Below are 128,405 nucleotides of genomic sequence, written 5' to 3'. Positions count from 1 at the left end.
ACTACACTACTACTAATCAGAGTGCTAAGATGTGCTGCTGAACCCCTTCAACTCACTCAGGGGAGACTTATGATTATAGTATGACTTTTAACCAATGGAAAAATGCAAAATCAAAATGGATTAAAATTGCATCTGATGGAAAGGTGTTGTTGGACGGGTGTCTTCCTCTGCTGTTTCCATGGGAGAGGGTGTTTTTTAGTTTGATTAGACTTGGATGTTAATAAATATTTAATTTCCTTTCTAGTTTGGGGCTGTTTTCCGTGAAATCTCTCAAGATCAGCAGTGGGTTTTTCTGTCTCCCTGATGGTTCTGAAGTTCCTTGTAAGTCAAAACACTGCAAGCAATTCACAGCTTCCTCTGGTTTCAGCTGAATCTCACCGCCTGCGCCTCAGATAACCAAGGAGCAAATTTCCCTGGGTGTCACACCAGTATTGAAATTTATCCATTTCAGTGTTATACAAGTTTATGATATTCTCTGTGACTTTCTCTCTTTGCATTTCAATAGTCAAAGACAAGGTTTCATGGCCTTCAAGTTGCAGCTTTCAGAGACATGAGAGATTAACTAAACTCTTTAAGTAGCTCTCTAATTTCAGGGTGGTTTGCATGACATTGATGGTGTAATTTAAAACTACAATTCTGAGCTTTTTCATCTTTTTTTTTTTTTTATAGCACACTTTTCCATAACCTACTTGTATCATACAAAATAAAAGAAAAAAATTATTTCCTATGGCTTTTTTTTTTTTTACTGAAGATTTAATTTACCAACCTCACTTCTACACCACACAATATTGTAAACAGGCAGATTCATCAACACATGTAATGTGGGTTTTTCTTGTACCCTCCTGTGATGTGTCTGGTGGTTGTAGTCAGAGATAGCATTTTCGTCTGGATGAAATGAGTCTAATGCAATACAGGCAGACCCAGGTTTCCTCATCTATAAGATGAAGATCACATACTGGCCTCCTTTTAAAGTGATACCAGATTTATAGAGGTGAAGTGCTGCTAAAGAACATTTTATTATCGAGTCTTGCATCCCTGGAGCTTGGATTAAGATGAAGGCGTTTGCGTTGTGCTCATTTTTTTTTCTTTTTGAAGTATCTATCTGCTTTTTAGTTATTTTTAGAATATGGCATGGATTTTGAGGTTCAAGGAACGACTTGCTTCCTGCACTTGAGAGCAGCTGTCTCACTTTGTTGACCCTTTACACCATCAAGCTGTCTCAGATACAGGAGAGTTTCTGGCATGACTCATCCTGGAATCACAGCTCCCAAGAATATGCATCAGGGGAGCAGAATTGGAAGGTAAGCAGGTTTCCCACTTCTGATCCCATTTCTGGTTGAGACTAAAACACCCCATGTGTCTTAGAAGCCGTAATCTATTAACTTGAAGACTAGTACTCTTGATGTACCTAATCCACAAACCACTTTGTGAGCATTAGAAAAAAGCCTGATGCGTATTTCCAGATTACTTTGTGAGAAATACTACAAGAGCCATCAGTATGATAAATAGCAGATGACAGAAAAATGCTACTACTGCCTGATGATGTGTGAAGTTTGGCCATCTGAGGCAGGCAGCCTCTATGGCAAGAGGCTTCGTGAGTCCTCAACACTCCGAGGTGAATATCTGGGAGGAGTCTGCAGGACCCTGAGTTACAGCTGAAGCCAGTTTGCAGCCAGCAATATTTCATGAAGTTTGAGAAGTCCTTGTCCCTCAGCAAACTGAGGTGAAGACCACAGCACCTGCAGAGCTGGTCTCCAGCTGAGAGGTTGGTGAGTACCAGTTGAGCTTGAAAATGTATGCACTGGGTGCTCTACATGCCTTGCTTTAGTTGTGGGGCTTACATATGTGGAGGTACAGCCTTCTGTTTTAGTCCTAAAACTACCATCTTTCATCTGTGGTCAGAATCAAAAGTCCTTTTTTTTTTTTTTTCTGCCATGGAAAAGCCCCTTTTTAGTAAACTAAAAACAAAGAAAAAATTATTTAAAAGTATTTTTTACTTTTATTAATACAAATGTGGATGAAGGAAAGCATTAAAAAATACAAAATGATTGCTGTGAGGAGTCCTACTCTTTTCCTTTAAATTTGCTAAGATAAAAAACTTCTATAGATGCAATTTGTTTAAATTGTACTTTCAGCATAAATACTGTGAAAAAATATTGGCTGTTATCAGAAAAGTGAAGAACTTCATAGTAAATTGAAATTAAGAAGAAATGGGATTTCTCCTCCTTTAACTAACCTGATTTTAATGTTAATGAAATCCTGACAAAAAAAAGAAATCTCCAGGAAGGGTAAAAACTGAGAAAAAATATTGACTGTTACAGGAAAGAACCACTTTAAAGTTGTTAAAAGTGCCTAAGGAGTTGCACAAGCACCGATGAGATTGCCCCTTCCAAGAAGAAGTTTTATTCCGGTCACACGCAGACATTCTTGTTCTGAGAAAGACACTGACAAAGTATCCACACGCTGTAGACAGTCTGAACGTGGCACACGTGGTTTAGTGTGTTAAAATCAGGGGTTTAGCTGATGCTTCCAAGAGGTCACTTGCCTGAGGACAGCGTGCGTTTGTTTTCACCTCAGTCTAACTGACAGATGCAGCTTACCAGTCCAGTTCTCTCTCCTCCTGTGTGGCCTCTAGTGGAGCCCTGTTACGTGGCTTTTTCTGACCTGTGCCCCTGTGCTCTGTGAAGTAGCCCGCAGATGTTGACTGCTAGGGTGTCTGAGAAACAGAGTCTTTCCTTCACAAACAGGTTGGCCTTCACCTGGCTGAACAGCGTTCTCTCAGATTTTTATTCAGATGTCTCTCTCCAGTTGTGCAAACTGTTGATGTTATGTGTCATCCTGGCCAGGATACTTGTGTTCATCATTGATTCTCTTCATGTACGTCAGCTTGAAGTGTCTTGTACATGCGGTTAAAATAATCCTTTCTTCTTACTGTAAGGAGTTAGATCAATAGTTTCTCCAAAATTCTGGTGATACCTATTTCTTCTCTGAGAGACTAACAGTGGGTCCAGCAGCCTGGAGAGCAGACTGGGACCTCAGCACGTAGTCTTTGCGCTGATGCTTCCTCGGGCTGCACACAGTATCCACATTTCTTTGCCTTTAAAAATATCTCAGATTGGCATCCATGAGTATTACTAACTGTACATGTCTTTAGAGAAGCAAAGTATGCAATACATCACATTTCAGTTGATTCTTAAGAAGCATGTAAGGGGTATGCGTCCAACAAGTATATTTCCAAAGAAAATTTTAATTACTCTTGCCCCAATTCCTTACTCCATGCAGTAACTGGCACTCCCCACCATCAGCCAACTATAATGAATTCACTCACACACACAATCTTCATTGTTCTTGCAGTCTTCCTTGTTTTTCTTGTTCTTAAATACACTTCAACCACAACTGACGTGGTTTAGTTCATATGACAGAGCCCTCTGAGCACTGCTGACCATAAACTGAGAGAACATTGATATTAGGCTTGATGTATTTTCCAAATTCTTCCCATTGTTTACTGATGATGCAAAGGAAGCATTTTGTGGCAGTTCTGTGGGAGTTGCAGACCAGCAATAGAGCCTACAAGTAGAAGAGCAAACACCACGAAGTACAGAAGCTGCACAAGCCTCAGCTGGGTAAGAAGAGTAGGAACTATGCGCTGCATTTTGCCAGGAATTTTTTTTTTTTTTTTTAATGTCAGGGATACAGCACACTGTGCATAGGTGGGGAGAAATCAAGAATGGCATAGTCCCCCAACCTCTTGTTTTGGCACATGCATTTAGAGGGCGGGATACAGATTCTGGAAATTAGATGCTGTTCATATTAGAATTTCAGGTGGAAATAAAAGTTATAAAAATAACATAGGTGAATAGGATTGAATCCCCTATGACCAGGCAAAAGTATTCACCTATGAGTGTAAATTTTGAAAACAAAACAAGCAAAAGACTGATATGCTCAGAAGGATTTATCAACTGAGAAATATAACTGCATCTGACAGCATTTCAAATTTTTTTCTCCCATTACTCTAAAAGCATAATAACACTGTTGTTACAATGAGAAATAGCCAACGCACCTTCTTGTGGCTTTGGTTGAATATTTGCAATGAGGAAAAAAAAATATTTACATTGGATTCAGTATCACATACATTAAAGTCAGCAGAAATGTTACAGTTGATGAGGTCTTTAGTATCTTAAATTTATTCTCTATATTACTTTCTTTAATTATGTTTATCTTTTTCCACTTAGGAAACGTTAGAAGTCCTCTTGACTAATCAGAGCATTAAAATATCAACTGTAAGAAACAATGTCAAAGGCAAAGCTGATGAAATTCTCCTTAAATTGCTTCCAAAGCTCATTATACATTTGTATAGTTAGTTCTGTCTATATTAGTTCTGTCTCTTGCCCATTTATTTTGCGTACAAGACATACAAGAGAAACATGAGACCCGATAGCGAACTGTACTGAAAAACTTGATAGGCTTAAAAGCTAAACTGTAAGACCATGGTAAGAGATAATAGGAAACTGAAACAGAAAATTGTCCCACTGTTGTTCCGTGCTTGTTTTGAGGGGACTTCTACCAAAGCACTGGGTGATACCTCTGTCAGATGAAGGATACTGGCCTAGCTGGGTTTTGGGTATAGTTCCTGCAGATACTATCAGTTCTTTTACAGTTTGATGTGTCCCATCAGGATTCCTCTTTCCTGACTGTAAAAAAATGTGCATTTGCTAAACACCTTCTCAGTAGTGCAGATGAGACATTCGTATTTGCTTTTTATGCCAGTCTTGATCTGCCTGTAACTTTTTCAGTTTTCAAAATGATATATTTATGAACTAATGGAACTCCAGAAGAAACACTATTAGCTGTAGTTTTACTACATAACATATTTGACTATAATTGTTATCTATCAAGTTTTGATGCATTGTGAAATGGTTTCACGCAGTGCCAACCTCCCACACGGGGAGAAAATCTGCAAACATTTCTGTATTAGGTGTATATATATGTGTGTGTGAATAAGGATATGCAAAAATATGTAGATATTAATGTTCTAGAAACAGTTAAAATTTTCAGTTTCAGCTCTGCATGGGAGACTGTTACTGAAATAATTTCCTTCCATGGAGAGGAACAACACAGACATTTTGTCTTTCCAAAGAAGACCAGAGACAGGAAATGCCAGGAATCCAGACTGTGCGGTGGCTGAGAGCACTCAGGTAGATCAGAGGACAGCCTGGGCTTAGCAGCCTACAAAGCCTCTCCGCCCCCAGAGGGGACAACGTTGGGATGCTGCTACGCAAGACTGTAAGTTATCCTGCATCTGCATGGGATGGCGGGAAAGCACAGTGACTCATGCATTCTGCAGCTGCTTGGGTTTGCCCAGCATGTAGCCAAGGAATGGGGGAAGAGAGCTGAAAGTACTAGGGGAGAGGCAATAGGAAAGGATGATGAATTTGGGCTTGGATGCAGCATAGAGGATGTATGAGAGGGGGCCGTGACATTTAGTGATGTGCTAGGTCGTACCGTACATTTCTTACCGTTCACAAGAAACTAAGCCGACTGCCTTCCCACAGAACTTGCTCTTGGTGTGTGCCACCCGTGGTGCACCGTAGTGCATTCTACTGCTCGTGTACGAAGTACAAATAACCCCTGTGTGCCAATCAATGTCAGCAAATTACCAAGGCATCAGCAGCCAGTCTCCAGTATGCTGAACCCTTCCCAGAATCCATGGTAAATCCAGGCCTCTTGTCCCTGTGTCTAGCAAAGCAGTGTATTTCATGCTAAAACTGTCTCGGATCAGGCACTTCCTTGGAGACAGCCTAAACTACACAGGTTTAGGAAAAGTTTGTTGTGTGTCCCAGAACAGTACGATATCCAGTCCACTTCTGAAGTTTTATGAATGTGTGTCTGGCTGTTGAAGTACAGCAGATGGAAGGGGTTCTGTGGACTACAAAGTGAAATTTGGGCTGCTATTCCCAAATCTGGTTGCATGAGAATTTCCTAGAGACCAGGCAGCCCAAAATGTTAAAGGGGTTTCCTGTCAAATTTCCCCATCCCCACTGATCATCTCATGCCATACCATACCATTTCTTTCCCAGCAATCAGCACATGGTGATGCAAGCTCCATGCATTAATTTTCTCCCAAAGGCTGGGACCAATTGTTCTTTCCTCTGCTCAGGGATAACAAACCAATGCCATGTTTTCCAGTGCCACAGTGGCCTAAAATAATGCCAGAGCTATCATTAATGCTGCTCTGCCATCAGTCCCCCGTTTCAACACAATCTGAAAAGACATAACCCTTTTCTGTTTCCATACACTAAAAGAAAAAACACACGCACTGCTGGGACAGGAAAAATCCTGGGATCATGTCTAAGCAGGGATGGAAGAGCACAAAAAAGAAATAAGAATTGAAACTTTTATTATGGTGTAAAATAAATGAGTAAGTTTTCCATTTTCTTCCCGTGACTGTAATGCTCTGGACATCTCCTTCTCTCCCCTTATTTTCAATAATATGGGGAAATATAACACTTACTTCTGCTTCCCTTGCATCCCTGTACTGTTGTGCTTTCTGGCTTCCTGCAAAGCACCACAATCGCTGGACAAATCCTGCTTAAGAGTATTCCATTTTTTCTCCTTGTGCAGGGTTTGCGGAGCACAGCAGGCCTCTGTCATAGGGCTGGTATTATCCATACTTTGCTACAAATGGGTTTAACAGAAGGACCATCTGGTCATCAGCTGCCCAAATGTTCATTTGCCTGCCCTCCTGCACCTGTTCTGTGTGTAATTCAGCCTCTCCCTGCCAGGTGCTCTCCCATCAGAGGTCTTCCTGAGTAAGGGGATGAGAGGACACCACACATCTCCTGAAACAGCAGGAGGTACAGATGCCTCTCTGAGATCTCTGTTCTTAAGGAGGAATAAATCCCAGCTTATCTTCAAAATGGAGGTGACGTATAGGTAACTGCCTGGCTCAGAGATCAACATCACACTACTCCAAGCAACTGCATCGGTGCTCAAATGGAAAGGTCAGGTCCAGCATCTGAACTGACACCATGCACAGCAGACGTGCATCACTGATGATGTCACTATGTTCTGGGAAGCCCATTGACCCAAAGAGCCAACAATGTACCTGCCAGTCAGATCTGTACTACCTTAGCACCGGGTTTCTCTGTGCAAACTAAGCCATCAACATACAAAAATCACCTCAGTTACTTGTTTCGGGACTGCCCCAACATACCTGCGTGTACATACTGGACAGACTGAACCACAGCCACATGCTCTGAAAAATGTTTAATAACATAACTGTAACAGCTAAGCCACCTTCAGCAATGCCCAATTAAAGCTGGCCTTGAAATGAGTTTGGGTTTATGTGTAATACTTTCGGGGAGGCCGGTGGTACTTGTTGGAGGCATCTCTTTCTCCCTTTTTGCATCCCTGACTTTCTACAAGAGCTACATTTTAATAGAGTAATGAACCTGAATGTGAGAGTCAGATGTAACTCGGGGCTGGAGGAGTTCCAGTCCATGGGGATTATCTTTTTTTATTTGACTGTCAACAAGATCTTCACATACAAAATATAAATTATCAAAAAATATCCTTCAGAGAAAGGAGGGAGTAGGTGAGAAACATCTGCAATTTGTAATGAATTTTGTGAAGTATCCTGTTACTACTCTAAAGGAACTAAGGGTATCTATCAAAAAAATGGCTTCAAGGATGGCAAAAATTGAAAGCAGGATTAAATAACATGCAATTCAGTAATAAAAGAGCTATAGCTGTGATTGCCAGGCAGAAAAAAAATGACATTACCATTTATGGGGAGGATGAAGGAATATGCCTGCCAAACCAGTTACCTGTCATTATACCAGTCCTATTTAAAGAAAAACATCTGGAAAAAAAAAATCTGTCTAAAGATCACACATACATACTGTAGAATTTGCAAGTGAAAGCCCTGGGGAAAAAAAAAATAGTCTAAAAGCTGGATGTTCCCTGACCTCAGCAACATTTGTTCACCTATCTTCTAGGAGACAGTGAAATTTCCCCCAGCTTTCAAATGGAAACTGGAAACACACCATCCTTTGTTCTTTAACCTCTCATGAGAAAGTCACACAGACTAAGGGTTTGCTGAGCAAATAATTAATTTTTTTCCTAGTCAGACAGTTTTATCTTGATATTGGCTCCCTCTCTTTCAGCAGCACATTGGATGAAGATAGCTTAGTTTTTAGTTTGATGCACTTCACCCATTCCTTATTAGGGAAAAAAACCCCACAAATTCCTAGGCTGGAGACACTTGCTGTCACCCGGGTATAAATATATCCAGTGTTACCCTCCTGGCTTTGTGATGTTTTAGGCATTTGTTTGGGCGATGGGTAGGCAGAAGGAATTTAAAGTCTTAGCTTCAGCCTTCTTCCTCTCATTTTACGGGAAGCAAACTCCCTTTTACAAGGGGCCCAAGAGCTGGCCCTGAACGTCCCTTCCCCGCCAGCAGCGTTTGGGAAGGGCACAGGCAGGAAAAGCTCTGCAGGTCCTGTTGCCTGATTGAATTCTCTCTCTAAGAAGGAAATGAGCAGTTCACACCTCATATACACTGACACCCTGGCTTCTCTGCTGTCACCACCACAACGCTGACACATTCAACTTCATCTATCTAATGGTATCTCACTTCGGACAGCTATTTATGCAGCCTTTAAAGTTAATGGAGAGGACAGACTTAAAACTTCCTCCCAATCACCATATATAATGAAGAATTAATCTCCACGTAGTGAGACAGACTACTTTTTAAAAGCATCTCCCTCCACTGCACCTAATGATGAAGCAAGCACAGATGGCTAGATAAGTCACTTAATTTTAAAGCAGCTGATTAGGATAAGAGTCCCAGTGTAAATAATAGTTCAATATCTGTCTTCTAGAACTAACCTGATCACCAGCTCACTTCATAGAGCACCTGATTTTGTCAGAGACTAACATTTGAAAATTACAACTGTGTTTTGATGGCCAGGTATGTCAGCTTTGTTATAAATTAGTTTGTTAAGTAAGGACCTTAAAGAGCTTCTTTGAACACTCTAATTCTAAAAATGGCAAAACTAAAAGATGTGATTCTTCACAAGCCCAAGACTATAGCGGACTGGGAGACTTAATGCCTGGAAAATGCATGTCAAAGTCCTACTGCTGTAAGCTTTAATTGGCGCTTTTGATGTTCTTTGAGGGCAAAAAAATAAATCTCTGCTCACAGAAGAAAAACGCAGAGAGATGCTGAATATTTCCAAAGAAAATATATATGGGCAAAGTTATTAATCAGCTTGGCTTCCAAAGGATGGGAGGCCGCTATCTGTGCTGCCCCATGGCTGTAGAAGCCAGTGAGTGACTTCAAACTATTCTGAAAAGGTGTCAAGGAGAGAAGAGTTTCCAAGGTAATTAAGTTCTTCCAAGTTCTGTGAAAGTCAGTGACTGGGAAAGAGCTCCAAATAATGCTGCCAGAAGGGAAAAGATGGGCAGAAAGATGTCCTGTCTCTTGCCTGGTGGAGATAATGTCAATCAACAAGGGAAAATGGGTAAAAAAAATTTGATTGATGGGAAGTGTAAGACATTGACAGGAAACAGGACTTCATTAGTGCCAGTCTTCACAACACTTGTTTTAAATAGAGCTCTTTTCTCAGGATTTGCCAAAACCTAATTTGATAATTATGATTAAATTTTTGCTCCTCCACCACCCTTTCTGCAACAAAAGTCCTTGGGAAGATTACACATGACTACCCCCTACCACCAGTTACCAAGATGTAAGAGGGAGAACCGGCATACCAACATGAGAATGCAGACTGCACATCTCACCTAGTCTAATGTGAAACACCAGCCACCAGCTAAGCAAAGGTATTTTCATATTTCATGTTATAAAAACATGAAAGCAACACAAATTTTTATGGTTTTTGTTCACCATCAGCACACAGAAATACATCTCAAATCACTTCCTTATGCTTTGATATGCTTGATGCTATGTTAGTGACTGATGAACAATTACAAAAACCACAGAACTTCCAAATCCTCTTCTCTTACAAATGAATACAGAGTTTTGCTATTTTCCTGACACTTCAGAACAAGGTGTTGTGGTCCTTTTTAAGTAACAATACCAAAATAAGTCACATAATCAGATGTGTAACATGTCTGTTGCTACAGACCACTAGAATTTGTGATCATTTATTGCAGTCAACTAAAAAAGTAGTAAAGTTTTATTAAAATATTCTGTGGTCCTTTACAAACATCTGCTACCGTAAAGGGTAATTTTACTCTGATTCAACTATATAATAAACCTTGCATTTTAACTTGGTAAAATCAGCACTGAAACATAAGCTTTCCAAACAAGGCAATATATAGCAAACATTTTATTTACTTGTAGACTGCAACTTTGTCTATTTTGTAATAAAGTGTAACAATAACAGAGCAATTCATTCAAACAATAAAGGCTTCATAATTTTAATAGTGTACCAAGTGTATCTGTATAAATTAACAGAAACAAATTTAAAAAAGAAAACCTGCTGCAGAAACACAACATAGAGCCTTTTAGTAAAGAAAACAAAATGGAAGAGCAAGCATCCTCCAGTGCAAGTCTGCTTACACAGCCAGATAAATTCTCCTTTGTGTCTCAGAAATGTAACAGTAAATGGATACAACCCCTGCTGCTTTACAGTTACTCTAACAAAAAGAGCTACAAAAATAGATACCATCAGTATTTATGATAAAAACATACCTGTGGCTAATCTAATGGCTAATGCCACAAGCCATCCCTTTACCCTAATGCTATATCCCCATGAATTGCTAGTATTAATCACCTGGGAAGAGCTGGAAGACAGCACTCAAAAAGTGCTGAAGTGCTTCTTTCCTAACTGCAGACACTGCAAGAAAACAAACCAGAAATGATCATTTATGCCCTACGATATCATTGTATCGGTTGTTGCAGCACCACAGGATGCTACTTGGGACTTGAAGCCCAGGACTCCTCTTTGGTAAATGACAGATTGCCAGACCAGAAAGAAGGGCCCCTTCGCCTTCCCTCTTTGTCTGTGACATGTTATTTTGCCCAAATGTTCAGTTTCTTCTCTCTTACTAACACATTTCCTAACCAAATTAAGCAGATACTTGGTGGTTACTGGCACTGGCCTGGGAGGTTCTAAAAGGGCCTGAAGCTCCTCAAGACTGAAGTGCTATCCTCTGCTTCCTGAGCGCCAACTCCTTGACAGCTATTTACAACACTGGCTAGCAAGAGCCTTACTTTTTGAAAGCAAGCAAAATCCCTGCCTTTGTGAGGCACTCTGTCTCACTGATACGAACAGCGCTCTTCGAAGCAGCTTCCAAATCCAGGTGCTCCATGGATGCACGCAGGGAGCACCTAGGACTCGCCTGAGGTCCGGCAGGAATGACTAGCAGTCATCACAGGCATGGAAGCAGACACTCAGGTCAACCCTTAATCACAAAGCAGGGGGAGACTGAAGATAACCAGCTGAAACAAAGAAAATTACAGAAAAGCGAGACCAATTATTTGTCTGCTGACCAAAATGGTGCAATTCTGCAGCCAGGGAGGACTGCAGCTGCAGTCTTACGCTGCAGGTGGCAATTAGAATTGACAATCAGGAATGTCAAGAAGTGGAACTAGGTAAACACTCATGGAGCATGGGCTGGGAAGGGTAAAACCTGGTAAGAGAAGAAGAAGAAGATCTCATGCAACAATCCATGGATAAGGAGAGTAAGATTCAGAATTCAAAAATAAAATAACTGTGGTAGTGTTACTGTCTCTTCGCTAAGATGTTAAGCCTATTAATGACGCAGAAAAGGCAGAAGTTTGCCATTAACATTTCTGCTTCCTGTTTGAAAAGGTGGTGTATTGTGTGATGAAGTATTTTCCAACCCACTAGCAAGTGAAGAGGCAAAGCATTACTAAAAATAAGTATTTTAATAAACAGCATATATTAAAGATAGCTGACCCAGCATATCTTCAGATAAATGAAAACGTCAATAGATTTGGGGAAAACATAGCTGTCGCACTATAGAAGGGAAACTAGAATGAATCAGGTATACATACAGACCAATTTTCCAATATCCAAACCATGCTGCAGAATTTAAAGTTATACAAGATTAAAGGTTCAAAAGATAATTATCATTAGTTAACATCTTTTATGAAAACCAGGCTTTTGTAAACCTCATTTTGCTCTTCAGCAAGGTATTTGGTTGATAAATCTAACTGAACAGCCTTAATATACTTGCAGGGCATCATGTCAGTGAGTCAAACATCTTAACTCACATCTAGCATGACACTGTCAATAACACACACACTGGGCATACAAACTGGGAGATTTCAATGCGGAGCTCCCCCACTGGCTGCAAGTCAGGTGAGTTTTAGGGAGGTTGTACAGATTTGTGGTAGCACTAACACACTGCAATGCTCTAATAAAACAGTGCAAAAGGCAAAGCTGGGCAAAGTCATGCATTCTTACACACTCAGAGTAATGCAAATCAACAGAAATAATAAAGTACAGCTGACCTTCATTCAGGTACAACTTGCTTGGACATAGCAAAAGGCAAAAATATCAATACAGGAAAAAGAAACATAGACCATAAAATGGGAGACTGTCCTGAGCTCCGCAAGAAACTTTTACCCAGTTTTAACACCCATTGTGGTGCTGTGACAAAAACAGCTAATAGGAATTGTGAATAGGTAACCTGGAGTGTGTGGTGTAAAAGAGAAGAGGCTGAAAAATCAGCAAAACACTAGGAAGGAAACTCAAAGGGATGAACAAAACATTTATAGAATCATACATTTACAGCTGAGGACTAGAGAAGATCCATTTGTTTAGGCCACCAAAAAAAAACTTGCACAGAAATAAATAGAGCATATGTTCACACATTTTAATAATGACAGCTTATTATTAAGTACCCACACAAGTGGCAGATTTGCACTCTACTACAGTATTTACAACTAGGCAAACTGTTGAAGAACTGAGCTCAGTCTTAGTGAAACATATTTAGTGCAACGCCAGATAACTTGAAGACCTGCAATATTAGATCATCTAATGTAATTAGTCCCCTTTGACCATAAGGTATCAGAAAGTAACGTTATTTTTCCCCAAGCAGCGGTCAGTCAGTTTTCAATCTCCATTTATCAAGAAATGCATAGCATGTAATGAACAAGGTTATAAAGAACAGTATCCTAAAACTGTGCACAGAGCACCCCTACACTGCTTGCAATCATGAGCTGACCCTCAGAACGAAGCCTCCATTTTCATTATTCCATTTACAGCCCGTCAGTCTGAGATGAGCCTCCTCTGCACAAAGAGGAAAGAAACCCCAACCCATTCTAGCCGGGACAGAGGGGACGGCTCTTGATGAAGGGGGCTTTTACAAACGACTCATTGTGCTAAATGCGAACATCAGCTAAGTACCGATCTCCTCGGAGGTGGCCGTATGTTCAGTGAACTGCATCTAGGTTCATGAACTGCAAAGCTCTTTCAGCACTTTTAAGACACTACATAAATGCTTAAATACATCAAGAAATCCAAGACCTTATACATCTCAGTAAGATTCTGACTACCAATTTCTCATCACTGTACCTGCATTTAGACTTGCACAGTAAATAGCATTTAAAATCAGGTGTACCTTGAGCAAATAACAGCTCCAAAAATTGAGTTGCAGTATCATGTTTATTTACATAATATCTCTCAGAAAATTCATCACAAGCATGACAGAAACAAGAGGCTTCATAACAGCTGAGATTTTTCTGTACATCATTATATTTTTCAACAAACAGAAATATTTTACTAGCAATGCAGATATATTTATACATTAAAAATCTATACAACGTCCTTTTCTCTCCCAATCTCCAAAACGCGTAGGTTCGGGGCCTTTAGGTCCACCCCTCTCTTTTGTAGCAGGATTGATTCCATCAGGGAATTCTAAAATGACAGGGAAAGCTGATTAAAATGGCCATAATGTTGACAAATATAAAGATGTCACCATCTATGATGTCTGCCTCGTAGTTTCATTTTCAAATACAAAATCAATTGTCTTTTGTTTTTAAAAGCAACCTCGAGTTAAACATTTCCCAGAGTCATACAACAGTTTCAGAGAGTTTTGTGACTACAGTCAGGAATATAGTGTCATATTCAGTTATGTAAATGAAAAAACAACTCAATATCCAAAGGCACTAAAACACCAGTTTCTTGTGAACTCATAGCGAGAACCTGCGTCACTCGGCTATGCTGTACATATGTTCACTATATGTACAACAGGTCACTTTCTGTGTTTGTTTAGGTCTCTAAGCACTCAGGGTTTAATTTTAGCTTTCATTTTAGAATTTTAGCCATGATTTTATAATTATTCTTGTATTTAAAACAGTATGTTTTCATGGATGCTGGTATGTTTTTCAAGAAACAGCATGTTGCTGTTTATCAACACCTGACTAGACACTAGTCACAGGAGGTACTACAAAATCCTAAATAGCTAAATTAGACTTTTTACCTTCTAAAACTTACCCTAAGCTTGCCAAGTCACTGGGATGCCTTTTCAGCAGAGGGAGTCTCTTTGAAATGGAGTATGAATGGGACTCAAATCTCCCTGGTAAGTGATGTGCTATGCTTACACATTAGCAGTGCTGCTTCTATCCCAGCACCCTACTAGCTTATGCCACCTGCTCAAACACCACAGAGCTATCTGCACCTCACAGTCAACACCCTTATGTCATTCAGTGCTCCCTGACTCAGGGCCCTCTCTTAGACGTAGTAACTCAGGCCACCCACGCTGCACAACAGCCGTGCCACTAGGCACCGCCAAGCCATGAAGTACTTTTCGGCACAGCACCATCCTAGGCTAGGTGTTTTCTCATCCTGCACAAGATTGCAGGGCTCCCTGAAGCTCACTGTACCCCCTGCATCCCCTTGCCACGCTGATTCTCCGGAGCCTCCCATACATATGCATAACTTGGGGCTCCCTCAGTCATATCCCTAACTCAGCCCTAGTGAGCAACACATGTAACGAGGAGTAGGGTTGAAAATGAGAAAAGACAACAACAGAAATCCTGGAGAGCAGAGAAAAAGGAGGATAGTGATGGAGACTCATGTAGCTACAGGCTATACAGAATGACATACTGAGATGCCTTGTTTAAAAATTCCTACAGATCAGGATAGGAAATGTCAGTATTTGAGCACCTCTGGCAGTATAAGGAGCGCGAATGCGTCCAGTGTTATTTGGTAGATACTATCCCAATATCCAAGCAGAACTGATGTGCTGACAGTGGATGCAGATACTCAAAAGATTTCTCTGTGATAGCTACACAGCAGTGGGAATTCAAACAGCTAGCTTAAACTCTTATGTTTTTTCCTAATAACCATTGAGGACAAAATGGGCAGTCAGCATTCTAACAACTATTGCTGGTATTATACGGAAAAAAATAGACAGGTACAACTAAATTTAAAGCCAAAAGAAACCTTGAGTCTTGCCCTAAACATAGAACACCTGAGCAAAAAGCAAAAGACAGTAATTATGCATTTGTTTTAAATGAAACATTGATGGCATTTATTTTCTTGGGGATAAAAGGACAAGAATTAAATAGCTCCTTACACAGTAACTCCAACTCTGAGTCAGTTCTTAAGTGAGTCACAATCTGAAATTACTTGCAGCCATTTCGGTGATGATGCTATAATTTTTCAGTCATTTTGTCATCTGGATATTCATAGTAGTCTACTGATACGTTAAAAAAGCTTGTCCTAGAGACCTCAAAATAGATAAACATGGGTTATCACTACTGGTAAACAGTAGCTAAACATCGCACTATGGTGAATAAGATAATGCATGACTATCACTTTTAGTTAAGGAAGACAGCTAATTAAAAAGAAGGAAAAAAAGATTCTGACTTTCTCCTGTCTCATAAAAAATAGTGTATGTTTCCAGTGACTTCACTACCAATGTAACCGTGCCTCAGTCTTTTCAGGTTCTCTAAATGCGGCCTCACTAAGGTCACTGGAACACAACACAAACAGCAGCTCCAGAGGTCTCCCTGGACCCCACTGAGCGGCTCAGTAAACTCAGTATCTGTTGTTGCTTTTCAAAACCCTACGTGCAAGACTAAGAGAAAGACTGACCTTGAAATACAGCATGAATCAGAAATCTTTTGTGGACTAAGAAATAAACCAGGCTTTTTGGATAGTAAAAAGTAGCTGGTGCCCTCATGAGTTTACTACCACCATTTGTAGCTGTACTATCACAGACCAATACCAGCTACGTTTCCCAGAATCATGGAAAGGTTTATGGCAGAAGGCACCTTTGGCAGACACGTGGCCCCAACCCTGCTCAAAGCAAGGCTGATGTTAGGTCAGGACATCAGGGCAAATCTGAGTATCTCCAACAGAAGAGGGTTCACAGATTCTTTGGGTGACCTGTTACATTTGACCACTTGTGTTTTGAAGACTTTTTTTCCTCATACATAATTTGCTGCAACTTGTGCCTACTGCCCTGCCTCTCTATTTTTCAGAGCCATTCAACTTAGAAAGCGATTGCGAAGAGTGCTGAATGCTGACTCCTCTTAAACTGACATCAGCACAACATCTCAGGGTCTTACCTTTAAAACACAGCTTTCAAATTTGTAAAACATGACTTACTTTCCAAGGGTTCCCTCTCTGTACTGGACTCCTCTGGTTCATCAAATCGACCTACTGGTAACTTTGGTTTCTTAAGTGACTGCTTAGCAGGTTCAGATCTTCCTCCTGTCTTTGAGGTGGTGGTCCTCAGAGAGCTGCAAAGCAGTGATGACTCTATCAAACAAATGGATACATGTAGCATAAATGTGAGAGTTTAATACAGAGTAGCTGTATGACTGCTCAGAACACCTCTGAAAAACCCTCATTTCCTAGGGAACAGAGAACAGGAAAACAAACTCCAAATATTAGCTTAGCAGTCAACTCACGAACACCTAAGAAATCAGCACAGATAATTATTTTTGGCCACAGAAACATATGCAGGCAAAACTGTGTTAGTTGTGTAACTCAGTTCACATAAACAGTGTATTTTAAACTGCTTGAACTTATCTTCACTGTTATCTTGTATTTTAGACTCTAAACGGTAATTATGCTAGCAAAGAGCAGTACATTCTGTTTTCCCAGAGAAGTCCTTACCTCCCCCAAGAAGCCTGCTGATTTCCAGGTCTTGGCTCATTTCCAGCAGCTTTTGAGTCAGAAAAAGCTTCTGCTTTCCCAAAGGAAAGTTTTAAAAAATAAAATGTTGTTCCCTTAGTAACAGGTTTTCCAGAATGTTAGTAGAGAATAGCTGGGCTTTCCTTATGATGGTAAAATAATTCAGCTGTTAGTCAAAAGCAGGACAAACTTGGAGCACTTGGAGTTCAATTATATAACCGTATGTAAATGCTTTAATTAAAAGCACAACCTTTTTTCCTTTAAAGTCCTACTGATATAAATGTAGGAGAAAGCCTATTAATACCCATACCTAAAGTGTTTTTCCAGTAGTATAAAAACAGAGGTGCACAGATATCTAAGTCAAAAATAATTCAAGAGTCATAAAAAAGCCAAAAATTACTTAGGAAGATCTCTCAAAATGACTAATATTTCTGGATTTGGTTAAAAGCAAAGTGTCCTCAGTAAACATAAACTACCCTCTAAAAATATTTTAGCTATGGGCACGTGTCTAAAGTAGCTCTGACTTTTCTTAAGGAATATTCAAACAGAAATCCTCCCCATACCAGTCTTGGTGCAAAGCACTCGAAAGAACTATTATTCTACCTTGCTGAAGGGATCAACTAGCAATCCACTTGTATTCCCAGAATCAGCATATTCATTCATCTTAAAATACCACAACCTTAACATTAAACCCTACAGTCACATGAACTATATTATGCCTGTCAACTGCTGCCAGTGCCCCAAAGGTATAATTTTTTTTTTTCTGCTTTAAGCATGACATAACAGACTATCAAGAGTGAAGAATCTAATCCTTCTTGCATACATTGGATCCTTCTACTCCTGACAAGCATCTTGTCATGCGTCAGCAAGCCTTAAGTGAAGCTAGCTAGAAAATTAAGTTAAAGCTGATATTCTAGTCCAAGTTCAAATAAATGTCAGATCAAGGTACTGATATGAAATTGATTATGCCAGTCAGCAGAGGAGAGACAAAATGCATTTTCCTATTGATACTGTTGACCAAAATACATTTTTCTTGACATAGAGGTGACAGAAGTTCAACACTATAGAATCACAGAATAGTTTTGGTTGGAAGGGACCTTTAAAGGTCATTTAGTCCAACCCCCCGCCCAAGAAGCGGGAACATGTCCAACTAGATCAGGCTGCTCAGGGCCCTGTCCAACCTGGCCAACATTAAGTACCTCTGAAAAAGATGAGATCAATGATCAACTTTATCAGTAAACTACATTCTACAAACTGATCTTTGACTCCCTTATCCTTCATGGGGAGTCACAAAGCCATCCAATTTATTAATTATATAGTTGAATTTAAAAATAAGTTGAAAATCCCAAGTCTTTAAAGTTGCTGCACAGCCAGCATCTGCAATATGCAGTATTTTGGAGTGGCCCACAGATCGTGACTTATTGTAACAAAGTCATTCACGCAGTGGGAGCTGGGCACTCCTTAGGATGCTCAGGGGATGGGAGCAACAACCAAGTCTTGCCGTGAACCTAATGGCCAAATAGAGCTTAGGAGGGCCCACAAACATCTAACAACGTTTCTTTTCCAGCTCTTCTATTAACACATACTGTATTGGTCTGTTTCAGAAATACTGTATAAACAGCATCACAGAAATCTCACGTTTTGATAGAGAAAGAAGTGGCCTGACCTGCAGCCCTTCAGAACAACCTAAGCTGAGCGCTCATGCGGCACAGACGCTGTTCTGCAGGCTACTTTATTTGTTCTCCCATCTAGGTTTCTCCATGAACAAAACATCTGAATTTCCTCACATACAGGGCATAGACCAGTAACGTCCAAGGCCACACTAAGTTCCATCCAGGTCTTCTACAAATATTAAACCACAGCTTAATACCTTACTACCGTTTAAAAGTTCACTACAATGACAAGTAAAGAAAACCTCCAGAATTGATAGTGAAGCCTGATAGCACTACGTTTGCAATACAGGGGAGAATATTAAAGTCAAGAGGGAAAAAAAAGCCAGGAAACCTGTAGAGAAAGGCGGGGAAGGGCGGGGGGAAGCCGGGGGGGCTTCCAACCGATGCCGTGGGTGAAGAGGCGGGGGTCACACCGCGGGTCGCGCAGGGTCCCCCTCACCGCCGCCATCTTAGCCACCCTTCCGCAACCCCGGCGCAAACAGTCCCGACCGACAACCACCCTTCTCTGCCTCCCCCGTAACTCCTCTACGTGAGGAAGGGGAGGAGAGACTCAAAAGCCCCTCAGCTGCAAAGCCAAGCCCCTCCCTCCCTCCCTTTGCCCGCCTCTTACTCGCAGCCGCCGGAGCGCCGCGCAGCAGCCGCAGCGCCATTCCCGCATCCGGCCAGGAGACCTAAGGCGACTGCGGCGCAGGCGCCCCGCGCATGCGCAAACAGCGGCTCCTCCCAGCGACCCGGGCAGCGGGAAACTTACCGGGTATGTGCTCCATACAGTAAAAACTAAAATGAAATCCTTACCTTAAAAATGCTCATACCAAGCTGTCTGCAGATAACTAAGTAATTACAAGCTCTCCGTTCCTAAACGGCTTAACAAAAATCCATGAAAAATCATGCTTATGTGCAATCTGAGATGGTAAGGATGGGGAACAATATAAGATTAAGTAGGAACTATTCTTCCACCTAAAAGCAGGCTGAGGTCTTCAAAACTTTTTTTTCCCCTAGTCTTCATTTATTGTATTGTATTGCAAAATTCACTTTTAACTCCTGAATTATGTATTTCTAGATCTTGTGCCTGAGGAGGTAATAAATCTGAACATTGGTAAATACAAATATAGCACGTGACTAAATGCAATGCTTTTTTTGCTTCCCTACCTCTGTTTACTGATCATTTATCTCTTACAATGCAGCTTGCCTTGTGTTGAGGACTCAAACAATACTGTATTTTGCTTTGCTGTTTGAAAAAGTAGGGAGTAAAATACCTGCAGCTAGCACAAATGCTGCAGCAGGTCCATTTGGATGAGCTGAATGTAAGCTGGCTATGGAGGCAAGGAGGCATCGGGCAGCAAACGTACTGATTCTGCCTAAACATCAAGCAGCTTGTTTATCCGAACAACACCCCTGGTCAGGGCTGTCCAAGATTAGCTTGGAATGATGGGTGTTTTGCAGCTGTAAGGTAAGTTTTCCATCAATGAGGAATCCCTTGCCTCTGCTGCAAAGCCTGGTGACTTCCATAGTAGAACATGAGCTCTTTTTCCAAATTACTAGCAGTTTCTGTACCTACAGGATCAGAAAGTTTAATTTTGATGGAAGATTCAAACACAAACCAAGGAATTAATTTATATACACTACGTGCAAACCCAAGTTCAGACACTCACTCATTTTATGCAGTGACCTCCTAGTAATATCGCTGAGAGCTCTGTAAAATAGCAGTAGCAGCCTATTGCCTTCAGGGAATAAGAGACTGGCAGCTTTCTAAAGGAATGTAAAGACCTTAATTTTTACCTCTCATTCTGCAAGCAACATAATCCTCTTTAGAGCAGCTGTAGGATACCTGCATGAAGGAGAGGTTACTATCACTACAGGAAGATGAAGCCCTGATTCAAATGGAAGGAAGGTGAGACAGAGCACTTCATACCTGCTACCGCATCAGATGACGTTCAATTATAGAGTGTATATTTCTATCTGGTAAACGGAAGTCAGAAATATGTGAGACTAGGGGGAGTATGCCATGCAACACATGCACAGTTGTCCTAAACATCCAGGGTTGCATGTTTTCAGGTAGCAGCTGCAAGTGTACCATACAGTCTGGAAGCGCACCTGCATATCCTTCAAGGACACACTGGGGTCATCACGCCACCCACTACTGTTTTACGACACAAAAGCTACAGTACCGAGAAGGCCACATACGTACTGCACTGAGCAATACAAATTAGATGAGAGAAAAATAAATTAATGTTCTCTTAATTTGCCCTGTTCCTTGATAAACTTGTAAATATCACATGATTTCCTGCACCATCCATTTTCCTCAAAGAACAAACCAAATTAAAGCCTCCTTACATGGATGAGATCTACTATTAAAAAAAAAAGTGGCTATTTCTGCCAGGATATTCCTGCTTTGAAAATCACAAAAGCATGCTTCACACTTCTGGATTTCCAGAGATGCAGCAAGACAGACATTATTCAGTAGTGACAGAAACATCTAAATATTTATGTACTAAGAGTAGTTTAACTTGATCATTGTGAATCAAGGAAAATTGTTTAGATCTAGCTCCCTAAACTGATATTTAAAATTTAGCCACTAGCCAACTACTAGAGCACTGTTAAACAAAAGACAGTTGAGATGTCAGAACTTAATTTAAATATTTAAAACATACTAGCACCATCATAATGTAAAAAAATTACTAATAAAAGTAGGCATTGTTAGAGTGGGAACATATTTAAGATGTATTTGTGTTGTAAGGACTTGGCTAACACAACTCTAATAAAACACACTTTCAAGCCTGTACATTGCCAAACTGTAGGTGGTCATCTGAAATTTGTAAACTAAAGAGAAAAAAAAATTATAAAGAATGTATTAACAAACCAAATGCAAAATCACTTCATTATAAACTATTATTGCTATATTCATTTCAAATAATACAAAATTATTTATTATATACAAAAAAAGCCCCCCCAAATTTTGGTAATTAGCAGAACATTTCAGTTTCTTTAATTGCTTCCATTAGAGTCATTTGTTCATTTTATTAACACCAGATGCAATAACACAATTCTAAAAATAAACATGCATTATACAATAAATTTATATTCTTCAAAAAATGTTCATTACAATTAGTGAATGCACATGTAACTCTTCCCCCCTCACCTTTAGTGAATTATTGTTTGAAACAGAGAAAAGGGAAGGAAGGAGAAACCAAACTTAATGCTATTCAGCACCAGTAGAAAGTCAATAGACCTTTAACATTCCTGTATATCAAAAACATTTTATCTGTATCACTAAACAGGTAAAGTTTACAATATTATCCCATTTGAAGATGTACTGATTAATATTTACAATACTTTGTAGTCAATAAAACATTTTAACAATATTTAAAAATTGCTTAAATTCATAAAAGTATTGCAGAAATTTATAACATTTACTTATTTTACGTACATACAAGGAAGTCCATGTAAAACTGTCCATGTTCATCTCAAGAACTGACAGAGTAAGGAGCAATTTTAACAGTTTGGAAAATCCCAATTATTTGAAGGCAGCTATCATTAAACATTCAAAAATCCTTAGTTGCCATTTGCTTCTGAAAACTAAAGTTCCAGTAATAAAATTGAGTATGTAAACTAACATGTTTTTGAGATCAGTAGAAAATGTATTCCCACAGGCATAACATATTTAACGATGATAATGATTTTGTAGAAAACTGTTAAGCTGTAGTGATATCTGAACGGACAACTTGGTAATGGCCTTTGTGAGACCTATAGATATAGTAATTTTCAAATATCCAGTATTTTAGCAGCTCATTGTGTTTCCAGTTAAACCTCTGACAGTGCTAAAATACAACTGAATGTGTAAGACCTTATTAAAATTTTAAAATCCAATTTATTTTGGCATATAGAGCCTCTTGTAAAATGCAGCCAAGTAACATTGACTTGTGTAGTCTAAGAACCAATAATAAACCAACCAAAAGTACACACTGTGCTTTAATCTCTAAATAATTAGGTACCCAAAATTAAGAAAAAGTAATAGAAAAGTAAAAAGAACAAAATAAAAAAATATTGCACAGCCACATTACCTAGAAAGTAAAGTTGATGTTAAAAAGCCCTAAGTGTGGATGATATAAATTATCTTCCATATAAAAAGTATAAATATCTCTTAAAATACAGCTGCAGCTATACTTCAATACCACACATTATTTGATTCATCTGTTAATGAGGTAATAACCAAGTCTCTTACAATGCTTTTCTCTACTGGAAATATTTTAGGGCAGCAACAAGAAAGAATTTTTCTAAAAATATTTCTGAGTCAAGAACAGCAATGTGTGCAGCTCTCCCTATTAGAGAATCTGCTGTATTGGGTAATGCATTAATTACATTATAACGAACCAAATTACATTCCTTATTTTGAAGAACTGGCAGAAGCAGGTTCTGGATCATTTCAGCATAAATTGGTCCTGTAGAGAAAAAGAAAAGTTGTACTGTGTGAATCACCAGAAACAAATACAGTTCTTTGACCTTGAACTCAAAATGAATACATTTCAGAATAAGGGAGGTAATGAGATGTGTTAGCTGTTGTTCTGTTAAGGTAGAATATACAGGAAGTTTAATTTCCTCTGAAATCTTGGGAAAACAATTTTAAGCTATGCATTTTAGTATTTGTACATTAAGCACCAGTTAAGCACCTAAAATTAAATGGGATGAATCTGAGATCTATGAGGTTTAACCTGAGTGGTCTGTTTATTTTGCAGGATATTTATTACCTGATTGCTTATCCTTTAAAGCTGTTTTACACATCTCAATGCGAGCGGAGTGATAAGGAACATAACGATCCTGCAGAGAGCCTACTAATACAATGTTTTTGAAGTAATGAAGACCTACAGGAAAAGAGAAAAAAATTATATATAATATAATATAACAATTACTACAGAATAATTAAACATTTTACAACTGAAATTTGGCACCAATTTATTACAAGATTTTGCACAAAAAGGCAGAAAAATCCACTACAACAGGTGTACGTTGTAATACGTAACAAAGAATAACAAAATGTTGGGTAGTGGCCTTTTCTCTGTAGATACTTGAATACATAAGGGCATGACCCAATTGTGATGTTTCCTACTTAAACAATGGTTCAAACCTTCATCTTGCTTCTCAGGAATAAAGTGGTTCACTTCTGGCTGACAGAAGGGAGTAAAGCCTCCACATTGCTTAAAGAAACCTAAAGATGGATGGTGCCTTGTATTCACTGGTTTCAGTCCAGAGTGTAGCTGCATCAGGATTAATGCCTAGCATCAAAACATACATGATACAGCCCAGCTTCTGCAGGTGCCTCTATTAGGTACTGCCTCATGTAAAGTCTGACTAACTTAAGCACAGGTGCTCGGTCCACCCAACACAACTCCCCAAATGTAATTAAACCTTTATAATTAAACCCAGACTTTCTACTTCTTGGACAAGAACTCTAATAGTAAGATGATGCAAAGGTAGGAACCCTCAGTAATGATGGAGTTACAGTCCTTAAGACATCCGTTATGTTTTCTCAAAAAGCTTCAGCAGATTTCCGGTGCTGCCAATTTGCTTAAGGCCAAATACAACTGAGGCTTTTAGGAAAACAGGCTGCCTTTGCCTTAGAACAGCCCCTTCTGAATGTTACAGCCATCTACAGTTAAATACAAAGGCAACTGTTAAGGAAACCCAGAAAACACTAAAACAGTTTAGGTGTCTGTGAAGGTAAGCTGTACTGAAAAGCAGCCAGCCTGAATGGCTCTCTGGGAATCTCTTAGGTATTTGGTGCTTACATCTCACCACTGGTAGATTTGATCCAACTCTATTTGTACTGGTGCTAGTGAGTTTTGCACTGGTGCTTGGTCCTGCTTTTAATTTCCAGAGAATAATGGTCAGATCCTGTAACTGTTAGTTTTTAATTTACAAAACGGACTTAGTCCATCCTGAGAATTATAGACACACTGCAAATAAAGTTACTCTTCAAAGGGGCTTCTTGGAATTGCAGCAAACACCTTCTGTGTTAACCTCCACCAATCAAACATTTCTTTCATTAAAAAAAAAAAAAAAAAAAAAAGGTATCTGATTGTGTAGGAAAACAAATTATTTGCTATCTGCTTTTCAGAAGCTGTACTGCTGGGAAAAAGTTCTCTAGTTTCCCTGTTTTGTTCAGACTCCATAGATAATACAGTATTAATACATATCTGTTCCTAAAGCCATCAATGAAGCTCAAAGTGAAAAATCTTTCCTTTTTTGAGAGATTGTTTCCTAATTTTCAATATCTTGTACACTCCAAGTGATGAAGACTACATCTCCGAAACAAGTTTGTTACAGAAACAATGGTGAACAACTTGAGCACTGAGTAAATGTATCCTCCTAGATTTCACATACAATTGAAAAAAACCCAAACCTGTAAACCTATATAGACATACAGAAAACGCATCCAAACTAGATCCTGGTTCCTGTCCTCTTCAAACAGAAAATCTGTTTGCCTTCTTTTCCCTTCGCCTGTGCCCACTGAAAAACAACACTGTCTCAAAGATCACCTAAATCACTGTAGTCTTTTATTTGACATCTGATGAAAAATGACTGCAGCAAATCTTACATGAAGATGCAGATACCAGTTCCAAACCTTTGTACTGAGTTGAAAAGAATGCATTTGGAATAAATCAAGGAAAGGAATTATCTGCAGGCTAATCTGTAATAGTTTTGTGAATTCCCTGGGAGTCTATCTTGTATTCCGTTTTTTTGGTATGCGCTTTCCCTAGAGACATATCCATTAGCATTCATGTAAAAGATACAAAGAAGTGCAGTGCCTAGATCTTTTAATAAACCTGAAGAAGGAAGAGAGATCCTGAGAAATCTTTAGAGGAACATCAGTCTACATCAATGAACGTTTAAATAAGACTCTCTTCATCCTCACATGCAAGATAATACAAACAATTCCCCTCCCTCCCCACCAAAAACAAGGCTTAGGACATCACAGTCTAATAAATTAGGCACTCTCTTTTGGTCACAGTGACTCATTTTTGGGCACTCTTTTGGCCACAGTGACTCATTTTTATGCTTCATATTCTGGTTCATTTACAAAATGTCTTGGGGGTCCCTTCATTTTAGGCACGACAAATATCAGGAATCTTTGATTACAAAAAAAGCCTATCAGAGAACTCCTCAATATGAGCAAAGAAGGCATGTAGGATAATTCATAAGCATGAGTTTTATTGTTTAACTATTCTTGGGTGTTTTTTCTTTGGATGGCTTTTTGTGCCTATTTTGAAGAAAAACATCCAAGTCTTATGTCTTGAAGTTGTTTATTCTGACATGGTTCATATGATATACATAGACCACATATGACTATTGTTGTTGACAACTATACAGATGGGAAAGAGAGGAGTCAAAATGATACAAATAAATGTACAAAGCCTAGCAACCCCTTGGATTTTTAACACATAACTCAAACCATTTGTCAATGAGAAGGAATTGCATGGTTTTCAACAGCACTCTTTCTGCTCTCCTGACAGGCTATGTGACTACTTAGGACATAGGCACAGAATGATCTCTAATAGGAAGTGCCTAAATTAAGTATACTTGTGGGCAAAAAAGCAACTTACCACAATCTTTCACTTATGAAGCAGTAAAAACTGTCCCACCAGTCATCTTTACAGGTTGTTCTTTTGCTTACTTCCTAGACTTTAAATATATTCTGCCTTTAATTATATTAAAAATTCATTGATAAATTGTGAAAACGAATGCAATTCAGTTAATTCCTATGGTCCACATCTTTATTTTCCCACATCATACATAATACAAGATCTGCCACACATATTTTAAGTATTAAAAAAAAAATCCCAAACTTAAAATTATTCCAAATAATCAGTGAATCTTTTTTTTTTTACTTGTGTAGCAAAATTTTCAGCTGCTGAATTAAGAAACCAACCCCAAAAATCTAATTAGGCCAACATTTCCAGATTGTTGTAGTTAGGCAGAAATGTTGGAAGATTAAAACCTAATTCTGTCAGAACAAAATACGTTTGAACTCATCACAGCACATCATCTACTGAGTAGATCACACATTTCTGCAGAGTACTACAAAAAACACTGAGGTTGTCATTAACTAGAAAGTACTGACTAAATTCTTCTACAAGATTTGAGATAGCTTGGAAGAGAACAATCCAAGTGAAAGATCATTGCTGAAATAACAAACTTTGTCCCATATAACAGAATGTTGTTTCCTGTAGTAATGAACCTTTAATGGGATTTCCAAATTTTCATGATGATCTTTATCACCTAATGGAACTTCAATCTCAGTTAAAGTGAATTTAAGCACACACAGCACAATTTCTGTTATTTAACCATTGTGCCATTCATGTCCAACAGTGAATTCTGAATAATAGCATTAGTAGTTATTGAATTAATGATATCTTTACATTCATGAACCATTTTTCCAAATAATAGGTCAGGTGGAAAAATCTGTCTGGAACAGCAAGTATAGAGATCTGGTAACTCATAACTAACTGCAATCACACAGGAATACATTTTTATATACATTCAGGCACCAGAATCAGATGTTAAGTCTGCCCTCTAGTTATAGACAACATCCAAGTAGGGAATGGGTAATGAAGCCACTGGTACAACGGGCTGCTGATATTCTCCGGGACTTGTATGACAAAACAGGTGACAAAATTACATACCACTGCCCTTCAACTAATTCAAAACAAGTCTTCAATTATTTGCAGTGATGTTGTGGTTTTGTTTAGTGGGGGGGGGCCTAAGGTGGCAGCTTCTGTAGGAAACTGCTAGAAGTTGCTCCCCTTTGTTCAGTGGACTCGGCCGGGCCTAGGGCAGACCTGCTGCTGGCCAAGGTCGAGCTGATTGGTAGCAGAATGTTCCGTGATAATGCCTCTGCGATGATGTACTTAAGAAGGGGAAAACAGAAAAAAAAAAAAAAAAAAGAGAAGAGGAGATGTGAAGCAGCTGAGCAGGGGCAGAGGCACAGAGGGGGAGGCACAGGCCTTGTGGGCCTTGCAGGCCACACCCTCAGGCCTCTCGCCAGGCGGCTGACTGGGCCCGACTCAGCCTGGTCTGGCTGCAAGAAGTGGAGAGGAGATGAGCTGGATGATGTGAAGAGATTCTGAGAGGTGTCTGCCAGCCTGTTGTGAAGAACTTTTCTTGTGAGAGGAATGGCTGCAGATGCCAAGGTCAGTGAAGAAGGAGGGGGAGGAGTAATGCAGCTCCTGGCCAAGATTCCCCTGCAGCCTGTGATGACGACCATGGTGAAGCAGGTTGTCCCCCTGCAGCCCACGGAGGTCCACAGAGGAGCAGAGATCCACTTGGAGCCTGTGAAGGACCCCACAGCGGGGGAGGTGGATGCCTGAAGGCGGCTGTGGCCCATGGAGGGCCTGCTGGGACAGCTGTTCTGGAGAGACTGTACTCCGTGGAAGAGATGACCCACACCAGAGCAGTTTCAGAAAGGACTGTGGTGTATGGGTGGGACCCCACAACAGAGCAGAGGAATGTGAGGAGTTCTTCCCCTGACGATGAAGCAGCAGCGTGAAACAACGTGTGATGAACTGACCGCAACTCCCATTCCCTCTTCCCCGCTGTGCTGCTCGGGGTGGGGGGACGGTAGTAGAGATAATGTTAAGCTCGGGAAGAGGGAGGGGTGGAGGGAGATTATCTTGTTCTCTGTCTCATTATCCTGCTGTTTTTAGAAATAAATGAATAGTTTTCCCCAAGTCGAGTCTGTTTTGCCCGTAACGGTAACTTTAAGGATTTTCTCCCTGTCCTTATCTCAAACCTCGAGCCGTTTTTCTTATATTATTTCTCCCTGTTCTCTCGGAGGGTGGGGGGAGTGAGAGAGAGACTGCGTAGTCTGGTCCCGATCGGGGCTGAACTACAACAAGTGGACAATATTCACTGTGGATACCAGAGAGTTCCTGAGCATAATCAAATCAAAAATCACTTTCAATGAGCTTAAAAAAAAAAGATAATACAATAATCTGATTCCATTAGTAAGCTGCTATTTTCCTTAGGAATATACCAATAACAGAATCTTACAATAGAATAATTTATGTTGGAACGGACCTTTGGAGATTATCTGATCCTACCCACTTGCTGAAAGCAGGGCCAACTTTGATGTTTTCATCAGGTAGCTCATGGTCATACCTGGTTGCTTTGACTTGAAGGAAATGGCTCAGTTTTGTCAAGGTAGAATAGCCACAATGTTTTCTACAGTTCTGTCTATCTACATACTTGTTTGGAAATAGGGATCTGGAAGCTTTGCCAAAAATGCAGTCTGGAAATAGGGGCTTCAAAAATTACGCCCTGGAAGGCAGCCATCTCCTGTAGTTGGTCTTCTGCACTGCTTTGTGAAGTTAACACATCACACAGAGCTAGAATTGTGGCACAAAAATTCAAGCACTGAGATCCCAAGTCAACTGAGGTCTCAGATTAAGATGCCATAGTACAAATGAAAGGAAGCTTAGACTTTCAGCTGCAGCCCCACAAGAAGACTATTAGGGAGCTAGATGTACATCAGCTCAAGAGTTTAATGTCAGCTTAAACTCTGCTTTGAAGATTTTACTTTGAAGAACTTGGCTCCACATGCTATAAAACCTACCACATTCTTCCAGCACTCTTGGAACAGAGCTACTGAGGGCTGGGAAGTCCTTCCTCTTAGCAGAACTGATTAGGTTAGTCTCCATGCCATGCTACCAAAAGGGATGCTCTTTCAACTCTAGCCTCATCCTCATCATGAGTTATAAACAGGCATTCCCCCAAGTCAAGAGCTGAAATGCTTTTTCCCCTCCATAAAGCCAAATAGCACCAAGTAAGCTAAACTGACATTCTGTACATAATAGACATCTCAAAGAAGAAAACGTGTCAATCATGCTTATTCACTGCTTATCTGTTCTTAACATGGATGTAAACAAAAACAAAACAAACGTATTTTCCTCCTTTCAGAGGTTAGGAAAACACACATTTTTAAAGGGCGAGATAAGGCAATAAACAAGCACATCAGAATTCTGCTAATCAAGACCTGTGGAAATACTAAGACATATGAATCTAAACCTACCTACGCAAGTATAAAAACATCATGGAAGAGACTATGGCTGTACAGTCACATTTGTGAACTCTGGCATAAGAGGAACAGAACTGCAGAGCAAACTCGTTGATATTAAGAATCCCTCATCCATCATAATGCCTATTTGCAGGAGAGTTAACTTTGGACTAGCTCTAGTCTGTCCTGTGGATGCAACGTCCATTGGCTGCTAAAGCTCATTCATTGTGTTCTGAAGTAAACAGGGATCATGAAGAGATTTGCTTCAGAACGCATTCCTGAGCACTAATGCGGGCATATTCTACAGCTGATAAATGGGACTTTAAAAAAGTTCAGAACTAAAGCTGAGGTAGAAAAACTTGCAGGTTCAAAGTCTGTTGCAGGAAGCACTCCCACCAGTGAACAAACAATTCATAACTGGGACAGAAAACAGCACTTTGAGATTTGCTTTCTGGAAGCTAGTCCAGATGATGTGTGTCAGATGCCACGCTTGACACACATCATTATTCACTATTGCAGAATGAGTTCTGTCCAAAGTTTTGCAGTCAGTCTACTCGCCAAGTCCTTAATTGCAAATGATCAGCCACAATTTATATCAAATTGGGATCTGCCTCCAGGGTCTGTTACTGTTGTTTCAGGTGACCGACAACCTCAAGTTTCTGCAGGCAAAGACAACTGATGGAACTGGATTCTTTGTTTTTAATACTTGTACTGAGCAGTCTATAGGCATTCTAAACAAGGTATTTGCACACAAAAGTCTTGTCTAAAACCAAACTAAAGCCAAATGTTACATGTCACTGACATTTTTCTTAGACAATCAGAATATCAAACCCAGCCTACATATAAATCAAACTGTTCTCTCACTGCTAATTTCTTAACATATAAGGCAGGAACTCTGAACCCATCACAAATGACCATCTGAAGTACTATGAACAAGAAAGTGCAGATTTATTGGGTAGCAATGGCTACAAATCAAGAATGTACAGTTTATTTTCCTGGACTCCTATGTTAATTTTTATAAAAAAATGTAACTAGCCGAGCATAAAAGGTAAACAAAGTAAGAAACAAAATATTCTAATTGAATTATCAATTCGATTTGTTTTCATAATTCTTAAACTTGAAGATAGTACGTAAGTGGGTTTTTAAGGTTGCTTTAGCAAGTTAACATTTTAAAGTCACTCTGCTTTAACAAACTTGATAGCTGGGTAACGAATGAGTTGTCCTTGACTTCTAAAAAATATTCTATAACTGTAGCACTCCATTAAGTGCATATAAGCAAAACTACTTGACAGACAAACGACATACAATGCTACAGAAAAAGAGACTTAGAGAAGCAGACAGTTAATCATCATAATCACTTGTCATTTGCTGTAATTCATTGAATCAATCATTTCAAAAGGCATCCGAAATTTAAAAAAATCAATTCTTATTTATACACCAGAAACAGATAAAGAGAATTGTTAGAATAAGTTATGTCATTCTGCCTTGACAAATTACTTGAAAATGAAACTGAAATGTTGCCAGAGTTCACTTGATAAAATGAGAGTTAACTGTATCTCCAATACCAGATCTGAGGAAATTCTGCCAACAAAATTATCCAGATATACTTCCAAAAGAACAATCAAATGAACGCATTCTAAGCCATTGATACCTCTGTTTATTCATTTAAGAATACTAACATCAGTTACTGACAATAACAACTTTTAAAATGGAATTTCGTCACTTAGATGAATCACTATTCCAGCATGTAGTTATATCTACCAGGCACAACATAGCACATTAACCAATTTACAACAAGTTTTCTGGAAAATAATCAACTTGATTTGGCCCCAGCTACTTTTAAAACAAACAAAAAAAAATTAGACCACAATTAATAATAAGAAGCATCTACTGCTTGAGTACAAACCATGTATATGTCACATTTTCAGCTTGTATCTCCAAACTGGGTAATTATCATTCACTCCTATCAAAGGATGAAATACAATACACATAGAGCAGCACTGTAACAACTGTAACTGTTAGGAAAACCTATTTGTTCCTTACTGGATGCTTTGGAGAAAAAAAAAAAAAAAAAAAAAAAAAAAAAAAAAGCCTATTAGAAGACTTTTACAGTAAAGGAAAACTGAGGTAGAGAACCTAAAGGAAGTGAAAAGAGCAAGTTCTGCATAACTATTCCTTCAGCAAGTAATGACATAATGACAGGCTTACATTGTACTAAGGAAGAACTGCATCATATAGATGGGAGGGACTTATTGATGATATACTTAAATTTCAGTTTCATTTTTCAGCTGCAAAGGTTCTTTAAAAGCCTTGAACCTACGGTTAGGTGAGAATTTTGCCTATGGTCAAAAGACTCACAATTCTTTTTGGGATGGCACATACAAAGCCTGCTTCTGATAGAATATTCTGTAAGCTCTCTGAATTAAAGCATTAAAACGCCTTCCAGAACAGATTCTTTTGAGAGGGATCTCTGCTAAAAGAAAAGAGCCCAGAAATTTTGGCAGCAGCAGAGAAACTGACTAGTGCTGCTTCTGACTATGAGATCCAAGAAACTGAGCCCTAAGACTTTTAGGCTCCTTCTACAGTTTATGGGGAACAAAGTCTGAAACGCATGCCATGACTCTTAAGACAACTGTATCCAGGTCTTTCAAAAAGCTTAATATAGAGTTCTGTCGTAAGAAAATATCTTGTCTTTCTAGAATTGACAACAGTACTCAAATAACAGTGTCTCTAGTCATGTTAAGATATATACACATAAAACCAAGGAATACCAAATTCTTTCAAGTGAACTGATTAATTAATCTGATTATCTCTGTAACACAGGTCCCACAGTTTTACTGAGCATCCACTGTGTAACTTCTCAGAGGTCATAACTTCTGTTTAGAATCAAACACTTACTTTCAAAAGAGTGCAAAGTTAGATTGAGAGTAATTCAATTGATAGTGGTTCAGTTGTTCCAATAATTTTTAACTTCGCAGTTCACCTTTACATACCAGCTCATCCTTTAATATCACTTTATCAGCAAAAAAAAAATTCACTTTGTGATAGCAGATTTTGAACAGAAAAAAAACTGAAAAAAATTCCAGGGTTTTCTAAAATCAGTTTTTGATCAACACTATCTTATCCATTATTTTTATCCTTGTTCGTTATTATGTTCTGCTTCTTCCAAGCCCTGTAAGTTTTATACTAAAACATCTCAAGAGCTAGATGTTAGTCTTTTCCTGCCCATATCTTTGTACTGCTTTGCTCTCCACAAAATTTCAGCTATGACACACTACAAATATTTTGATGGAGAAACGTGCCCACATTTTTCACAAAACACTATATGCATCTCTGGATCCACAACTGCTTGACTGACACACATTTAGAAATACCTGTTAGATGAATCCTCAATAAGCTTATAATGCTTAATAGAAACTACCCTCCAACTGGCACATTCTTCACTGCCAAAACTATCTCTTAGCCAACAGTTCAAATAAGAACATTCAAATTATATAGTATGAATAATTTATTTTTCAGCTATTATGCTAAGTACAACTTCTCCTTTCTTTATCAAAATGAGTTTTTACTTCCCCCAACCATTGTAAGGAGGAAATAAAAGACAGGTCAAGAAAAACTTAAAAGCAGAATTTTACCATTTATAGAACATATAAGAAAAATCAATACAGAAGCAGGTAATCCTAAATGAGTGTACAAGTACTTGACTTATCACATTGAAATCACTACCATCAGTGGCTCAAGATGAAGCTAAGAGATTTTAGAGAGAGAGAGAGAGAGAGACACCAGCAGAATGGCTGCACTCAGAACTTCTGCTCATTAGTTAGTGTTCTGGTTTTGTTAGTGAGGGGGGGCCTAACGTGGTAGCTTCTGTAGGAAACTGCTAGAAGTCGCTCCCCTTTGTTCAGTGGACTCAGCCAGGCCTAGGGCGGACCTGCTGCTGGTCAAGGCTGAGCCGATTGGTAGCAGAATGTCCCATGATAACACCTCTGCGATAATGTATTTAAGAAGGAGAAAACAGGAAAAGAGGAGGAGAAGATGTGAAGCAGCTGAGCGGGGGGCAGAGAGGGGGAGGCGCGAGCCTTGTGGGCCTTGCAGGCCTCACCCTCTGGCCTCCCGCCAGGCAGCCAACTGGGCCCAACTCGGCCCAGCCTGGCTGCAAGAAGTGGAGAGGAGATGAGAAGTTGAAGTGAATAAGATGTAAAAAGTATCCTGAGAGGCATTTGCCAGCCTGTTGTGAGGAATGGCTGCAGAGGCCAAGGTCAGTGAAGAAGGAGGGGGAGGAGTAATGCGGCTCCTGGCCAAGATTCCCCTGCAGCCTGTGGTGACAACCATGGTGGAGCGGGTTGTCCCCCTGCAGCCCACGGAGGTCCACAGAGGGGCAGAGATCCACCTGCAGCCCATGGAGGACCCTACGCCGGAGCAGGTGGAGGCCTGAAGGAGGCTGTGGCCTGTGGAGGGCCCGCTGGGACAGCTGTTCTAGAGGGACTGCACCCCGTGGAAGAGATGACCCACGCTGGAGCAGTTTCACAAAGGACTGTGGCCTGTGGGAGGGACCCCACGCTGGAGCAGAGGAGGAATGCGAGGAGTTCTTCCCCCGACCATGACACAGCGGCGTAAAACAACGCGTGATGAACTGACCGCAACCCCCATTCCCTTCCCTCCCCCGCCCCCCATGCTGCTCAGGAGGGGATCTAGTAGAGATAATGTTAAGCCCGGGAAGAAGGAGGGGTGCGGGGAGGTTATCTTATTCCCTGTCTCATTCTCCTGATAGTTTTAGAAATAAATGAGTATTTTTCCCCAAGTCGAGTCTGTTTTGCCTGTGACGGTAACTTTAAGGATTTCTCCCCGTCCTTATCTCAAACCTTGAGCCGTTTTCCTTATATCATCTCCTCCTATTCTCTTGGAGGGTGGGGGGAGCAAGAGAGAGACTGCGTAGTCTGGTCCCGATCGGGGCTGAACTACGACAGTTAGGAAGGAAAGTATCAAACCAATGGTCTGCCTCTGCAACAAAAATGGTTTATTGCTTATTTTCCTTGAGAATCTGGGACTAAAGCCCAAGTAACTCTTATATAAACTGAAACAAGAGCTTGTTGGAATTTTTTTCTAAGTTTCCTATTCACATTTATGTACAGCAGCTTTTGAAAGACAGTAAGTATTAACAAAGCTTACCTGCTTTTTTACTAAGTTTGTATAAGAATGTTTGTCGTGGATCTGAGTGGTCTCGACACGTCAATTGCAATAAAGAACCAGACTTCTTCCACTTCTGCATAAACCACAGTCCTGCATTGTTAGGTACAGCATGAGTACAGATGTACAGTAAAATATGAAAACTCATTAAACACATGTAGAAGTACGTAAAGTCCATATATTTAGCTCCTCAGATGTTAGTTTTATTTTTCATATCAGCACTGTCAAGCCCAGAAACATTTAAAATTTTTGTTCATTATTCTTTCCCTTCTACATATAACAAAGTGTGAAGACCATTATTTCCACTAATGTACATGCCTTTCTAGAAAAAAAATAACTATACTTGCAGAAAGGGAAAATACATTAATGTTAGCCATAAGGCAATATACAAATTTCAATAATATACAGAATATTAGAACATTTTGATGTTGAGATATGTAGCACTGAACAAGAAGCATTACTTCTCAGATTTCTAACCATAACTTTACAGAACCACTGAATTAATTAAATACAACATAAACAAAGGAAGTAGAATTTTCTGGGAGGAAAATTATAGTATTGTATTTTCTATGATGACGTACCCTCTTTGCTAGTCAATCAGCAAAGCCCGCTGGCTAACTGGCCTTTCAGAAAATCTTTTCTTCCCTGGCAAGCAAAAGAAAAGCAAGCAACCAAGCCCTTACAGCCTCACGAATGTGTTGATTCTACCCTCAAGGTAATAGTTACCTTGTACTGAAGGAATATCTTGAAGGCCATTTATATATACATACAATATAGTAATTTAGACTTCAGTACCCATGACTTATTATTACCTTGGTATTTTCAAAAATCTTAAGGAGTTTGAAATGTGGAGGAAGATTATGATATGAAAAGGACATTTTTTGTACATTCTTCAACTATAGAAGAGATTAAATACATCAGTAATGCTTATTATTTCAGTGCATGTATTCTGGATTATAGTTTGATAGCTTTAACCTTAGTTAAGTGAAAGGCATTTGCTGGTGATTATATAAACAAACAAACAGCCTTACCTCATTGTATCCTGGAAAACTCTAATTTCTAAAAGCAAAGCTAAGCTAACACTTCTGGGAAATTTGTGTGAGATTCAGTTACAGATAAAAATACTTCAAAGAAACTGTCCACAGATGCACTAGGTTAAACGCCCAGTAGGTGCCCATAGTGAATTATATTGTAGATATCTTAATCCTGAAGCGAACCTCACTGTTGGTGTATTTAGGGCTACAAACAGCTGCATTTCAACCAAATTCAAAGAACTCTCAAACTGCTTCTATGAATTCCAACACTAAATCCAGTTAGCCGCAATTCCTGTCCACTTCTCTTGAGCTCAACATATGTGAGAAAGTTTTTTCTCCTCATTTTTGTATGAAACAAAATAATAAAACAATCAATAGATACACTGGCACTAAACAAAGTAATTTATGATTTTTAGACTGTTTTTTAAAGAGTTTAATGAGCACATTTATATTTAGTGAAAATAAGTGTTACTCATTTTGGCTTTGGGCTCTCCAGTGTGGGTGGTAATCTCAGAAACAAGTTTTCATTTAAAAATTTTATGCTAACTGAAAATATTTTACAATATTTATTTTAAAAGTCAGCAGTTTCTATAGGTTTTCCCAGAGCTACATTTAATCTTTAGAAAAACAGACTTTTACAAGGTACAAAGACATCTGCAGAAACACACTGCAGGTTATAAGGCTGTTAGGCATTTTTGAGAGAGAAAAGACACTACTAGTTCAGAATCATTTTATACATCTTACCTACTTCTTTTGCAGACTAAGTATATTAAAATTCAGTTTATAATAAATTGAGCTCAACACATGATGACTGGAGTTTCTTTATGATGTAATATAAAACCTCAATCAAACATACTGGAAAATGCTCATGTCCACCATCTCTTGCACATTCTTCTATCAATACTTTATTTTTATAACCCTTCCGTCTTCTTATGACAGTGAAACATGGACTTTCTCCTAATCAAAGTAATGCAGAAATGTGCACCCCACATGAAACTGCTAAATGCATTTCAAAGACAAAAATCTCCCCTAAACTTATACTACTGAAAATAATACTTTACCTGTATTAACAAGAGCACTGCTGTTGTAGAGGGTACCAAGATGTGGTCCAGACAGAGACAGGAAGGTATGAAGTTTGTTGAGGTAATATTTAAATCGAGGTCTTGTGAGCACTGAACGGATTATTAAATTACCCAGTGAGTGGCCAATAAAGCTGTTTAAAAAGGGAAAACAATATAACATAGAATTTGATGTAATTTTTTTTTCTTTTAAACAGAGAAAAATAAAACTGCTGTCATAAAATGCTGGAAAAGCATAGGAAAAAATAATGAGAAGTTTCCATTCAGAAGCCTGTATTTTATGTCACACAGAAAACACACCTTGTCCATATCTCCCAATCTGCACAAACTCGTTAGAAACATGTTCAAACTCCTCCAGAACTATTTTATACATTGTTTTTGAAAAGCTAGTGAAAACAAACTATCCCTCCATCAGCATCTCCCACCCAAAGCCAAGATTATTTCTGGGTGTATTTCCCTTAGCATCAAATACTCATGAGTTGTGCATGACTAAATAAATCACTACTTTGGCATGTGATGACACTCAGTATGATAAATGTGTGAGAGTTACTGAAACAACCTAGTAGAGAAGGATTCCAAGGGGGAAAATCATTACTTAACTGAATCTGATTATTTTAAAATAGAAGCGACATCTCAAATCTGCTTAGCAGTTGGACCAACGTAAGTTATTATCAGCTTGAGCAAGGCAATCGAAGAATATCTATCTGCCAGGTGAATATTACATATAGTCGTTTCCCTGGTTAAGCAAGTTATGGGAAAGATGGATAGGACTCTCTAGCTTCATGTATCTAAGAATAATTATTACTTAATCTGAGTTGCCTACTGTTGTACCCACAAGTCTGTATAAAGCATTTCTTTAGAAGGGACACTACAAAATAAAGCAATTCTAGTTATGATCTTTATTCTTACAGATCCCCGCTGTGGTAAGGACCACACTATCCTACGCACTGACTTGAAAGGATATGGTAGAGACAAGACTCACAAAATTAGAAGGAAAAAGTGCCTTCCTATTTTACAAATGTAATCTCACGACATGAGGAGAACAGACAATCATCCAAAAATACACAGTAGAACAATTGTGGCTGGATCATATATGTGCCACTACATTATACCCATAAGGTCATCCTCCCTGTCTGCTCTATATCACTATATTCATCAACAAAAATAGCCAAAACAAAGCTACCAGTAATATCTGTGTAAAACATAGTGCCAAAAAATTACTCGAGTGTTTAATTGCTTCCCAAGCAAGAATTATTGACTCTGAAAATTCCAATTTACAAGTAAATGGAAAAATACAAACATTAGGTTATAGAATGGCACAGCCACCCCTAAACTCTGACATAATTATATATTTCTATGACAGAATAGGCTATTTGTTCCCTACCAACACACAGTTTAAGCATATATGTATATTCTTCCCACTCGCTTTTTCTACTAGATTTTAAAAATTGCTGCAATATTAGAAATTCTTTGCTTGCTATGTTTACCTAATTTAGAAATGAAATATATGTATCCTCTGTGCTGTGAGCACAACAGCAGTGCATTTGCAAAACAAAATAAATATCGAGCTGCTGAGTCTCTTGAATACTATAATTTAAAACCATTCTCTCAGAGTACATCATGAAGTCCATACAGGAAAAACAAACCCACAGTTTTCTTTAGGAACAAGAAAAGGTCCACAGAAATTGAGTGAGTTTATCCTGAAGATTATCTGCATCACACAATTGCTCTTAAGGAAAAGATAATATTTTCTAAAGAAGATCTGAACATGCAGAGATGTTCTCTTGACAGTTCTCTGACAGTTCATTCACTATTTATTAAACATCAGAAAAGGATGAGAAACTCTTACATTGTACCATAACAAAGGACAGTTTAGCCACTGGAAAAAACCCAGCAATCCATCAATCAATCCTATCATCGTCAAGAATATGGGCATACCTGAAACCAAAACTTCAGAAACACGAAAAATCCATTTGAGGAAAAAAAGGTGCTCACAATTAGCTATATGAATGTACCTCAAAGATTAACACTTGCTCTTGATTTGTAAAGGCTTAGAAAAATAACACAGGCTACAGTAATATATTGTGTTCAAATTCAGATGTACAGGTGAAGACATAGTAAGTCTTTAATATTACTGTCTAATAGAGAAAGGTTTACAGATTTGCTCAAATCAAAAAGGAAAAGGGAGGAAAAGGAAAACCGTTCAAAAAGGATTCTGAAAGTGTAAGACAAAACCATACTATTCATTGTTTTAGAGAAGTGCAACTCTGGGATGCTCTGCAAAACCAATGCATTTCTGAACAGTAGGTGGCAATATTACTACCTTTTGAAGACAAGATATCATTAACTCGACACACTGAAGTAACAGAATTGTAGTGTAGTATTTATATGCGCTTTATGGCACAAGTCTACCAATTCAGATCATACTGGAAAATTAGACATAGTAAAACCTCATTGTTCTGTGCTAACAAATGAAAACTCCTGTCCAACTATAAATATTCATGGAAGGAAAAAAGACCAAAACCAAAACCATCAAAAGCCATAATAAAAAAGGTGCTGAAACAATGAACAGATGTTTTAATATATGCATAGCATTAAAAATTGCTTTCTTTTTTGTGAGCCAATGTTACTTAGGGAAGAGGATGACAAGCTGTATAATCCAGCTGAGGTGAAAGTCCAGTAGAGTCATCCAAAATTTATGTAAGACCTGACATGAGGAAGACAGTTTCTGAAACTACACTGCAAGAGCATCTGGTTTATTTCCTAGCTATGTGATGACGTGGAAAGGCTCCCATTCTCACAGATACTCAAAACTTGAACAGGTACGACTGAGCAATTTGACTGGCTTCGAAGTTGCATTAACTTTGAAGGTGGCACTGGTATGAGTGGGTAACTGGTCCAGACAACCTCCACAGGTTCTCTGAACCTAAAGTATTCTGTGATTCTTTACCAAACAGTTGTTTTATAAGATAAATTGCTGTTAGTTTGAATCAGGCTTCCAGTTCATGCTTGGTACACACTTGTAGTGAGCACAAATATTTTGTTCAGAGGAGATCGACGCACATGTTGGGTAGTGTACTGGTGCAGTAACTGCTATTAGTTTTGGCAGTAACAAAAATGTTGGTTCACTGGAGTTGACACTACAGTATGGCTCTGGGTTCTGATGGTACAGGGAGTGACTCTTTTTATCTCAACATAAGAATGTAGTATGAAATAGGATTTTACCATTACTTGAAGGCACACGGCTTTGCATTGACCAGACAGTGCAGAATCTCAGAACTCCTCTTTACTTGTCTTGGCCTGAGCTGATTTTAGTTTGCTTTAGTTGTGACAAACAATTGTCTGTTACTGAAGTAACAAGTGAGGCCTAAAGTCACTTTAGTTTCACTATAGTCTCTATTAATTCTAAGTAGTTATTCTGTGTGGCTTGAACTGTGTATCACTGGAATAAAGTGAGGTATGGAAGAGTGCAGACACAAGTGAGGTCCCCAATGGTCTATTAATGGTCACTGCAGAAGCACAATCTTACAATTCAGGACAGAAGGCCAGGGATAACAGGAGAGGAAGAAAAAAAAAAAAAAAAAAAAAAGAAAAGAAAAGAGTAAATGGGGAATAAAAGAGCGAGCCTGTGGGCAGACTGAAAATATGAAAGCCTGAGAATAAATCCAGGCAGACTCAAGGCCAAGGAGGCAGAAACCCCCAATGTGAACATAATCCTTCTTACACTGAAGTCCCAGGATGCTGATGTGCCACTGCTTAATGAAGACAGAAACCACCAATCTTAGGACCCAGACAGCTGCTGAAAGGGGAGCCTACCACCTCAGAAAAGATACTAGGAAGTTTCTGTATAACAACTTCAGCCATATCAATAATGGGATTTTTCTCCATTAATTTGGACTATGAATTTTAGTAGTACTATTACTAGACTAAAGGTATTTTTTTTCTGCATCTTTGTGAGATTATTAAAAGACTAATTGGATTAACAATACATTCTTAGCTCTGCATCCTTTTTGCTTGTAACAAGACTTTTGAATGTAAAAGAGGGATTGAAGAGGTATTTCTGACACACAATGCTGTTGGCTTTTTTGCCATACAAAATCATTTTAGGTATGGAGACTGATTTATAATTTGACTCAGCTATTGAGCAGCACTTGTACAGAAAACACTTCCTTTAGTAGACAGGGACATTTTATGAGGAGGAACGAACATTGTTCAGGAAAGCACGGCTAACTAGCACAAAGTCCACTTTCTTTACAGTGGGACAGCCAAAATGAGGTAAGGAAGGCATCGGCTACTTGAACACAGGATTTCTGAATTCTACGTTGCTGGCCTTTCTGGGTCTTCATCCAGCCTGTTCAGATCAATGAACTGATCTGGACAGACTGAACCGATGGGCCGAGGTGAACTGTATGAGGTTCAACAAGGCCAAGTGCCAGATCCTGCACTTGAGTCACAACAATCCCATGTAACACTACAGGCTTGGAGAACAGTGGCTGGAAAGCTGCCTGGCAGAAAGGGATCTGGGGTTGCTGGTAGACAGCCAGCTGAACATGAGCCAGCAGTGTGCCCAGGTGGCCAAGAAGGCCAACGGCATCCTGGCTTGTATCAGGAACAATGTGGCCAGCAGCAGTAGGGAAGTGATTGTGCCCCTGTATGCGGCACTGGTGAGGCTGCACCTCGAATACTGTGTGGAGTTTTGGGCCCCTCAGTACAGGAAGGACATTGAGTTGCTGGAGTGCATCCAGAGAAGGGCAACAAAGCTGGGGAGGGGTCTGGAGAACAAGTCTTATCAGGAGCGGCCGAGGGAACTGGGGTTGTTTAGCCTGGAGAAGGGGAGGCTGAGGGGGAGACCTCATTGCTCTCTACAACAGCCTGAAAGGAGGTTGTGGGGAGATGGGTGTTGGTCTCTCCTCCCAAGTAACTAGTGATAAGATGAGAAGAAATGGCCTCAAGTTGCAGCAGGGGAGGTTTAGGTTGGATATTAGGAAACACTTCTTTACTGAAAGAGTGGTCAGGCACTAGAACAGGCTGCCCAAGGAAGTGGTGGAGTCACCATCCCTGGAGGTGTTCAAAGAACATGTAGACGTGGCACTTCAGGACATGGTTTAGTAGGCATGGTGGTGTTAGGCTGACAGTTGGACTTTATGATCTTGGAGGTCTGGTCCAACCTTAAGATTCTATGAACCTTTCAAAGACTTGCATATAACTTGCATATAAGCACATCTCCTTCTGAAAGTTCTCTCATGTAGCTACCAGGAAAAAGTGGAATGATTTGCTGCGAGGTTTAACTTTCTCACAAGAAAAGCTAAAGTTGAGAGGTAGAGATTTCTGCTTTGGCAGGACCAACAAAAACATACACCTTGAAAAGGAAATGAAAATAAACATTGGTAATTTCTTTTTTTCTTTCAAGTGACAAGTGATAAATAATCCTGAAAAAATATTTAAAAATTGAAAGCCTTATGAAAGCAGCACATCAAAGGCAAACGAGAATTCAATTTTCAGGTGTGAATGACAAGAAGATACCTGGGTGGGTTTGCTTGTTACACCCTTCAGACCACTGCATGAGAAAGAAGATGTCAGCGTGTGCTAGTGGGTTACAGAACTCTCCTCTCCCATACTGAGGGTACTAACATGCAGTCTGCGTAACACAAATACACTCACATAGTGTTCTTTTCTTTTTAAAAAAAAAAAAATCATTGATTTAGACAAAACTAACCATGTCAAATCTTGCCTATCTCAAAACAGAAACATTTGTTTAAAAAGTGAGATTATGTTTAAACACGTTAGATGTTTTCTCTATCTGAATAAGACCTATCAAACAGATGAGTACGCAGAAACTTGTAGAAAATACATGTGACTAGCAAGTCAAAAAAACCTTCCAGATGTGTAATTTGAGGATGCCTAAACTAATAGATGAGGTCAGGCTTGAATTTGCTCCTTTCATCTACTGATGAGCTAATTCAGCAACACAGCTGAGTTAGTAAGGTAGTCTGCCAAAACGGTGTACCCTACTTCCAGGGAATGCCTATTCCATGTGTTTTCTAGAAGTAACTGAAAAAGGAAATAGGAATGCATAGACTGGGATGAGCCTTCTATTAAGATGTAAAACATGCTTTTTAGCAGATGGAATAATCAGAAAACATCAAAATGACGAAATACTTTCTTCATGCAGCTGCCCTTCAATCTCACAGGTAAGACGGAATTTCCCTGTAGACATGTCATACTTGGTGAAGGGATTATAAAAATCAGAAGAAAGCTAACTTTGTCTTGACATAGTGCTATTACAGTTTGCTTTGACTTTCTCAAAATATTATCTGTTTTTCTGCAGAACTCTACCACACAGGATCTAAGGAAGCACAGGAGAGCAGTTTCTTAAACGTAATGCTCAACTCTGCCCTAAAAACACCAACAGCAACAGGTGAGCTTACAGAACTGTCCCAGTCTCTCAGATGGGAATTCCCTGCCTCTTTCCTTTGTCCTCTTTCCCCCTACTCCTCCCCCTCCCTGAATTTCTCTTTCCCATCTCTCTTTTCGCCTGCTCCTGAGCATCACAGTTCAGAACAAACACAGGGCTCTAGTTTTAAGTTTATATCTATAAATAGAATAGAACAGATGTTACCTGATTTTTGAAAGAGTTAGATTATAAATTTGTATATACTGTATAATTTCATCTAAAAGGCGATCTGTCATGGAATCAAAATCAGCAAAGGTATCATTCTGTAAAATAAAAGAAATAAAAAATAATAACTGTACCTTCTAATGCAGCAATATACATTCTGCATTCAGTCTGAATTCTTATTCCCCAGTGTTTTGATCAACAGCACACAAATAAAAGCATCTATATTAACTTTGAATACAAACACTACAGCTAGTTATTACAATTTTTTTCAAGGTTTTTTTTTTCATGTAGCATGTAATAAAGTGATATATATTTTACTGTAAAACTACTTTCTTCTAATACATCGAAACAAATCTTAACATGACATAGCCAGCCTTACTTCAAAGCCTTCTCCTACACATAATCTTATCTGTAGTGAAACAGAAGACCAAACTGCATATTCAGAACTAAATCACACTGCCCATGAAACAAAAATGAGACATCATCCTGTTCCTTCAAAACAAAACAAAAACCTTAAAGCCTTATTCCCTGTTCATAGCTGATTCTCTACAATGATTAGCAGTAAGCAATTAAAAAAGAGGTAGGCAAAGGCTGCCTAAAACTTTTCAACACGAGGATCTGTGCTAAAATCTGTAGTGTTCAACATACTGATAAAATCTGGGAAGGCAAAGACGGAGGTAAGATGTCAGAGTTTGGAGGCAAAACCAAATATCCATGATAGTCAAATCTAGAACCAATTAGAATTTCAGAAGAATCTTACAGCACTGCATGCATGGGTCACAAAATGGCAAGGAATGCAAAACAACGTTACATAGGGAAAAACAGCTGTAAACATATATGCAAACAAGAATCTATACATCTGCAGTCTATATAATCAGCTACCTTAGGAAAGCAAGGGAAGAACAGAAAATATCAATATAACATTTTGTAAGTTCACAGTGCACAAGCATCTTAAGTGCCCTGTCTAGTTCGGATCATCCTATTTTAAGTGACAAGAAATTTGAAAGTGGGCAGGGAAGGAGATAACAGATGACCAGAAACTGTTTCACATGTGACTGCGAGAAATACTGAATGGACTACGTCTCTTCAGCCGCCTCCTGAAGGAGAAATTTTACTTGTTTATAAAATACTTACTTAACTGGAGTGGAAAATGTGAAGTGATTATTGACTTCCCCGCCCCCCCCCCCAAAACAAGCTGTAGGAGAATTTGTTTAAATTTCCTTGTTTGCAACTGAATTAGTAATGTATATTAACCACAGAATTAATCTCAACTCTATGCTGTGGAAACTGGAAGTAAAAACACACAAAAGGAATCAGCCAACATTAAGGAGAAAAGTCCAGCAGCAACTATTAGACTCAGTGGAATTCCCAAATCAGAAAGTTTCAGAACTGCTGACTGCCTAAAAACAAAGAGCTAAAGAAGAGAAAGCATTGGTCGGTGCCTGTCCAGCCTCTTTGCAAAACATTCCAGCAGCTAATCGCCAGAAATACGCTACTGCACTAAACGAACCTTTCGTTTGAGCCACTGAAGAGACTCTGTGTTCCAATTCATCTCTGAAGTATGTCTAATATAATATGTAACACACACACAAAAAAGTAAAAATGGGTCTTCTGTGCTTTGTCAAGTTTACTTCATCTGAAAATAACTAAATTCACAAAAGTTTAACACAAGAGGTCATTTGATACTGGTTCAGTGTCTTTATGTGGATCTTACGGTACACTGACAAAAAGAAGAGAGAGGTATTTCCTTTTTCTCAGATCCTGTGAAATAACACATTTCCCTTCTTGCCACACCCATTTTCACTATCACCATTTTTACCATTAATATTGAGGGGTTTTTATTTACACTCCTAACTGATTATGCTGAGAACTCAGGAGATATCAGTATACACACAACAAAATGGCAGCGACAAATGTCACTCCTTACATATTTACCTTCAATGTCATACTAGTTTTTGTAATTACTTTAACACAAGCCACAGATCAAATGATAGATTCTGTGAGAATACAATAAAAATATACAGAATGTGGTAAACTGCAACACAATAGTGCCATTAAATAAACATGTATGAAGATTTATACTGTTAATTGTTTTACAAAAATTCTTTTTTTTTTGTTGGCAAATACCTGATTCCTTTCGGACATAAGAAAATCTATTCTCCCTCCAGGCAGCCCTAGCTCAATGTAAGTCTTCACTAATCTTAGATCAGCGCTGTTACCTTAAAAGAAAAAACAATCAAGAGTTAGAGACTGTGAAGGTAACTTGCAATAAAAGCACTTAGAATACTGAAATGAACCCACGGCACAACTTTGTATTTAAACACAGCTAATGATATTCTCAGCCCCAATTAAAATTCAGTAAGACTCAGGAAGATCAACTGCAATGCCAAATGCAGCAAAAACCAGTCTATAAAAATGACATTGAATGCAGAAATCATTCTAAAAAAGCAAGGATTTAGGAAGTCATGTTTGAGTTTGTATTAGCATCCAACAGATACATTAGCACTGTGAACATTATGTTTTTGAAAACTTAATTAACTATGATAAAAGCCAATTAAAGAACTCGGAGCTAGCCTAAAGAATTCAGCGAAGGAGCAAGGAATAAGGGCAAGTCATAAACATTTTCATACAATAAAAAGGCAGAGTGGACTGTCAGCAGATAAAATACATTTAGACTGGTACCCAAAATAAATACTAGTTTAACCAGCATCCTGAAGATTTCTCTACATCAATGATCATGTATGCTTTTGAAGAAAGAGTACCCTTTCTGCCATCATTAGAGAACAAGATTTTTATTTAAATCTGTTACTAATAGGAAAGAATTTGTACGATCTTGCAATTTCATAAGCGAATTCTAACTATATGGATTTTTATAAGGCTTCAAAGACATGGTTTTTTAACAACAATTTTTTTTAGCCAAGTTAACTTCTTTATCAATTCTAGGCAGGCAATAGGACTTCAATATCTACGCTAGCAAGAAGGAATACTTCTGAGTTCTGTTTTCAAAGTACTTAAACAAAAGATGTTTTCTGTCCAGAGGAAGAAAGAAAAGCTATTCTGTTATTTTATTTTATTTTTAACTCAGGAATTTGAAAAAATCAACAAGAAGGCGGTCAGTCCAGTCCATTATTCTAGCCTACTGCCCTCTTGTGTTTCCTTACATTGTTAATTTAAGAAGTTTCTCAAAAAAAAAAAAAAAGACAAAAATAATGACAGCAGAAAGCTATGAATATCTTAACTAGAAGGGATATTATTTCTTAACATGCACATATGCTTTGAACTAAAAGAAGGTGAACATATTCACCAATTTAAACTTTTCAATCAGGAAAAGATCTTCTCATTTTTACTACAGTAGAGTTTCAGACCTTGGAAATACTAAAAAACCCAACTGGGTTGGGTCCAGGGCAACCTGCTGTAGGTGACCCTGCTTTGAGCAGTGGAGTTGGACTAGACAATCTCCAGAGATCCTTTCCAACCTCAACCATTCTGTGATTCAGTAATCTAACCTTTTAAAAACTTTATAAACACTTGACTGCATTTTACACATACTGTATTTTTTTCCTAACAAGATATACGTATTTTATTTTCCTTGACAATGTAACATTACAAATCCTAAACAAAACTGTTTTGTTAGTAACTCCATTCTATTACCATGATACAGACAATACCTATATGACATAAAAAACTGGAAGATGTATCTAATGTGAACTACAGCATAAAACGGGTTCATGCACCTTAAAGTTTTACTCAAGACAAATGTTACATAAAATTCTTAATTTAAACAATTCTATGGAACACATTGTCAAATGTAGCAGTACAATGTCAGATTCCCGTTTCCCTCCAGTGAACTTATTTCAGAAGCCTTCAGTTCAGCGTTCAAATGACAAAACCTAAACCTGACCAGTAATCTGAACTGCCGTCTCATTCAGTATCACATTTCCCAGCGTACCATCTAGGCCATGGACACAGACTATAAGATGTATTCCTTCTTCTGAACAGTCATCCTCTTCCATACTGAAATAAGGTATTGAAGAAGCCAGTTTGAAAACATCACTATACATAAATCCAGGAAGTTTAAGTTGCTTCAATTCTTCTTTAGCCTGTAGGAAACTGGAACGAAACCATATTTATGATAAAACAACATTTACTATTGCCAGACAAATGTAGGGTCTCCTAGGATACAGTTTTCTACTGTCTTTTCACTTTGTCTTCTATGCAATTGACAGGAAGGAAAATATATTTATCCAATTACTATCTTCACAAAAGAAGCCAGTGCCTCAAAATATATTCTGTTGCAGCTTCCTGCAGCTCCTTTTCCTCTGTAACAAAATCCATACCCCAAGCTCTACTCTCTTCTCTCCTTTGAACATTTCTGCAAACTCTGAAGTATTTTTGAAACCACTGAAGATTCTGGGTTAGTTCTGGTCTTGAGTAAGCAATAACTTTGTTTAAATACAGTAACAAATCACAGGAATTATAACCAGTCAGAAGTCAAAGTAAAAATTTTGATAATTTTTGCCAAACTTAAAACCTATTTCTTAGGTCTGCAGAGAGCTGGAGCCAGTGCTGTAATTGGTCACCAGAAAGTCCCTCTGGCAGCCTGTGTAACTGATACTTGCTTCAGAAGCAGCCAGATCTTTCAGATATTCTATAAAGATATAACCTCTGATCTTTCAGATCTATGAAGGAATACACTATATGGTTTCTAATAGCTGAGCTCCCCACATGCTAAACTTCATTGCATTCCTCCCTTTCTTCCCCTTTCCTTAGTTTTTTGTGTATGACCTTCGTACCTAAGTAATTGCATATAACATTCCCTGCAGCACTTCAGGGAAGTGCTTCTCTCCCTCTTCAATCCTCTTGTTCTGCATGATCCCTCACAGCGTCATGCTGTATCCCATCCTCTTCTGCCTGCTCACTGTTTTCCTCGCATTCTACTTTTTGTTCTTTGTTTTCCCAGCTTTATCTTTAGCTCATTCCTCACCAACTGGCAAGAGCAAGCCTCAATGAAGTCAGCCTAAACAAAAACCACTGCAGGCAGTTGGTCTTATCACTCTGCAGCAGAGGTTACTGAGTTTGTACTCAAGGCATGTTTTCTGAACTGACTGTACCAAGGCTGGTTCTCTATGGAGCAGATTGTGCCCTCTAGAAGCCCAGTTATCTCACGCTCCGTGAGGCTCTGCTTTCCCCAAGGCCAAGTCCTTGATTTCACTCTGAGTTCCCTATTTCTTTTATTGTTACAGAACACCTTAAACAGTCTTTGCTTTTCACCCCTCCCATTCCACAGCAGAACTGACTCTCCAGTATTGCAGAAGCTACTTTTCTGTCCACTTCTAACCCTTTTTCCTCCCCCACTGCTCAATCCTTCCTCCTGTTCTCAGCTGCTTCCCACAAACTATCTGGTCTTTTATCTCTTCTGCCTGCTTAGCATCCTCCTTATTTCTACCTCTCTTCTAAGCTTTCTTCCTTTTGATATCAACGTTCTACTTCCAATACAACACATGAAGCTGCTGCTTCCCATGTTCAGTTAGCAGCAGGAGGTTATCAGGCAAACTCCTATGCTCCTATGCAGCAAGAGGAGGTGCAGTCTGAGATCCCTGATGTTCCTCCAAATTTGGCTTTCCTGGTATACAAATTGCAGTGTCATTTAGAACACTATGGTCTCTGAGGTGTTATATTTTGGATATCTGAAGTTAAGATTGAAATACAAGGCCATCACCTTGGCTAGCATCGCACATCTGCTTCACTTCACTAATTAGATGGACGACCAGTTACAGAATGTTTTTGGCTTTATGTTTTTAAATTCAAAGCCTATTTTCCTATGCTTGCTAGTGTAACAGCTTCCATTTCATAAACCACCATTTTTATGCTCAGTAGCCATTACAACATCCCTTTTCAGCCAAATGATGATTTTTTTTTTAAAAGGAACATATCAGAAAACCAAAAGAACCCCATGTTTTGCTTGAAATCTGTTAAACCACATGAAATTACAAGATAACTGATAGAAGAAATTCAATGCAACACACTTTCTATCTGAATATCTAAAATGTGATGTTACTTGAGTGTGCAGAATCCACAAGCCACGCTCCTGGGCGCACTCTGGAGCCTAAGCACACTTCTTTTCCCCTTCTATACTATGTTAACATTTCTAGAAGTAAAGAACTTTGTTTTAAAACAATTACTTACGCTAACATTCGAGGTTTTGGGGAGCTTTCATACCAGGAAACAGATGAAGCTGAGCTGTACGATGTGCTGCTTGGCTGCTGTGTAATTGCATCAGATTTATTTCTTGAAGAACACATAACATTGCAAGGGGAGTCTCTCAGAGAAGAAGGAAGAGACAGACAACCAGGAGTACAGACAGGAGGCACAGTCATGCCATCTCGTAGATGCCCACTATCAATCCTTTCAGATCTCAGGGCTCTCTCTTCTGCTAGGCTATGATCCTGGTCAGCACTGGAAGCTCCATCTAATATACTATAGTCTGTTTCTTCATAATACCCGTTTTCAATCATTTCTTGATCTTCCTCTTCTTCCTCATCTTGTTGGGAAGAGCAAATAATTTGTTTTTCATATATTTCCTTTTGAGGGCTTACAGGATTGCTGTCCATAGGCCAAATATCTGAAATATCTGTGCTGCTTCGAGAGCCAAAATAGTTTTCGACAAGCCCTTGCTTTACCATGTCAGTACTACTGGTTGGAGAAGGATTATCTGTACCAGTTTCACTTTTAGCTACTAACAGTTCTTCAGCTGTCTCCCTTAGTTCTAAGGGCTCGTTATGTTTTCCTTCATTTGTTTTTTCAACTTCATACACTGCGTTTACAGATGAAGAACCTGAAACAACAGGTGGCTCACCTATACAAGTAATTTCCAAACTCAATTTAACTGCTTCTTCTGTAGTGTTAAGATGCCCTTCAAGGTCCTGAGAGTCCTTGCAGGTTGTGCCAAGGTCTGCCTGTGGGCTGTAACTTTTCACAGCAGTAGACATACCCTCATCTGAAACAACTAAGCGTAAAGGATCTTTTGTTCCTGAGAGTGAGGAATGTATAGACAGAGTTTCGTTATCTGAGTGCCCTGAAAATACAACACACTGTTGCTGCAAATTGGTATTTGATTTTTTACTGTCATCACATTTTGGCAAATCAATTGCTCCAAGATCCAATACTGTTTTACTATCGCTTAGCTGGTATTCGGGTACAATAGATATCTTTGAATTCTCATCAGGTGACAGCTCATCATCATCTGAAGGCAGAGAATTTATGGATGTCAGGGATGACTGTATTTCACTTACAGCGCTGGTACTCTCAGTGCGATGGCTTTCTACTGCATTTTTTATAGCACAGTCTGGTTTTAGTAAAAGCTGAGAAAATACTCTCTCACCACTGTATGCAATTTGCCCTTGAACATTTTCAAAAACCTGATCGGGGTTGGGGTGAGTTGCAAAAGAACTTGGTTCACTTTCTATACCTGAATCTGAAAATCTAGAAGAAGCATACGTCACGCTCACATCTGGTAATTTAGTCAAGTCTCCACTTACAGAAAGTTGACCTTCTTTTGTGGAAAGAGCAGGCTGATTACTTTTCATTTTTGTCAAGATGTCACTGGTATGTCGGAAGTTTCTTTGATGGACATCTTCCTTTTCAAGCACTGGTTCCTGTTCTCTTGAATTCCATTTATTTCCAGATTCTGAAGACTGAATATTGGGTGTCTGCAAATTCTCTCCTTGCACTCCATCTTGCGGAAACTCAGCCCATGATCCAATGTGAACAGTTACCTTCTCCCCTTCATAGGCATTCTTATTACTTGGTTTGACCTCAATTGTCCTGACTCCTGAGGAAGCTGGTTGACCTCCATGACAACCTTCAAGTGTACCTCTGGGCTGCAGAGCACTATCTGCTTGTATAGCTCCAGAACCTGTCTGGGAGATAGTAAGCCTACTAAAAATAGCCACATTTTCACAGTGCACAGGGCTATCTGGACCTGCTTGCACACCTTCAGTCTTGGCAGTCTTTTCCTCAGTTTCAGATGGTAAAAACTGAAGTTCTCTTTGACTTATTTGCCTGGTGCAGGTCTTTGTATCACAAGGAAATCCACTTAATGTAGGGTCCAGCCCTTCGTTAGCGTTGTATGAAGGCCTGCCTTCTGAGCTTCTAGAGGCATCTTCCAGTGCTGCACTTTTCAAACACTTGTAGCCTACTAAGACGACAGAGTCCTTAGAGTTCTGTTTCACGACTTTTTTTGTGTTTTCAGGTTTCATTGTTTTCATGAGCTTAGTAACCTTAACTTTGGATTTATTTGCATCTTCATTTTTCCCTTTCAAAGTTTTTGTTAGCATCTTTTCACTTTCTGAATGCCAAATGTTGGAGGCACCTGCAGGTCTTATTTTCAGTTCCGGGCTAGTAAAACCAGCTACAAAACCTTCTTCAGCTTCAAATTTATCCAGTTTATTGGACTCTGACCTTGGAAGACTCTGAACTACCAACCAGGGTACATCCAGATCTTTCAGCAAAAATTTGAGGGGAGGAAAAAAAAAAAGGAAAAAGGTTTGTTTACAACAAGATTATGCAGGTAACTGAAGCTATAAAACACTAGTAATTATAGAACTTTACACATCCTCAAAATTCAAACTAAAGAAACATTTCCTAGCAAATAAACGTACTCCTTTAAAGCCAGCAAGAAATCTAAAGAAAAATAGTCAAGTTTTACATAATTTTTTCTCATTTATTCAAAAACTAAAACCGCACTGTGAGGTGCGTTTACCTTCAGTAATTGAATCTAAATAGCGATCTTCAAAGATTATAGGCAAGGAGTTCATGTCTCCATCTAGTTCACTGCATTCAATAGGGAGGGGTGGAAGACAACTGCAGAAGGAAGTGTTTTTGATAGCTGCACACATCTGCAGATGACTTTGAGCACTGAAAAAAAGGAAATAGTCCTACATTAAAAAATACAACTATTTATTTTTACATTAGCAGAAATTAGCAGTAGTACTTTAGTAGAAGCTTTTGTACTAATTAGGTATTTAATAGCTTGAACAGTTATTTAATAACTTATTATATAACTTTCATTAAAAAACTTCAAATCTATATTTAGAACATAAGTCTCACTTGAACTTGTTATTTACGTATTTTTGCAAGACACTACTTCTATGCAACATAAGCTACAGAATAACAGTACTACATGCTACATACTGTGCATTTCAAAAGCCTACTCACTGTAGTTCTTGATAGGCAAGCGCAGCTTGCCTAGGATGCTCAAGACAAAAGAATGCTTCTGCAAATCTGCGCACCTGCAAGATCCAAGTAAATTTAGAGCTTATTTTACATTACATACAACTGTTGAAAATCCACCAGCATTCCTACACAGCGATGTTATTAATTTGTATGTAATACAGACAGTTATTTTTTTTTAAAGTTCAATCTGAGTGGGAGGTAAGAGGATGCCACGGACAAGACTAGCAACCAAAATGAGAATTTTCATTTGTGCACTGGATGACTGAGGGGAATTATATTAGATTCAACTGCCTGCTTAAAACTTGATTACCAAGAAATCAATAATCCAAACCAGGCTCATCTGAAACAATAACACACAAAAATATTAAGAGAAATTTCAATGAGATTAAAATAAATTAATGTTTGGTAGATACTTTTGAATGTGCTTGAGGATCACCTTCAGAAGCAGAAACCCATTAGACATTCTGCAGCCTCAAAATAAAGCGAAGCATGTGTTTCAAACTTCCCATGAATACTGTCTAGCCCTCAGTAAACCATTGTGCAAAAAATTCTTTTGTTTGTAAAGACTTCAGCTGCAAATGACAAAGACAATAACAAAATGTATGCTGATTACAAGCACTGTATTCAAGACTTAATTGTATGCCTGAAGTCAATAAACCATACTATACTAAAATGGTATTTTATAATATAGTGGAGCACATTTTTTATCATCAAATACATAGTGTGGAACTAGAGCATGAATTACACAGCAATTTACTACAAATAAAAACATAAATCAATTAATTGAAAATGCAGTATCTAGAAACCCCAAAGTTAAGGTTTTGGAAGATGAGATTTCTCACATTTCCAATATTATATAAAAATACAAATTCAATCTAGATGCATTTTAGAACTTCTATTTTTGCAACTGCCCAATTACCTGCCTCAAAACAATGCAATTCAATGCAGTATGACAGTATCTTGTTTGTTGTAACAAGACACGCAAGAAAGAGAACGCGCTGTACAGTGGCTGTTGGCAACCGCTTGTGCATTAACTTGGGCATAAATATCAATTTGTTTATATCAATTAAAACAAAATTTTTATCTCACTTAGAGAACCATGTAGGTAGCTAATCTACCTAATCAATCATTTATTTACCAACCATTTGCTGGCCCCATGCTCCTTTATTTCCTCAATATTCTCTGGGTCTTCCTTTTAACTTATCTGATTTCCCAAACTGACTGTGACGCTTTGCAGTGTACCCGGTGGAGCAGGCACCAGACTTAGTTCAGTTCCCTCAGCTCTTTCGCTTCACTCAGCTGCATCCAGCATCTGCGTCCACCCTGAGCACAGACATGGGCACTAGGAAAACCCTGTGCATTAAGTGGCAAACACCAGACTTTCAGGATCACATTAACTTCTGTTCAGAGATAAGCACTTGCAGGGGAGATAGTTTTCCCTCCTCATACACTGCCCAGTGTAATTCTAGAGAGTACCATTTGAATGAAGTTTTATGTTCTGTAACATCTGTTTTTTCATTTTTGCTTTTAATAAAACTGGAAAAAAATTCTCCAAGGTGCTTAAGAAAAAAAACCCCAACCCTAAACCATAAATATTAAACCCTCAGTCTCTAACCTGCACTAGAAGCTGAAAGTCCTGTCTCAAACTCCCAGATTTATATTTACTGTACTATATGACATGAATCTCAGTGATAACATCATCTGTGAATAGTAATGGAAAATGTTTTGAAATAAAAAGAAAACACTGAATTTGATACTTCCTTGTATATGCAACTTCCACTCTCAGAAGTGATCAGACACCCACACAAAAAGACTTGTCTGCTTTCCTTCAGAAATTACTTTAGGAGTTTATGCACATGGATGTGGGATTAGAATCGGTGTTCCTAAGTACTCCTTTGTGTTTTACCAGATGGCTTTTCTAAACAGACATCTACCTTCCAGCTAATCCCCCAGCTTCCCCCCAGAAAGGGAGAAGATATAGATATATATCTATATATATAGATACATATAGATATAGAGACAACTTTACAGGTTAAAAACTAGATTTTAGAACAACTGATCGTGAAGAGTGGACTGGTTACCCTTCTAAACTAACCAATATAAAATGAATTAAAGATCCTAATCAATCAGATAATAGGAAATAAAACACAAACAGATTGCCCAGAGAAACTGTGGATGCCCCATCCCAGAAATGCTCAAGGCCAGGTTGGATGGGGCTTTGAGCAACCTGGTCTAGTGGAAGGTGTCCCTGGCCATGGCAGGGGGGTTGGAACTAGATGATCTTTAAGGTCCCTTCCAACTCAAACCATTCTATGATTCTAAGAATACTGCCTAATTAGTAGAAGTCTGTGGTTCAAGCCAAGCAAAGAGCATAAAGTTGTTTCCCAGGAGGCAAGCAAGGTGGTTTTGACTTCAGATGCGAGCAATCACTTTACCAGATAAAGTAACTGGAGTTATATGGAGACTAGATCTTTAGAATTCTGCCACCCTCTCGAACAGAAAAGGAAGGCTTTTTTTTTTTTTTTTTTGTTTGCAATAAATCTCACTTTTAATTGTTTAAATTACTCCAATGCTTTTGAAGAAAATCCAATTACTAGCTCCAGACAGCTCTTCGAGTAACAGCAATGGTATAAAACTAGTTGAAAGTGAGCTCTGAAAGCCCACATAAAAAAAAACTCAAATCAAGAGTAGTTTATTATGCTTAATCAGTGCTTAATTTATGGAAGGACTTAGGCATTTGCTAGGATGCTGTTAAACAGGCTCTGCAGAACCAGAATGACTACCAGCTGGTGCTAGTGACTTAGGTGCTACCAACGTGGGCCATCTCCACAATGACTTGTCCTTTGCTGAAGGACACTGCTGCTCCTAGTCCCTGCAGACTTCCCAAAGTTATGTTTTTTATGGTGCTTCCACTGTAAACAGAAGTAAAAATTGGACAGAAAAACTGTTGTGGAATATATATTGAACTTCTGCATATTTATGAGTAGCAGTTTGAAATCTTAGCTCTCTGTTCTCATATTTTAAGACTAATCAAACTGAAAGAAATAATTTTGGAAGAGCATGTTACAACCTACCAGAAGATGTCAGTATGGAACAAAAAGGTGAACTAGTTTAGTGTGCCAACTTTTTGTAATATAAAATAACATACTCTAAGCAGTTTTTTCAATAAAACGCAGTTGTAAACCTTATCAGGGTGATAATGTCGTAGACTGATATTTTAGCATACCTAAAGTGTTCCTGATTTTTTTTATGTTGTACCTAAAATTCTAAGTAATTGAAAATAGTCAAATATTTAAATATTTTAGTACTAAGTAAAAATAAGTAAAATTATTAAAGTAATTATTTTAAAGATTTAAAATATATTATTTCACTGTAATCTTATTTTCTAAGAACACATCAGCAGAAATACGTTTTATGCAAAGACAGTGAAAGTCATGTGACCAAATGCAGATGACAGACATTTATTTCTAGGGGGTATTTTAACACAAATATCTAAACCAGTCAGGTTAATGACTCTCTAAAATGGCTGCTTTATCTTAGATTAATACTAAATTTTCCCAGGGAGACATTTCCTGTGGAAATTATCGTCTGTAAATGCTGCAAGATGAAAAGGTAAAAATAAGAGATTTGGCATCCAGTAGCAAACACATCAGAGTATCAATTTCCAAAATATAAGGATTAAATAATCCTTTTTATCCAAGTACGATTTTGTATAGTACAAAAATCTTATTCCAGAAAGGGCAGATACTCTCTCAAGAGAATTGGTAGGTCATCTCTCAAATCGCAACTAAATTCAGTAACCAGAAAGCCTGCATCATTTGATACGTGTAGATAATGCCTCTTGTGAAACATGATCATTGTAGCTTTCCCAAAACAAGTTTATACAAACCCTCAGAATATAAATTCAAGTGATTATTAATATAAATTACAAATTCTTATGCTAAGCACTGCAAAACAGGATCCAAAATCAACAACCAAACATGGTCTTAGAAATGTCAAGGCTCAAATCTACCATCTCTTTTTAATTTCAAGGTTTACTGGATTTATGAATTGCTGGCTCCTGCTCTGCTGCCATCTGGGAAGCCCAGTGAAGCTATGGTTTCTTACATATATTTTAATTACACACATTTGCAAAGTATTTGCACAAGCTCTTCACATCTTGGAGTACAGAAAACAAGTGTCACATTTGCAAATTAGTGTTTATAAAATGAAGTAACATCACATTGCTGGTTCTCTGTAAGTTGGCTCAGGTAAAACGTCCTTCTCAATGCCATGTTATTTGACTCCTGAAGAGTCAGCCTGCTTGCTCTTCGCTATCAGGCCCTAAATAAAAAGGTAAGTTTAAGATTACCCATGTCCTGCATCGCTTTTTCAGTCTTTGAAGTTTGGAGAGATAATGAGGTATCCAGTAAGTACAGAACTCAGTAAGAAACAGCAATTAGCCACTTCTTTCAAAAATACACTCAACTTTTTCCATTACAAGAAGGGTCACCTCAGAGCTCAACTTAGAAAAGTTTATTTATGCACAGTGATAAATAACAAAAGAAGTGGGGATAACAGCAACTTGAAAGAGAGAAAATGCAAGCGTGAAATGAAATACTTTTTTTTTTTTTCCCTTAAAGGAAGGAACAGAACTCCTATTCCAATTTTATGACAACTGGAAGCATCACAGAAATACTTTTAATATGTGCAATATTGCAGTTCACAGAGTATAATTAACTGCTTTGATTTATACTAAAATAACTGCCATAAAATTCAATAATCAAGGTATTCAAATTTACCACATTTAAGAAGCTAAATACATGACAATTAGTGGTATCTTTTCTTTTTAAAAAAAACTGGAGCACTAAAAATAAAAATGGTAATACTTTTTGTTTTATTAAATATATACTTGTACAAACACTAACATCCCAGCAGTTGAAAGCAAGTGCAGGTTAAGTGAAACAGTATTCTGGCTTCATACCTTCCACCAGTTAACTTGAAGGATTCCAGAATTTATACAGAAGGCACAGAAAGGTAAGAAAGATTCCTAGCCAGTAAAATGATCACACTTTCCTATGGCTCATACGTCCAACAAATAAGCCTTGCACTCTTTCTGAAAGTTTCCATTTATTTTCCAGAATAGCCCACTTCTACAATCATGACTCCCTCATTAAACAACATGTTTTATCAAGTCTGTACTTGATAAATAGACTTTGTTTTGGATTGTGACTATTACAAACTAAATGCACTGATAACATGCATCTTCATTAAGCAGACCTAACAAGCTCTCTGTAAATGACTGTACATAAAGCGCCTCCAGATAATCTCTTAAAATGACCTGTCCTACAATGTGTGTGAGACAGGCACAGATTGTGATGTCACACAGTAAAGATGCCAGGCCAGGTGAAGATCAAGCTGTGTGTTTGGCGAGTAGGGGTAGTGGGTTTCATTGTTTGTTTGGTTGGTTTTTTTTGTTTTTTTTTTTTAATGAATCTTACTCTCTGAAAACTTTAACACTTTAGTTCATACTTGAAAATAATTCAATATGGGAACCAGCATTGCAGTGGTTTTGCATGTAGAAAGCCCACAGCAACTATATCCACGCATATACAGATCAACTGTGTGTGCAGGTACTCGCTGTATGTGGTTTTTATACAAATAAACACATACTCATGTCAGATCACTTCCAATACATCTTTTCTTTTTTAAAATCCGACTTAAGATGCTTTTCTGAGCTTATGCACATTATAAATTCTTAATTCAGAAGGAAAGCACACTTTGTTTTATGGTATAAGCAGGCAGCCTAAACGCAGTAGGGAAGTCAAATGCAGGGTGGGCCCTAGGCATGGCTAGTACACAAATACATCTTATCCCACAGACTGTAATTTGCCTTCTGAACTGCATTTCTTATTAAAAAGATCAATGAATTAGTTTGTAAACATAAATAATGTATTTTATGTATTATACTCAAAGTATAAGCTCTAACAAGATGATACACAAACTAACAAATGCAATACAACAGCTCCCTTTATGATTCCAACTAACCTTCCCAAATAAAACTAGAAAAATTAGAATCTGGAGTCTCATTTTGATACACATTTCCACAACAATGTGTCACAGAAAGAGTATGAATGTGCCAGAGTTCCTAAAGCCAGAGTCAATACTTACTCTTAATGTGTGATGCTCTTGTGCTAGCAATGCTGTGACCTCCTCTTGTAAGGTAATGACCTCCAGAAATTGCCCCCAGAGAGCCATTAGAAGTGAGCAAAGCTGAGCAAGGTTCATATTTATAAGTTCTGCCAGTTCATCAGGATTTTCCATTTTCTGAAGTCAGGGAAAAATATTTCCATGATTAACAGATGAGACCATGAACAGACAAGAATAAAAAAAAAATCTACTTTATCTTAGCGGGAATTTTAATTTAAAAAGTAACTTCCAAATGAGAACTGTTTTGTCTAAGTATCAGAATTGAATTAATCTATGTTACAACACTAATAGATTATTTTATGTTGCTTTAAATATTATCCAGTTGTCTTTTTAAATTAGACTCCTGACCTTAAATTAAAGCAACAATTCCATTTATGGCAACAATAACCGAGTTGTGACTGTTGTATTTTCTAACATGCAGAAATACGGTGTGCCTGAAAGGAATAGGAATCAGAAAACAGAAAATCAATACTCACTATGTTATGCCAACTCTGATACAATCATAAAAATGTAAAGACATCTCCATTTCAGAATAGTCACAACTCACAATAACATTTATATGGTGCTATATATCTACATACACTTTAAGCATAGTCAGGAAGTGGTGTTATAGTACAGGCTTCCTAGAACCAGATAACACCAAGACAAATTCAGTACAAAACAAGTTTTTCTTTTTTAAAAACGTACTGTAATCCTGTGATACAGTCCCACACCAGACAACTGTAGACTGCTAGGCTTTTGTTCCCGGCCATTTTAGAAAAAAATGTGGTTTTTCAGGAACTCATTGCAGGCACATAAGGCACTGAGGCAATGGGTTTAAAAAGTAAAGATAGTAAAGACTCAACCGTAGCAATATTAAAGAGCAAGGAGAAAAAAGGATTGCAAATATTGAAACACCAACTTAGCGGGCATTAATGGAAATAACAGGAACTTTTGGCAAGAACTTCACAAAAGAATAGAAAGGAGAAAATTAAAAAAATATAAACACTTTTCAGCAAGGGAGAAACTAAAGAATTCACAGAAGCTATGTAAATGTAAAAAAAAATTTTATATATAAAGTAAGATTATTTGTTGCTCAAAGAGAGCTAACTGTGCTGGCTTTGTCTCCAGTTACACAAATGAGACCCTTTTAAAGCCAGTATTACATTTCCTTGCAGTTATACTACTACTAGAGTAATGAAAGGTAAGCCTATTGTAAGCTGGGCAGATGGTCCACTCAGCAGCAAAGCATGGACAATCTTTCAAAAAAGTTTTAAAGCCTGTGCTTTAAACTTTGCTGTGCCAAGGAAATTAGCTATTCAGCTGGGGCTAGTTCTGACTAAGGAGAAAGTTGAGGAGACAAATCTAAGTCATCTGAAGTAGACAGTGTTTCCTTGAGAATGTAGGGAAAATAAGAGAAGGAGAGAGCATGAGGACAAATCCTTCCAGACGAGGGGCTGACTTGGAGAATCTGCTTTTGTACAACCTACTACTGCTACTTGATCTTACAACATTGTTATTCATTACCACCAAAACCAAAGAATTCAAATTATAGTTGCAGAAAATTCAAACTGTGATTTTAATACAAGTAATCCACCTTTCTATAATCTTCAGGTTCATGATATACAAAAGTTACCATGGCTACTACTGACATGCCAAGCCACCAGGTAAATAGCTAAGTTTTGGAGTCAGCTGAGCAACTTCTCTTCGAATGAGGAAGAGCTGAAGTAATTGTTGACAAAAAAAGATACAGGATGTTATCACTGAAACAAACAGTTTATTCCTAAGTAGCATCTTAAACCAGCATACTCTACTTTTATAGTTATGTTATAATAATATATAATATATATTATATAATTATTTAATAAATTAAAAAAAATTGTACCTTTACTTCTTCACACAATTCTGTAAGACGAACTTCTACATCTATATTTTCTGGAAAGATGAGAGGACATATCCATGAAAAATGTACATTCCAAGTTGCAGAATAAAACCAATTATCTCACAAAATAATTCTAAAATGTGGAAAAAAACTCATCAAATAAAACTTGAAGCCATATTAAGTGTCACAGTCAACTTTAAATCAAGTAAATTAAAAACCCCCATTAAAATAATTTCTTAGTAATTTCTGAGATTGAGGACAGAACACGATTAATTAAAAAAAGGTTTGCAATTGAGTATCATGATCACTTATCATGATACCTTGTCAAGGATACCAATTTTCCATTCAAAATTATACTTGAAAATGCTGTAATTTAGGTGATAGTTTGCAGATTATCCACTGAGAGCTGCTCAGCAGCAATGTCATCGTTCACAAGTAAAGTAATACAATTCCTAATGTACCTCAGATTTCCCAGAGATATCTTACTCCAGTATCATTTTTCTACAGGTATATTATTTACCTGATTTGCAAGCTACGTGAATATAAATACAATTCTTTAATTGTCAGATGAATTATATTTTAGTCAAATAAAACTGCTGTTTAATCGACCTTTTGCTCAATAGCTCAATGTTAAGGGCAAATCAATCTTCAATGGTATGGGCAGCTTAAACTGGATCTGAACCATGAATCACTTACTTATGAAGAAAACAGATTTACTCCTTCATGTAAGATGTTTTTCCTTGTTTATCATTCCTAGTCCTATCCCCTTAAGGGAATCTGACCAATTATATAATAATTTAGTACTATATTTTTATTTCCTTCTACATCTGAGGTACCAGTAACAAAGGAACAATTTATAAGCTCTAAAATTGTCTGTCTCAGGTATTTATATTTAAATTTATTTTTGAAACACAACATTAAGAAAAAAACCTACAATGGTTCTTAAAAACATAAACCAACAAAACATGCCTTGAAACCCACAGTAATAAATTTAGGATACAGATAATGAACATAGGTGTACAGAATGGCAACAGCGTGTTTAGTAAATTTGTCTTCGAAGGATACCACCTAGATTTGGTAAGCACATAATGACTTCCAACTAATTGCATCGATTATACTTAGGTTTAAACTCAATGTCAAACAAATTAACTCATGTAACTCAAAGTTCTGAGAAAATATAAAACTGCAGAAATGCATGAAGTTCCCAGAAACAAGTTCAGAAATGTTTTTGAAAGAAACTATATACACCAGTATTATCACACTTTTGGTGAGTTTGTGACCACACAAATGTTGTCATTACTGAAAAAAATAATTTATTTACGTATGAGACACAATACTGATTATTTGTTTGTCACACTGCAATTGTGAGAATAGGCTTTGAACATCTAAAACTCTGAAGCCTAAAATCATTACGTAAAATCCCAAAGTACAATGATAAAATAAAACTTCAAAGAAAGACGGAATAGAGACAATACCTGACAAAAGGAAATTAAATACTAACATTCTACAGCAGTAGTGTTCACCCAGCAAACACCTGATACAAGTTTGCTGGCTGTGCTAAAAAAAATAGTTTTGTTTACTTTTTGAAAGAAAACCAAAATGCAGTTACAGATGATCAAGCCGGTGACCTACTATGAGAATGAACTGTCATTTTATTATTTTCCCCATCACAAACTTCCTTGTGCTTAAACAGCACTGTCATCTTTTGTCCAGCATCAGGTCAACACAGACACTCTCCAAAGGGAGAATTGGCCATTTAGATATGGACAAATGCACTTTAAGGTTTGAGAATGTCTTGTGTAGTGTGTAAGAATCAAGTCTTGAGATACCGGAAGCAACGTGAAAGATTCTCAGGAAAAAAAGGTATTAGTCTTTAATTATCTAAGAAATTGAGTTTGTGATGAATGCAATGAAACTATGATTTTATTTTATTTAAATAGTGACAACTGACTGAACTCTTCAAACATTTTTTTTTAGTAAAGTAGAACAACACTAAAACAAAAAACAGTAATCCTTTTTCATTTTATTATCTATATTCAGCCTAACAATAAGTAGCTCAATTCTGCAGACTTCATCAGAGTTCAACATACATTCACTATGAATAGTGAAACAGTGTCCCTGTTTACAAAATAATGTAGTATTTTGTATTATTAATAAGAATAAAATATTTTATATTATTAATAGAAATCTGAGGGGTTATATCACCTGCTTCGAAAACATACCTAGGTAGGCGTCTCTCTGGGTTCGTGGATATTTTCTTCTGAGAAGGCGTTCATAAAGGACCTGCATGCTGGCCTTGGCTAGTTATAGGGATTGCACACACATGACTAGTTACTACACTCCTCTTTTCATCTGTGATTTATTATTTGCCTCAAAGTTAGTAAAAAAGCTTACTGCTCGCCTAGCAATTAGTGCAGTTAGATCAGTACATGAAAGCATATAATTTTAGTGTAGTTTCTAGATTAGATATCACTCCTGATATACATTAAGCTGGCATTTTTTATTTCCTGAAACCAGTAATACTGAAGTGCTCAATTACAATTATTGAGTCCAACAGCTGTCTGCACATGCTTCTGCAAAATCACTGTCTTGTGTTAAAATTCTATGACAGAGCAACAGCAAAGCAAATAGGAGAAACAAAATTAAAGAGATAATAATTTAAAACAAAAATGTGATGATTCTAGGATTTAAACAGGTCTTGCGATTATCTTCTGCAACACCAATTTAAACTTCACATGTAAAATCTCCACTATAAAACAGTTCATTTACTTTAAAAATTAAAAATAAATGCAAATTACAATTGTGTACTTTGTGAAGTTAAGAGCTTCAATTTCTTTGTAGACATCACAGAAACACAGCTTTTTTTCTTTTTACTGTTGATGGATTTTAGAAAAATTAGCGTTAATGGTAGGCATTAGTTATTTCTTACAAGCAAAAGGTGAGTAATAGCAGCATAATTAATATTTACATTATTAGTCTTTTTTGTTATATCAATTGCAAAATAACTGAAATAAATGAAAAAAATATTTACAGATAAGAAAACAAAGTAATTCTAGCAGAGACTTAAAAAATAACAAAAAAAAAAATCTCCATAGGAAACAAATCATCAGCAGAATATGTACAATGAATCTTAAATGTAAGTAGTAATTTTCTCTTCATATATTTATTTTGAGCATTTCTGTTGAAGCTTGCATTCCTAAAGGTAAGCTAAATTACCCAGACATATAACTAAAGGTCTGACTCAAGTTCCACTGAAGCTTATGAAAATGTTTTTGGTGACTTCAATGAGGTTTGACAGATACAACCCAACCACGCAACTCAATGGATGGCTTTTTTTTCTATTAAATATATATTTTGTAGGAATGTTTTAGGGGAATTGAAGATCCTATCATTTAAGTATCAAGATTTAGTCTAAGCCTATCCTTAGAACAGTACTGCCCTCAGATTCTCTTTGGGAAAAAGGACATTTTGTCCTTGAAAGGAAGACTAAGAGTTGAGTCATTCCTTTCACAGGGTGTTCCCCTCCATATCAAGATTAAGATAACTGACACTTTGCACCATAACTGTAGCAGTATTTTTGCTTCTATAAAGAAAAGGCCTCTGTTTCCGGTATTTTTCTATGCACAGATTTGTAATGCACTCCCTCCTTCAAAAAAAAAAAAAGCTTTGTATTTTGTAATACACAAGTGAAACATTCTGTTTGAATCACTAATTGACCATGTTACATTTTTACAATAGTTTTCCTATCTCAATTTCCAACCTTATTGTTTCATAATGCTTAGTTTTAACATTGGTAAAATTAAACAATACAAAAATCAATAAATGCTGTCTACAGTAAATGTAAATTCCAAAATATCTATTTTTCAAATTTAAATAGAACTTTACATGACTAAAAAGGTATGTGCTTCATGAGGAAAAAGTCTAAATCATCCTCTGTAATGCCAATGTATTTTCCTTTTCTAATTTCACTGCTCTCCTAGTTCACAAGTAGTTGAGGCCAGGCTCTCTAATATAACTGCATTCTACAGAAATGTAACATATATTTCCATACATTACATTTCATGTACTATTTTTTCAGTTACTTTTATCAAATGTAGTTACTAGAAGTCTTCACTGCCATAGAACTTACAATTTCTTTCTATGAGACTGTCCTGTAAGAGTTTAATTTTAATTTTATTAAAGAAATAGCTTCTCTGAAAGCCCATTTTAACTATTCAGTTTTATAGAAATAGTTCTTGTTTATTCAGATCTTTTCCTACTTCTTAGGTAACTAAGTCTGTTGAAGAAGTTATACTGCAGACTGAGTCAGCAGCATTTTTTCTTGTAGGTCTTTTTTCAGCTAAGTTTCCATTGTAATATTCTTCCCAAATCAAAGCTAATAGAGTTGCAATTTTTATACAAATATACAATGTTTCCTCATAACAAACAAACAAGTCCAGCATGCTACTTGGATTAGGAGTTTCTCTGACTTTCTCACCACTAATCATAGAGATTTGAAATAGGGCAAATCAAGACCAACAAAAAAACCCCCACATTTCCGTACATTGAGGCTGTTATCTCCTCATTTTATTAGTAACATGACAGTACTTGTTTCTTTATTTTTTATTGAGTTATTAAATTCCAGCTCAGTTCGAGCAAAAAGATTTTTGTATACAAGATGTAGGAAATCAATGCCAGTTTAGTCTAGAAGAGGGGTATTCTTAATAAACATCAACATGGAAGTGATGCATTTTATTAAATTCAACATACCCAGTTCAATTCGGTGAGTAGAGGGTAGCTCCTTTGTTATCATAATGAAATAGCTATGTAACCCTTTGAAAGCAAGCAGCAAACTGGCACAAAGCGTATAGTGGAAGTTATAGGCATGGCTGAGGAAAGACTCGGAAACAACAAAACTGCAACCCTAAAAGAAAAAAAGAAGAAAGATGAGGCACATGAATTTTGTACAATAAATGAAGTGTTAACAGAATAACTAAAAGGACAGATAAGCAAATGTGCCTTTTTTCACAAAGTTCATCCATATTTTTGCAATATATTAAAAAAGAAGGTTAAACACTTTATATTGTAAGCTTTCCATGTGAGTGTTCCTGAAGCATGTAACATAGCCTATTGGAACAATTTTTTTCTCATTTCCCTTATCATGGCACACACCAAAGTAACTCTAATATAGTTCATCCTCTATCAAGTAATATTTCTGCAGAAAAGCTGAAAAATTCACACCACCCAACAAAATACAAATAAAATCTTAAATTGATATAGTCTTACATCTGCTGATAACTGTTTTGTGTAGTTATTGCCAAAGACCACACTTTCAAGAGAAGGAATCACAGAGTCCCTGTTTTGTGCTGGTGCATTCCTGTTCAACCATGTATTCTTCACTGGGCGAGGAAAACTGCAAAAAGCACAAATCAACTGATAATTTAAACACACAATGTGTCACAAAACTATCATAGTTAAAACAAATTCTTCATTTTTCTTGAAAAGCCGGAGAAACAAGGACCCTCAGTAAGATCCTAGAAGTTCCTAGAATGGTGGGCTGCCCTTTTAAAACCAGGATTGCCCAGATACCTCAGCAAAGTCTCTGGTGCTGCACTAGGGGAGCAGTGCCTCTAAAGCAGTTCTCTTCAAAGCATGTCTCCATGGAGAAATTTAAGAAATTATTACCCTCAACTGTTCTGCTGCCATCTCTCAACAGGAAGGTCAGTAGACTGTGCCAGGATATTGTGCAAGCTCTTTCTCACTATTCCCAATGCAAACTTCAACTAATTTAAATAATATTCCTGAAAGTTTAAGCCATACAGATAATTTTTGAACTGTAACAAGTAAGAAGTGTTCATTTTCTGCCAACTTTGCTGTGGGGACTTTACCTCCTAAAACTGAAGCGGTAGCAAGCAGTTGGAAAGTTGTTGCACAAACTGCCATTGCTGTTTTCCTAAGGGATGCCTTACCTCTGTCTACTGAAGAGGAAAGCCCATCCTGAACCACTGGGAGAACAGAGGACTAGGAAAAATGAATGAAAGATGAACAAATGCACAAAGTGCAAACTTCTAGATAAAGTGCAGAAATAAGCAATCCCAGGTTAATAAAAAGAATAGATTGCACAGGACTCCAGGGCTGTAACCACGTAGAATTATCTCGTCTCTTTCAAGTAAAGTGTTAATACTGGTTGTTCCCAAGAGCAGGAGAACCTAGATACTACTCCAAAATGGAAACACTCAGAAAGTGACCCCCTAGGAAAGGAAAGGGTGCCAATAACATGAGCATGACCCAAACAGAGAAGTAAACTGTCACACAGGAAAGCCCAAATGATGATGGGGAGTGAAGTCTGCAATGCTCAGGTTCTTCAAAAAGAGGTTCTCCAGAAAACCAAGCAACTAATATGGATACATCAACTATAAAGTATTTGCTAAATATTACAATACAGGATAGCCCAGCTGAAATAGAACACTGAAATCTGAAGGTTTCCTAAAACACTGAAATTTGACGGTTCCTTCCTCTCCTCACCTCAAGGATTTAAAGGACAACTTGGATCCTTAAAATAATTTTGTGGACATCAGTAACATTCTGCTCTAAAGATAACTGAAGCAGCATGAAAGTTGCTGTTTGTTTCAGTATCTCCTTACACAAGCTACACCAAGCTGAGGTTTAAAATTAAATAGCATTATTGTGTCACCACGTGAAAAGCCAGAAACAGAGGAAAAATTGTAATAAAACAGCCAAATTTTCTTTAACCCTTTTAAAAGTCAGCAGGGACAAACACATTTCTGATAAAAAATTAGTAACAAAACCTGTTTTCCATTTTCTCACAATGACATGAAATTCAACCCTACAGCTGTGGGATGAATACAGGGGAAACACTTGAATTCCACTTGTGGTACGGTGTGACAACTTACACTTTACATACATGCTGCTACTTTAAGTGCGTTATTTTATCAGGTGAAGTCTTCAACAACAATACTAGCTCAAGATAATTCCCACCTCCTCACTACTTGTTCCTCTCCCAAATAATGCTGTGCTATCCTTTCAGACGTGCCAGTTCAGTTACTATATAACCACATCTAAAACCTCACCAAAACGATTCAACTTCGGGGCAGGGGGGAGAAGGGAAAAAAAACCCCAGTTGAATTCTCAAAACCAGCACAGTCCTACTGAGCAAAACAGCTGTCTAACACACATAGAAACATAGCTTTGCACAATGTGGAGACAGGGACAAGCAGAGGGAATACTTCAAGCTAAAGGTTTGGACATTTATGGGACAGCCTGAATATGAGGAAACTTGGAGGAAGTAGGATGAAGCATTTGAAGACCATGAAAGAAGGCAAAGGTAGATACGCTGAAGAAAAACCTGTGTAAAGAACACTTCATATGTATGACTGTCTGTATGACTGTATGGCCCTTTTTCACACTTACTTTTGAGACAGAGAAGCGAGGTAAACAGAGATTGCAAAGGCTGACACAAATCAACGAAATAAAAAGGCTTCAGTAAAAACTAGGCAAAAGCTTTTTAAAAGAAAAAATTAAATCCTACAGTTCCATTTACTGTAGAAAATGGTAAATGCATCATTTGCAGACATCATTGCCATTACAGTAGTAACTGAAAACTGTGAAGATAGCTAACAGAAGATGCCCTATTTGTATTAATGGCACCTATTTCAGTCTCCACTTAGAGCGAGCAGCAGATCTTCCCAATTAAAAAATTGTATAAATATTTAAACATATAAATAAATGTTGTGGTTTTGAGTTCCAGAATCATCATAAAGAAAACTATACGGGCCACAGATTTTACTCGTTCCTAAGTACTCTATTTTTAAAACATTTCCATTTGGACACTCAGTAATTTATTTACATTTTATTAACAAGAGATTACCTTATCAATGGCTGATGCAGAGCAACCAAAGAAGCATGGACTATAACCGATATGACAGAAAGGTGGAAGTAATCAAACATAACGTTGACATAATGATGAAGGCCCCGGTGTAAGTTAAAGTGCAACTTTAAAGTTCGGCTACTAATTGGCTGTAGTGTGCTCAGGTCATCTGGTCTAAAAATAAATTAAAACAAAGCAACATACAATTAGAACAATCATATTTAAAGTGCAAGTTATTAATAACTGCCACAGACAGCAACTTAGCATAGGTCTATACTTTGGAATGCAATGACATCTCACCCAGGAAAAAAAACACATATTAAAAAAAAAAAACAGAATGAGACAAACCAGTTACTAAATCATAACAGACTTCATAATTGGATTTCTCTTTTACCCTCATATTTGTCTAATATGAACACAGTATGTCTATATACACTACTTAATCAGTTTTAAAACTTAACATATATTGTTGCTTTAATAAAATGTTTTATATTTAAACTTACGAATAGTCTGTATCCGTGAAGTGTAGATCTAGTGTTAGCAGAAAATTCATTTCATTAAGAGACTCCTCAATCTAAAAATAAGTTGTAGAAGCATTAAATCTTTTCAGGTTTCTTATTTATACTAATCCAAGTTGTATATAACGGAGACTTAATTATCTGAATATAGTAAAGTTGAGCGGCAGATTACCTTCCTCTCATCTAACAGCATTTTTATTTTGAAAATCATCACATCATTCACAGAAACTTCCTCATTTTTGTAAAGAATCTGAAATGTTTTACTGCAAACTATATTGTCATGGATTGAAGCAGGAAAGGCAAGATCTGCACCTGAAAAGAGAAACAAGTATTAATATAATTGGCCTAGAATCTGGAAACCCCAGAGCAGCTAACAAGTGGAACTATCATGCCTATGGGTTTCATGACCACTATTAAAACTGCAATCCCAGCAATATCAGCACTTTCCATTTCAGCCAGCAACTGCTGAAGTTTGAAGGAGTGGATTTTTTTCCAAAGAAATACTGTGTTTCTAATATAATTTGCTTTTAATATACTGTTCTGGTTTTATTTAGTGAGGGGGGGCTACAGTGGTAGCTTCTGTAAGAAGCCATCAAAAATGCTAATAAAAATCCTGAAATCTGTCTTGTTTCATTCAGCATTCATGTTGATTTTAACCACACTGAAAACTCTTAATTACCAATAGATCAGGCAAAGAGGGTAAATGACATATAACACTCCACTGAATTAACCAAGAACAGAGGTGGTTCATTCTTTCCTTCCAGATCTTTGCATACTGCTCTGGCCAGACCAGTTCCAAGTGTATCACCCGAAACTTATATTTCTCATTCAATATGACAGTTCTGCTTTCAGTCCAGAGGCTGCTCATCAAAAAGAGTTCAGAGAAGTGTGATAAACGGTTGGGGAATCCTTTGCCAAAAAAAAAGGTTAAAAGACTTGTAGAAGAAATGAGAAAGAGAACGGTTTAAAACAGTTATTGAGGAAGTATTTAGCGTAATAGCAAGGGGTTATCGTATAGGAAATAACATGACAGGCACTATCCTGTGAAATAACACAAAAAAGGACATGGAACTTGGAAGAACAAAAGTAACAGAAACACTGACACTTTCTTATTTCTCCTCTACAAGCAGGCTCAATAACATTAACCTCTTCCAGAACACAAAGTCTTAGAAATTGTGTAAATAGAGGTACAAATAATTTTTAAAAATTCTTTTGATTCTTCTGAATAAATTACTTAAAAAGGAACCCACAAAAGAAATGTGCAAAGTTTGTGCTTTACAGATTTGGGATCTACAGGCCCCTGATAGAAAATCACTGCACCTGGCAAATATTCCCACTCTACAATGTTCCTAATATCCTAGTTCAACTTCCCTTCAGAAACTAGAAGCAAGTAAAAGTATTGGGGTTTGCTGAAGTGCTTTCATACCTATCATCAATTTGGGCATCCTCGGCAAAATGCTTACAAAGGCTGAATCATTAAAGAGTAATTTCCCTATATATATAGTGCCACTTTCAGCTTATCTCCATCCATGTCATCTGCTATAGGTGAAGGGCAGAGCGGGTACGGTTTCACATGACACCTAATCTGATATAACCTCACAGCATCAGCAAAAGGGATCTTCCACTCCAGTGGGATACAAAAGTAACAGAGACATGTGGCCAAGGACCCACTTCCTATGCAGCATCCAATTCTGAATTACAGCCCTCAGTTCTGCTGACTTCAGCGTAATGTTAAACTGCACCCTTAGAACTGCAAAAGAGGAGCCGAGAGGAAAAGCAGACGTGAAGTCAATAAGGCAGAACTACTATTTTTTTTAAGTCAACTATGTACTGACCGGCCAAGACTATTTCTAGGCTTCTATCCACACAAAAAAACCATCTCAGCAATGAAGGGGAAAAACACCAGGGAATTAATTCATTCTTGCATTATAAAAAGGGACATCTCATTCCTAATTTGCTTTTTTTTGTCCTCCTTTTTTTTTTTCTGAAAACTAGAAAAGAGTTTCTGATAGAAGGAGGAATTCAGAACAGCTTCAAATCTGAAACAACCTCATACAGGGTAGAACTGCATATGTTTTTCTTTTAACTTTACAGAGCATAACTACATCTCTCTTCAAACAGCAAGAATGCCAGGAGACCTTCACAAGACTGGAGCTAAACCAAGTGGCTTGCTGTGTCACATCTGTAATGATGCTCATCTGGGGTCCCAAGGAATTCCCGTGAACTATTAAAGGATGTGGGAAACAGAAATGGAAGAAAACGGGATTTAAACTGTCACGGGAACACATGAAGAGCTGGGAAAGACTGGGCAAGGGGTGGAAGGAGATGTAGAGGAATGGGAAGAAGGGAAAAACTGAGACTGTATATTTGACTTGGGGAAACAAAGGGAAGAGATGTAGCAAACAGTTTGTGGGAGAGAGTAAAACACACAGCTAAGGCAGAGAAACTGCAGATGACTTGTGCAGAGGCTAGGGAGAGTTAGAAGTAGGCAAAATGACTTGGACTGGAGTGGGAAAACTATGATGCTGTCAAAGAGAATAGGATTTAGAACACATAGATATGAGGAAGATGGAACAAGAGATAGAAAAGCACAAGAAGTACCTGACCAACACAGGACATCATTCTTAAGAGTGAGAGTTATGAGCTCCTGTCCAGCCTCCTCTATGGTCAACAAGCAACAGACACTGTCAGACAGTGGGTCAACCCTCTTACTGCTATTTCACAGGTAGCATAAAAGCAGCTATTTTCTACAAATAACGGCAGTCTCAGTAACTGGCATCAGCTATCCCACCACCTTAAGCAGGAGCACTCTGAGTTAGAGCTACAGTGTTCAGCTCTGCTAAATTAAGCAAGCAGCCGAAACAGATGGAAAGTAGAGAGCCTCAACAAGACCAAGCATGATCATATCCACAAGAAGGATGAACCAACTTCCTTTCATTAACCAGCTTGTACCCTTCTCTCTGCTTTGTTGTGGCACAAACGTTACTAGTAACTACCTGATAAACCAAACTGAGACATCTTAAAAGTTTGGGGGTTTCGGCTTTTTTTTTTTTGTGGAACAGCTGCTTATCAGCTGAATGAATTCCACCGTTGAGTTCCCAGGCCAAATCAGACACTTCTGTCAACAGAGCACAGAACAACAGGAAGGTAAGAAGGGAGTGATGAGGGGGAAATCACAGGCTGATTTTTTTTTTTTTTTTTTACAGTATTGCTGATCCAAACTCATGTCAAATTGCAGCCTTAATGTTTGCATCTTCTGTGCTCAGTAACGAGGGACAAAGGAGCTAACACTTACGTCACAATTTACTAACAAGACTGCAGCTTTCTGAAAAAATAAATGAAGACCATTCTACAATATACCATTAAATGCAAAAACTTTTTTTTTCAGCTCTATTGAACATATCATTAAGTGACACTATTAAAAAAAGTATTGTTTACTAAAGATTCAGTTTAGCTGAGCTGAATTCCCTAAACCACACTAAACTTCACCTTTGAAGTGGAATAATCTTGATTCATAACAATATTGACTTATTTCACACAAATCAAATATTCAGGAAGCATGACTAAAATTCAACATCTACATTGTTCTACTCAGAGCTACTTTTAAAACAGCATCAAAAATTCAGGTTTCAGTAATCTCAAGTCACGTTTTCTCAGACTGTGGTAGATTTTTTCTCCTTGCAATTCCAAGAATTCTACCTGACATTTGAAAACTTAATTTATTTTTGCTTTTCACATTTTTAAAGCATGCTGAGGGTGAACTTCACAAAATTAGGAGACCACTAACAGGTTTCCTTGGGTTCAGTTTGCCTGGACAAAGAAATCAACAGTGAGTGTCAGGTGGAAAAAGAAAGAAAAAAAGATGAGGGAGCAAATTATGCTGTTCAGGAGGTTAAATCAATTTTCAGTTTTGCCATCAGACAACAAGAGAGCAAGTCTGAAAACAGCAAGACTGGATCCTTTCAGAGTCATCTTTCCAGAAAAAAAAATGAGCTTAGCAATCTGTATAAGAGTCTGCATCTGAAGTTCTTCACTACTTCGAGGATATCTACTTAAATAAGATGTGCCCTTGGTTATCTTAGTCTGAAACATGGAGAAGACTGAGCAGATCAGTGGAAAAAAAAACAGAAGACACCAATATGAAGAGACACTAATTTAAAGGAATCATCATATTTTGCTAGTAGTAAAGGGAATTAATAGAGAGAAAAATGGTAACACAAATTCTGTAATCAACTTTTAAGTTGCACTACTAAAAACAAGCTAGTTTTTCATCAGGTTGTCATGAAAAAACTTCTATTTTTACTGTGTTAATAACAAAATTAAAAACACTTTTGTATTGGTTATAACAATAGAGGACAAAAAGCATGCTTGCTTAATTAGCAAGGCAAGATAATAACCTCATTTACTCTAAGTTTTTGCACTTACCAGTTGCATGTAACAAGCTAGCTTCTAATTTGTGTGGAATTCTTGGAGGAATTTTCATAGATGCACGAATCTGGTAAAAGCTAAAGCAAAAGACTGATTTACAACACATGTGGTACAATACCTCTTATTTCCCATATAGAGATACATAAAAACAAAAAGGCAGGAATCGAAAGTGAGAAGGAGGAACAGTGCAAGGAAGTCTACAAAGCTTAAAACTGTCTCATTTTGACTTTTCATCCTGTTGGGTTTTTTTCTTAATCATTAACCAGAGAAGTAGCCAAACACGTGAATAAAAGAAGCCTCAACATCAAGTTAGTGTTTCCACACCCCACCCACAGTGCTGGGGCAAATATTTATGGAGATACATAGTAAACTACATTGGAAAACAGATATGAATGAAAAATCAGGATTGTGAGCTACACTACAATCACCTCAGAAGGATCTACCATGTAGCACATCTAAAAGACTGCTATAGCCAGTTCTGCCACAGAAAGAGCTATTTATGAAACTGCAACATGCACCTTCACCCCTCACCAGGATCCCCAGAAAACACACCGCTTACCAGACACTCTCTACATTGTTTGTGGCCACCAGATATTAGAAAGTGCACATAAAGGGTTACATTAAGCAAAATATGATAGTACTTTCAGTGTTGACATAGTACTATTGCCCATATACTATCAAAGGCAGGAACTGCAGGTTTAAAGCCTAAAATTAAAAAAAAAAAAAAAGACAACCACAAAAGTCTTTGTTTTCCGCATCTTGGCCCCCATCTTGAAACAAGTTTTTAATCCTATTCAGCTCCATACTGTTTCCAACTTTGATTTTCATCTATTAAATCCCTGTCACCCATATTGATTTTATGGAACTCTTCACAGGACACAAGCACCTAAAACTACTTTTAGACAACACTGTCACTCCACCTCATTCAGATAATTTATTTCAGATAAATTTATTTTTCTTTGAAGGGGTTAGCTTCAGCTCCTCCCTCAGTGAGTTGACGTGACCTACCACACAGCCCCACAAACACTAATATCAATGAAAGGGAGGGAGCAAGAACATTCACAAGTAGAGAGCAGGAAGACAAAAAAGCCTTTTTAGGCAGAAGTCTTAAATGCTCTTATGAGTATGCAATTTACCCTTTGTATTCCACTCACAGTCTCATGGCTCATCTTCATCATCCCCACCATCCAAATCCAAACTACTCCAATCTATTGTGTTGTTCTGATTTTGGCTTCTAACACTTCAACTAAAGCTGACCATCCAGGACTTTGCTAGCAACTGATGACAACAACTGTGTACTAGACTAACAATAAATCAATAAAAAAAATTCTTAATTTAATCCTTCCACAGAATTAAAAATTCAACTTTAGTCTGGTCAAAACTATAGCTTAAGGAATGCTTTATAACAGAAGATACTTAATGAACAAGTGATATTGCTAGAGACAAGAGATGACTGCAAAATGATTCCTACCTTTTAAAAATCAAATAAAACTTAACCTATTGAGAACTAATAATGCATATTTTGTTTTTAGAAACCCACAGCTCAAACATGACTCCATATGCACTTCTTAACTGATTCATAAACAGTAAATGAATTCATTTTGTATCAGACTAAAATTAATGTAACATCAAGCTTTCACTGTCATCTTCTCCAAGACTGTAAGGAATTGAGGAGATTAAGAGAGACCTCTCAACGTTAATCAAGGCGGATGCAATCCAGGACACTGATGTACTCCTTTTCTTTGGGTCAGATGTGACTTCCACCATTCAATCAGTTACTCAGTTCATCTATACTGAGGACACATGATATATTATAATGTATAATAGCCTCAGCAGGGAGATTCCTTCCACCAGCTCCAGTCTCACACTGTCATCTTACAGATCCACAGCAAACATTTATCAAGAGCCTGACACCCTACCACTAAAAGCTGCATGTTCCCATGATCCAAATGATCAGCCTGTGATGGCAGAGCATAGTGCTTTTTACTTCGGGTACTAAGAAAAGAATGCAAAATTGTTAGCATGGTTTATATTAAATATTATGCCTCAGTAGTTCAGAGATGTCAGATATTTTACTTCATCTCACTCTAACCTTCTAACAAACTGGGTCCATTTTTTAGAATTTACAAGGTCCAAAATCAGCATCATTCTCAGTTTGCGTTTAGAGCCATGCTGACAGCTCTATAGAGCATAAATTTAACTGAGGCTTAAGAATGTTACTAAACGTGGACAGATTAATGAATTAGGACCATAACAAGGTAAAATGAAAGGCAAAGGCAAAATAAAAACTGAGCACCGAATAGAAAAAAAAATGCAATGTAATATTCCTCTAACTTAATGCAATAAGACTCGTTTGCCCTAAAGATGTTATTAAGTGACTGTTTACAATCTGGGCCTCAATAAAAGCAAATCAATAGAATTGTTCATGCATAGGATGCAATTTGTGAAACAAAAAGGCTGTTAGGACACCCTTCCTTTTCCTATTATTGCTTGCTAACAATTAATCAAAAGCAGAACATTCTACCCTTTATCTCATAAACCTTTACCTGTCTGATGTATTTTAATTTGGGCTAATGGGAAGATGAAGGTGTATTGTTTGAGATAGGTAGCTTTGATTTTCAGCAGAATTATACTTTAAGTAATTTATAACATAAAACGTTCACGTGTTAATCTGAATAATAAAATCCTGTAGGAGTTCAGCTCAGGGCAAACATGTAAACATTAATTAAATATCTTGTGCCTAGGTCTTTGAAACAATTATTTAGCTGCATCAAGATATTTAAATTAAGAAACCCAACCTCCTACACAGTATTTACGCAAATTATTCACTGCACTCATTTTTAAATGCCATATATATTAAGGATCTATCTGCAAATGAAGAGCTATGGTACTGAAACAGGGTACCTTATTCACAAAGGAATTACATTTACAATACATAACAAGGAAATGTTTTCTAAAGTTAAGATACACATTCATTATTTCACAGCAAATTTTAAAAGAAGTTTCAAATGCACACATCAAGCCTCATCACTCTCTTCCTGCCAAACCCTGCCTTCCTCATCTTCTTTCCATCTCTGGTTCAACTCATTAATCACTTTGTGTTGCACTGCTTCTTTTTTTATTCAAAAAGAAACCCTGAACTAAAACCAAGTCACTTTCAACTATTTACCAGTTGTACCATAAACATTGTTCAGTTCTCATATATACAACAACTGACCCATAAACCTGATCTACTCTATTGTATCTGCTTGGGCTTTCACATAACAATTCAGTATCAAGGACCTGTTACCCATCTATCACATTCAATTATCCCAAATATCCTTAAAATACTCTGTAAATAAGATCTGAATGCAATCAATTCTTCATTATCTTATGTAACAAGAGAATGAAGGTATCCTGGGTAGTGGAAAATCCCAGACACTAACAATGCTACAGAACATGCTATTAACGGCACGGCAAATGTGCTCAAACACACGAAGTAGCTCGAGTCTATCAAAGCTTGAAAGCCTCTTCCAAGAGGTGGCATGTGCAGACCTAATCAGGCAGTTGCAGGCTTAGTACTACAACCTTTCAGAGGGTAGGACATTTTGAGTCCACCAGTGTGTCTATACCAAAATGCCTTCCTGAAGCCCAGAGTAATGGAGAGCATGGTACAAACATTTCAGTGGTATGGCCTGTGCTATAGCAAAGCCAGGAAGATTCACACGCCCAGCCTCGGTACAGCTCGTTTTCTCTGACATGCACCCGTAGTCCCAGAAACGTGACAGAGGGAATACTCGGACTGACCCTGCACCAGTTTGGCTTCTTCTCAAGTCCTGACTCTGATGGTGTCGCAGTTTAGCCCCAATCGGGACCAGACTACACAGTCTCTCTCTCACTTCCCCCCCACCCTCCGAGAGAACAGGGGGAGAACTGGTAAACAAAAGAAAACCAGGAAAAAAAACCCCAAAAAACACGTGGGTTGAGATTAAACAAAAAGTAAATTTAACAGTAATGACAAAAGAAAACAAAACAGTGATGGAATACAAATACAGTATAATGCCTTACAACAAATCTCCACACTTAGTTTCTTCCAAGTAGCAAGAGACTCCCTTCAGCACCCTCCTCACTTATATACTGAGCATGATGTCAGATGGGATGGAATAGCCCCTTCAGCTAATTTGGGTAAATTAACCCCAGCTGTTAGCTAATTAGTTAACTATCCCAGCCATAGGGGCTACCAGCTTCAGTTCTCCACCCAGCTCAGGAGAATATTAACTCTATCCTAGCTAGAACCAGGACAGATGAGATGGCAACCTGGAAAAACGCCTTACTGATGACAGGGGCTCTATGTTCATCTCAAGATTTATGCAAAACTGTTTTCAAGAGCAGAAATACTAAATATACATACATACATACATATATATATATATATAAAGCTTTGCAATTAGCATTAAGATTCCAGAAAAGTGCTGGGGTTCTTAAAGTTTAGACTAGTAGTGAGTTTTTGGTGAAGATTTTTGAAGAATAATTTGAAAAAGTCCATGTTATAACCTATCCCTTAATCTCTCTTTTGACTGCATTAAATGAGGAAAACACCATTTTCAGATTACTAAGGGTTGCAATTTTCAGATAACAAAGAAGTCAGAAATATTTTGACAAAGATGCTTTAAAGCCACTCTGTTTTGAATAAAAGAATCAATGGTATTCAGAAAGGTGGTATTCTGTAAGAACACTCATTAATCACCTGTAAAAACAGCTGCATCCATCAGTGTAAGAACCTTTTGATACCTTTTGCTCCATTAGCTGAAGAGGATAGCTGAGTATTTCACTACACAGAGAATAAAACAATAGAAATATCACCAAGAACTGTAATTTAAAATGATGAAAAAATGCACTAAAAATGGATCAGAAGCAAGAACCTGATATGCAGTCGTTGCTAAATCACCCTGACAGATTATGCGGTGATGTTCACAACCACCACCTGATAATTCAGCAAGATGTACGTGGATCACCTTTGATGACACAACTACTGTTTGGCATTTTAAAAGCCTAGGGTACAAAGGCAGCTAATGAAGTAGTCTTAACGTGAGTCACCGGAGTACGAGAAATGCAGGGAACAGATTTGGGATGAACAGCAAACTGACAGTTGGATGAAGGTCTGACACCACACAAAGAAAAGATTTGGAGTGCGTCTTTGTCAAGACAATGAGCAGGTTACAACTGTTTGAGGTTCATGTTGCTGATGTAAGGCCGATTTGAAGGAGTCTCCAAAGGGAGACCGAGCAAACCGAGACTAAAGAATACTTAAGCATTGGAACAGGTTGTCCAGCTAAGTTGTGGAATCTCCAGCCATGGAGGCTTTCAAGACCTGATGGGACAGAGCTCCAAGCAATGTGGTTTGGATTGAGAGCTGACCCTGCCTTCAGCATGAGGATGGACTAAATGACATGCTACTATCCCTTCCAACCTGAATCAGTCTATGATCCCAGAGATCAAAGGAAATCTGTAAAACAGGGTTCGGCAATTTACAACATGGTGACTGAAAGGCAACACAGCAAGAAGTGCATACAGTTGGGAGGCGGTACACAAAACAAGCTGGAGAGACATCTGTGAATAGGGTATATTCCAGCTGCCAGCTTTCCTGAGTTTAAACTCAGGAAGATACTCCTGTGTGTACACAGGCAAGATACTTCTCAGCAGCTGATTTGCTTACTTCCCTGAAAGGCAGCATCTTCCAGTTCCTATTAAATTTCCAATGTCACAGACTTGAGCAAAAGAAAGTCAATCTACAACACTACCTCTGAAAATTTGCTCCCTCCTCTAAATGCTTCCAGCATTTAGCTTTACTTACATTGGCCACAGACATGAAGTTGAGGATGAACACCACCAATCTCCTGCTCCGGGTGCACTGCTTAAAAGCTTTGTCCTCAAACAGTTCCACGTCCACCCCTAAAGAGGTATCTTTGCATTTGCTTCACAGTATGTGAGTTAGCCTAAATACCTGAGATGCTTACCGAGTCAGCATACACCAGCAAAGCCAAAGTTACCAATGGAGAGCTTATAAATATCCAGGAGATTTCTGCCAACTGCAGTCTACGCAGTCTTTCTTCAGTAAATAAATGTGTGCGCTTGCTGATGTCTATTTATCTCACTTAGTCCTCAATATAATCATGTGCAAATCCATAACCACGCTATTAAAAGGTTCAAGGACATATAGACCTTAGTGTCCTTACTATAGACCTTGGAGGAAAAGGTCTTCTGAAAAAGCTAGTTAGAATTACTGCTCTCCTGTAGGCAGAGACGACCCCTACTGTCCACCCTGTATGAAAGATTAAATCTTTCCCATCGAGTGGCATTAAAATCTTAACAGGTTTCTTTTTTTTTTTTTTTCACTGGCATCATCATTTACATGGCTATAAGTAAGGTTTTTTTCATCACATTTGTTGAAAAACATCATTTATAATCTGAGCCAGAAGCAGGTTTAGCAACAACTGTAATGTATCTTGCTACCAACAGAAATGGAAATGTAGGAAGTAATGGTTACCTGACTTTTCAATGCTCTCACATGGAACCACAGGCAGTAACATATGCAAATACAATCATAAAGGACAACCACTATTAAAAAAAAAAAGCTCTCCTGCATAAAAAAAAAAAGCATATGTGCTTTTACAGAGTTAGTTGCCTGAGCATTTACTTGAAAAAACACTTACTTTGCTAGCTAAAGGACATTCCAAGGGAAATGTATGTCCTGGAAAAGCTTCATAATACAATTCATCACTGAAGTGAAACTTTTTTGCAGTTCCTCTCACCAGGCAGAGGAAAGGCAGAAGTGCACATGGCAGAGTCCGACCTTTCCTCTTCCGTCAATCCCAGTGCACTCACTGCGCACTTAAACGTGCTCAGTCACATTAACAAGAACAAGCACTGAACATCATGGACTGCAAAATTCACATGCATGTTGGGTCACCTGCAGGGCAGCTTCTAAATTTATCAGTTCACCAAATGAAGGAACAGCTGTGACCCTGCACATGCAAACCTCAGGAGAGCTCTTGGGATCTACTGAATGCCCTGTTGAAAATACACACTCCACTGCAGACCACCACTGAGAAGGAAACAGAGCTGGGGATGCAGCACTACTTTGTAAATACGGAATGTGGCACTGCAGTGAGGAACTGTGAGAAAAATGGACAGAGAAGCCACTCTTTGGAGGAACAGGCAGCTCTGCAAGCAGCAATGCCTGCATCATACTGACCCTGGCAGAGCTGTGTCTTCTACAGTATCACATAGAATCATTTAGATTGGAAAAGACCTTTAAGATCATGAAGTCCAAGTGTTAACCTAGCACTGCCAGATGCCAGCTCCTCTACAGATCCCATCTCTTCCCACAGAAGCAAATCTGCACCAACAGAAACTCCTGCTGCAGTGAGAGGTTGAGTCAGCAAATATTGAAAGAACCCAACAATGAGAGAGAATGTTCTTTTACTTCTTTTCAACATCCCTGTGTCCTACAAGTTAAGCCCCTTGCTACTGCAGAGAACCTACATTACTCATTCTTCTATGGATTTACAGAAATCCATCTTAAAAGTAGTAAAGGTACTTATCATTTTACACAAATGCCAGCACACACAGATTTTTCAAGGCAATCTGAGTGTGCTTCTGATGCTTAAAGCATTTCAAATTATTTTGGAACACAAATACTCTATTTTAAACATTACCACAAATTCTTCAGAATTATTTGGTTACCTCACAGGTATTCTGCAAAAAGGCAACCCAGGCAAAGGCACACAAATGAGAAGCAAAGAGGAAAATCAGAAAGGGAGTAAAATAAGGTATAAGGGAACAAAAATAAAAGAATATTAAAAGACACAGAACAAAGCACAGGCAATGAAATGCTGATTCTCAAAGTGACAAATGTAAAAACAGAAGAGAATTGGTTAGACTTGTTCCTTAATTTTCCTCACCAGGAGAAATGAACAGTCACCTATAAAAATTTAATTCTACCAAACCCTCCTGGGGCCCACAGACTACCATATGGCCACTAACCTAGTTATAGGGCTTATCTAGACAGGTAATTATTTAATGCAGGTATAGAACACACAAAAAGTAATTTGCAATCACTTTGTAATAAGTACTTCTAATATGGACCAATATGAGATTACAGTCTGCTATAATCATGGGGTTTATCTCATTTAACAAATCCTAATTTAGATACTTGAGCACCAGGAAAATTATCATGCCCAAAAGACTTTGTGTAAAATCTTTTCTCAGCCCCTTCTATGAAAAATCCAGGTATTTCCCAGATGGCTAACATATTTTTATTAAGATAAATAAAACAAAAGGCAAACTTACAGGAAATAGATAAAAGTTTCCTGTTTATTTGAAAGCAAGTTTCCTTGGAAGTGAATGATTTTTGAAAAGTACCTTACAATGTCTACGGCACACCTTACTTCTGACAATTAAATATATATATAAAGATACATACAAACAAAATAGTTATTAGACCAGAAGTTTGATGAGAATTATTTGGGAGACTAATACCTTAAATAAGTCACAGCAGCTTGTTATGAAACAGGATTAAATACATAAGACAGGAGAGAGGGAAAAGTAAATGCAGCTGGAGATTTTGCCTTATTATTCTAAAAGCCTTTTCTCCATGTTCTTACCACAGGCACACTCAGGCAGAATTCCTGCAGTGGTTATGAACATTTATTTTAAAACTTAAAAGGGGAACACTCTCAAATAAGTATCACTTTTTTAAAGAGCCATATAAACATACAATACTAGATTAGTTCTTATTTAATCAAATAAATCTTAACTTATATTAGTCTATGTTTACAATTTTAGCTCCTCTTTTGTTTCATGTTATTACTGAAGGGGACAAGAAAGAAATCATACTAAATTACCTTCCATCTTTAAATTATAAAAGCTCTGTGAAACTCATCTTCAGGGTTAACGATTTCCCATATTCCCTTATACGACAACTTTCTAACTCTATTTATTTAGCTTGAAAGCATTTTTCATTTGACTTTTTGATTGAGCATAGTAGCCTCATGAATGACATATCACAAGTGTTTAACCGCTGAGTGGCTTGAACATTTCAGTTTTCTGGGGATAAAGGTACGGGACGTAGAGTTTTCCTGATACCAGGATCACAATTACTCAAAGTTCCACCCCTTGCAAGCAGGCAGCAGTTTTTACTCAGACACATCATAACACATTAATTTTGAAATCAAGGTTTACCAAACACAACAGATGGGAGACCAGAAGACAAGTCTGACAACTCATTTTCTGGCATTTGCTGGTCTTTCAAATTCTTTAAGTTTTGCAGCTGTGCAATTCTATTCCTCTCTATCAGTAATCAAGTATACAAGCCTTTCAATTCACTTTGCAGCTTATTTTAATGAATCTTTGTTTCAATAGCAAACACATCATGTGTGTAACTAGAGATGAAAATTCAGGTACCACAAAGAAAACTGTTGCAAAGAATGATGACAAAAAAGCCCATGTGAACTGTTGTATCTTATGTAAGATATATCAAATAAAGGTCATCACTCTCATCCCTCACCAACAGCATCATCTTTTCCCCTGTAGAAAGCTACGTCATTCAAGGAAGTCACATTTGCTCCTCTAGTGCAATTTTAAAAATTGAATCACTATAGTTTCAAATGATAACATACTGCTCTGAGATGTTATTAGGACGCTAAGAAAGAAAAACAGTCTTTCAGAATCAGAAGCATCTATCTTTTCTCCTTCAAGCATGGCAGAGTTTCATTATTCATTTAAGTCAGCTTAAGACAGTGCTGCCACCAGCAGGAGCAATTTGCAGTTCAAAAATCCTTTTATATATTTTTGCCCCTTCTCAAACTGGTAAATCAGATCAACACACTCATGCACCTAGAAATGGAAAAAAATAATCCAGTAGGGGCTATTACAGAAGGCAGGACTGCACAGCCAGGGGAGAAAGGGGGGCCACGTCCTTCAGTGACATGACATGGGCTAAGTCAGGTTGAGCTACTGGTGGGACTCCGCGCTCAGAAATAATGTGAAATTGTACTGACACTTCCTGTAAATAATTTTTTTTCCACAGGAGTTTCAACTCTAAAAAGATTGAAAGATGCATATCTGCTCACTGTGTACTGTATTTATGCATTATTAACATAATTCTCAAGCAATAATCTCAGAGAACATTACCAGAACAACACTACAAGCAAGCTATGAAAAGTTAGCAGCAGAAGTCAAGACCTGTTTCTCTGAATTCCAAAATTCACATTCTTCTTAAGATGATCCTAAAAGTTCATGAATGTCAAAGAGTAAGGTAAGCATTCAAAATTTGAAAGCAACAGACTCCTAAATAATCCACTTCCTATCCCTTCATGAAAAAGGTTGCTGTTCTTTAATACACTTTTTTTTTTTGCCATGGTAGACCCACCTCCTACAGCAAAAATATCTTCAGTCCCCTAACATCTACCCCAGCAGCAAATACACCCTTAGAAGAACAAAGTTAAAAATCCAAACTCACAGGAGTTAACCTTCTGATACCAGTTTAAATAAACTAAACAAATTACAGGGACACAAACTAAGTAGCCAAACCCCTTTTTCTCCTGTCAAGTTCCACAAGCCGGATACCCCGAAGCGACAGAGTGCCCACTGAACCTGTTCAGCAAGTCCAAAAAACTAAACAAGCAAACAAAACAAAAAAAAATATTTTTCTAAAGTCTACATTTTGTCAAAGGCTTTTATCTTGAGAAAACTGTAATGAGCATTGCAGAAAACTACAGATAGTATCTAAAATAATTTTAAATAAATTGCATGTAGGAATGTATTCAGGACAGATAGAAAACAAACTGCTGAAGGAAAGGCATACAAAAATACCATGAGATAAAAATTGAGAAGGGCAGAATAGTATGACAGGGAAAACGGAAGAAGTTCATAGAAGAAGCACTAACATAGTACTAGGATTGAAGCACAGGGATGACCGGCAAGGTGACAGCATGATTTACAGGTATACTGAGGAGCCTCAATCTTTCCATGGGTATGGGTATCTGAATCCTTGTGTTCCCCTTATGACGCTGACCTCCCACCAGTGCTCCCTGTAAGCTGGGATCTGCAAAATCCACTGAAGAAGAATCCAGGTTCTCCTCAGGGAGTTGGAAGCTGAGGGTCTCTCCCACTCTGGATGTCAGCAAACTCACCTTTCTATCATGTCTCCCTTCTTCCTTTCAGAGCTAACCTGAAATGGCCTTGGCATCCTGGTGGGGTAGGGCCCTTTTCCCAGTGAGTATCAGGAGTGAGTCCCTCTGTCCTCTGCAGTTGTCCGAGTCCTTCCCTTTGTTGCTCATGCAAGTTGGCACCTGGGAAATCCTGCCTCTTCTCATAATAAGGAAATACCAAGAATAATGTCTTGAAAATGAGACTATGCTTTCACAATATACATTTTTTTTTTCCAATAAATCAAGTTTAAGGCATTCTGTTTTCCCCTTTTCCTCTGCCCTGTCCTCCCAGGCACTCACTTTTGCCCCTCCGCTGCAGTACACCGCCCCATTCAAGTACACCAACACACTACTTGCAGAGCAATGCTGCAAATCGGATCGATTCAGCAGCTCAACTTACAGCAGGCTGCTACAGCAGCTCAGCCAGCACAACCAATAGGGCAGTACACTGCGGTGGCACGAAGCAGGCAACAGCAAGGAGGGCGGAAACTCTGCAAACCGGCATTGCCAGGCAAGCTCTGTAGCTCTACATGAGAGCTTGGTGAAATTAGAATTGACATACCTGACATCTGTTGTAACTCTGTATCCTACGGGCAGGGATGCCAACTGAGATGAATGCAGAAGTTCAAAGGGACGTTTTGTTTCAAAACATACTAATCTCTGGGCTGTTCTCGCTCAGCAGATCAAACTGACATAGTGGCCTCTCCCAGGCAAGAGATGTCTTCCTAACATGGAGGCTGAAACTATTACAGACATTTCTCTCAGGATGCGGTCCAGCATTACCATTAAACCAGCCCAAAAGCTAGTTGGTGACAAAAGTAGGGACCCCATTCCTCCTGTGTATCTTCTACTCCTGCAGTGGCCGCGACAGTTACTTGAGCGTGCAGAAGGTGATCCAGAGAGACGAAACTGGCAAAACCAGAATCACATTCTGTGGGATTTTTACTTTTCTGCTGGCTTACCACTTTGAACTGACTCATAAGGTAGAACAGCATTACTGCAGACACACAAGAAGCACCAGAAGCACAGCCACCTGCTGTCCCAAAAGATCTCCCTACCTGTAACATCTACACCCTCAGCGCAGTGCTCCCGCCAGCTTAACCCACTCTCTGACTACATTGCTGCCGAAAGCAAGCCTGTCTTACAGACCACAGAACTGCATGACTGCAAGACCAAACAAAACAGGAGACGACTGTGCACATCATACCTTTTGGCAGACACATGTAGTTGTACTGGCTCCAGTCAACTACAAATCCATAGATGAGATCACTGTTTCACAACAGATTCAAGTTCGTGGTGCTACCCACAGGCCATACTGGGTGCACTTTCTCACCCTTTTCCTGCAGCAAACCAGCGGTCAGGCAGATACTATCCACATCAAAGAAACTGGGCACAGGTGAAAAAATACACCTTTCCCTGCCCCAGTCTGATCACCTCCAATAGCCTGAAAGTTACTTTTGGCATTAAAACCACATGAAAACACACAATGAGTAGCAGAGGTCTTGATCCACTCTCTTTTTGGAGAAATAAAAAAACATTTTTAAAGTAATTTTAAAACTTTGTGAAGAAACAAAGTTATTTATGGGTAAGTGTGAATATGATGCTCCAGCCTGGAGTGCCGCTAGCCCTTCGGAGGGTGTCTTGAGATTCTTTCCCAACTGCAAACATGAGTTAGGAACTGGGAAAAGGGGAACAAGTGCAGGAGTATGAAATAAGGTAAAAAAATTCAAAAAATCTGAGAAGTTACTTTATGTAGAGTAGAGTAATTGGCAGGAGGTTTAAGGAGTGAAAGAGGAAGATATTTTGGAGAGAGCACCTGACTGAAGCAGAGGCAGCACGTCTGAGTTTGGTGATGAGACTGAGCCTGGTTCCATATTCAGATAAAGCTATACGCTCTCAGAAGTATGTGACGATCCAGTAAACTGCTGGTTCTGATTACAGATGTAGGTATACATAAAGGTATGATTCGATGGATGTGTAGCAGAAGAGACATAAGAAGACATCATGCCAGAAACTTCTGTTGTATCATGAGGCTGTTAACACTTTGGAACACAGAGTGAGCACCTTTCTGTCTCCCTTCAGATAGCTGTGTATGGCAAGCTAACTGACAAGAACTAAAATAATTGCGTTTCTGCTGTAACTATTACGTATATTAACCAAGCACATGTAAGTAGGGTAGAATACTCAGCAATGACAGATTTTTCTCTGGCTTTTATTACCATCACACAGGGACAGGTCTGAACTGTAAGCTACACACTTCTGCATGAAAGAGTGCTAACCCAAGAAAGAGTCTCATAATTAGCAATATTAATGACTAAACATGTATTTAATGCAAAGTTCAAACTGCTACTGCTGTCACATGCCACTCCAGAACACTGAACTCAGTGATTAGAAAGAGAAGGTACATACTCAAGAAACTATTATTCTGATGTCTTCAACTAACACCAACAGACATTCTACCTTCATACTACACAGAGAAGCTAGCTATATTGTTCTACAGGTTAAAAAAAAAAAAAAAAAGGGTGCTTTCCAGAGAAAATCCGTTTATACTTGATACAGCAATACATTGTCATTTACTCCCTCACTAAACTAAACTCACTGATCCTGTTCCTGCTGACAGTCTTCATAGCAAGGCATGCTGATGTACAATCTTTACTTTGCAACATGAAATGGTACCTGGTCTTACATACCGAAGATACATCTTTCTTTGATCGCATAAAGAAGGAAGGAATTATATAAACCCCCCAAACACAGTCCTCAGAGGAGGGCAAATGACTTAATCCATATCACAATTAGATATAACCTTATTGTCACCCAAAATAGTGGCACCTATCACATTGCTGTCAGGCTCCAGCAAGACATTAAGATGGTGTAAGTATACATCCGAGCTCTTTATCTTTTTTGTTCTTAAAAAAAATGGAATTTTGCCAAAATCAATGCATAGAAGTTATATGATGCCATTAGACAGCTTTGATTCTGAGTTGACAAAATATTTTCAATTGCAAAGTAACAATTTCAATTGCAAAAGTTATGATGGTTTAAATTTCCAAAAGTACTACACGGGGCTAAGAGGTAAAATTTGAACCAAGTTCAGGTGATTTTAAATTTGTACCCAATATCTGAGAAGTCTAGAATACGCTCTGAGTACCCATCAACATTTGACAAAATTTAAAGTACATTTTTTGAACCAATATGGAGGAGATGCAGAAAAAAACCCAACACACCTAAGTTTTTATAAAACATACCTCCAGGACAACTACAGTAACCAACTGTTAGCTACGTCTCTATGAAGAGTGATTGAAGAAATAAGTACCTGTACTGTCAACTTTACATGTCAGAGCATGTACCTCAAACAGGTAGCTTCAGGTACCTCATTTAGTTTCTGACATTAGAGGCTAGTCTTCTAGGAATTAACAGGAGGGGGAAGGAGGATTCTCCAGGCTTCAGAGAAGCCGCCAAATTTACAGTGGCTCTAGGTGACCCCTAGATAAGCTGCCCTTTCTGGCTAGAAGCCTCCTAACACAGCCATTGTACTCAGATATCTGAAGACAAGCAGTACAACCACGCCACGTCTTCAGTTCCACTCAGCTAAGGCAGCACACTTCAAAAACCTTAATTTCTCAGCTAACTCAAAGGAAGGAGCGCTCAACTCTTCCACTTACTTTACCTATTCTCAACAAAGGCATGGCTTTTTATTTTAAAAGACAAGATTCTGAAGTACCACCATATAATATTTCAAATTGTTATTGCTCTTTGGGACCAGACCATGTCTGGTCTCTCAGACATCCTGCATCAGAAGGGCTAACGGGATATTTGATTATATTAACTTTTAACTTCAGAAGCAATAGCAGCTTAAAATATGACTTCCCCACTGCTCATTCCCATCTTACCAACTCTTGCCTCAGAGCAAGCAGTATCTATGTGAGTGCATCTACTGTCGAACTAGAATCAGAAACTGATCCACTTAAAAAAAAAAAAAAATAAACCTGAAAGAAAAGTATTTGCAATATTTTCCTAGATAGACTATTCCCTTGAGTTTACAGCCCAGCCCTCAAATATTAAACTTGTATTACTGCAAAACCATAAGCTGAAGAACAGAGCTCATTTTGTAGCTGTTTGACAAATTTGTCGGCTTTCTTCCACCTTTGTAAAGACTGTATTACATTAAGTAAAGATCACAGTACAATACTTCAAAAGATAAGCTACATGTCAGAAGACAATTCACAACACTTATTTCTAGAAGCCTATGTCATATAGAAAAGTAGTCTGAAAGCAAAAGTATGACTGGGCTGTATGAATTAAAAAGAAAATGAAACAGGTGAACCTTAATGTTCCTTGTCCCTCCTGAGTTATTTGATCATATGCTAACAACACAGAACATCAGCAGAGGCTACTTCTTTATTTAAGGACAAAACCTTTTCATTCCTGATGTAGCCAGGAGAAAGAAAAGTGGTCCTACTGAGTGTGTACTCTTCAAATTTTAATTTCCTGTTAATAAATTACAACACTAATGTAGACAACTCACCAGATGAAGAAAAAAAAAATACAACTCTTATATATTGCATTATTTCTCATTAAATTATTGTGTAACCATAGTAAGATTCATTAAAATTCATAATCTGATTCAGTGTATTTTCTTTCACGCTACATTACACAACCACACGCATGGAAGCATAAAATGTCAATGCTGCTCAGATGCATCAGTAAGTATCCACATGGAAAAAATATAAATCTACAGAACAGAAGAAAACCATAAGGCTTAATTTCCAGCAGTCTCTGCAGCTTAAATTCCTTTGACTTTCAATGGGACTTAGGCTCATAAGCAACTTAGTGCTACTGAAATCCTACCAATAACCTCATTTCAGATATGATACAGCTCTAAAAATGTGGTTTATGTTAGAATCTGTTGAAGCCTCTTCTGTGGAAGGTATTTAATATTCTTTTTGCATACGTTATCCAGTATTTATAAAGTAAAAACACTTTTATAAGTGTGGTAGACTTAGATTATTAATGCAAACTCTTGATGTGCTTTTGCAAGAATCTTTCAACCCAAACCGAAGTCAAATAACAGATAACTAGACACACTGAGCACAAAGGTAAACCTGCAGCTATAAAAAAGAGCCACTGTTAATACTTTATTTTACTCGCACCATTTATAGCCTACTTGGGTTAACAACAAATTTACACTTAGCTGAAATAACCAAGTTCTGTTTCTGAAACCCACGATGAAAGAGCAGATATTCTACTTCACAAAGAAAACCGGTATAAAAAAAGAAGACAGAGCAGAGGCATAGAGATATTACTACTGAAAATCATCTAAATCCAGCTTTGGTCAGTTGTGTGTGCATGCATATTACTGACAAAACAACAAATTATTAGTGATAAAATAAGAATTTAATATTATTATTACAAGAAGGCTGAGAGACAGCGAAAACATAGCTGTTTTCAAAGCAGACCTTGCAGCAACATGTGCACTATGCTAAACTAGAAACCATCACTTAAGTTTCTTTAGCCCGTTAGATTTGCCCGTTCACAAGTGAAAAAGCAATACACAGCTCCAGAAAAATGAGAACCTCATCTTCTCACACTTGACAGTTACTAGGACACTTCTCTCACTACCACAAGAAAAGCATAATTATTCCAAGTCAGACAATCATCATCTGGTGGTGGAACACTGGAAATTGAACTGAGCACTACAAATTACTGTGGCATCTTTACTAACCAGATGTTTGGATTCAGAAATGCCCAATAGATTTGTATTTCAGTTCAGGATGTTGTCACATACAAAACACATATGTAAATACAGAGGGTAAGCATCCACAGTCCACAGCAGAAAAATGAGTAAGGGACAGCTTGCTCTTACAGTAATAACATCTTTGAAGAACAGCATTGTAAATAACACTCACAATCATCAGGAGGCGGTGGCAGGAGGTGTAACAGAAAGCGTTAAAAGTAAACATCCTGAACTTCTGTTACAAACAGTGCTAAAATTGCCACTGATGTCCCACAACCTCCTGCCTGCACAAACTTTTAAACATCAGGAAAAAAAGACAGGTCAAAATCACATTACCAGGCCATCATATATTCAAACTGTCCATCTACAGCTGATAGTATCACCACTAGAAAAAACAAGAACGTGATGCCCTAAGTGTATATGAAATTTTTTTCAAAACAACATTGTCATCTGTTGTATGTCCAAAACTGATTTTCATTTCAGTTACCTGGAACAAGCTTGTTGACAAAGTATTAAAAGGTTATTCTTATAAATGATTATTATAGGTAGGCAGAATAGGCCTTTCAGTAATAAATCTAATAAATTAACTAGCTGTCTGCTGTGCAAACACAGAATAGTCCCTATGTTAACGGACTTAGTGAAACAAGAGACAACAAGTGAATGGAAATATAAATATGGAGACAGAGTGACACAGGCACAGTAATTGTCAATGTGGAAAAAAATTATTTCAGGAAACAGCTTTTGTCCAAAGGTATTGTCCAAACAGATAAAAATTACTTCTCCTCATCTCCAACACAGAAAGTAATGTAAAACTGATCGTACATGTCCAGAAATCCCAGACTCTGGTCAGTGGCTCTCATCACAGAGAAACCCTGTATCTCTTTTAGTTCTCACGTGTATAAGACTTTCTTCTTTTTTTTTTTTTTTTTTGAAAAAATATAAATGTATCGAGCATCTGCTTTGCAGATTTTTGTCAAAGAGGAAAATCAGTACAGAAAGATGAGCACCCCAGTTTGAAAACTAAGTGGGAAATACAGCCTGACACCACTGCTAAGCTGCTGGTAGGAATCAGACAGCACAACACAGGAAGGATGGAGACTTTGCTTTTCCAAACTACACCTGCTACTACACTCTTGCTGTTACAGCTCGGCACACAATCGTCCGCCTTCTGCCACAACACTCTGCTGGCTCATGTTTAATCCACTGTACACCAGGACCCCCAGGTACTTTTTTTTGCAAAGGTGCTTTCTAGCCAATGGGCCCCGAGCCTGCACTGACATAAATTCAACCCCAGCTACAGGATTTGCATTTGCCCTGAACTTGAGGATCCTATCAGCCGATTTCTCAAGTTTGCCTAGATCCATCCAAGGAGCATCTCTGTTCTCCAGGCTGTCTAACCATCCCCTGTAATTTGTTAATCATTCAAAAACTTGCTGAGAAGGCACTCTGTCTCATCATCCAGGTTGTTAACCAAAACACTAAACAGTACCAACCCAGTATCAATCAATTAGTCATCAGTTGCAAGCTGGGACTTTGCACCACTAGGGATAACCCTTAGAGCCCAGTCACCCAACTAGTTTTCCAACCAACTCATTCTCCATTTCTCGAGTCCACATCTCACTCAGGTTGCATTATGCTTCCCTTTGTATTTACAAAAGGTCAGCAACAGAGAGCCTAAATCTAACTCTGGAACTTTCACGAGCTAACACAACAAGATAGCCTTCAATCCCACAGGTCCCAAAAAATTACCTTTCTTTTATTCATTTTGTCACTTGATACTCACATATCAATAACTGTTTGGGCAAAAATTCCCATTATCACATCCCACTAGTTTAAAAAGGAAAATTACATGAAGCCTTATTTCAATACAGCAGTACGGTAGAATAAACCAACACAGCTACCTGGAGTTTTAAGTTTTAAAGCAAGTGGCACAGAGTTGTAAGAAAATATAACGAGATAGCTGTATTAGGTAAGGATACTACTTAACTGTTCTTGAACTATACTACATACTTCCAAGACTTACAGCTACAGTGCAACTTTCAGAAGCTAACTGCCAGAACCACCACAGATATAGGTACAAGCTTTCCGGAGCCAGATGAGGCAGTAAGCTACACATACAGACAAGCGTCCTGAATGAGTGAAGTGTTTGCTCTGTGTATTTCTCCTCCGCTTCAAATAATAACAATTATGTAAAAGCAAAGAAAATAAACAGTCTGCTGTAAGGAGTCGGTTAAGAGAATGTTGGTTATAACAGTGAGTCTGTCAGAGGATCCTTCAGGTAAATTTGCTCAAGTGAAATACTATCAGAAATTTTGGCTGAGTCTGCACTACTGATTGGTTTAGATCAGCTGAGTGGTTTTCACTTTCCCCAATGATCCCCATTTGCTGCATGCTGGTTCAGTTCACTGAGAGCTTTCCATGTACATAGCCTGGATGACTCCTGGAGAAAACTAAACCACAGGCTCTAATCTACATGTCACAAAACACACTTCAGCTCTTGGGGGGACAGAAAGGTCTGAACCAATTACTAGCACAAACAACTTCAAAATACACTGACGGAGCAAAACATCTGGTCCAGAGGATGAGACTAAATCTAGTCTGAAGTAGCCCTGGAACTGCGTAGATATAGGGATGTCAACACTGCTTCTAGTAATTAAATTCTAAAGTACCAAATTAATTGTTAGTGTAAACACAGCTAATAAGTGCTTCTGGCAATAGTGTCACTACAGATACAGATCCAGTTGGATGCAATAGCTGGCAGATTTTTTCAAATAGTTATCAAACCAGGAAGAGATAATAATGGTTATGATTGGATATTGGGATACGTGGACTCTACAGAAAAGGAGAGTAGGGGCGTGGGGTGGGGAACGTGCCACAAATTCAAATGACCAAACTGATTCAGTTCATATTTAATAGAAGAGACAAAAGACTGACATCTAAAAATACATCAGGGTGAACACAAAGACTGATGAAGTCATTCAAAGCATAGAACAAAGCTGATACGAAAAACAAACAACTAAAAATGATCATAAGGAAATTTAGGCTGGAAATCATGACATCTCCAGTGATCAGAAAAGTGAGAATCTGGACTCACTCTCCAACCAAACAGTTTGGAAAAAAATCTAGTAAATTTTAAGACGGAGCTTGATCAGCTTGATGTGATTACTTGCAATAGCCAATATTTTATTTTACACATCTAACACCATGAGGCAGGCATGCTAAGCTGGGTAGGCTTGAATGCACACAGTCCCAAACAAACCCAGAATACAATCAATTCTGTACCTGACTTTTGGTGAGAGAAACCATACTAAACACAGCAGTAGCTCAAAAACAGGAGGCTAATGATGAAACTAAAGATTTTCTTTTCTGTTTGTTCAATCCATCATCCAAGAGCTCCTCTGGCAATGTAAATACTACATCCTGTCTCAAATAAATACAAAGATAGTTCCCTAGGAAAATACTAGAAGTCAACCAAATCGGCAGAAATTATTGCAATAGTCATATTACTTAGTCTTTAGACTTATTCTGGAAGCTCCCTCTCCTTCCCAACACCACTTTCTAAGGGAACGTGCCCAGAGTTAAAGGTTCAGCTTGAAATCAGAGAGGTAGTATCTACTTCTGTCACTTTTCTCATTATGTTAGCATTCCACCTCTCTGAACTTGTCTTGTGAATTTACTGCTTTTTCAAGAGTAACCTAAAAAGAAACACGACAAGTTGAGCACCGGTAATTATACTCATGTGCTTTGCTTCTCAACTACATTTCTGAGGAAATAATTTGAATTGTAAGGTTAAGACAACCAAAAGTCTTTCTTCTCTTCAGGCTCTTCTCTACTAGATTTAACATGTTGCCGTATTCTATACTCTCCTTCTCCAGCGATTTCAGAGATTAAAAAAAGGACATAGTTCAACAGACTGTGATTTTTTGTTGAAATAATTAGAATATTCTCAGTGTTTTCCCAGACCTCTTAAGCCTTCCTCAACCCTCCTCTTCCAATGAAGACTGAAATAACAATTTTCCCTAAAAAGGGGACATAGAGAGTTTGTTGCATATACTTTGACTGCAAATGGTAGCAAGCATAATGGGTAATCACTTCTGTCAGTACCAGCCTCAGGTCAATTTAGAGAAAAGGTAGCTTTAATAAAATACAGTTGAAAAGTAACAGTAACATGGCAAAGGTAGAGGCTAGCTAGCCTAGACATGTTTTATAACAGTATTTTATGCTTCTTTCTCCTGAGCTCCTTCCCAATCCTACCTTTTTTTAATATCACTCTTCTCCAAAATATCCACCTCAAAGGGTTAATAAAAGGTAGAAGAACTACGTGCACCCCAAAGCAATGAAATTTTCCCACAACTTTACTGCCAACAACACAGTCTGTGGAAAAAAAAAAAACAACCAACCAAACAAAAAATCTCCCAACTCCAGCAAAACCAGTAATCCCCCCCATCTGCCTTGAATTATGACAAGGTTAAAAACAAGAATATATTTTCTTATTATTAAAATATTTTTAAAGAGTTATTCTAAAATGTTTTGGAAAAAGGAGCTATCATAAATCAACACTGATATATATTGTTCCCAGTCTGTAAACACTGACATAGCCTCAACCAGACTTATCTAAAACAAACACGGCAGAACTACAACACCGACATTTATTTTTACTGTACTCTGTTAGAATATTGACAAAATGGTAATGTATCACAATGCTAGATGACCAATAACCTTTAATAACTTGAAGAAAAGCTACAAAGGATTACTTCCTACTTAGCCATGGGGAAGGAGGACCTTAGACGGAAATCTGGGGACAATCAGGTAATATCAACTGAAAGAATATGAAAAAGCCTTCTACAGAGACAAGGTGGAGTAAGAGGAGGTCAGGAAAGACTAACAAGGCAGTATAGAGTCTTCTGTAACTGTGGAGGCACAGCACAGTGTGAGGTGTAAGAAGCTAGTGAAGTTCTCCACTACCAAACTGACAAATTATTAAGTTAACTGGGGCAGCAACATTTTTTAAAGATCCAAGAGAACCACGTATACTCCTTCCATCAAAAGAGATTACAGAAACTAAGATATGAAAGGATAAAGGCCTGGATAAAAGTATAACCTCTCTAAATCTACAGAGCCTCCCTCTTCTCCAAAGAGAGCAAAAAAAAATATTTTATTACAACTTAAGTTTTAGGCCAAATTATTTGAGTATTTAATTTTATTTCCTAGAAAGTATATGCCTTTCCAATAAGGAATAAGAATCTTTCAATTTACTATTAAAAATAGTCAATAGTACATAAACAACAGTACATTACAGTACCCATTAAGGTCTATCCAACATTAGCCATCCACCATAGTAAAGTTTGAAAGAATGCACTACCTACCCTCTTTGAAACAAATCCACATTGAAGAATTTGTGGAGCTCCACGGAGAATTCTACCATAGCCTGAACTTCACTCATGTTTATGAGGATGAAGAAGTCAAAACTTGTCAGCACCTTAGTTACTGAAAACAAACAGAAAACAAACTTTTTAGAACACAAGCTGGGGATAATGTCTCCTTGGTCCTTAAAAAGGAACATGCTATACACAATTTTGCAGCTTCCTTAAATGCCCTAAGGTAAACAAGAATTCTGCCCACAATACCTTCTATCTTTGTTGTGAAGGAATCAGCTGTTACCAGAGAGGTATCACAATACACCATCAGCATAATACAACCCTGGCACTTACTGATAGCTCCGTACAGCAGCTCTGCTCTGGTACTTGGCTGGAGAGAGGGGAAAAATACTGCCAACAAGGAGAAAAAGAGCATGGTCTGCTTCCAGCCCTTGTTGAAGCAGAATGACTGTGCAGGTTGCAGTGCCTAAACTCTGACATGAGGACAGGCACAGCTGAATTACACTGTGGCCAAACAGTGCAGAGAAAAGTGCATGGCTAGGTCATGTAGGGCTTTAGATGTAGAGATTCTAGAAGGAAAGCAGGAGTTAAGAAGGGCAACATGCCCATTTTTACTCAATCTTCGTTCGTAGTGAAGTGTTAATTCTCACTGTCTTCTTCGCAACCACAGGCCGGCACCTTCCTGCTAATTTATTACTGTCTGCTGATACTTAAAAACCTACAGACTTTACTGAGTTCTGCTATTTTTCCTTCAACAATATCAAATGGATTCATAAAATAGACTACACTTTCTGCAAACACTTGTCTTCAAACTTCACAGTTCCTGCAAGCACTGTCTGGTTTGAGGAACAAACAAATTAAAAAAACGTACACCAGACTGTCCTTCATACACATTAGTCCATCTTCTCAGTCTAATGTACAATCAGTAAACATTAAAAAGCTAGCCTGGCTGGACCTTGAATGGCTTATGGGTTTGCTTTTGTTTCTAAAATTTTGAACATGCATTTGGGTGTTTGTGAAGCAGCAAGCAGTACTACTGAGACTGAAATAGAGTAGCTGGCAAAAAAAAAAAAAAAAGAAGTCATTGCCACAGCAGATATCAGTCACCTGAAAGCAAAGTTACCTTTAGGGGCTACCTCTAGCCTACCAACTAAATTATCTTGGCATATGACTCAAGATAAGATTTACCTTTCCGTACTCACTCTAGAGGAGCTGGAGGCTTCAAGCACCACAGCACAGGTGTAGATTTTTAACTGTAAACAAGAAGTTAATTCTGACCTTGGTTTAACAGCCAATACAAGGACTCTGTATGCACTTTACAAAAACACAAAAACAGTATGTTACTGAAGTAACAGGGGACGGGGAAAGAGGAATTTTTCTTCTGAAGCTGAGTTATAACAGTATGAGGAACTCAGACCAAGGGCCCTTACTGCAAGACCAAAACTACAGCATCTAGATGATGCAATTAAACCAGCTTGTCTAAAAATTCTGTGTTCATTCAAATTTCAATCAAGCAACTTCAATAGTTTAATTGAATAATGCCTCAAGTTTTGCTACAGTATGCAGCACTAGGACTGTCACTAATAACCTCTTCCACTGCTTGGTCTATAGGATTGTGTGGAGATGTCCTCAGTGGTCTTTAAAGCCAGAATCAAGGAGCTCTGCACTCTAATTCTCTGCATTATCGTGCATCACCTACCAAAATGCAGGTGTATCTCCTGCAAATGGAACCTGATCTGCCACTGAGCAGAGATCCAGAGATCCTAAACCTGCTGTGACCCTTGGCCACTGGGCAACAAACCTCGTGGGCTGTGCGTAAAATCTGTGATGAAACCGTCCAATACCTCAGAAAGGAGTCCACTTCAAAATACTCAGGGAAAAAGTGAAAATACTTAAACAGACAAAGGATGCCACGGTACAGTCTCATCCAGGTTGCATTCTGATGAAACCACATTTTCAAAGGAGGAAGACATCACATGTCTCTGACTCCCCAGCACAACGAGTGGCACTGTTTATGTTCCTGAACAGTTTGTCTCCACTAAGATATAGGAAAACTGTTCCTGCAGGAGTTGCTGGGCCAAGCAGTCACTCCCCAATGCTTCCGGATCCCTCAAGTCCCCAGTAGGAAAACTGAGAACAATCCAGAACTAGTTCAATTAGACAAATTTGAATATCCATTTTATAAACAAGTTAAAAAAAAAAAAAAAAAAGCTAGGAGAGCCACATCTTGCACTACTGCCAAAAGGGCTGTTCAGTGAACTTGTGATATTTCCATTGTACCTAACACGGCCCTAGCTGGGGCCACTGCCTCCCTCCTCTGTGGAGCTGATCTTAAAGATCATCTAGTTCCAACCCCCCCGTCAGTAAAGATCTTCTTCCTTATGTCTAATCTAAACCTATACTCTTCCAATTTAAAGCCATTTCCGCTTGTCCTATCACTACACGCCCTTGTCAGAAGTCCCTCTCCAATCTTCTTTCAGGCCCCCTTTAGGTACTGGAAGGCCACTATAAGGTCTCCCCACAGTCTTCTCTTCTCCAGGCTGAACAGCCCAAACACTCTCAGCCTGTCCTCACAGGAGAGGTGCTCCAGCCCTCTCATCATCTTTGTGGCCCTCCTCTGGACTCGCTCCAACAGGTCCACGTCATTCTTACGTTGGGGGCTCCAGAGCTGGATGCAGTACTCCAGGTGGGGTCTCACGAGAGCAGAGTAGAGGAGGTGAATCACCTCCCTCGACTTGCTGGCCACGCTCCTATTGATGTATCCCAGGATGGGGTTGGCTTTCTGGGTTGCAAGTGCACTAGCTACTTGTACTGGGAATTGCAAGACAACGCTAAGAAATAAAACTGCAGTACATTCAAAGAACGTCTTACCTCCACTGGTAAATACTCCATGTTAGTATGTTAATTAACCCGTCTTCCAGTTCTTCGCTATTGCTGTCAAAAACATACTGCTTGAACTAAAAAATAAACAAACAAAAAAAATGTTTTACAAAGAGCAATGTCTCTAGAACTCTTCAGTACTCATGTTCTTTATTCTCTTTTCCTGCATCCTAATAACAGCCCTCCACCAATCATATGCATACTGCCTACCAGTGTTCTCCTATCTGCCCTTGGTTCCTGTGGTGCAGTTTTCAGCTTTCTCCAAGTGTAGCAGTCTGATAACTATTTTTCCAAAATAAAGTAAAAATTAAAACGTCTCATGAAGCTCATGCTCTGGCAAAGCTAATGCGCCATGTTCAGCCAAACTATCCTTGTCTTCACCAAGGAATTCTAAAATCCTGCTTCCAGTTGCCCCACAGCCCCCCCCAATCTCCAGAGAGACTCTCAGCAGCAACGCAGCAATGAGGAGGTGGGAGGATATTCTGTATTTGAGTCATCAAATGCAGCTTACGCCACCACGCAGTCCTACATAGCTACCAGGGAGGAGACAACTTATAAGAATAGGTCAGACAAAATTCTCCTGGTAATCTCGTGTCCCTTTTCCCCAGGGGATACAGTTCAGAGGCTAAGAGGGAGAGCTCCAAGACCAAGAACCCACTTTCTCCGAGCAAACGTTACATGTAGGCCACCTAATATTCTCAGATTTTCCCTCAAGCTCCTGCTTGTGCAGGCAAGCCATGAAACTAAACTGTTTTTGCCTTAGCTCCAGAGAGAAGCAAGTAGAGAAAAGTGGAGCATAAAAAAATACACTAACTGCTTTTTAAATAGAAATCGCTTGCGCATTGCATGTGTGATATTACACCTTTGATACCATAAACTATCAACAATGCCCCAGTGCAATCCTAGTACCATAACGCTGCACCAGAATGGCACTGAGATGTATTCCATTTGTTTAACAATACAGTGGAACATGTGTCACACCAATTCTCTTTTAAAAAGCACTAAGTTCTTTAAAAAAAAAAGAGAGAGACAAAACACATAAAATCTTGAGTACTCGAAATTGTTCTAGCTATGTTCAGTGGAAGTCAAAAGCAAAAATACAAAATCCTACAAATGAAAATACAACAAAATACTTTATTTTCATCCAGTTTTCTTCTAGCTGCTCATTTAACACAGTCTTCAGATAATTTTTTTCTTCTAAGTTGTTCTAGGAGGTTTGTACAGCTCCAAGCTCAACCTTTTTTTCCTTGTCCTGTTCTCCTTGATGCTCAGAGACCTGCCAACACAAATTCAGCCACCATCCATCTCTGTGCTAATTACTCACAGGTTTGTCCCCCCACCTGAGAACTGTTTTCAATTCCAATTTTAGCTGTTTCTTGGACACAGCCTTCAGCTGAAACTCAGTGTGGTGAAAAGAGAGTTCTTGACCTGACCTGCACAGCTATTCCGAATACCTACTTTCTGACTGTTCACAATAGCACAATCTGACTGCAAACCTAGACAGTATTTTTCATTTCATTTTCTCTGGGTTCTCATAGACTTTGGCAAGACTATGCATAAGACCTGCCAAATTTTTCTGCATGTGATTAGAAATATGTCCCAGCTATCCATAGAGCCAAAACTCATCCAAGCTAATATCCTCTTTTGTTTTAACTACTGTGAAGCTGAAAAAGCATAATTCACTGCGTGTATCAGTTCAGCATGGTGCTGCAGAGAACCAGCCTGTTATTTTGATCATTCCACCTCTCCCTCTGCATCCCCTGCAGAGAGAGCTTGGACTACTGCATCAAGCATAACTCTCCTGTCCTCCTCTGAAATCCTTTCACAGCTGTGCAGCACCCGGTATCACAGTGTTTTTTCTGGCTGAAGACTAGAGCTTCCCAGCATTACAAATAAACCCTGGTTCTCCGTAACTAAAAAGGTGATGGAGTAGAAAAGAAATGCAAATTGAATTTTGGGTTGCATAATCATCTTGTAAAATAAGGAAGGAAGGAAACAAAAAAAAAACCAAACCCTTAAGTGGAGATACCTAGGATACTTTATTAAATTAATTATCCCAATTTTAAAAAGGCAACACGAACACCACTCAGAAAAAGACAACTGAATAGATTGCTTTGTATCAGGATTTATGCATTAAATTCCTTTTAAAGCTTCACAGCTATAAATAATTATATGAATGTAAATAACCACAGTTACTCAAATGTAGTTAAACACTGATCTAATTTTATAGGCTCGGGCAAAACCCAACTGTAAAAATTTTCTTCTTGCCTGGTTCTCTAAGCCTGTATTATTTCCCAGACAACCATTACAAGGTTTGATTCACCATTTCTAACAAAGCTAATGCAAGATATCTATGACATTTTAATGGGCTAGATAAACAACCAGCTTCACCAAGTATTAAAATTCAAATTTTTCTACTTTTTCCTTTAAATTTAGCACCAATATCTAGTCCTCTATGCAGCACATTGATAAAAACAACATACTCACTACTTTGAGCTGACAACCTGATTATTCCCACTGAGTGTGGCAGTCATTAATATGTTGCATTGATTTCTTTTCTTCTCCCCTATTAATAGATCATAAATGTGACATAATACTTCATCTAGAATATTTGTTAGACTTCTTCCCTTCTACTCTAGCTCTGGTCTTTGTCTGTCTGACAAATGACATGTTATTTCTAAGCTTCTTCATTAAAAAGTTTTACGTGAAAATTTCTGTGAGCAGCATAGTTAAAAGCTTGCTTTCCTACCAATACATCCTTCTCCCTCCACCACGCTAAGCCCCTGCTTTTATGGCCCCTTGACTAGGCAAAAGATTGCACATCCTGCAGGTACGATGAAGCTACATCCACAGCAACTGGGAAGCTGCTGCAACACGGACTCCAGGCTAGCTGACGTCTGTATTTTTCCCTCCAGTAATGGCACTAATTTCAGAGTCTGCTCTCTTCAGCCGCCAATTTACATTAAACAAAAACTTCATCATCTTTGAGAGCCCTTCTCCTCTTCCACATTAGGCTGAATTGAGCAACGGTTTCAACAGTAATTTGCAAAGAAAGAGGAAACAGAACATGAGCAAACCAAACGGAATGTTTTATTTGCCTTTTACAAAGGCTTCCTCTAAAAAGAAAACCCACATTTAAAAAGTTATGATTAAAAGGGTATGAAACAACTGGCACAAATGTGACTGCCTTTGAGTCAGAACTAGCGAAATGCAGCATTTTGATGAAAAGCAGTAGTGAGTTTAGGGTATGTGCTACTACATTAAGCCAGTCCTTTGTCCCAGTTTGGTCCCGCGTATTGGCTGAGTGAGAAAAATGAACCAAATATTACTACACTCGCCTGCTAAGAACCAAGGAGAGCAGACAGTGTAAATCAGCAGTTATACTGTCCATTCACCACCCAGCTACCTTAACAACAGTGTTGAAAATAAAGATAAATGGCTCTAACTAAAGCAGAAGTAACGTATCTAGACATAAATCTGTAAATCAATTACTTATTTTCCTATAATTTTCAATTAATGCAATCAATCTATCTTTTCCTAACAATCTATTTAGAAGAACAATACAAAGAGGAAAGAAAAATGAAGTGCTTACTCTAAATACTTAAGTAAAAGTCTTCTGGAACTTTATATAAAAAACATATAATGATCTCACAGTAAACTAAAAAAATAAATTGTAAGCTGCAGTATTTTGGCTTAAGTAACAAACTGCACAGCTTAACACATTCACCTTCTCATAATCTCAGGAATTTATGAAGGATGCACTAAGTAAGAATTAATAAAGTGGGAGAGGGAAGCTTACTAAAATAATTTGATTCTGCCCAACCGAACAGGTTCTTTAAAAAATATTGAGTCTATTTTACTGTACTTAAAAACATCCTTTTTATAAGTAGGAAAATGAAGTAAGAAAGTGATATCTCTTTGAATTCCATGTCCCAAGCAATGCCATTAAATGAAAAAGAACTCTCACGTGGATGGATGAATTTGTCATTAAAGCACCTGCAATGACAGTTAATGTCATTACTCTGCCATATTTTAAGAATCACAAGAGTGTCCAGCTCTCCCAGCCCAAGCAAACTTATTGTCAAAAAAAAGAAAGCTTTGATTTCAAGAGAAATGAAAAATAAATCTAACTGTACATGCTCAGTAAATTATTTTTAATAGGTAATAATTCTGTATTATTGTTCTTTGTAAATAAAACAGAGCATGATTTACAGAGTTGAGTCATCATTCCAATATCTGCTCTGAGGTCATAGTTTGACAAGACAGTAAATACAGTTTAGATTTGACAGGCTGATTTTGTACTGGAAGGCTTTATGACAAATAGTTACTGTATTTCCTCCCACAGTAGGCATTAAGTCAGTGCAAATGATATATTGTGTACTCTTATTAACTTCAGAAATGTGATAGTTTGCCTGCCTGATCAAAGTTACATTAGGAGATAATCTGACAGTAAATTTGATCCAGGATCAGCGGTCACAAAACCACGTACTTGGTAGTTCCTACACTAGTATCATCTGTGGTGATAGGCCAGACGGGCCAACATGGAAAAATAGTGACTCTGCTAGGACTTCCATATAGCTATAGGTTATTTTAGAAACATATGGGAGTACTCTATCAAGGTCTATTTTATTTTTCAAAACCTAATGTTAATAACCTAATATTAAGTCAGCTGATTTGGTGCTAGCTTTACAGAATGACATCTTTAACAACATAATCCTTGATTTCACTTTTTTCCCTTGGGGATGGCTTACAGTTTCCTACCACTTAAAAAAAGACAAATGGTGCATTATAGCACATAAATTTAGGTTAAAAGTTTGATGCTTTGATTTTCAATGCAACAAACCACTCCTAAAAACTCTGGAAATAGAAAACATTGTTTTCACCTTCTCATAATTTCTGTCCACCATCTTTATTCAATACCTGCCAGAGAAATCTCACAGATTCTCACTTTGTTCTTCCTTTGTAATGATTTTCTGACCATAGGTCTTCTAAGATCCTTCCTGCAACTTTTCTGTTACACAAAATATGCATTAATTTTACAGCCAAATCTGTATTATTCTAGTACAAAGTGCAATTTAGTTATGGTTGTATGATACAAGCATAAAACTGAAGGACAGTTAAGCAGACTGCCATTGCAAGACACGGCCTAACATGGTGATAGGAAAGTATTTCAGAATGTGCATTCAAAAGAAGCTTTTCAAAAATATATTGTAGCAAACAAACATCTACATGTCAGTTTGGTCACTGCTTGTTCATCTTCATGCTGACCAGGTGAGGAAAAGCCATATTTTTCTCTGCAACCTCAGGCGGCACCTCCAGTAGCTCTCTTCCTGCTCACCTCCAAATCTAAGAGCACGAAGTTGAAACATACGTAACCTTAAAAGTTTACTTAGCTATTACCAAAACGAGTGAAGGATGGATATTAATGCTCCATCCTTGATGTTTCCCACTCTCTTTTCTTTTCGTTGAAGCCTAGAGTAAACCAGCTAGTGCAGCACCTACTAGCAGAAAAAAAAAAAAAAAAATCAATGAAAAAAACAAATTCTCCCTCCCAAAAACACCCAATCAAAACAAACAAAAAAAAAACCCCAAACCCAAAATAAAATTAAATCACTCCCTGCTTTCCTTTATCTGCTTTAGAAGAGAAGGGACTAAGCACAGTATGTGGAGTACTGTGTCTGCTTTTTGATCAACAAATGCTCAGCAAAAGAAGTTTCTGAAGAAACAAGCGTCAAGTAAAGAAGACAATGATCAGCAGTGACAGACAACTGTGATGGCAGCTTGAAAACACTGAGCAGAGCTCAGCATATATGCTATAGGTAGAATGGATGTCAGCAAGCACATTATATATTATCAGCAGCAAAGTCTTTAAAGGATTTCTCTCTGCTACCCTTGAAGACTTGCTCCCATCCACCCCACAGACATCTCCGCAATTGTGCTGTCAGTTATGGGGGGCAAAAAACCCACCACCACCAAAACAAACCTTTACAGGTATTTTGGAGGTTACTTTCTAAGTTTTTTGGGTTTGTTTTTTTTTTTATTTAAACCACAACATTCCACTGATTTAAATACAGCACAGCTCCGCAAACAGCTGCACTGACTGGTCTGAAAGAGCACGCCAGTATTAATATCTAACCCTGAAGAAGTGAGCAAGGGCACAGCAAGAATTTAAGCCAGCTTTGCCTGTGAAACTACACAAAGTCTTCCGCACCAGCAACAGCTTCAGAAGTTTCTGCCCCAGGTGCTCATTCCCATCTTCATAGCATCAGTACATCGCCCCCGCAACACTGCCAACACAGTGCTCATGGGACAGCATTTTAAAATGAATTAGTTACCATTTTAGAATAATCTATTTTTACATTTTGATCAGATCACTTCCTTATCCTGTTTCAAAGCAGAGCTCCACAAATAGCTGTGCCATCGCAGCGATGGGGAAGGTAAGGTGAGCAGCAGTGCGACACAGCGGTTCCTCTGGCCAGCTGTCCCCTCAGCGCGCCCATTTCCTTAAGCCACGGCCTCAGCGCAGCAAAGCAATGACGTTTTAAGTGGCAGAATGAGAGCAACTGCCCCTTCTCACAGCCATTTCTGAGATAAAGTACCCCCCATTCCTTCCTTATATTCACTTCAAAAGTCAAAAGAGGAAGAAGACAGTATTCCTCCCTGCCCAGGGAAGGACAGGGCCGTGGAGGCCAAGCACCAGCCCAGCCCAACCCCTCTCTTGCTCAGCACACCATGTCCCACTCCCTCCTCACAGGCCTAGCTTTCCAGGGAGGCAACCACCCACCTGGGAGTCCTCCCTGGCAACCAGGGATATTTTGCTCCTGAAGGAGACACTGAAGGCTGGAAAGCTGAGCAGCTTCCAGCAGCTCTTTGTCCCAACAGGCCCAGAAACACACTCTGCTCAGAGTTACCGACCGACAGATCCGGCACCAGGGGATAGGAACACTTTTTGCTGAAGAAGGGCTCTCCCACTCCCTGTCATGGAGGAAGACAGAGACAGGGCCACCCTGCTCACCACAGCCAGCACCAGCCCCATCCCCACCTCAGGGGCACAGGCTGCAACCCTCACAGTGCCAGCATCGTGTCCCCTCACTACAGTGCCAAAACAAAACTTACTTAAAGAGCCCTTATTAAACAGGCAAACATAGCAGCCGTATCAAATTCAAGTTTTGCTTTTGTTTATTTTGCGGCTTGAAGGCTTCATGCCCCTCTTACCTCCCCCTCCTCATGTGCCATTTAACTGACACAACAACACTGATGCGTGAGAAGCTGCTAAAATAACTGACACAAACTTAAAATGGCACAGCTCTGTTCCTGAAACAACACATTCAAAATAAGACAAGTCTAATGATCACCTTCAGTAACTTCAGCGGGTAAACTTGAAGGGTTCCATCAAAACAAACCAGTAAACTGATTTTTTAATTTGTCTGAACCGTCACCAATGCTATTTAAACATTTTTTGACAATGTTTCACATGGAACAGTTCTTGTTCACTCCTTTTCTCCTACAACTTACTTGTCATATTTAGTCAGAAATCCTTGTACTAACGTTTGGTAATAATTAAATCCCTTATAAGCTGCTTTCAAATTTGCTACAACTAGAACAAGCCAAAACACCTATTAAATACAACATTTCACATCCAAGGGAAAAAGGCCCAACAACCAGGAACCGAAGTCATCAGAGGCTTTCCCTACCCAGCTGACAGCGTAGCTCATTTGTTTTCAAACAGGTTCTTGTTCCCTCCTGTCCTATCTGAGAAGGACAAACTGACAGCTGACCATACTGACTTGCCATGAAAATTCATCTTTCCATCTAAACTCCCCCAGCGTTTACACCTTTCACGAGTCAAAAGGCAGGCACACATTGTTAGAGCTTCTAGTCACCAACCCAAATTCAGACAAAATGGTTGTAGCACTAGCTGACATTCAAATTAATTTCAGAGCTGTACAATGTATTTTCCACAGATGAGGTCGTATCTTAAAAATATGCAAAGTAAAATTAGCAGCAGGTAAAATCTGACGGCTCAGATCTTCTGCCCCAGCAGCAAAGGCTTTCATTAGATAAAGAAGTCCAGACTGACAGAACGGTTGCAAACTTGGAGATCTAACTTCTTGACTTCCACCTTTCGGTCTAGTACTGACCTCAACTGTTACAAGGTTTTTTCCTCTATGCTGTTTTACATGTAAAGCAGTAAAATGCGTATTTTCTACCATCTATAGAATCATTGTTTTGGCACTTCAAATATCCTCAATACCTTGGCACATTTTGATCTGAATTATTTCACCGAGGTGAGGGGTTTAAGGTCAGAGGTGCATGAAACCATAAGCCATAGAATTATCTGATAGGTAGTACAACCTCATCGTTTGCCCAGAAAAATCAGAAATTCTTTAAAAAATACATATGCATTTATAGAAAGCTAGGTGGGACACATATAAATGCGCAGGCAAGCAATATATACTGTAGTTTAAAAGTACGAGATATGTTAATACCTCTACTGCTAAAAGACAGCAGCATTAATTACACTATTTAGACAGATTTTTTTTTTATAAAAATCAAGTGTCAACTGAACTGACAGCCTAAGAAGAAAGCAGAGTTTCTTTGAATAATACTTCTTAAATCTGCAGAAGAGCAAATACTATTACATTCCTCTTGTAAGTTTAAATAGAAGGAAGACAAAATATATTCTGCAAGCCATTCTGATACCAAAATTTAAAGGGAAACCTTGCTTATTAAATCTAGAAAATCATCTAAAGCACAAAGAGAATTCAGTTTATTTTATAGCTAGAAAGCACGGTAAGCTTACCTAGCTCAGCATCCTGTACGCAACAGGTAATGAATGATCTATGTCATGGTCAGTAAAAGGGACAGATTCACGAGGTTACAACATGCGAACAAGGTTGTGATTATAGGAAGGAGAACTAGATCTGAAAAACAAGCCAGTTTATTATTTCAAAATGTCAGAAGTCAAGCGTAAGGCTTCCTGCACAACTGATGAATGCTGTAGATTTTTTTTTTCTTCATTCTAAGAATTTGGGGGTGTGTGTGCGCAGGTTTGTGATTTATTTTATAAATGAGATTCAGCAAGCCATATGCATACACATATATATGTATATAGGTGTATAATTATATGGTATTAGAGGTAACAAATGTATAACTTTTCATTTGAAAATTAAAAACAGTAAAAAAGATACATTTTCTATTTTCCTGATATAAGCCATGCAATTCAGAAACAAGGAAATTTTTAATCTGTTTTTAGGAAGATACACTGATAAGGGAGACTACGTATCTTGTTTACAACAAAATTGTTTGCAAAATACAACATTTAACAATCTTAGCACTGAAAACGTTCCCAATTCCAAAACCTCTAAAGAAAATTCATTAAAAAGAAAGAAGATAGCACTGAAATTGTCTAATGAAAAACAGAACTGATGGCATTTCAATCTGCTTTAGCGTTTTTAACTTTTGTTCTGCTTGTAAACTGAACTCTGTGAAGTTTCATTCTGTTCCTTATTTCTCAGCCTGTTCTTTCCAAGAATAGTGCTGTCACCGATTTCCTGCTTGAAGTAAACACAATTTGCTCACCTGACTTCACCCTGACCCTAAACTGTGGCAAACTTATTTCCTCCCTTTCAGATTTTTTTTCTTGTATACTCTTTGTTGCATACTCTTGTTACCACATATGTTCCATGTATTGTTCTTTGAGGAAGACAGTTTGTACGATGGACTTCTACAAATATCATCAACACTGCATTACCAACATACCGACCGCTTTTGCAAGAAATGAATCCATAAATATTTAAACTGCCATGTTCATAATCCTACAGTGACGTAACTTTCTACACACAATACTTCATGAGATGTACCCCATGAATGAAAATTATCAAAACATGCTTAGTAAAATGCTGGAGTAGCTCAAAATCAGCAGATGCTTAACACATGTAGAAGTACTTCTCTTGCCACACAGAAAACGTACAGTGCACGAACGTCGACATAATGTAAGGACATACTTTACTGTTTTGCCTAGCTGTGGCAAAACCCAGACTGGATAAACCCAGTCTCTTGTTCCTGATTTAAAATAGCAAGATTGTGTCTTGAAGGCTCCTACATAGGATCCTATATTCTACATATAAAGCATTTAAAGGTTGCTACACAAACAAACTTTTTGTTAAAAAAAAAAAATCATTTTCCAAGCTTTTTCATTAGAAGGGAAAATGAACGCAAGAGTAAATAATTAATAATTCAAGAAACGGTAAGTAATGCTAATAGTTTATCCAAAAGAGAAACTGAATGTGCTGGCACTTCATGGGAATACCTACTTTGGCTATACACTGTCTGAACCAGCAGTCTGTCAGAAGTACCTGACATCCAAAAGCAAGCTGGCAAAACAAACATCCACCATGAACAACTGCTGGTCAATACGCAGATGCTAGTCATCTGTCTCGTCATGAGAACAATTACAGCACTAGTGGGACTGTATTTTTCCATATGGAGGAAAAAGGGAGGGAGGAAACCTCACACAACAAAAACACAACTCTTAAACCTTGGTTAACGAGAGGGTATATTCTGCCAAGCCTACTCCATAGTCAGTAGGGATTGAGTGCTGAAAAACAATAGAAGGTTTCAAGACAGAAGACAGAAAGCATAAAATGACTAATTTACCAAGCAAGAAGGAGAAGCACTGGTCTGTATCAATAACAATTTCAAACAGTAAAACAAGGTCAACAGTAACAAGAATTCACAACTATTTATTAGAATTCTCACAGTGAGGTCCATCTTTGGAACCAGTTTAACTTTCACATTTGTTCAGGACAGCACCCAGGCCAAGAGGCACACACGTAGCAGTACTCTCAGCATTACATTAACGAACACTTAGGTACCTGCCTCCTAGGTTGGTGCAGACAGCTTGGTTCTCTTCAAAGAAATAAAATAACAGTATCAGAGTGAAAGCCCAGACAGAACTCCTATCTCTACCTGCAGTAGTTCAAAACCTTGCTACTCATAGTAACCTGCCTCACTCCTCTGCCACAATTTGCCTTCTTATCCACCTCCCGATCGAGATAGATGGCTCTGGCATGCACATCCCATCCTAGTCACTTCCAGCACCCTCAAAGAGAAGCTCGCATCAGAACACCAGACCACAACCTGGTGAGAGTGAGACACTGGCAGAAACATTTTGTCACAGGGTGTTCACAACATCTCAAAACCACAACAATCAAGTCCATAGAACTTGATAGAGTCTTCCTCAGCGGAGAACTGACTAGCAAAGTCAACAGGAAACACTAAAGAGAGCAAAGGATCTCAATTTTCACATTGGTCCCTGCTTGGGAACTCTATATTCACTAATTCTTCTACATAGGATAAAATGCAAGAGACAGTCTGAGAACCAAGCTTTGGAACCCAGATACTTCCAAGGGAAACGTTACAACCACAAAACCAGAGTGACAGGTAACAATTTCACAGCCATCCCTGGGGCATCAGTGGCTTCAGAGGAGACACTGAAGCTTAGTTCTTCTGAAGCCTGAACAGAACCATAGGTGTTATTTTTGAGGTTTTGCTGAACTGAATTATGGAATTAAATTGCATTAACAAATGTGTTGTGTTGTCTAGCACATTTTGAAAATCACAGTTCTGAAGACAGATTTTGGTTGCTGTGTACACTTTACTATTACTGATTACTATTCATGCCAAACCTTACCCAGGCCAGTCATACTGACTGTAATTAAAAATGGAGATAACAAATCCATTTTATTAATAAAGCAGGTGTTAATGTAAGAACAAAAGTAAGATTTCTTACATATTATATCAGCTAACTCTTACCAGTTTTATAGGATTTTATCTCACATACGGGAATTTTAAACCATTCCAAAGAATGAGCTCAAATTCATGTTCTGTAATTTTTATTGATTACTGAAGGAAAACTTAACAACTGACTTATGCTACTTAAAGGAGCAAAATGAGAGGCAGCAAAAGGAAAATAAGTTTGGCCATGCAAGGAAAGTACAGACTAAGATTTATAGCTACGCTCTAACATAACAAATGCAGGTACTCAGACTGAGACTACTGGCACATGGTATGAAAGAAATGGAGCAAGATGACAATTCTGTGTTTCATTCATTTAGAAGTATTTGCAAAGGTACAGCTAGAGCCTGTTATTGTTCACTTCCCACAAAACAGTATTTTCAGTTCTAAGGGGAAAAGAATTGTTGAATGGAATAATAAAAACTATGCTGGTATTTAATTTTGCTCGTCCACAAACCCAGAATTCTTTAATCCTGAAAAACCCACAATGTTCCAGCAAAACACAGCTTTACTGAACCAGTTTTGGACTGTGGCAGCAAGGGCCAAGCAGTTTTTTTCTTCACAATCAAAATGCTAAGTAAGACATATTTTATGGATGAAAATGTAATACATTCCCTTCCACAGTAATAAGGATCACGCTACTAGCATTCCCTACTTATCGGTCCAGCAAACTAAAAAGCAGCACGCGTGGACCTGGGCTCAGGCTTTGCCCATATATAAGACAGCATTAAGCTAGTCGACTGAATTCCTTGGAAAACAAAGCACAACCCAGTAAAACAAACCAGACATTTATGCTCAGTCACTTGATAAAATGTATGACTCCAAACCGAAGTTTGTTTACCTTTCAATCAGAAAAATCCACTGCAACCAAGGAGAAAGAGGAAGTGGGCTTAAACACATCAGCATGAATACCTCTTTGGTTATAATACCAACACGACCGTAAATCCCCCCAGGTAGAATTTTAAAAAATCAGTTATGCTAAGTAATTCCTCTTCAAAGTGGTACGCCTACAACATATAATAATGAAAGAAAGTCTTCAAGTAAGTTCTATGAAAATGTCGCTTAAAATAACACAAGACAGAAAGATTATTTCCACAGGAGCGCTTACTGATCACGCAAATTCTGCCATAAGCGTCCTTGGGTTAATTCGGCCCTACAGCCACCTCAGGGATGGTAACGAGAGTTAGGAGCATCTGCTGGAAGCACGCACCGCCTAACTGCAGAGTCCCGCCGTGCACCCTACAACACACAGCCGGGCTCTGGGAGGAGAACGGGCTTTTCCCTGCTCGGACTGGGCGAGCAGAGCCTCGGCCCCGGCCCCAGCCGGCCCCGGCCCCAGCCGGCCCCGCCGGGCAGCAGCCGCCGCAGCCGCGGGCGGGCCGGGAGCCGCCGGTGCCGCCCTCCACGCACCAGGAAATAGCCGGGAGCGATTCCTAACGCTCGGCCAGCAACTTTCCACACGGCGCGAAGAAACGATGTTCAAAGAACAAGAAAAAAAAAAAAAAACACAAAAAGAAACGCCAACCACCGCTTCAAACCCAGGGAGAACTCGATATTTCTCAAGAAGGCAAGGGAGGGAGGAGGCAGCAACGCCTCCGGCTGCCCCGGTACGGCGGCCGGTACTCGGGCACTTCACCCAGGGACATTATTTCTGACCTATTTTCGGCGCCGCCTCAGAGCGATAAACAATCAACAACGGCGGCGGCGAAACGCTGCCCGGGCAGAAACTTCCCGGCCCCAAGCCGCCCCCTGGTCTGCGGGAAGCAGCGGCAAGCCAAAGGCAAGCGGTGGCCGGCGGCCCCTACCCTGCGGCGGAGGCGGCCGAGCCCCCTCGGGCGGCCGCCAACCCCCTGCCCCGCCCCGCCTCGCCGCCCCCCAGGCCGGGCTGCGGAGTGGCTCACGGAGTTTTCCCGCCGGGACTGCCAGGGTGCGGGAGGAGGGGGGGGCGAAGACTGTGTCAGCCCGACACAAACAAGTCCCCCGCCCGCCATGCCCGCGGCGAGCACAGGCCAGTCACAGAGGGGCGCGTTTGGCGCCCGCCGGCCCCGGCTCCAGCCCCGCGGGAGGGGCTCAGAACCCGGCGGGAACACGTCCCGGCCCGCCCCGCCGCTCTCCCCGCACTGCCCCGCGTCCCCTCGCACCGACCTGGGACACAAAGGGACCGGCCGCCGCTGCCCGCCGCCTCCTCGCCCGCGCTCCCCGCGGAGTCCAGGCCGCGGCAGCACCGGGATGGCGTAGTGCAGGCATCCGATGCTAGCGCCTGCTGCTCCCGCTGCGGCCCCGTGCCGCCGGCGCCCGCTCTGCGCTGGGCGGGGAGGGGGAAGGGGGGGGCGCCGGGAGCCGGCCGAGCGCCGCTTCCTGCTCCCCGGCGCCGAGGGCCGGCGGGTGCCGGAGGCTGGCAGCTGCCGCAGCCTCGCAGCTGCCGCCGGGGGGTGCTGCGCCCGCGGTCAGGCGGAGGCCGGCGGCGGCGAAGCCCGCGGCCGCCGCATCCTCGGCTTCTTCGCCGGGCTTTCCGCGCCTCCTCCGGCTCCGAGGAGTCACCCGCGCGGCTCCTGCGGCGGCTGCCGGCAGCCGGAGCCGCGACTCGCCCCGCTGCTGCACCCGCCTCGGGCTCGTGCTCCCCCTGCTGCCCCGCCGGGCCGGGCCGCGCCGCGCCGCGCCGCCGCTCGGGCTCCTCCTGCCGCTCCTCGGGGCCGGGCCGGGGCGGGCGGCGGCGGAGGGCAGAGGCCAGGAGCCCGCGGGGGCGGTGGTCGGGCCAGCCAGGCCGCGGACGGGAGGTGCGGGGAGGGCCGTGACCCACCCTGGGCTGGCCCCTGGCCATCCGCCACCCATGTCCTCGGAGCCCCCTTCGCGGCGCACACTGGAAGGCGGAAGAGGCCGGCCTGCTGCCGGCGGCCTGGGGCGCCCCGCGGCAGCCAGCGCTGCCCTCCGGCACCCTCAGCCCCGGCCTGGGCACCCAGCCCCCGGGCAGCCGCCGGGGCTCGGGCTCTGCGGGCCGGCGCAGGCAGCAGCCCGCGGGGATCAGGCACCCCGGGAATCGCAATGGGGGCAGCGAGGGGCGGCGAGCTGTGGGGCACCTGCCCGGGTGCAGGACTGGAGATAACGAACTTTTGGGGAAAAAAGAGTTATCATTTCTGAAGTAAGATGTTCTAGCAATATGTGATTGATAGTAATACAGGTAAATGGCCTTAAGAGGTGATAATAAATCTGATTGTCTTAACACTGAGGAGGAGAGATGCTGGGTATTACGGTTTCATTAACAAGTGTGATGCATAGCTCAAAAGTTAGTTGGTTCAGAGAACTACTGAAAACAAATGGTCAGCTGTCTGGAAAAAAAAAAAAGCCTTCTCTTCTTCATCTTCTATCTGCTTCCCTTCCTCTGAAAAAAAAAAAGTGAAGAAAACTTGCATCAAGATAGTTCTTCGGACTCCAATGTGGGCTTCCCATACGAAAGGCAAACCTAAGCCTACAGGCTTAAGTTCTGCAAAAAGAGGTGTTACAAAGCAGTAGATTTGCTTTCAGGGAGTTTTCCCTCCCGTTCAGGGAGTCTTTCAAGCCACTCCGGTGGCCAGCAATGTTCAGTTTGACCTGTTAGTCTTTGGGTACGATTCTTTCAATAACTTTGTCACTGATTGATTTAGCATCCAAAAATGCAGACACAAAATTAAGATTGTGAAAGCAGGAAGCCTGAGCAATGCTGTGTTGGATGAATGACAGAGGGATGAGAAGCTGATTGCCATGGAGTGCCAAGACCAGCTTTGTCAGACATCCTTGTGAGTTCCCAGCACCTGTTTGTTTCCATAAAATCTGATTGCAATTGTACTGATCACTGCCAGCAGAAACTTACTGCAGGCTGGACTCATGGCTATCTGAGAATTTAATTTTCATAAAAGAAATCTCAGTTCATGGGAGATTAATGATTTAAATGAAACTCGCATCTGATTTATCAGGACTAGGCAAGTGTTTCAAGGCCTTTTAAAAAGGCAGCTTTGAAAGCATCGGTATTGATCCTTGAATGTGAAAACACGTGGCTGCCGCTTCCCTTTTTTACCCTTGGTTATCTCAGGATGGGCTTGAGTAATTGCTTCGTGGTCCTGCAGAGTCAGTTCTGACACACCAAGACCAGAACTAAAGCAGTTTGTGCATGGCTGACAAAAAGACCCACCAGGCCTAAACACAACACACCTCAAATTTACTTGTCTCAGAAATACAGTGGTTTTGCACTAAAAAATGCTCATCACCAGATAGGGCCTGTGGCTCTGAAAAGCCAGATTTTGTTGAAGATGTTCTGGTTTCTGAATAGTCCAAGGCCAGGCTGACAGTTTGGATGGGCTTTATGTAGTTGGACTGATATATACTTGTCTGGCTCTTTTTTTTTGTTGTTATTTTTCCTGACCCTTGCCTGGACTTCTGCTAATAGGAAAATGTATCTTGCAGGCTTATTTCCCATTAAATGGAGGAAGCACGTCTTGATAACAGTCTTTTGTCCCAATATGAGCAGAAAACTGGCAGCTTGTTCCCACAAATGGCAGAGCTCCCATTTGAGAAATCGAATTTACTGCTGCTCCCTCACCCAAATCCACTTGTGAGGATCTGTCATCAATCAGCCCAACTGCCAGCCGTGCCCTTCTTTTGCATGTGGCCTTGAGTATTGTCTTACGGGATGGGGTCCACTGACCTCCCTGGACAGCTTTCTGATGCCTCCCTGCTTGTTCGTGTAAAGGATGGTCTGACAACCCTTCTGAACGAAGTCAGCCTTCTGGAATAGCAGCCCGCTCAGTCTCTATGCAAAGCTGCCCTCGTTTCTAGAAGATTTTTAAAGTTTGGGTGCTGTACGTAAAAACTACCGCAGAATGGGTACCTCATTCAAGACTGGATGCACTGGTAAGCATTACAGTTTAGACAAGGCTGTTGGGAAGTTATGGATTATCCTCAGTAGTAGCGTAGAGAAGCCTAGAAGTAATTCATTGCTCAGATACGATGCAGGAGACCCTAGAAGCCCACTTTTGCAGTTTTGAGTTCTGCTGAAGTTGTCTTTCCCATGGAAAATTAAATCAAATCCTAAACTCGTATTGCTGAGCATTTTTACTAGTCTAGGATTTTGTTAAGAGAATATTTCACTGATTTACGGGTATGTCTGCATGGCTCGATACAGCACTAATATTGGCCTGTATCCTCCAGCTAGCATCAAACTCGTGCAGACTAGGAAACAAAAGCCACATAGCCACCAGCAGCTGAACTGAGAAGCAGAACCGGGAGCCCAAATGCGATACCGCATGAAAGCAACTGCACTGCTTCTAGTTTCAGAGCAGCTCTAACCAGTGATAACCTGGTGATCTCTCCACACTGCTGCAGTGTGTAGTACAGCAAGCACGCTGTGGGAGACGAATAAGGTGGTAGAGGGCCAGTGGGGCAAAGTGGAGCTGCCAAAGTCTTGGAAAATTGTGTAACGCTTAATCTTGGTTCCAGGGAGAAGAAAACACAGAGGATATTCTGGCAAGGAAGCTTGGTAACAGTGTGCACAAGCAGCTGGTGTATCAGGAGGCCATTCAAGAAGAGTCTGGAGTAAATAAACTTGAGAGAACACAGGGTTTTTTGAGAAACTTTTATAGGTGAACAAAGAGAAAAGTTGAATCTCAGAAGCATTACCAAAGAAGAAAAAATTGGATGTAGAATAGGATGATAAAGACTGCCAGATTTTGAGTCAACATATCGCAGGGATGGTTCATGTATTACTGTGTCTAGGATTTGAAACTGAGTGAGTGGAGGAACAATTCTTGTCAGTGAAGCAGCTGTTGATTGTGCTTCTTTGCTGTCAAAATATGGAAAAATGCTGAATGAACGTTCAACTGATTGCTCAATGAAAATAAAATTCTAGACAACTGCCAGATTTGGCTGCGTGCCCCAAATGAATATCCAGATATAGGATACACAGCACTAAGCATGTTCATTTGCAGATAACAGATTTCTGTGAAACATCCTCTGCAATGGCTTTAATCATAAGAAAACATAGAAACTAATTACATCCTGAGAACATTTTGATAACTGTGTGTTGGAAACAGTGAATGAAAAGATGCTTTTGTGTACTGCAAGGGATTGCAAAGTTCTCATTAGAATATATAATTACAAAATCATAATTAAACCAGTGTGCTACTAAAATAGCAAGCGTTACAATTGCACTGCTATTTTTTATTTTAAAGAATTTGATCAGTGCAATCTAAAATTAGGTTTTAAACTTTACTACATAATAAATGGATGCAATATATATTTATAGGATTCACAGAAGGCTGGTTAAAAGCTACTTTTAAACAATCATGACTGTTTTCTCATATCACCAATAATGGGAGTTTTTTGGTCATTTGGGGACTGCAAAGCAAAAGGAATAAAGAATCACGAATCACATACAGAGAACAAACTAGTGATATAAAAATATAGCTGCAGAACTTAAAAGGTCAGCCTCCACTTGTCAGCCAAGGCTCTCTGAAGGCTGCTTAAAATGGGGGACTTGGTGCTGTAGCTGCATTCAGCTTGCATGCCGTTAGGTTCATGCAAAAATAAGGAACTTGCTTTTTTAACACACGATGTGCTAGCAGTGTTATAGGGAACCCTTCAGACCACTGCTGTAGTCAGTGGTTTCAGAGTTTGGAAATGATTCAAAGGTGGAAGTGCATTCAAAAGGGAAAAGAGAAGGAGAGAAACCACTAGAAGACAGCAATGCGAGACTTGCAGAAAAATAAGGTTTTAAATACAGCATGTTAATTATTCTTCAATACCAGGAGAAACAAGGGTATAGAAGAAGTGTAATCCACAGGATGCTGGAACAAAATACCTATAGTCAGTTAGAAATGCTGGGGAAGAGAGATTCTACAGAGAAAACTGCATTTGGTTTGGCTTTTCTTTACAAGTGTATTAAGAAAGAACTGCAAGATTCAAGGGCACAGCGTATGTTATATTCATCAGATGAAAGCCAGTGAGGGAAGGAGATGTAAAAAAAAACGGTTTCTGAGTCTCTTAGCTAGGATTTAGAATCATAGAATGGTTTGGATTGGAAGGAACCATAAAGATCATCTTGTTCCAGCCTCCCTACCATGAGCGGGGACACCTTCCACTAGACCAGGTTGCTCAAAGCTCCGTCCAACCTGGTCTTGGACACTTCAAGGAACGGGGCATCCACAACTTCTCTGGGCAACCTGTTTCAGTGCCTCACCACCCCCACAGTGAAGAATTTCTTCCTTATGTCTAATCTAAACCTACTCTCTTCCAGTTTAAAGCCATTACCCCTTATCCTATCCTTATGAAAGTAATCAACTTGAAAATTTGCTTTAAAAACTTCAGTGCCAAGAGAGGCTACAGGAAATACACTTGCATTAATTGTCATTGCTATTTAGCAAGTTATGATGTATCAAACCTAAATATCTCAGTGCAGTAATACTTAATAATCATATCGACATCTAGCAATTTAATTTCTCATCCTTTTTGGGGCAGCAGCAATAATTGCACCTTCAAGAGTGCAACAGCAGTACTTTCACAGCAAGTTCTCTTAGACAGTGATGAGACCGTAAGTGCCCTGTTTGCAGGGTATGGGTACTCTCTTCTGCAAGTTCTCTGAAAACAGTTTTCTCCAGGTCATTCTCTGGCCCTGTCATGGGAAGGATGTGGCTCTCTTGTCTCTGGCCCCAGTTCAACTACACTGAAATTTCCCCCTCTGTCTCGGTGACACCTGGGGCCAGGTCCTGCTAACAGCTGTGCAGGAAGCGCTCTCGCCTGTGGTCAGGTCGTGTGTCAAATGATTTCTCCCTTGGAGCCTGCTGATCTGGCTGCTGGAAGGATATTCCATAGCCTAGCAGGTCCCACCTTAATATTTCATATTTCTTCATACTCAGATCACATTTTGCTTTGTCTTAGGTTGCACTTTGCATTAACAGTTGTCTTATTACAGTCTGTGGTGACTACTATAGATACTAATGTTCCCACCAGAAATCACTGTTTATCATGTTTAGCTGCACAAGTTTAGGACTACCAGCTCTCCCCATAAGATAACTTCACTGGCTAACTGATGGTCTCTGGGTTCTTTCCAATATTCTGTAGTATTTGTATGGAGCAAAACGCAGTATTCAAGATACAACCGCGCTGGTGCCAGAGGGAGAGAGACGCCTGTATGTACCGATGGGTCAGTCTGCGTATGCAAGTCCAATGCCTCCCAACTTTTCAGTTTGCATTTCGGCAATATCAAGTGAGATCTTAACGGACGCTTTTCTATCCATTACCAACTCCATGATATTTTGGAGTATTTTCTCCCTTGTCGTATTTGCTTGCATTTTTCTGAGCTCAGTGTTCTTTTTTTTTTTTTGACAGTCATTTACCTAGTTTCTCTGGAGTGAATCCTTCTTTGTACTGATTGTTTTTCTTAATTCAGCGAAAATTTCTAAGATTAATTAATATGTTGTTTGATCTGAAATACAAATAAATATTGTTAATTAAGACTAAGCCTAAAACCAACGGTTAAAATATTCATCTAGATGATTTTCCCCAACTTTCTGTGTTGCTATTTGTCATTGTCTTTTGTGTACAGTATCTTTCCCAGACTTCTGTCTGATTATGTAGTATAAGATTTACTGTTACTCTTTTTAAAATGAGAGTATGTACTTCTGAGAGCTGGGGAGCTCAGCAATACAATAAATCCATATGAATTTATTCTACAGCATGTGACTGGTGGTTGAAATGAGCTCTCATAATAAGCTTGAAAAGAGGAGAAAGAGAGGGGTATTGTTTCTGATAGTTCTTAACAAAATTAATTTTGCAACTAACTAATAAAATGGAGGAAAGGTTCTTGTCCCTTACCATGTCTGCTACAAAATATTTTTTTAAATAAATTTCACATTATCTGGGATTTTAAATGTCACATTTCCCAGAAATATGAATATAAACACAGTCTTAGGTGGTGTTAATTCTCAGTAAACCAAATGTCTCTGCTTGTATACCTATAAAAATAGGCTGGAAAACATGAACCTCGAAAGCTGAGAAACCTACAAACCAAATGAAACTTATTCATTAATTCAGCTTTTTAAATTGCTAGATCTTTTAGATGATTGAAGTGGTACTAGGAAAAAATAATATATTTTTGCAAGTAAACAAAAGACTTCCAGGCAGGATTATGGCTTTTACTATTGTCTAGACAAGACAAGAGTAATTGGTTTTCTGCCTCTTTGTGGTTGCCCAGACATTGAGTCTAAGCATCTCTCTTTGTATTTTCATCATAGCAGGTGGAGCTGAAATGGGCAGTACCTTGGATCTCCCCATCCTATTCCCTATCCAGAACAACAAAGCCAGAAGCAGATGTCTGTCTGTCCTACTGATACAGACCCAAAGCAAGCTGCCGTTAGCCTTACAGGGAAGAGGTGGAAGGAGATAAATGAACCAGAAGGGTTTCTGCAAATTATAGTACCTCAAGGTAAGATACAGATTACATACACAGCCCATTGCATCCAGGTGTTTCTAAATGTGTTCATTTATTTACAGACATCATGCGCTTAGTCTTAACATGAATGTGTCAGCCTCGGAATTGCTGCTGGTAGATACACCTTTAGAAACCCAATCCAGCCTCAGCAACTTGAACCAGGCCACAGGCTCTACAGTGCTGTGAGCCATGAGCCTCATTTAATATAGGGTACATGTTGAAAACTGGTACGTCTGCGAAGATAAGACCCAAACCTCTTCTTCCATGCAACCCTCATAAAGGCTGATCAGATCACTCTCGGTTCAAATGATCTCTTCCTCAATTTGGACACGGAAGAATGTAAGTGAGCTTGAGGGAGAAGGGGAAAATGATCATGAACATGGGGTATGATAGGCTCCCTTATATTTGCTTTCTACAAATAATGTGAAATTCATGGGTGGGTTTTGTCCTACAGTCCCTTGCTGCTGCAGCAATGGTCAGAGGATGTCTTCCCCATGCTACAGGCCAGCTCCACTTGGCCTTTATTCCTTGCTCATGCTATTATTCTGCTTACAGTGGTGATGGGAAAAACCTTCCTGCAAACTGGCAGCAGACAGTGATTGAATGCAATAGTATCTTTTAATGGAAAGCATTAATGCAAAAATAAAAAGCTTCATGGAGTGTACTCCAGCAAAGCATGACTTACTGTAATGATCCTTGGAGACATTTCCATACTTGAGGTATTAAGACATTATCCCCTAACTGCTACTCTTACTCATCCTGTTCCTGGAGATTAATAAAATATAGCTCTTGGATCATCAAAAATTGCAATGCATTTTGGAGTTTCTTTCATACAGAAAGTGTTTCACTATCACTGCAACTCGATATCTAGTTATATGACAAGACATGGAAAGGTTTTGCCTGCACAGGTGGATGGCTTCCTTTCTTAAGATATGTCCTCCATGCTTGTATCTGCACAGCACAGTATTTATGAAGTTGCAGCATACTGAAAAGGATTTGAAACAGTTAGTTACTGCTCTTCCTGCTGAGGTCTAGTCTCTATCATTACACTAATTTATATTTTTGAAAGACAAGTTACAGATAATTAATAATTAACTTTCCAGTTGCTTTCCTGGGGAAAACAATTTTATTACAAAGTTTCACAAAATGTACTGTCTCAGAGATTCAGCTAGCACAATGGATTCTTTTTAAAATAAAAATCATTACTTCTTAGTTATGGCTACATACTGTGAGTAGGGAATTGCATTATACCTTTCTCTAAAGACTATTTTCCTCTATCAGGTTCACGTGCAACAGGATCAATTCCTTCAGTGTTAGTGATATGCTTTAAAGAATGAGGTAAAAATAATGGAAAACTAGGATGTGACAAAGTTATACACAAAGTTTTCATAATTTTTCACCACAGTCAAACAGCTATTTCACTCACATTGAACACCTGTGAAAATGCTGAATTTAAATCTAAGCCAAGTGCCTCACTGAACTATAATCTCATTGACTGAGTTTCAACATGTTATTGGTAAGCCTGGGAATTTAAACACATACAGGTGTTCCTTATCGTCTTTGCTGAGACAGACAGTGTACCTTTGACAACCTTAAGTACTTGGTGGCTGCAAAGCTGTTTCTTTGTTCACAGAGATATTGTGAAGAGGAAAACACGCCCAGTATCCAAACAAGAAAGCAAACAGCCTCTGTTGTTGACAGTCAGCCAAGATCACATTCCGCCACCGTGCTCCAAACACCATTATGCTGCCACTTGTCCCGCTGGCACATGTCAGGACAAGGCATCTGCAATCAAGGCAGCAGATGGTTCTTTGGGTCAACTAAAACTGGAGTTGGCATGGACACATCATTTATGACGCTGCTAAGAGAACAAAATATTGGCATGCATGTAATAACAGATCTCTGGATAATGAAGGCATCCTGTATCCCGTTAATCCATTCACGCAGAACAGTAGCCCCCAAGTTTCTGAATAATATTTTTTCTATTAATGTGCTTGCTTGTTTCATATCTGGTGATATCTCTGCATTCAGGCCATAACCCACCCATTGAAGCCCAATTAAAGACAACCGTTTGGGGAACATTTCAGGTTTTGACTGTGCTTGTGGACAGCATAGCATGAGCTGCCTTGAAAACATCTGTGACTACTGGGTCAACGTTTGAATTGCCAACACTCGGTTCACAGCCAATTCATTTCCTTCTGTTTTCCTAGGGTCCACAGAGTGAAAGCAACACATTTCTGAGCAGTGGTTGGCTCAGTGTTTAAACTCCCCAAAAGTTTCAGCATTGCAGAAATTTCAGGACTTCACTGCTGCTTGTGTCCCGTTTTCACTGTGATATTTACTAAAAAAGTACTGAAAGGGAGAAGAATACAGACCTTCAGTGTGCCTTCCCTGCTACACCAGCTTGAGTTGTTCTGGGAAATGTTTCCAAGTCTTAGACTATTTCATGTTTTAGTGTTCGTGATATATTGGCTGAGAGCACTCCACAAATGTTAACCTAGCACAAGGCAATGAATGATGATACCATGGGTAGAGAACATGCACTCTCTTAGCTGAATTGCTTGTTACAGTCAAATGCAGATATAGAGTGCTGATATCGATCACTGCACTTACATTAATGATGCGATCCTTCTGCTGTGGATCAGGCCACCATGCCTTAAATAATCTGCCATTAGTATTAAATGACTCTTAACGTGCATTTTCAGTTAAACTCCGAGGAGGAGGCCAGTTGCCAGAACCTCACTCAGATATAGCACAAGGATGTCCTCGAAGGAAGGAAGGAAGGAAGGAAGGAAGGAGAGGGAGGGAGGAAGGAAGGAGAGGGAGGGAGGAAGGAAGGGAGGAAGGAGGGAAGGAATGGGAGAAGGTTTTTGGTTACTTTATTTTCAGAGCTGATGCTCCCTTCAGTCCTACTGTGTCAGGTCCTCTTCACTTTGGAGTGAGGTTGTGAAGAACACAAGGTTTACACAAGAAAGAACACAGACCTAAGTATATATGGCCAGCAATCATTCAAGGAGCAGAGGCTTCGTTCTTCTGTAAGATGTTTCTCTTCTTCAGCCTCTGTTTCCTGTTCAATTCATCTTTTGGTATCTGCTCCTTGTAAATGGTCTGAGTACTACGGTTTCTTCTATGCCTATGAAAGATTTTCCTCATGGATCCTATGCCTCTTGGCCTCTTTATTAGCTGTTATATATGAAAGTGGGTAGGAAGGGAAGCAAAAACCCCTTATTTGCCTCCTGAAATAGATGTTCCTTAAATTACCAATACCAAGCTTTTTTAGATGTTGAGGTTTTTAAGAAAATAAATGCTTGTGTGCCACATTAAGCATTTTCCCCAGGTTTTGATCATTTAGGAGTCACTACTTCCAGCTTACATCCATAACACAAAAGCCACAGTGAAGTACACTTGATGTACTGCAAGTAAAGGTGAGATTGTCATGACTTGATAAGCAAAAACACTGGATAAGACAGGACAAAAAGATCAGAAAGAGTACCACAAAACCCTGTGAGAGTGAGCAATGGCAGTAGTGCCAGCTATAGCACCTTGGCATTTCACTTAGCTAAGCCGAGGCACTGAAATACATACACAAGTACCAGTTACTTCATTCTTCACCTCTGGCACCATGGTGTCATGTGTAAATGTGCACATACACCTATAGCATGTAGCAAGGATTTCAGTGGCCTTTTAAAAAAATCTGGCCTTTGAATTGTAGAAGGCTCAAGGTTAAATGCTTAGTGGGAAAAAGGAAAGAAGAATGTGCTGTAGGTAAAATTATGTAATCAAAATATTCCCAAAAATAGCGCTATGAAAATATGAATGACCTATGAATAACTGGAATTAACAGGATATTTTATAAGCCATAATAGTTTTGTCATCATACTTGTGGGGTTGCAGCACTGCCTGAAGAAAACTGAGGCTTGGGAAGGCGCCTGTGGCAGGTCACGTCTCGCTGCGGTTCCCCAGTGCCACTCCTGCTTTGTGGGGTTTGTTGTCTGTGCGTGCCAGGTTAAAGGCGCGTCTTCACAAACAAAGTGAGGCACAGAGGAACCGCGGCGAGTGGGGGGCCCATAATCTAGTCATGGAAATGGAGCCCCTGCCCCGGCCTCCCTATGAGGGCTGTCCCTTGGGAGCAGTGGGGGCTCCTCAGGGGTCTCTCAGGGCCAGGCCTGGCAGCCAGGGCCCATCCCACCGCCCCAGCCAGGCCAGCAAGGGGCACCGGGGCAGCCCCAGCCCCAGGCACTGGGCACCTCCCTGGGCTGTGATAAGGTCCTGGGCCATGGGCAGGTGGGGGGCACGCCAAGGGGTCCAGGCAGGGACAGTCAGGCCCCTTAGTGCCCTGGGCGTATGTGCTCAGCCCAACTACTCGCAGCCCCTGGAGATGTCGGGCTGAGGCAGCCTCACCTCTGCTGGGCTACCCTATTTCTCAGCTGCTGCTGATAACCCCAAACTATTGGGAATAACAAGCTTTTCCATTATAAATTACATTTTTCTTAGCATGCCTAAGATTCAGCAGTCGTATTTCATCAGAATGCGTTTTCCAGCTTTATTATTTGTTTTTAATGTATGATAAAGCTCTTCTGAATGTTTTGTATTATTTTTTTTATGGAAAGGTATGTTAAACAGTTATATAAAACATACATAAACTACTATATCCACTAAATTTCTCTTCTCACTTTTAATGGGTTATTTTAATTCTTGTATTTATTTTCTTATGGATCATGATCACTGTATATTTTGAATTATTTCTGTGGAGGTTGGTCTCCATTAACAGGAGAAGAGTTTATTTTATAAATACAAAAAGTGCATAGATTTTCAGCAACTAGAATATATTTTAAAATCTCCAAACTTCACAGTATCAGGAACCAATTTTACCCATGCCATAATATTGCTAAGTTGGATAAGTGTAGTCCGAGTTCTTTAAAGATCATGGAATCATAGAATAGAATAGAATAGAAAGCTCTGTAGCATTGAGTACAGGTGAAAAACCAGATCAATATATTCAATTATGTGTATCATTGGTATGTTCTAATATACATCCTCCTGTATTTCTCTAAGTAAAGCCTTGGGCTTGATTTTCTGACTTACATGGTCTTGGGAGAAGGTGAACGGCAGCAGGAGGAAGCAGTGCAGAAATTGCTGGGTGACATACAGCACCTTTGAGACCACGTCCAAGTAATGAGTTTGGCACCTGAGCTCAGGCAGATGCAGTCATTCTGGGACCTGGCCATACCTGTTCTAGTTTTTCCTTTTTGTTTTAATTGCTTTGTTTTTTTTTTTTTTTCTTTTTCCCCTTTTGAACAACAGATTCTGCTTTGTGATTAGCAAAGCAGCAACTGGAAACCTGACTCTGCCCATTTTCTTTTCTTATCTGGGCTCTGACTGCATTTAAATTATCGACAGTATTCAAATAGGCTGTGGTAGTGCAGCACCAGCCTTTCACTGAGAGGAATGAATATGAGATCAGCACTTTGGAACAGAAGAATCAGCATATCTGTTGTCTGTTTGACACTTTGCATATCCATAGTGTTCAGCATAACAGTAAGAAATATTTAAATTACAATAATTTGCTATGATGTATCTAAACGTTACTGGAAATCATCTCATTAGTTCTGCACCTCTCAGACCATGAGGCAGAGCGCTGCCGTGAGTTGTTCTGCACTATCAGTCAGGCATGAGGCGTTCTCCGCCTCGGACTTGGATCACCATGAAACTTGAAGGTCCTTAATTGGCAGAGCTCTTGTGGGAGGTGAGGCGTGACTAAAAGGGTCAGAAGACACTCAGTTTACTTAGTTGAGACAATTCATTAATGTTTATAATCTGCCACATAAAATATTAGAAGTAATATTTTTAGGGACACAAGTGCAATGTTTCCCCTCTATCATGTCCATCCATGCAGGAACAACTTATGGCAACAGAAAAAAATCATAGAATCATAGAATGGTTAGGGTTGGAAGGGATATTCAAAGGTCATCTAGTCCAACCCCCCTGCAAGGAGCAGGGACATCCCTGACTAACATTTCCAGGGGCGGGGCATTCACCACCTCTCTGGGCAACCTGTTCCAGTGTTCTACAACCCTGATTGTAAAAAAAAATTCCTAATATCTAATCTAAATCTACCTCCCTCTATTTTGAAACCATTACCTCTCGTCCTATCGCAACAGGCCCTACTGAACAGTCTTTCCCCATCTTTCTTGTAGGCCCCCTTGAGGTACTGGAAGATCGCTATAAGGTCTCCCCAGAGCCTCCTCTTCTCCGGGCTGAACAGCCCCAACTCTCTCAGCCTGTCCTCATAAGAGAGGTGCTCCAGCCCTTTTATCATCTTCGTGGCCCTCCTCTGGACCCTTTCCAACTGGTATGTTACAATCACATTTTTTTCCTCTAATTTCCCAGGAAATAGAAACTATTTGCTAATATTAACCAATAAACAGTGACATTAATAGAATACAGTCTGTTTATAGCCTGGTAGGGAATTAGTTCTGAAAATTGTTTATCCAGGGCCCATGAAAACTACTAAGAGTCTACTCTGTAGTACCAAATGGAATTGTATTATTTTGCTGAAAATACTACCCCAAACAAAGTGTGTGTTGCAACCAGACCCAGTGATGAAATTTTACCTGTGCTGTCAGCAGGCCTTCAGCGCAGTTTCTCCTGGATTCAGTCTCCATTTGCTGAACAAGCCTAGGCAGGTCAAAGCAGCAGAAACTAGCCTGGATTCAGCATGGCTAGGCATCCAGTGCAGAGGAACCCCGAGCGTGTTAGGATTTGTGCTCTGCTCTTCATGTTGGGAGCCAGCTCAGACCCAGCTCTTGCACAATGTCGTCAGAGTTTGTATGATCAAAGCATTTTATGTCTAGATGGGAACATCATCACTGAAAGATGTGATCTAGCCAGAGTATGACCTGTCCACACTGAACTCGGAAGACTACGTAAAAGCTTAGCTGTGGGTGTGTGTCCCTTCCAAAACTTCTTTGCGCAAGAACTGGCTGTGCTCAGCAGCAGTAGTTCACGTGAGGACTTCTCATCCATTTCATTTGCAGTGACATGTATTAGCTTAAGTAATGTATTATTAGCATTACATATTTTTATTAGCCCTGACAATGCACTGGCTTAAACTGTTAGCTTAAACTATTCAAACAGACATTGCTGAGCTGGAACTTCTGGGTGAAATGTGAGGAGCTCTCTTGGCAGATGATCAGGGGTGGGAGCAAGGGCAGAGGGAAGGCAGAGCAGAGGGCAGAGCACAGCAGTCCCACACACCCAGGCAGATGAATCCCAAAAAGGCATCATCCACAGCCGTAGCCAGTAAGCATTTAAAAACCCTGGCTGATCTTATCTGAGGCAGTTTAATGTAAATGTAGTTTTACACAGTAAATAATTAATTCCATACGCTTCCTACTTTGTATTCTTTTCTTTGCCTTAGCTAAATCACGTCTCACTTTAAAAAGGGAACAGAGTAAAGCTCAATGTCAGAAGCATTTATTTCCAGATGAGTGATACAATTATTAACAAGCAAGTAATCAAGCCTTCGGATAATATACAATTCAGAGCATACCTTTGAGATTTTGACTAAAAGTATAAAAAGTGCAATTAAATCAATGCACTTCCCTAATAGAGTTCTTACATCAAAATTCTGGATGGCTAAGGTTAATCATAATGATTTAATTAATTATTTTTTAAATTACACTTGATCACTGCTATCTGTTTCTGCAGAAAATCATTAAGGCTCTTTAGTGAAACTGGTTGCCTATCACAATGATTGTCCTATGTTATTAATAAAACTTTTCATGGCAACTTGTATGTATGATAAATTTCAGAGGCAAAATTATATAAAGGTGTCATAGAGATAATTTGTAGAGCCAGTTTAAATAAGTCTAGATGTTGAATACCGTCACATATATATTATTCTCAGGATAAAAACACAAATTTTTGTTTCAGGTCCATAGGCACAAATTGTCTCTCTCCGGTATGCTCAGAAGTCCCAAAAAAGAAACCACTGTTTGAGAAATAAATATGTCAGATAACATGCTTTGTCCTCACCAATCCCAAAGATTAAATTAAATTGCAAAGCTACTATAACCTTCATGAAAT

General features: G+C 39.1%; 2 protein-coding genes across 4 annotated transcripts; both read right to left on the bottom strand.

Annotated features, from left to right (window-relative positions):
- Positions 1-12,846: 12,846 nt before the first annotated feature.
- On the bottom strand, positions 12,847-20,671 carry SDHAF4 (succinate dehydrogenase complex assembly factor 4). Of its 2 annotated transcripts, none has more exons than XM_086744572.1 (3): positions 20,594-20,671; positions 16,611-16,763; positions 12,847-13,910 (listed from the first exon to the last, which is right to left on the bottom strand). In XM_086744572.1, exons 1-3 carry the CDS (start codon positions 20,646-20,648, stop codon positions 13,801-13,803), a joined length of 318 nt encoding a protein of 105 aa, XP_086600698.1. In that variant the 5' UTR covers positions 20,649-20,671; the 3' UTR covers positions 12,847-13,800. The 2 variants fall into 2 exon arrangements, with proteins under 2 accessions (XP_086600698.1, XP_010116881.2); XM_010118579.2 differs by lacking the exon at positions 20,594-20,671 and adding an exon at positions 19,425-19,495.
- A 1,014-nt stretch (positions 20,672-21,685) lies between these two features.
- Positions 21,686-100,296, bottom strand: FAM135A (family with sequence similarity 135 member A). 2 transcript variants are annotated; one of them, XM_086744204.1, is made up of 22 exons: positions 100,195-100,296; positions 99,053-99,138; positions 96,170-96,290; positions 73,875-73,954; positions 69,622-69,761; positions 69,435-69,505; positions 68,932-69,105; positions 66,330-66,456; positions 65,814-65,967; positions 63,287-63,364; positions 61,068-61,117; positions 59,165-59,320; positions 52,997-53,070; positions 52,542-52,696; positions 49,967-52,280; positions 47,730-47,890; positions 45,908-45,999; positions 43,781-43,878; positions 37,144-37,295; positions 35,031-35,141; positions 23,560-23,673; positions 21,686-23,253 (listed from the first exon to the last, which is right to left on the bottom strand). In XM_086744204.1, exons 3-22 carry the CDS (start codon positions 96,244-96,246, stop codon positions 23,048-23,050), a joined length of 4,584 nt encoding a protein of 1,527 aa, XP_086600330.1. In that variant the 5' UTR covers positions 96,247-96,290; positions 99,053-99,138; positions 100,195-100,296; the 3' UTR covers positions 21,686-23,047. The 2 variants fall into 2 exon arrangements, with proteins under 2 accessions (XP_086600330.1, XP_086600331.1); XM_086744205.1 differs by lacking the exon at positions 63,287-63,364.
- Positions 100,297-128,405: the final 28,109 nt, after the last annotated feature.

The sequence above is a fragment of the Chlamydotis macqueenii genome, chromosome 3, assembly GCF_036417535.1.
Source record: "Chlamydotis macqueenii isolate bChlMac1 chromosome 3, bChlMac1.mat, whole genome shotgun sequence".
Taxonomy (NCBI): Eukaryota; Metazoa; Chordata; class Aves; order Otidiformes; family Otididae; genus Chlamydotis; species Chlamydotis macqueenii.
This window is presented reverse-complemented; position numbering and strand designations above follow the sequence as displayed.

Coding starts and splice junctions, on each gene's coding strand:
- SDHAF4 (XM_086744572.1), bottom strand. CDS start 20,648: ATGCAGGTATCCTACAGCTGCTCTAAAGAGGATTATGTTGCTTGCAGA. Junction 16,764..20,593: donor TGTTGCTTGCAGAATGAGAG/GTAAAAATTAAG, acceptor TTTGTTTGATAG/AGTCATCACTGCTTTGCAGC. Junction 13,911..16,610: donor AGAGAGGGAACCCTTGGAAA/GTAAGTCATGTT, acceptor CTGTCATTTTAG/AATTCCCTGATGGAATCAAT.
- FAM135A (XM_086744204.1), bottom strand. CDS start 96,246: ATGAGTGAAGTTCAGGCTATGGTAGAATTCTCCGTGGAGCTCCACAAA. Junction 53,071..59,164: donor AAGAGCATCACACATTAAGA/GTAAGTATTGAC, acceptor TGGATCTTGCAG/GTGCGCAGATTTGCAGAAGC. Junction 43,879..45,907: donor TTATGTCCGAAAGGAATCAG/GTATTTGCCAAC, acceptor TTTATTTTACAG/AATGATACCTTTGCTGATTT.